We start from the raw sequence: 144,179 nt of genomic DNA, 5'->3' as shown, positions 1-144,179 counted from the left end.
TCCCAACGCAATGCTTTTTTTCCTGTCCTACCCCTTATGTGGGATCTTTCTTGTAGCCTTTGCTGTATAGGAATTCTTCCGCCTGTTTCCAGTTAGTTTTCCATGAGAATTGTTCCACATGTAGATGTATTTTTAAAATTTTTATTTATTTATTTGTGGCTGCATTGGGTCTTCGTTGCTGCACGTAGGCTTTCTCTAGTTGTGGTGAGCAGGGGCTACTCTGTTGCAGTGCATGTGCACGGGCTTCTTATTGTTGTGGCTTCTCTTGTTGGGAGCATGGGCTCTAGGTATGCGGGCTTCAGTAGTTGTGGCTTGTGGGCTCTAGAGCACAGGCTCTGTAGTTGTGGGGCACGGGCTTTGTTGCTCCATGGCACATAGGCTCTTCCTGAACCAGGGTTTGAATCTATGTCCCCTGCATTGCCAGGCAGATTCTTAACCACTGCGCCACCAGGAAAGTCCCTAGATGTATTTTTTGATGTGTTTGTTGAGGGGAGGTGAGCTCCACATCCTCTTACTCTGCAGTCTTGATCCCCCTTCCAAGGTATTTTAATTGGATTTTATAATGAAATAATATCTGCTTTAGGCTAGATTTTTCGCATGTGTTTTTATTTCTGATGGTATTTTCCTTTCAGAATATTTTATACCCTCCTAAATTAATAATTTTTCAAGACAGCAGGCTGAGCGATGTTGTGTGAAGACAGAAGGAAAGAAGATGTGAGAAGTATCTGCAAATGCTGTGGCCCTTATTAGATGTGGCCTAATAGTGCATAAACTCTGTTCCTTAGCCTGTGACAAAGGATGATTTATTTTTTCCAGTCAAGATTGTCTTTAATTTCAAAATCCACTGATGCTCTAATTAATCAAAGTATTACTGTTTTGAATAATTTATGTAATAACACAATGGCATAGGGAGAGTAAAATTTAAGTCCTATATGTGCCTCACAGACTGAAGGAGTCGAGAAGCCAAGATTTTATGAGGCAACTCATGTTCAGATTATTTAACAGTTAGTTATACTGGAACTAAGTAGGATACACTCCAACCGGTAAAGCCTGATGGCTTCTCGGAGGTAGTCCTCTACCATTTTCCTCACTGTTTGATTAAAGAGGTCTGGATTGTACTGAGGAAGTGGCAGAGCTGCAAGATGGCAGGGACCACTAGAGGTTTGGAGCAGTTTATTTACTAACAAATATTAAACTGTTTCAGATTTTAAACATTTGGTCCAGCTCTCATGGTGTATATTGCCTGAATGTCAGTCTTCCTTTTAGATTAAAAACAAAGCAGGGGGCTTCCCTGGTGGCGCAGTGGTTGAGAGTCCGCCTGCCGATGCAGGTGACACGGGTTCATGTCCCGGTCTGGGAAGATCCCACATGCCGCGGAGCGGCTGGGCCCGTGAGCCATGGCCGCTGAGCCTGTGCTCCGCAATGGGAGAGGCCACAACAGTGAGAGGCCCACATACCGCAAAACAAACAAACAAAAAAAAACAAAGCAGTATGCTTGGTAGTGGAAATATACTTCCATCTAAGTTTGGGAGCATTGCCAAAGAAAGAGTTATCTTTTCAATATGTTTAATTGTTGGCTGGACTTTTGTTTTTAAAATGTCATTGCACATTCTGCTTTAAGGGACAGGGCTATTTCTTGTAGAGCAGGAAATGTGAAGTATAAAGGTAGCCAAATGACCGAAGAACACATTTGAAATAAAGAGAGATCAGTGAGGAGGGACGAAGTAATTAGAGGATGAAAGGGAAATAGACAAAGAAAGGTCAGTGAATCTTGATATCCCTTGTTGAAACCTTTGCATCTTCTATTGCTATCAATTAAAAATAAACAGCAGCTCTTTAAAGGAAACAGAAAGCATAGTGATTACCTCAGCAAAACAAGGCTGCTAACGTGTTCTTCTCTGATTGGAAAGAAGAATGTCCAGATCTGCACCTGCTGTAATGCCTGCAAGCAGCTTACTTTCATTACAGTCTTCCTGTGTGTACTGATTCAATTCTACTTTCTTCCACTGTTATTTGGAAGGTAAACCCTGTGAATATATAACTGGACACACACATACACACACACACACACAGATGCACACTGTCATTTTAGTGTTATTTTAAGAATTAACTATTAAATTTAAGTATATATTTTTGGTTTTCAGGTGGGGTCTGAAATACTGAAAACCAAACAAACAAAACCCCCCATCATACCAGCAACAAAACACAAATTTAAAAAAATTTCTCACCCAAGAATTTCAAATTGAGAAGTGTTTAGTAAATCAAACAAATTGTATGGGATTTCTAATGTGTATATTAGAATGTATACATACATTTTATCTAATATATATTAATGAATACACACACTCACACACACTGAAATCAGTGGAGATAAAGGAAATAAGAATGATTATGATTTTACTAAAGGTAAAGATACCTACAGAGAAAGAGACTAGGAGGAGGAGAGAGAGAGCAAGACAGAGATTGGGTCCATGGAGAACTTGCTCGAAGGGAGCAGGCTTGGTAAGGATTCATGTGCTGAGGGAGGGGCCTCTACTGAGTTCATTAGATCCTTCTCTGCCACACACCAGGCTGTGGCTCTGTCTCCATCCTCCTGTGTGCTCACTATCTGCACTTTCCCTTTCAAAATTAATTGTTTAGAGCCATTTAATGTGCCAGGTTGTTCAGATAAGAAGAAAGTAATTTATAAAAGTTAATTTCAGAGGTTAAGTTATAAAGTGATGGAGACAGACCAGTATGAAGTTGAGCTTCCGATACAAAACTATTATATATCTCCCCTTTCAAAGGTCTTCTAAGGTCAACTCCATGGAATGAAAACACAGCACAAGTGGTCTCTGTCTGAGAGATGGAAAGAGAGAGTAGGTGGTGAGCAAAAATAAGTTGATAAGATGTATGAGAGGAGGTTCATGGGAACCATTTCTGCCTGAACTTGGATAGATTAAGAAATAAGACAAATGGCAAATATCCTGGGGGAAGAACTCAGTGATGGAATATACACCTTTATTAGTTTAAAACTACTGTCTCCTGTATCCATGTCAGAAGTATGGATAAAACTTCAGATGCTCTTTTAAAACAGTGTTCTAGGCCACCATTCACCATCAGCTGGAATTAGTCAGGAGTTGAACCCCTTTGCCCACTCTGGTCTGGATAAAGACATATAGGTTAAGAACAGCACATAGAAACAAAGGTCTTGGTCTGTACTTTATAGTACTGTGGATTTTGTTTTAAATACTTGTCATTTAAATTATTTATGTATTATATTAATGCAATTATTTCAATGAAGAATGACCTAGGCCAAAGGAAATTGATGTTACGTTGACTCTATACATATAAAGCTATTTGACATACATGCAAAGTGATACTAGTCACATTGTGGAGAGAGATTCAGAAAGGTTAAATGGATAATCATATATTTTATATCTGAATTTATTCTTATAACAAAATATCGTATTTATACTAGTGTGTATAGCTGTATGGACTATTGTTTGGTAAACAAAATCTGTAGCATATTTTCCAAAACAATTAATAATAAATATATTTTAATAATAAACCCTATTCAATTCTCTAAATAGACTTTCTTAAAGGCTACTTAAGAAGATATTGTGGGGGCTTCCCTGGTGGCACAGTAGTTGAGAGTCTGCCTGCCGATGCAGGGGACACGGGTTCGTTCCCCGGTCTGGGAAGATCCCACATGTCGTGGAGCAGCTGGGCCCATGAACCATGGCCGCTGAGCCTGCGCGTCTAGAGCCTGTGCTCCGCAATGGGAGAGGCCATAACAGTAAGAGGCCCGTGTACTGCAAAAAAAAAAAAAAGAAAAAAAAAAAGATATTGTGTTTTAGGAAATTCCCAATTAGATAAAAGGATGCTGAAATGAACAATTACAGTTTTCATATCATGCCTATTATATATTAGCAATTCAAAACTGTTGAGAGTAACACAAAGCAACAATAATACCAATTCCAAAGTTAATAATATCACTGGCCATTTACTGCATACTTTTAGTTTCAAAGAGCTTTACATTACTCTATCAATTATTGTCATAATCTGGAGTGTGTCTTTGATGAACATGGAAAAATAACATTGTTTTTCTTCAGGAAAGTATTTTAAAAGTGTAAGTGATTATACATTTTATTTTATTACAGGGGTGGGATAATATTGAAAAAAATTAAAATTTAAGGCCTTCTAGGAAGGAGGAGTCTGGTAAATATTCCCAGCTTTTAGTTGTTTCTTAAAAGGATAACATCCAAAGAGCATGAAACAGTGCTCACAGTGACTGAATCCTCTAGACTAGCTATCTGCCAGAAGCCAAAATAATCCTCATTAGGGGAAGATAATAGCATTAAGAACTTCAGCATATCTCTATAAATGTTATCATATGTTGTCCTGCACAAGTATAAAAAGACATACAGGAAGATAAGAAATGACATAAAACAAAGGAATACCAGAAAATATAAAAAAGGCACACAGGAAATGAAGATGACTAAGTTATCAGACCCTGTTTTTGAAATAGTCAGAAACAATAAGTTCAAGGACTTGAAAGACAAGGTAGAGAAATTTGTCAGAGAAATAGAAACTATATAAAGATAATTTTAGAAGGGATAAAATGCAATACTGAAATTAAGAAATTAAAGCAGAAATGTAATGGTGGAAGAGACACAGTTCAAGTGATTATTAGTGAACTAAAAGATAGACCCAAGTAAAATATATAGATAGTCTTGGCATGAAGACAAAAAGAGACAATTGTGAAAAAGATTATTATAAGGGACATATGGGATATGGTGGAGAAGTCTAAGACAATTGTACTTCGAGACTCAGAAAGAAAAGAGGCAGGCAAAATATTTGAAGAAGATTTCCTAAAATGGAGGAGAAATAGCAAACCTCAAATTCAAGAACTGCATACCTCAAAAAACAGTAAATCCAAAGAAAAGTCACCTAAGCATACCATAAAAAATTACTAAAGACCAAAATTAAGGAGAAAATATTAAAAAGTGCTAGAAAAAAATCATACCTTCAAATGAGCAAAATTAAGTTTATCCACTAACTTCTCAATCAAAAAAAACATGGCAGCCAGACATGATTTCTTTAAATTGCTAAAATAACTATCAACCAACAATTTTATACCCATATATCCCTGAAGAATAAAGGGAAAAAAACATCATTTTAGACAAAAAGGAGCTGAGAGTATCTGTCACCAACAGAAACGTACAGATGTTATGCCAGAATTTTCTAGTCCACCAGGGGTGCATTATAAATACATTCAGATGCCATTTCTCCATCGAGCTTGGCGAATAAAGTGTTCTGAATAACTTGATTATCTGGGTAACTGAGAGTTAACTAGGTTTCAGTATTGCTAGTTACTAGTTATTATTTTGTGATTTACCTATTCAGTTCTGTTTTTAGCTGTTTAGTAAGCCTTGGGGAAAAGGCAAAACTTCAAGTTCTTTTGTTCTTTTGTTTTTGAAATATTTTTATTGAAAATGGTGTGGCTATTAATAACTTTGGGAAATGTGTTCAGTTAGGACATTTAGCCAATTAAAACTATTCCTAGATGAATCGTATTCTTTCATTTATTCTTTGTTATTGACTACCAACTATGAGATGAACTGTTTTAGGTAATATGTATAAATTAATTAATAGCAAGTAATCTTGTCTTCATGGAGCTTATAGTGTTTTGGGGGAGACATACAAGCAAAGAGAAATACTGTAAGTTAGTGTGATAAGTGCTGTGAACATGTGAAGCAGGAAAGGGGATTGGGGACGTGGGCATGGGTGTAGAGTTGTGATTTAATTAGGATATTCAGAAAATACCTCACCAAGAATGTGACATTTGCCAAAGAATTAAAGGAAAATAGAATGGATCTTGAAAATGGAAGGGGGCAGAGTGCAGGAGAAATGGTTCCAGGCAGAGGGAAAACAAGAACAAAGGCCTTGAGTCAACAATGTGCTTAACATACCTGTCTGGCTGAGGCCAGGGAGAGATGGGATAGAAGCCGAGTTCCAAGGTAGTTGGAAGGGAGGATGTGGTTGGACATACAAACAGGGTCTCAGCAGCCATTGTAAAGATTTAGTTTTTACCTTGAGGAAAGTTGGAAAGTACTGCAAGGTTTTGAACAAAAGAGGAACAATCTGACTTGCATTTTAAAATGATCACTCTGCTGTGTTGAAAATAGACTGAAGTGGTGAGGACTAAGGGAAGAAACGATGACAGCCATTAGAAAACTATGGCCATGTTCTGTGCATGAGACGATGGTGTCTTCAACAGGTAGGCGACTCTAGAATTAGATATAAGTGCTAGGATTTGCTGCTGTGTTGGAATCAAGGCTGTCTTCCAGGGGTTTTGGCCTGAGTAAATCTGGAAGAATGAAGATGCTACCCACCAACTGAAGATGATGTTAGGAAAAGTGGTGTAGGATGCATTTTTAATATGTTTTCACTGTTACTGATACATGAAATGGTATCTTCTAAGAACTTGCGTTGCAAAATTTTGAGGACATTTTGGCAGTGACCACTTGGATTACTTAGAAGAAGTGACTTATGATTCTTACTCTTGCAAATTATTTTAAACAAAATATAACAGACAAGTAACCTCTTGGGCTTCACTTTTCTAATCTGTAGTAAATAGATGCTTCTGTGAGAATGAAATGAAAACACGTATATACAGCATTTGGCACACAGTAGGGCTTCTCAGATCTCCTTCCATTGTAGATCTATAGCATTTAATGTCATTCATTTCTATGGCTTATATTGTTCAGTGCATCATGAAAAATATCCTGGAGAAAGACAGTAAAAACTTTGAAGACAATGTTTTCTATTTACAAAAGGGCTAAACAAAAAAAAATTAAAAAGAAAAGAAGAACTGGTGTACAGATACTGTCAGAATTCTTCATGATATTCCAAACTCAGGTGTAATTACTATGAATGACAGGGAGATACACTTCCATAAACTGGTAAAAATTATGAAAGCGTAGCTCCTTGTAATTCAGAAATGTTAAGCTCTCTTGAGCTTATGCAATTGACTTAAAATACACTGCATTAAAAACAGAGGCAAAAATCCTGCATAAAATTCAGAATACAAAATTTTAATGGTGATGCTGAATAGCACCAGTGCAGAAGATTAATTTTTATTCTTTAATCTTTCTGCAGTTCAAGTTGTTTTCCTCAATGAGCATTTTTTATTTTAATAACCAGAGAAAATAAAGAAGTAAATCCTGCTAACCAAATATTACGGTGAACTCTCTAGCCTTTTAATTTATTAACTGAAGTCTTTAAGAAATCATGGCACAATTATTTGGGCATGTTCCACAGAGAAGCACCAAGTTCTTTTGGAATTTTTCACCTGTTTCTCAGCTTTTCCAGTATCCTTTGATCAAGGTCGATTTGGGACTGGCCCTGAAGGAATCTCTTTGACTGCTGCTTCTTTTAAAGAATTTAGAAGCCCATTTTTCTCCTTCAGATGCTTTTCAGCTTCTCTGCTCAATCCCCTCAATTCTTTCAGAACGGTGATTCTCTTATATGACTTTCATGGCATATTGAACCTGGTCTTTTTTTTTTTTTTTGTGGCACGTGGGCCTCTCACTGTTGTGGCCTCTCCCGTTGCGGAGCACAGGCTCCGGACGCGCAGGCTCAGCAGCCATGGCTCACGGGCCCAGCCGCTCCGCGGCATGTGGGATCTTCCCGGACCGGGGCACGAACCCGTGTCCCCTGCATCGGCAGGCGGACTCTCAACCACTGCGCCACCAGCGAAGCCCTTGAACCTGGTCTTTATTCCATCTTCCTGCCTTTCTTTTATTTTAGCACCAGTAGGCCTCTCTGCCAGTGTTTTATGTCCTACCTTTCCATTTACGCACAATAACATTTTCCTAGGCTAAATGTTTCCCTGAATTTTAGAAACAGTCTGCACAGCCTGCTAAATAAAACAAACTTTAATAAAGCATTTTCTTGCTAGTTCTATACCCAGCCTTTAACGGGGTTAGCCTGACAAAATCTTGTGAGCAAAGTAAACCCTTCCTACAGAGTGACGGCTCAAGCTGGATGGTGTCAAACTGACATGCAAAAATGTTAGAGTCATATTATTTTTTTCAGTATTTCTCTGAGTACACATTTAGAAACATGGACACATTTCTTATCTATAAAATATGTAAATATATCACAGAATCTCAGTATTAGAAAAAGCCCTGAGGATCACCTTGTTGATGTCCAGTCACTCAACGGATGTTGGATCAGTTCTGTACTTTCCTCACCGAGCAAACATTATGCCAGAGCTTGGAAAACTCAAGGAAACAACAAGCAGGAGGTACTGCTGCATAGTCAATCTGTTAGGTAGCTATTTCCCTATGTTATGTTGAAACCTGTCTCCCTACAGATCTTAGCTGTTCATTCCCAGGTCTTCTTGAATTTGTACATAGCACGTTTCACTCCTCTTTTGCGCAAGAACCCTTTAAATAACAAGGACAACGTGAGCCTTCCCTCTTCCATATCTGCCCCTGTTGTACCTTTCCTTCATCTTTAAAATCAGTGAAAGAAAAGTCTTTATTTAAAACCCACAAATACCTCATACCTCGTTTTAACTTTGAGTCTACTGAAAGGGCCAATACAAATTCAAAATAAGAGGCTTGACTCTCTCTGTTGAAAATAAAGGAAGGCTTTCCCCCCTTCCTTTTCCTTAGAGCATTTACTTTAGAAAACCTGTGGGTACTTTCTTTGCCTCTTTGAAATGTATGTCAATCTTTTTAAAGACAAAATAAGCATCCCAGTATTGTTTCCTCAAGGGCCTGGGAGGCATCCCTTTGAAATGTAATCATCAAGAGGAGCCCCTACCTCCCAGTTACCTGATTGGAAAGTAGCCCAACTTCAGCTAGTGTATGGCTCCAAATTGCAACCCCCCCTCTGGTTATAAAGATACGAAACATTTATTTTTTCATTTAAAGACAATTAGCAAAGACTGGTGATTACCCCATTTCCAAAATGAATTTATCATGAACTGTGGGTGACAAGGGGTGCTGTCAAGTTCTCTTACTTGTAGACTAGTTATTGTTTATCCTGAGAACAGGTGTGTAATGGGATTTATCTGCTTGGTTATATAACAGGGTGAGATTTCTTTCCTCTGCAATCCCTTTAGTGGATTGTCTGTAATGTGCATCCCATCCTGGCTTAATGCTTATTCAATAACAAAAGGGATTTGTTTCTATTCTACTTTGGGGACGAGAATTTCTGAGGATAGCAGCAGGTTTTGCTTTCAGATATATTTGCCCATCACTGCCACATGGACTCTCATATATACACTTATTTAATTGAATGGATATAGGATATATTTACAAATGTGATCACATAATCAGAGCCTATTACTTGTGATGGGAGACATAGGGAAGGGAAGTTTTCAGATTGCTTTTATTTTTATTTTTATCGAAATATAGTTGATTTACAATGCTGTGTTAATTTCTGCTATACAGCAAAGTGATTGTTATACATATATGCACATTCTTTTTTATATTCTTTTCCATTACGATTTATCATAGGATCTTGAATATAGTTCTCTGTGCTATACAGTAGGACCTTGTTGTTTGTACATTCTATTTATAATAGCTTACATCAGATTACTTTCAAAGTTTGTTTTTAAAAATAACTTGATGGCATACATTGAAAGCATTTAAGAAATAGCTGATGTTATTACAGAGCCATTAGTGATTATTTCTGCCAATTCACTGAAGTTAAAAAAGTGGTCGGAAAGTTACAGATAAAACGTGTGTGTGTGTGTGTGTATAGTATATCTCAAAATAGCTTTCAAATGAGTTTGGAAATTATATGCTGATGACACTAATGTTAAAGTACATGAGATTCTAGAATGAAACAACAGGTAATCATTTCATTTGTCAAAAACTTGAAAAGAAAGTGTTGTGAAGGAAACTATATCAGACCAATAGCATATATAACAATAAAAATCCACAGGGAAAGGGAATAAGTGATCTGAAATGGAGTTACATATCTACCTTTATATTCTTTTCAACACAGTTGAGAACAGGTTAAGATTGATCGTTATTGCTAAGTGAACATCCATCCAACAAGCAGAATGTTTTGAGGTCACAAAATATCATTTAGTATTTCAGTCAATGACTTGCAAGTCTGAATGGGATGTATGCTCATTAACTTTGTACAGAAATAAAACATGAAATGATAGAAGTAGTTCACTCATTTATTTATCTGATAACTTTTTATGGGTCAAGTGCTCTATGCCAGGCACAGTAATAGATACCAGGAATTCATGAGAGAAGTCATTCCAGATATAAAAAATATGAAATTATCAGGGAAATAATAATAAAAAATTAATAACAATTGTAATCTGTGATAAAGAAGAAGAATGGGTGTTCTAGTAGGGGGGTGTAATGAGGAGGGTACCCTATGACGATGGAGGAGAGAATCCCTTAGGAAGTACCATGAGAGGTGACATTTGGAGGATAATAGAGGTGGGACAGGTGAGGAGGGCAGGTGTATCATGTAGAAACAACAGCAAATGTCAAGGGCCTGAAGCAGGAATGAGACGGGTGCATCTGAAGCCTTGAAACCTTAGTGTGACTGGAGGCTAATGAGTGAGGTGAGTCCCTTTGGCAAAAGGGGTGAGTAGATGGTCTTGTTTAGCCTTTAAATTTAAGGCTTGTTGCTTTATTTGAAACTTCTATTTAAAAAAATTTGTTTTTATACATCAGGTTCTCAATGGTTATCCATTTTATACATATTAGTGTATATATGTCAATCCTAATCTCCCAATTCATCCCACCCCCACCCCCACCATTTTCCCCCCTTGGTGTACATATGCTTGTTCTCTACATCTGTGTCTCAATTTCTACCCGCCAAAACGGTTCATCTGTACCATTTTTCTAGGTTCCACATATATGTGTTAATATACGATAGTTGTTTTTCTCTTTCTGACTTACTTCACTCTGTATGACAGTCTCTAGATCCATCCACGTCTCAACAAATAACCCAGTTTCATTCCTTTTTATGGCGAGTAATATTCCATTGTATATATGTAACACAGTTCTTTATCCATTTGTCTGTTGATGCGCATTTAGGTTGCTCCCATATCCTGGCTATTGTAAATAGTGCTGCAAAGAACATTGGGGTGCATGTGTCTTTTTTTTTTTTCAACAAATAGGACTGCTTTAATATAAGCATGTTATACAATGCTGAAACATCTTTTATATAAAAGGAATGCCAGTGGATATATATTCATATATATACATATATGAAGGCTCTGCTTTGGGGGGAAAATGAACTAAAAATAAAAAAGTTCCTTTAGTTACAGTAATCTATACTCCAGAGCTTCTGGACAAATAGGTAAGTCTGACATGGCAGATTCTAGTAGCAAATAGGGATTCTTATAAAGAGAATAAATGCTGAAATTTGGATAGGGCTAGAAATTTCATTTGTTTCTAAAATAATTTCACTTCTAAATATTCTTTATGTTGCTAACTGCAACCCATTATAATGGCACACAATGGGAAATAAAGCAGATGTCCCACAGGAGGAGATGGGTTAAGTAAACCACAGTGCACTCACTCAGTGGGCTGCTCTGCACGTATAAAAATTAGTTTGCAGGAAAAAAATGGCATAGTTGTCTATGGAAAAAAATTAAACAAATTGAAAAAAATGTTGTTTATGATCCAAGGAAGAAAATCTGGCTACAAATGGCACAGTTTAGACACATTTTCAAGTTGAATGTATGTTCAATAAGTCAGGGGGTGTTCATCTTCAGTTACTGTATCCCCAGCAGTGTTAAGTATGACATAAGGGTTTACATTAATAAATGAATATATATACAAAATGATTTCATTAGAAAAATATATGTTATGCATAGAAAAACTCTAAGAATATTCATTAAAATATGAACTATTTGAGTGGATTTTCATGTGTCTTTTTGAATTATGGTTTTCTCTGGGTATATGCCCAGTAGTGGGATTGCTGGGTCATATGGTAATTCTAGTTTTAGTTTTTTAAGGAACCTCCATACTGTTCTCCATAGTGGCTGTATCATTGACATTCCCACCAACAGTGCAAGAGGGTTCCCTTTTCTCCACACCCTCTGCAGCATTTGTTGTTTGTAGATTTTCTGATGATGCCCATTCTAACTGGTGTGAGGTGATACCTCACTGTAGTTTTGATTTGCATTTCTCTACTAATTAGTGATGTTGAGCAGCTTTTCATGTGCTTCTTGGCCATCTGTATGTCTTCTTTCGAGAAAGGTCTTCTGCCCATTTTTGGATTGGGTTGCTTGTTTTTTCAGTATTGAGCTGCATGAGCTGTTTATATATTTTGGAGATTAATCCTTTGTCCGTTGATTCATTTGCGAATATTTTCTCCCAATCTGAGGGTTGTCTTTTCGTCTTGTTTGTAGTTTCCTGTGTTGTGCAAAAGCTTTCAAGTTTCATTAGGTCCCATTTGTTTATTTTTGTTTTTATTTCCATTACTCTAGGAGGTGGATCAAAAAAGATCTTGCTGTGATTCATGTCAAAGAGTGTTCCTCCTGTGTTTTCCTCTAAGAGTTTTATAGTGTCCAGTATTACATTTAGGTCTCTAATCCATTTTGAGTTTATTTTTGTGTATGGTGTTAGACAGTGTTCTAATTTCATTCTTTTACATGTAGCTGTCCAGTTTTCCCAGCACCACTTATTGAAGAGACTGTCTTTTCTCCATTGTATATCCTTGCCTCCTTTGTCATAGATTAGCTGACCATAGGTGCGTGGGATTATCTCTGGGCTTTCTATCCTGTTCCATTGATCTATATATCCGTTTTTGTGCCAGTACCGTATTGTCCTGATTACTGTAGCTTTATAGTATAGTCTGAAGTCAGGGAGTCTGATTCCTCCAGCTCCATTTTTTTCCCTCAAGACTGCTTTGGCTATTCGGGGTCTTTTTTGTCTCCATACAAATTTTAAGTCTTTTTGTACTAGTTCTGTAAAAAATGCCATTGGTAATTTCATAGGGATTGCATTGAATCTATAGATTGCTTTGGGTAGTATAGTTATTTTCACAATATTGATTCTTCCAATCCAAGAACATGGTATATCTCTCCATCTGTTGGTATCATCTTTAATTTCTTTCATCAGTGTCTTATAGTTTTCTGCATACAAGTCTTTTGTCTCCCTAGGTAGGTTTCTCCCGCGGTATTTTATTCTTTTTGTTGCAGTGGTGAATGGGAGTGTTTCCTTTATTTGTCTTTCAGATTTTTCATCATTAGTGTATACGAATGCAAGATATTTCTGTGCATTAATTTTGTATCCTGCAACTTTACCAAATTCATTGATTAGCTCTAGTAGTTTCCTAGTGGCATCTTTAGGATTCTCTATGTATAGTATCATGTCATCTGCAAACAGTGACAGTTTTACTTCTTCTTTTCCAATTTGTATTCCTTTTATTTCTTTTTCTTTGATTGCTGTGGCTAGGACTTCCAAAACTGTGTTGAATAATAGTGACAAGAGAGGACATCCTTGTCTTGTTCCTGATCTTAAAGGAAATGCTTTCCGTTTTTCACCATTGAGAATGATATTTGCTGTGGGTTTGTCATATACGGCCTTTATTATGTTGAGGTAGGTTCCCTCTATGCCACTTTCTGGAGCGTTCTATCTAAATGTGTGTTGAATTTTGTCAAAAGCTTTTTCTGCATCCATTGAGATGATCTTATGGTTTTTCTGCTCAATTTGTTAATATGGTGTACTACATTGTTTCATTTGCGTATATTGAAGAATCCTTGCATCCCTGGGATAAATCCCACTTGATCATGGTGTATGATCCTTTTAATGTGTTGTTGGATTCTGTTTGCTAGTATTTTGTTGAGGATTTTTGCATCTATATTCATGAGTGATACTGGTCTGTAATTTTCTTTTTTTGTGGTATCTTTGTCTGGTTTTGGTATCAGGGTGATGGTGTCCTCATAGAATGAGTTTGGGAGTGTCCCTTCCTCTGCAGTTTTTTGGAAGAGTTTGAGAAGGATGGGTGTTAGCTCTTCTCTAAATGTTTGATAGAATTTACCTGTGAAGCTATCTGGTCCTGGACTGTTGTTTGTTGGAAGATTTTTAATCACAGTTTGAATTTCATTACTTGTGATTAGTTTGTTCATATTTTCTATTTCTTCCTGGTTCAGTCTTGGAAGGTTATACCTTTCTAAGGATTTGTCCATTTCTTCCACGTTGTCCATTTTATTGGCATAGAGTTGCTTGTAGTAGTCTCTTAGGATTCATTGTATTTCTCTGGTGTCTGTTATAACTTCTCCTTTTTCATTTCTAATTTTATTGATTAGAGTCCTCTTCCTCTTTTTCTTGATGAGTCTGGCTAATAGTTTATCAATTTTGTTTATCTTCTCAAAGAACCAGTTTTTAGTTTTATTAAAATTTGCTATTGTTTTCTTTGTTTCTATTTCATTTATTTCTGCTCTGATCTTTATGAGTTCTTCCCTTCTGATAACTTTGGGTTTTGTTTGTTCTTCTTTCTCTAGTTCCTTTAGGTGTAAGGTTAGATTGTTTATTTGAGATGTTTGTTCTTTGTTGAGGTAGGATTATATTGTTATAAACTTCCCTCTTAGAACTGCTTTTGCTGCATCCTATAGGTTTTGGATTGTCGTGTTTTCATTGTCATTTGTCTCTAGGTATTTTTTGATTTCCTCTTTGATATCTTCAGTGATCTCTTGGTTATTTAGTAACATATTGTTTAACCTCCATGTGTTTGTGTTTTTTACATTTTTTCCCTGTAATTGATTTCTAATCTCATAGTGTTGTGGTCAGAAAAGATGCTTGATATGATTTCACTTCTCTTAAATTTACTGAGGCTTGATTTATGAGCCAAGATGTGATCTATCCTGGAGAATGTTCCATGTGCAGTTGAGAAGAAAGTGTACTCTGCTGTTTTTGAATGGAATGTCCTATAAATATCAATTAAATCTATCTGGTCTATTGTGTCATTTAAAGATTGTGTTTCCTTAATAATTTTATGTTTGGATGATCTGTCCATTGGTGTTAGTGAGGTGTTAAAGTCCCCCACTATTATTGTGTTACTGTCGATTTCCTCTTTTAGAGCTGCTGGCAGTTGCCTTATGTATTGAGGTGCTCCTATGTTGGGTGCATATATATTTATAATTGTTATATCTTCTTCTTGGATTGATCCCTTGATCATTATGTAGTGTCCTTCCTTGTCTCTCTTGTAACATTGTTTATTTTAAAGTCTGTTTTATCTGATATGAGAATTGCTACTCCAGCTTTCTTTTGATTTCCATTTGCATGGAATATCTTTTTCCATCCCCTTGCTTTCAGTCTGTATGTGTCCCTAGGTCTGAAGTGGGTCTCTTGTAGACAGCATATAGATGGGTCTTGTTTTTGTATCCATTCAGCAAGCCTGTGTCTTTTGGTGGGAGCATTTAATCCATTCACGTTTAAGGTAATTATCGGTATGTATGTTCCCATGACCATTTTCTTAACTATTTTGGGTTTGTTTTTGTAGGTCCTTTTCTTCTCTTGTGTTTCCCACTTAGAGAAGTTCCTTTAGCATTTTTTGTAGAGCTGGTTTGGTGGTGCTGAATTCTCTTAGCTTTTGCTTGTCTGTGAAGCTTTTGATCTCTCCATCGAATCTGAATGAGATCCTTGCCATGTAGAGTAATCCTGGTTGTAGGTTCTTCCCTTTCATCACTTAAAAATATGTCATGCCACTCCCTTCTGGCTTGTAGAGTTACTGCTGAGAAATCAGCTGTTAACCTTATGGGAGTTCCCTTGTATATTATTTGTCATTTATCCTTTGATGCTTTCAATAATTTTTCTTTGTCTTTAATTTTCGCCAGTTTGATTGCTATGTGTCTCAGCGTGTTTCTCCTTGGGTTTATCCTGTATGGGACTCTCTGCGTTTCCTGGACTTGGGTGGCTATTTCCTTTCCCATGTTAGAGAAGTTTTTGACTATAATCTGTTCAAATATTTTCTCGGGTCCTTTCTCTCTCTCTTCTCCTTCTGGGACCCCTATAATGTGAATTTTGTTGCATTTAATGTTGTCCCAGAGGTCTCTTAGGCTGTCTTCATTTCTTTTCATTCTTTTTTCTTTATTCCGTTCTGCAACAGTGAATTCCACCATTCTGTCTTCCAGGTCACTTATCTGTTCTTCTGCCTCAGTTATTCTTCTATTGATTCCTTCTAGTGTAGTTTTCATTTCAGTTATTGTATTGTTCATCTCTGTTTGTTTGTTCTTTAATTCTTCTAGGTCTTTATTAAACATTTCTTGCATCTTCTCGATCTTTGCCTCCATTCTTTTTCCGAGGTCCTGGATCATCTTCACTATCATTATTCTGAATTCTTTTTCTGGAAGGTTGCCTATCTCCACTTCATTTAGTTGTTTTTCTGAGGTTTTATCTTGTTCCTTCATCTGGTACATAGCCCTCTCCCTTTTCGTCTCATCTCTCTTCCTGTGAATGTGGTTTTATTTCCACGGGTTGTAGGATTGTAGTTCTTCTTACTTCTGTCTGCCATCTGAAATTTCTATTTTTGATAGAGCCAATTTTTAAGCTCTATATAATTCCAGAATTTTATATGTTTATTATTTTCACATTATGTCATAATTGCTTATAGTATTTTTTATAACTAATGACTATTGAAAGTAAAGTTATATGGCTCTTGACAACGTTTAATGACATGAGGAGAAGCTATTGTTTGGGACATTTTAATTTGTAGTATCTGTGTGTCATCTAATTGTAGGTATTCTGTAAAGAGTTGGATACATGGGCTTGAATCCAGAGGAGGGATCTAGGTGGAGAAACATTTGAGAGACATTAATCTATAATTGTATTTTAAATCATTTAAACACATAGGTTGTTTCAAGGAAACAAAAGAGAGATTAGAAAACCAGAAGGTTTTGAACCAGGAGAGGGCCAAGAATGAAGTGAGTAAAACCAGATTATAATGCTTAGGGAGAGAGTATGATCCTCCAAAGGAGATAGTGACTAGTAAAAAAAGTGGGAGAAAAATATAGTACTTTATCTAGAGGTGAGCATGTTTCAAGAAATAGGGGATATTCAACATGGTTAAAACACATAAGAGCTCCAGCAAAAGGAGGACTGACAGGCTCCCTTGGCCTTCATGCCTTGGAGTTCAGGGTTGAGGCAAAATTTGGACCAGGTTATACTGAGGAGTGAGTGGGATGGATGGGAGAATATATAGAGTATATACGTGCAAATGCATTTCTTTTTCCTTCAGAATTTCTCTGTAAAAAGAAAGAAAGATTTGAGGGTGATGGAATGGTGGTGATGTAAGGAGACTGGATCAGTGGAGGACAGTTTGAAGAAAAATAAGAAAGGTCTGCTTTTGATGGTGAAGGGACATTTCTTCCCCTGCAATAGGAAAGAGGAAGGGTATGGTGAGTGCAAGCAGGTGTGTCATGGGTCACCGAGGGACGTCTGCTGATGGGTTTGATTTGCTCTGGGTTTCAAACACTAGCTGGAATAAAGGACCACGCCATTTCAGAAGCTTCAGGAACTACAAATTCTTGTTGGATTTGCAGTTTATAGAGCATCTATGCTTTTCTCATTTGCGCAAGGCAGTGTCATTTTATAGTTCCTTAACTAGGCCAAAGCTAAATAGTTCGATTCTCAGCCACTCTAGTTTTCTTGTTGAGCGGACAGAGCTGTCTGTGGTCTTAGTAATTTCCCTGTTTTGTGTGCTCTTCCTTTTCTCATTTCCCACTTACTGAACAAGGCTCTCATCTAGTAATTGAAATATATGAATGTCCACATAGAGTAAGTCCATCTGAGGAAAGCACTGAATAACACCTAGTGTTATCTGGTCTAAACTTTGTCCGATGGAGACTCCTAGGATTTCATGTAGCTTAGTCTAGATCTCCCTCGACTTATGATGGGGTTACATCCATAAAAATATTGTAAGTTAAAAATACAGGGCTTCCCTGGTGGCGCAGTGGTTGAGAGTCCGCCTGCCGATGCAGGGGACACGGGTTCGTGCCCCGGTCTGGGAAGATCCCACATGCTGCGGAGCGGCTGGGCCCGTGAGCCATGGCCGCTGAGCCTGCGCATCCGGAGCCTGTGCTCCGCAATGGGAGAGGCCACAACAGTGAGAGGCCCGCGTATGGCAAAAAAAAAAAAAAAAATACATTTAATACACCTAACCTACTGCACATCACAGCTTAGCCCAGCCTACCTTAAAAATGCTCAGAACACTTACACAAGTCCATAGTTGGGTAAAATCATCTGACACAAAGCCTATTTTATTATAAAGTGTTCAAAGTCTCATCCAATATATTGAATGCTCTACTAAAGTAAAGTGAGAAATCGCATTGTTGTCTGGGTACAGAATGGTCATAAGTGCATCCGTCATTTACCCTCGTGATCTTGAGGCTGCCTGGGAGCTTCGGCAGTGCCGCTCCCCAACATCATGAGAGAGTATATGTTGTACTGCCTGTCGCTAGCCCTGGAAAAGATCAAAATTTGCAATATGGTTTCTGTTGAATGCATGTTGCTTCTGCAACACTATGAAGTCAAAAAGTCTTAAGTCCAACTGTCCGTACGGTTCCACTTCCGAGGGGAATCTGGAGAGTGCCAGTAATCTGAAGATGACTATGAGATATTTTCCACACCATTAGGAGCTTTGCTTGGTAATACTGTGACTCAGAATTTCTTAAACTAGGGTCCCTATGACATGTGGATGGGCTTTAGGGGTTCAGGGAACCCTGAAATTTCATGAAAATTGCATGTACATTGACTTTTAGAAATGGTATTTTAGGAAAATTGATATTTTACGAAATGGTCCAGAGGCTGTTATATTATCAAAGGTGATGACCCCCAAATCACAAAAGACTACATACTCTATTTTTCTGAGTATTTTTTAAAGGAACCTAAAAGTGACAAGTATCATAAAATTATCCTTGGAATTTACATTCTTCTCAGGGATAAATTGCTTATGGAAAATTAATTATCTAGAATCTGCATGGATCTATTTCAGATTTTCAGCAAAAGTTCTTTTCTTTTTGATTGTATGATGTGTTCATACTACTAGTATAGTTTTTATTACATTAAAGTCAACACCCATTCAACAAATATTTACATAACATCTCCTCTGCTAGGACTTAGGTATTGGGGATATAACAATGAATAAGGCAATCTGAAAATCATTTTTAATCTTCCCAGAATATTAAAAAAGACTCTGTTGAAACAATATCATTTATTTATCCAGACCTCTGCAGGTGTCTGAGAGATCTGTAATTATTGTATTGAATTAAATTATTGAAACCAGAGCCAGAATTTTTCCTCTAAATGGAAAAACATGTGCAATATAAGCTAGTGTAAATATAACAGCTTAATATGTCACATCCCAAATAGTATTTTAATGCTCAAAATAGTTCAAAAGATTTGCTTTAAAATCTTGAGTGCATTTTAAACCAGGTTAAGGAACACAAGATTTCTGACCAATATGAACATTTAAAAATAAACATTTATGTTTAAATAAAAAGAAAGTGTTTACTATTGTCCTATTTATCAAATTGTTTCAGCAGGATCATTATAAATGCTCAAGTTAATGTTGGATTTTAACAATATTGAAAAGGTTTTCCCTGAATCATTTCTCGTATTGAATGCTATAGCAATAGTATGTAAACTATGGAGAATAGAGCAATGTAACTGAAAGTTATAATTGAGCTCTATCTCATTCATATAATCTCAAGTCCCTATGCCTTACTTGGCAAGAAGGATAGAGGTCTTAGACTACTACATAGGGAATAAGAATTCTAATAGGAAAAAGAAAAAAGGAAATGTTTTTCTAGAACTTGATAGCACCAACTGCATTTGTATATTTCTTCCTTGTTTCTTTCTCAAATGTTGAATGCAGTAGTGATGGTGAGACTGTCTTAGTTTGAGATTTATTTCTTGAGACTGTCTTAATTTCTCCTTACCTGGGAGAAACCAGAAGGCCAAAGGAGTAACTAGGAAAATAAAGCAATGGAAAGTGCCTTAGGTCAATGTGGTCAGTAAGACTATTCTCCAGAAAGACCATACCCACTCATTGTTGCCATGGAAACATATACTTCCTTGCTCCGTTCCCGTTGGATGTGGATACATTGATTGCTTTGGCCAATGGAATATTAGCAGACATGACTCAGCAAAGCCTTGAAATCTGTTTACACTTTGGGGATTGTTTTCTGGCATCTCTGCTATTGCTAAGAGAGTAATTTTCTTTGAGCTAACACACTTTTGTCAGAAAGAGGAGACAAACCTAGCTGAGCCAGACCACCCAGCCAAATCCAGCCTAAACCAGCCAAGCCTCAGTTGACTTCATTTCCTTGGCTTAAATAAATGTCTGTTATTATGCCTTGCTAAGGTTTTTGTGGCTGTTTGTTATGCATCATTATTATGGCATACAAAATCAGTAAAAACAATAATACAGTTTACTTATATAGTAAACACCAAAGAATGGAGCTCAGGGAATACAAAAAAGGCCAATTGTTTAGTGTTTTTGTTTTTCTAAATAAGCAAGAAAATTCCGTGGGACCCAATAGCGGGACCCAGTTGCCTAGTTGAAAAGGTAGGAGGTAAGAAAACAAATTTCCAAATCTTAAAGGGAATAATAATAACCTGGGGGATTGGAATAACATGCACAATCCCAGGCCTCTCGTTTCAAGACTCTTGATTTAGTGTGTCTGAGGTGGAGCACAGATAATCTGATTTTAACCATAATCCCAAGTCAAAATGAGGCAGGTAGCCCAGAGATCACCAAGAAACACGAATTTCAAGATTTAAGTTCCAAGTTCCTTTAATCAGGGTGTGATTTTCCCTGCAATATTCCCTCGGGAACTTGGTACAAACAAGATGCTCTGGATTTCAGGGATCCATGATCCTGGTTCCAGTTACATTTCTTATGATGGACAAGCAACTACTCTGTGAAGCTCTGAAATATCATGCCATATCATAAAAGGGAACTATAAGAAATCATTTATGTCCCCAAGAAAGTGAATATTCAGTGAGTAGGATAAGAGGGTGGTGAAAAACCTAACTTTTGGAAGGAAAGGGCAATAATGTAGTCATTCAGACAGAGGAAAAATCAATGTGCACTATGTTATTGGGTAATAGTTATTCTCTTAGCACAATTTTTCCAATATCTTAATAACATTAGTAACAATGATAGCTGATGCATATAGCACAGTTAGTTTATATGTATGATGTCTTTTCATCCTCTCAGCCCTGCCCCCCTGCCACACAAAAGAAACAGCAACAACAAAATCCTTTGGGGTAGATCTTACTTTTACTTGGATTTTCTACATGAGAAAACTGAGAATAGTTGTGTAACTCACCCATGTTCACATAGCTAAAGTGAAGTAAAGCTGGTAGCTAAAGTGAAGTAAAGCTGGTATTTGAACATTGGGTCCACCTCTACCAATGTTGGTCCTATCCACAACACGATAGCATCCCTTATCTATAAGGAAGAACTCTCAGGTCAAAGCCAGCTGGCTTTCTACCTTAACTGGGAGCATGATGCCTTGAGGGAATAGAAATGGTCCCTACGTGAAGATTGAAGGAATGCATACAACTCCACACGGATACAAAGATTACAATTTGTAAGAGTCGTGTCTGTCTCAGAGATGCTACTATAAATTTAGTTGTCAAGCTACATGTAAGCATTTTGACATATAGTTTAAATATAGCAGGTAATTGCTTATTTGCAAGGCTAAGCACCTCAAAACATTCAAGTATGGATTTTTTTTTTTTCTGAAGTGGTTTATAAAACAGCCATGATTCATATTTTAAATCTCTGCACTAAAACTGATGGATGATTTGCTCTTTTATGCCCCTTGTGGTGGAAGTGTGATCTGCCAGGCTGAGCATAGCTGGTTGAGGCATCACAGCAGATCCATCTGGCCAAATCCTAGTGGACAGATCAAAAATGATTCTGTCAGAGACTATTTTATGTGGTGAAAATCTCATAAATTTCGTAGAACAAAGACAATTTACAACTGAACGAGAGAGACACCAGATATATGTGCTGAAAGAGAAATCTGAAAAGGAAAGTTGTAGCAAGAGCAATCAGGTGACAAGTGATGGATATATATATATATATATATTTAGTTGATTGATTAATTTATTGGCTGTCCTGGGTCTTCGTTGCTGTGGCACATGGGCTCAGTAGTTGTGGCTCACGGGCTCTAGAGCACAGGCTCAGTAGTTGCGGCACACAGGCTTTGTTGCTCTGCGGCATGTGGGATCTTCCTGGACCAGGGCTCGAACCCGTGTCTCCTGCACTGGCAGATGTATTCTTAACCACTGCGCCACCAGGGAAAATCAACAAATGAGGGATATTTTTAAAAGAACTGCTGTATATTCTCTCTTTCAGTGTCTGCAGACTTGGTTGCTACAAGTCCTGTTGATAAGCAGTTTTGCCCCATCATCTTTAAAAGATCATCACAGATATCCAGGTAAATAAGAACATTTCTGTAGTATTTGATAATTGCATGCTGCTTTGTAAAATATTTTGAAGACAAAATGTGTTGCAAATTCTGAAGTTTGGTTGGCTAATTTCTCATGTAACTAAATATTTAGATTTTGCATAAGTTTTACTTTTCATTAGGAGGCGTATTCAGAAGTGTGTGATATATGGCAGCAAATAACATCTCTCAAAAACATGATATATCGTTACTGCATTCTTAGAATATAAACTCGTTTTAAGACATAAACTGTCTAAAAATGCATTTATTTTGAGCTATGTTTTAATCCAAGACTCCTTCTGTGCTAAATCTATTTTCTCAGTCTTTTTAATATTTAAAATTAAGAACCTAAGCTCAGTAGTGTGCTGGTGAATGTTTAAAAACTGGCTCTGTGCGGGTGCTGATTTGTCACACTTACCAGTTTCTGTGGTGTAAATGCTCCCACCATAGTTGATTTCAAGCTACCAAAGTGCCGCAACTGGCTTGCAAAATTCCTGGATATGTAACAATCGGCCCTCTACACAGCAGATTCCAATTGGTTCCAGCATCCCACTGGGAAACTCCAGAAATGTCATCAATTTTTAGCAGGTTTTTCTTGGATTTACATATAAAGAATTTTTACATTTACATATAAAGAATAATGGTAATATGGCAATAACAACATTTTGTTTCCAAATGCTTGTGTTCTCTTTGACCATTTGTACAATCAATGGAGAAACTGATTTTATATTAAGAAAGTCTGGTACTGGAATGGATATTTTGATGCAGAGGATCCATGGGAAGATTTTTCTTTTAATAAAAGTCATTATAAACCTGACACTAAGAGGACAACAGATCAAAGATAATCCATGTGTGAGAAGTTATTCAGTTATTGGGTAGAAATGTCTAATTAATATTTAATGAATGTGCATTGTTTATTTAGGTTGTTACCATTTGTACTAGTAAAAGTAATGAGTCAGTAAATATCCTGGAAAAAACTTACTGTTAAGCTACCTGATGACATAAGATTATTTCCATATAATAGCGGCATATCTCGGAGATATTGTAGGTTCTGTTCCAGACCACCACAGTAAAGCGAGTCACATGAATTTATTGATTTCCCAGTGCATATAAAACTTAGGTTTGCACTATACTGTAGTCTGTTCAGGGTGCAACAGCAGTATGTCTAAAAAACCAATATCTAACTAAAAAAATACTTTACTGCTGAAAAATGCTATCATCTGAGCCACTAATGAGTCATAATCGTGTTGCTGGTGGAGGGTCTTGCTACAGTGTTGATGGCTGCTGATTGATCAGGTAGGTACTAAAGTTTGGGGTGTCTGTGGCCATTTCTTAAACTAAAACAACAATGAAGTGTCCCACATTGATTGACTGGTCCTTTCACTCGAACACTTAGAGACCATTGTAGTATTATTAATTGGCTTGAGTTCAGTATTGTGTGTCTCAGGGAATGGGGGGCCCAAGGAAAGGGAGAGAGATGGGGGAACGGCTGGTAGGTGGAGCAGTCAGAACACACAAAACTTTTCTCGATTAAGTTCACCATCTTATATGGGCACAGTTTATGGTACCCCAAAATAATTATAATAGTAACATCAAAGGTCACTGATCAGAGATCACCATAACAAAAATAATAATAAAGAAGTTTGAAATTTTGTGAGAATTACCAAAATGATATAGAGATGTGAAGGGAGAAAAGGCTGTTGGAAAAATGGCGCCGATAGACTTGCTAGCCACAGGGTTGCCACAAAACTTCAGTTTGTAAAAAAAAATGCATTATCTGTGAATAGTGATGAAATGAAGTGCAATAAAACAAGGTATGACTGGAGATTCCTTAACTGGGATTACTGTGCCAGGATAAATTGTAGTTCTGCTCTCAAAAATATATCCAGATTCTGATCACCTCTCCTCATCCCCAATTCTGCTGGAACAAAGCACTATCAGTTTTCCCCAGGATTTTTGCAATAGTTTCTAAAATATGCTCTCTATTTGTACTTTTGTTTTTGAACTCTATAGTCAACTCGTTCATTTAGAGTGATATTTTAATACAAAAAGTCTGATCATAATTTATGATTTTAAGACTTTTGGCTCTCCAATGGACTCTCATTTCACCCATATTAAAACCAAGTTGCATGCAATGTTTTAATGGTTTACATGTTGCCATAGGATCTAACCCCTTTCCATATAACTTTGTGTCTTAAAACTAAGCCCCCCCACCAACCCCATTTTACTCAGCACCTCTAGGCACTCAGCTCCTTGGTGCTACTCCACTCTCTCCAGGAAAGTTCCTGCCTCAAGCTCTCTGCATTTGTGATTTCCCTGAAATGCCCTTTCCTCAGATTTATATGTGACTCAGACTGTCACCTGTCTTATTTAGATTTTTGTTGAAAATCACCTTCTTAGTGATTTAAAGTTGCATTTCTCTTATCCTTACACTTTCTATCTTCCTTCATTGGTTTATTTTTCATCTCCACTTAAAATAATTTGATATACTCTATATTTTACTTTTATATTTGATTATGATTTGTCTTCTACTACTAGAGTATAAATAAAATGAAGGAAATATTTGTTTTCTATTACTGTACCCTAGAAGTTGCCTGGTACATAACAGGTATTGGATAAATATTTGAGGAATAAATGCATAAATTAATCGTTCACAAAAAATTCCCAAGAAAACTTTTTCATTATGTTATTTATCAAATCTTTTATCTTTGATACAAAACTATGTTATATTGCTCTCTCTCTGTTTCTACTTCTCTGAATAATTAAACTAAGAAGCCTAAAAGAAGAGTTGGTTACAAAGATAGCAAGGAAAAAAATAAATACAATTTTTAAGTTTTCTCATAACCAAGCCTACCACCACCACCAATATTCTATCCCAAACTGTCGTATGGGGAGTGGCATCATGGAAATTGTAGAAGAGAAAGAATAGAACCTCCACTGAAGCAACTGTTAAATTGACAAAACAAAAAACCCAAAGCAAGCAAGCAAACAAAAAACCTGAAGGAATAAACATTATCAGAACTCTAAAATCTAATCAAGAACTTAAAGCATCAGGGGAGTGCTTAATTAAGAAAGTGACTGCTAAATTGTGCTCTTTGTAAACATCCCTGTCAAGTCACGGAGTAACTGCTAAGATAAGGCAACAGAGACTTCAGTGATCACACAGGAAAAGGAATACAGTCTCTGTGAAAATAGTGTGGAAAAGTCACTTTAGAAAATAAAAAGATGACTCCAAACCTCAGCAATCAACAACAAAAATCACTGGAGAGTGGGGAGAATCCTCATTTCCAGAGTCACTGTATTAAAATATTCAAAATGTCTAGTTTTCAGCAAAAAACAAGGCAAGACAAAACAAAACAAGGCATAAAAAGAAACAGGAAAGAACCTCCCATTCACTGGTAAAAAATTAATTGACAGAAAGCCTCTCTGAGGAAGCCCAGGCATTGGATATACTAGATAAAATCTTTAAATCAACTGTTTTGTATATACTCAAAGAGCAAAAGGAAACTTTAAGCAAATAACTAAAGGAGGCCAGAACTATCTATGAACCAACATAGAGTATCAATAAAGAGATTAAAAAATGAACCTAATATTAATTCTGGAACTTAAAAGTGCAATAATAGAAATGCCACATTCACTATAAGTGTTCAACAGCATATTTAAGCAGGTATAAGAAAGTATCAGTGAACTGAGTGATTAGACAATTAAAATTTTTCAATGTGAGGACAGAAAAAATAATGAAGAAAATTGAACAGAGTCAATGAGACCTATAGAGAAGAATCTAATATACCAACACATGCATTATCTGAGTTCCCAAAGAGAAGAGAAAAAGAGGCATAAAGAATATTTAAATAAATAATTGGCTGAAAAGCTCCCAAATTTGACCCAGCCATTTTTCTTCTGGGTATATATCCCAAACAAATGAAAACAGGTACTCAAACAAATATTTGTACAAAAATGGTCATTGCAGCATTATTGAAAATAGCCAAAATGTGGAAATCACCCAAATGTTCATCAGTGTATGAATGGATAAACAAATATGGCATATATGTATAATGGAATACAATTCAGCAATAAAAATAAATAAAGTACTGTGGTACATGTTACAACATGGATGGACCTCAAAAACATAATGCTAAATGAACTCAGCCACACACAAAACATCACATATTGTATGAATCCATTTACATGAAATGTCCAGAATAAGTAAATCCATAGACATAAAAAACAGATTGGCTGTTGCCTGAGGCTGGGAGGAGGGGATGAATGAGAAGTTAATGCTTAATGGGTATGGGAATTTTGTGGGGGATGAATAAAAGTTTTTGGAACTAGATAGAGGTGGTTGAACGACACTGTGAATATACTAAGTGCCACTCAATGGATACTGTAAAATAGTTAATTTTATGTTACATGAATTTGACCTCGATTAAACAAAAAAAACTATTGTTAAGCAGTTATTTCTTGCAGAAGCTAATGAGCAGCCTTCTTAAGTAGACCACAGGGGGTTCAAATGATCTTTAATAGGTAACTACAAATTTACATATGTCTACCATGTATGCTTTAAGGAAAGACACATATCACATAAAGTTGTTGTGATAATTGAAACATAATAACAAAGCATTTTCTTTCAATTCATAAATTTTCAGAACTCTGATATTTAAAAGTGAGCTACTTCAAACCAATGTTTTATTGTGCTTTTCTCTATAGAGGCAAAAAAGGATAGTTGGAGAATTTTTTAAAAAGTAATCTTTTTAAATGTGGTTTAACTCATGTAGAGAAAGTCATTTGGGAGGAGAAAATGTTATTATTAATTTAAAAGTTACCTACCATCGTCTAAAACAAAAACAAGAACAAAACAGAAATTTATGCAGAATTGTCAAAATTGAATACTCTGACTTTTGTCCCCCCCTCCAATCTTCTTCATCAAAAGTAACCATTTTTAATAGTGCTTAGCATTGGGTTCTTCTAGTGGCTATCTTTATAAATTTAAATAATTTATCTGTCAATTTCTTAATTTATCAACTTCTGTTGAATTTGGTTGACTCCTCATTTTAAAGAATAGGAATAAATACAATTTTATCTTCAACTCAATCCTCTTCATTTTTTTCATTTAAATCATTTTATTCCATTGTTATACTTCATGAGTTTTTAATGTGTTTTATGAGTCATCAACTTCAGATATTGTGTTTTTAACTCCCAAGTCAAAAAGATGAGGAAATTATTCTCTATTTCTAACATCTTCTTTTCTAAATGTTGGCAATTTTAAGGTCTTTAAAATGTCAAGGTTTGGAGCATTTACATTTTATTTTGTAACCATAATTGGATCTTTTCTTTGTCTTTATGAGTCTAAAAATGTAAGGCCAGTCAATACGGTATTATAGTTACATGAATATTATTCATGGGAAACTAATCATTTGACTAAATGCATAACTTAGACATCTCTGTTACTAAAAAGATTGGCAAAAATGTTCTCTCATCCACCACTGTATTTAAAATATTTAAATTATGTCAAGTTAAAAAAATTTTATTTTCAATCTTAGAGTTCCTTTCATTCTGGGGGTTGCTTTGATAAATAATACACATTGGAAATATAGGTCTATTTAAAACTAAAGGTGCTGTGAATCCTCTCTCAATCAATGTTTAATACTGATCAACTGAATTAAAATTTTCAGTATACTTGTTGTCTTTGTTTAACATCAATTTTTTTTCTCAAAAGAAGTCTTTATAAATATCTTATTTTAAAAGTTTAAAATGTTTAAAAGTGTTCATATGTGGAAAGTACTTTAAAATGAATACTTGAGGATAATATATGCTGTGTTAATAGTTAATTCCTATATATATTATTGCCTACATGTACATAAAACTAGAATTACAACTACAAGGTATCACAGAATTCCCAATGCAAACATGGCAAGTATATTATAATATGGTAAATGGTATATAATTATGCATATTTATATTTAGTTGATAGCATTTTATTCATGCATATATTAGACAGTTGTTGATATCCACACTTTTGAGGGAAAACATTAGAAAAGATCATGGTCCCAAATCCCCCAATTAATAACAGAATTGCAGGAAATATTGGGAGTCATCTATATATGATAAATGTATTTAGTTACTAAGAATTATGCTTATTATGCCATGGCATAATAAGCTGCATACTTAATAAGCTGCAATAGCAATTGAACCACTGAATTGGTTTTACATGAATCTTTCATCTTCTCTACCAGAAAGCATTTAGGTGCAGTGGAGGATGAAGGTAGAGATCACTGCACTGAAATCAAGGTATCTGGGTTTTCACTGTAGTCCAGTCACTTACGGGGTATATCCATTACTCTCTGTAAATCCTCAGGTTCCTCATCTTTATGAAGGTAGTCATAATAATAAATAATATTACTGAGTTGCTGCAAAGATGAAAGGATTATGCGTGATAATATCTAACTTAGTCAATGGTAATTACTATTAATGTTACTCATTGCATTTTCTTATAAAGAAGAGGCCTATTGTAGACAACCAGAGGGAAATGGGGCAAGATGTTTTTTGATATATTGATACTTTCATGCTAGAGCGTCCCTTGTTCAGCTTTCTCTTCTGTAATATAGGATTATAATAATACCTATCCCCCAGAGTGGTCATGAGCATGATATTAAGAGGAACATAAATTATGTGAAACAGCATGTAAACTATAAAAGCTCTACCAATATCAGATTTTGAAAGGGGTTATTAGGATAAGACAAAACATATCAAAAAAATCAAAACAGGCATTTGCAAACATTGTGGCTGGTAAACCCTAAAGTAGAATGCGCCATTTAAAAAAATACACATTGAGGCTTAGAGTATGTTTCTTCTAGGCATGTTAATTTATATTAGTATTTGAAACAAAACCCTATGATATAACTACTAATTACAGATCATGATTATGAGCCACTGTGGATTAAGTCAGTAGCAAGTGATCATACAACTAAAAAGAACTGGGCTAGGATTCAACACACGGCAGCCTAACTCCAGAATAAACTTTTTTTAAAGGTGCATTAAGAAACCTGTTTATATTTATTAACAAAAAATTTATTTAAAGGCATATCTTCATAGGTCTTCCAGAGAGAGCTGTGTTTTTGTTGTCCATTATGAAATTCAAAAGACAAATTTCATTTTTCAGATCTTTTATTAACCTATTAACTTGTCTGTTATATACTTCAGAATATATAAATGTGAAGGTGAAAAACAGGATCAGGGGAAATTCTTTCTTTAAAGAACAACCATTCCCCTTCAACTATAATTTAAAAACAAGAAAGTTGTAATTTTGAGCACATTAAAATGGAAATGGTGTTTTATCTGGAGCTGGAACTGAAGGAGTTAATTCAGGCAGCCAACAGTAGAATCTAAGTCCAGGACAGATAACATTGCCAGGCACTTGGAATAATAGCAACTACAGACCCGTCATGGCTGTGTCTTGAGTAATGGATTCATTCATTTTAGCATTTTTAATGCAATTGTAAACTGCCATTTTCCTCACAGTTTAAAGCAGGTTTTTTGATGATATAGCTATAAGTGTGAAACCCTAATTAAGTTATCACATGTGACTGGCTAAAGTATTTCCCAATCCCATTTTTAGGGTATTGAGAAAACCTCAATAACCAAGGTTTAAATCAGGAGGAAGAATGACATTTGCTGGATCACAGAAATGTGTCAAAGATATGAAGAAAGTTGGTTAATATATGGTTGTTTATGAAGTACAGAATCTTATATTAAAAATAAGGACAATCCTGGGATTAATGTCAGTAAGTCAATATCCACTGTCAGAAACAGCATTATAATGCAATATCGACTGGCACTTTTATTTTATTCTTTTTTAAAATAAATTTATTTATCTTATTTATTTATTTTTAGCTGTGTTGGGTCTTCGTTGTTGCTCACAGGCTTTCTCTAGTTGCGGCGAGCGGGGGCTACTCTTCGTTGTGGTGCGCGGGCTTCTCATTGATGTAGCTTCTCTTGTTGCGGAGCACAGGCTCTAGGCATGGGGGCTTCAGTAGCTGTGATGCGCGGGCTCAGTAGTTGTAGCTCACAGGCTCTAGAGAGCAGGCTCAGTAGTTGTGGCACACGGGCTTAGTTGCTCCGCGGCATGTGGGATCTTCCTGGGCCAGGGCTCGGCTTGAACCCGTGTCCCCTGCATTGATAGGCAGTTTCTTCACTGCTGCACCACCAGGGAAGCCCCTGTATTTTATTCTTTTATTAAATTAACCCTAATGTTTCCTTAGAGAATTCTCTATTTTTGAATAACTTAAATTTACTCCTCCTGCCTTAACCCAGCTGTTTGTGAACGTAAGGAGTTTTTTCTAGGTAGTGGTAAACCGATTCCACTACAAGTCTACAAAGAATAGCACCTAGACGATGAAAAAAGACATCATCTTGGAGAGAAGAAGGAAGCTTCCTTATGGAGGTGTGCTTCTTCAAATGAACCTATGGAGGGCTGGACTAAAGGCCACTCCCACCAGCATTATGAGTGGTTAACTTACAGAACCTTTCCTGGGAAATTTTTATGAAAGAAACATCTCCAGTATTCCATTACGTAAAAATACTTCCAGCCTACAGAAGCACCTAAATGTATGCTGCCTTAATCTGCCCCACTTTATGCTTATGGAATAAATACCAACAGGATACATGGTAGAAAAGCAGGAGCTGGTGCCTCTTTAGCAAGTGCCACCGGGACCCTAGTTTCATCAAATTCTGATACATCGAAAAGAAAAACCCAAATTAAAACAAAGCAACCTTTTTATTAACAGTAGAGAACTCTGTGCTTTCTGCTCAATTTTGCCATGAGCCTAGAGCCGCTCTAAGAAATAAAGCTTATCAATTAAAAGAATGCGGTAAATAATTTTAGTAGCTAAATAAATGCCAATACCATCATTTAAAGGGAGCTCTTTAAATGGCTAAAAAGAGGTATGGTAGATATCAGAGGTTGAGAAAATACTACATGATGCGGAGTTACAGATACGTTGTAATTATCGTTAGTAATATTAGCCAACATGTATATAGTGCTTTACATTTTACAGGGAAGGCAATTCTTGATTTAAAATGAAAAAGACTTCCTATACATTGAATTAATTCTTTTCTCTGGGTTCACAGAACAAATTAAATTTTAATAGCCCTTTTGACTCCTGTAGACACCCTGACCCAAAATTCTTACTCATTTCTGGAAAATTCACTATTAAAAAAGAACTCCTTGCTCAGGAGTGCTCTCTAAATTTGTAACTATCTGGAAGGTTTTGGGACGTTAACTAATAATGGACTATTGGACTGTCTGCTTAGAGCAAATAGGTTTATTTAAAAGAAGTAGGGATGCTGAGTACAACACAGAGCACTTGGAATTTCCTCATTACCTCTTCCTAGTAGATCGTAAAAGGGCTAATGTGAAGGTTGAAGAAACATGCTGGTTCTCCTTTAGGGTTTTGCCAGAGATTGGCTTTTCATGTGTATGTGAAGAAAGTGATCCTGCCAAGTACAGTTAAATAAGATTCTTAGTAAGTATGGGAGCATAATACTTCTTACAAGTCGTATTGGGGATTGGGGGGAGGGGCTTGGTAGGGTCAAAATCTCAATAGTTGATTTCTAACTTAAATGACGTGAGGTCAAAGGAATGGTCATTGTGCCAAAATGTTTTTGATTTTCCCATCTATGTATTTTAAATTTTATCAATGAACTTTTCCATTCCACCTCTTTAGTTGAATGCTTTGTTCTGTGTGAAAATTCAATTTCTTCTTCAGAAGTTATAGATAAAGTTTTATCAGTTTTTGCAGCCTTGTGTTGCAAGGGCATCTAAAAGCATGTTCTGAGAGTCTGTATAGTGAAGAATAATTGACTGTATGTGAGTGAAAGAAGAGAGCAATGCCAAAGGGGCAAAGAGCCGGAGAGGAACGATAAGAAAGCCCAAGACAATGTACCCTTCCATTAAAATTTTGCTCAAGACTTTATTTGAGTGAGTTACCTCCTTTATATGAAGTATGATACCTTTATCCATGAGCATGGTGTACTGTGCATCACCTTGGCTATTCCATCCTGTGCAGTTCCATAACTACAAATCATGGAACTCATGTGAGGGATCATCTGATCAGGTCCTAGTGCACATGTGAGCATAACATTCCTACAACTGTGTTAGTGGATGGAAAGACAGATTCCAAATAATCTGAATGAAAGAAAACACACTGTACACATACAACATTCTGTATCCTCTTTCCTATCGAACAAAACAAAACAAAGAAAAAAATATGTATTGATTCCATGATAGGAAGTGCTGAGTATCTACCATGTGCCAGGCACAGCTCTAGACACGTGGCATGTATCAGTGAATAAAAGAGATAAAGACCCTTACGCTAGTGAAGCATAATTTCTAGCAGAGAGAAGACAATGTAAAATTAGCCTAATCAAAAAACATTACCTAGGATGTTACAATGCTATGGGAAAAAGAAAAAGTAGGGCGGGATAGAAGGACTGGGAGCACAGGTCAAAGGGGAAATACACAGATTCCACAGAAAGGGTGATCAGTAATTAATTTGTGAACACATATTCCTATGAATTGAAACACTCAAATTTAGTCAGAAATGCAGTATTTCCAGGAAATTGTAGGACGTAAGCTAAGTAAGGAATTAAGCTCTGACCATCTAGTTTAAGTAACAGTGATCAATACTTATTAGCCAATTTTTCAGCCAGGAGCCCAGATCTGTAATATATGACTGAAGGCAACGTATACAGTACGGGGTTTTTGCAAAATGGCATTCCGAGGCAGAGCTGAAAGTAGCCCTTGAAATATGAAGAGGAAGATAGTGGGATGAAAAGGATGAGTTTGAAGGGTCCTGGACTGCTTACGGAGAGCCAATCATAGGGCCTCGAGAAGAGTAAGTCGGTACTGAGTTCAGAATGAGAGGTCATTTGAAGTAGTCTGAAGTAGTCTGAAATGCAAGCAGCAGAATACAATAGAGAACTCCTTAAAATCCTCTCAGGGTGGAGAGCGACAAAGGACACTGTCTTGACTTACAATGGTTTGCACTTGAAATGATAGACAGGCACTAAAGCTGATATTTTGATCTGAACAGAAGAGGTGTTTTAGTCCAAGGGTGACCGGCAGGATTTAGGGGGCTGATTAAATTGTAACCAAAGCAAAATCTATGTTGCAAAATATTATTTGTCCTTTAAAAGAGACAGGCTGAGGGATTTTAATGTGGTAAAAGGATGAGGACAGCTGTAATTTACTCAGCACTGAAATGATAAAGAATAAAAAGACCATATTTAGACACCAAATTGGATTTTCACTGCAGAAAATGAATACCAAGAATGTAAATGTTCTTAATATGTTTCCTAATATCAGAAGGACTGCAAGAGGCATCTGGTGAAAATGAATTATAGACCATGCAGAAGTCTGTGTATAGAAAATAATAAAGTATCAATAAGTGATTCGTGAAAGAAAATTGAATCGATGCAAACATTTTCACTTGAATCTCAAATATAACTTTGTTTGATCTTAACAGATTTTTTGTAAATGGTAGAAAATAAGAAAGAAGTTTCTCAAATTTGAGGATCAAACAAGGGAGTAGAAAGAGAATTAAAAATGTATTGATCTACAGTTTGATACCAGATGACCTGCCAAAGAATTCCTAAAGAAATTCATTGTGATTGAAGGGTTAAATTATATTAGGACGTGACACCAGGGTTTAAAATAATGGCAGATCTAAGATCTGTACCCAGGTATGACTGACTTTAAGAACTTTGTTCTCTTCATATCATACTGTCCTCATTGAAGGGAAAAGGAGGTCAATCAGGGTGCAAAAGATTTTAAATGTCAATTATAATTTGATTTTATTGCACTAAAATATTTTCATAGAATAAAATGCATTGAAACCATGAAGTAGAAATCACAAGGAAGAAAAAACATTCACAATTTCATCATTTTATAAAATGCATCTTTGGTTCTCTCTCCTCTCTCTCCACATTTGTATTCTTGTACATGTACATATATACATGTACATTACCTTTTAAGTACAATCATGTAGTAGTCAGAATGCTTATTATCTTAAGGTAAAACCATAAGCATTTCCAATTTGTTGACTAACCTTCCAAACATCATTACTAATGCTGTAAAATATTCTATGGAATTTATGAACCATTATTTATATAATATACATATAATAATAGTGAATTCATGTGTTTAAACATTTTGATAATTTTTAATACATTGTAGTTCTCATTTCGAATGATGCTCAAACTGATCCAGCATTGAGTATTAGGAGCTTCAAGTTGGTCCCAGAGTTCTTTTGATGTTATCGCTGTCATCTTTTTTTCTTTTTTGAATTTTATTTTATTTTATATTTTTATACAGCAGGTTCTTATTAATTATCTATTTTAAACATATTAGTGTATATATGTCATCCCAATCTCCCATTTCATTCCACCACCACCCGCATCACCCCCTGCTTTCCTGTCTTGGTGTCCATAGGTTTGTTCTTTACATCTGTGTCTCGATTTCTGCCTTGCAAACTGGTTCATCTGTACCATTTTTCTAGATTGCACATATATGCGTTAATATACGATATTTGTTTTTCTCTTTCTGACTCACTTCACTATGTATGACAGTCTCTAGGTCTATCCACATATCTACAAAGGACCCAATTTCATTCCTTTTTATGGCTGAGTGATATTCCATTGTATATAAGTACCACCTCTTCTTAATTCATTCGTTTCTCAATGGAATGCTTCCATGACCTGGCTGTTGTAAATAGTGCTCCAATGAACATTGGGGTGCATCTGTCTTTTTTGAATTATGCTTTTCTCTGGGTATGTGCCCAGTAGTGGGATAGCTGGGTCATATGGTAATTCTATTTTTAGTTTTTTAGGGAACCTCCACACTGTTCTCTATAGTGGTTGTATCATTTTACATTCCCATCAACAGTGCAAGAGGATTCCCTTTTCTCCACATCCTCTCCAGCATTTGTCGTTTGTAGATTTTCTGATGATGCCCATTCTAACTGGTGTGAGGTGATACCTCATTGTAGTTTTGATTTGCATTTCTCTCATGATTAGTGATGCTGAGCAGCTTTTCATATGCTTCTTGGCCATCTCTATGTCTTCTTTGGAGAAATGTCTATTTACATCTTCTGCCCATTTGTGGATTGGGTTGTTTGGTTTTTTAATATTGAGCTGCATGAGCTGTTTATATATTTTGGAGATTAATCCTTTCTCTGTTGATTCATTTGCAAATATTTTCTCCCATTCTGAGGGCTGTCTTTTTGTCTTGTTTATGGTACCCTTTGCTGTGCAAAAGCTTTTAAGTTTCATTAGGTCTCATTTGTTTATTTTTGTTTTTATTTCCATTACTCCAGGAGGTGGGTCAGAAAATATCTTGCTCTGATTTATGTCAAAGAGTGTTCTTCCTATGTTTTCCTCTAAGAGTTTTATAGTGCCCGGTCTTACATTTAAATTTTTAATCCATTTTGAATTTATTTTTGTGTATGGTGTTAGACAGTGTTCTAATTTCATTCTTTTACATGTAGCTGTCCAGTTTTCCCTGCACCACTTATTGAAGAGGCTGTCTTTTCTCCATTGGATATCCTTGCCTCCTTTGTCAGAGATTAGTTGACCATAGGTGCATGGGTTTATCTCTGGACTTTTTATCCTGTTCCATTGGATTATATTTCTGTCTTTTTGCCAGTACCATATTGTCTTGATTACTGTAGATTTGTAGTATAGTCTGAAATCAGGGAGTCTGATTCCTCCAGCTCCGTTTTTTTCCCTCAAGACTGCTTTGGCTACTTGGGGTCTTTTTGTCTCCATACAAATTTTAATATTTTTTGTTCTAGTTCTGTAAAAAATGCCATTGGTAATTTCATAGGGATTGCATTGAATCTGTAGATTGCTTTGGATAATATAGTCATTTTCACAATACTGATTCTTCCAATCCAAGAACATGGTATATCTCTCCATCTGTTGGTATCATCTTTAATTTCTTTCATCAGTGTCTTATAGTTTGCTGCATACAGGTGTTTTGTCTCCTTTGGTAGGATTATTCCAAGGTGTCTTATACTTTTGTTGCAGTGGTAAATGGGAGTGTTTCCTTAATTTCTCTTTTAGATTTTTCATCATTAGTGTATAGGAATTCAAGAGATTTCTGTGCATTAATTTTGTATCCTGCAACATTACCAAATTCACTAATTAGCTCTAGTAGTTTCTGGTGGCATCTTTAGGATTTTCTATGTATAGTATCATGTCCTCTGCAAAGAGTGACAGTTTTACTCCTTCTTTTCCAATCTGTATTCCTTTTATTTCTTTTTCTCCTCTGATTGCTGTGGCTAGGACTTCCAAAACTCTTGAATAATAGTGGCAAGGGAGGACATCCTTGTCTTGTTCTGGATCTTAGAGGAAATGCTTTCAGTTTTTCACTATTGAGAATGATGTTTCCTGTGGGTTTGTCATATATCGCCTTTATTATATTGAGGTAGGTTCCCTCTATGCTCACTTTCTTCAGAGTTTTTATCATTAAATGGGTGTTGAATTTTGTCAAAAGCTTTTTCTGCATCTATTGAGATGATCTAACGGTTTTTATTCTTAAATTTTTTAATACGGTGTAGCGCATTGATTGATTTGCATATATTGAAGAATCCTTGCATACCTGGGATAAATCCCACTTGATCATTGTGTATGATCCTTTTAATGTGTTGTTGGATTCTGTTTGCTAGTATTTTGTTGAGGATTTTTGCATCTATATTCATCAGTGATATTGGTCTGTAATTTTCTTTTTTTGTAATATCTTTGTCTGGTTTTGGTATCAGGGTGATGTTGGCCTCATAGAATGAGTTTGGGAGTGTACCTTCCTCCGCAGGTTTTTGGAAGAGTTTGAGAAGGGCTGGTGTTAGCTCTTCTCTAAATGTTGCATATAATTCAACTTTGAAGCCATCTGGTCTTGGACTTTTGTTCATTGGAAGATTTTTAATCACACTTTGGATTTCATTACTTGTGATTGGTGTGTTCTTATTTTCTATTTCTTCCTGGTTCAGTCTTGGAATGTTATACCTTTCTAAGAATTTGTCCATTTCTTCCAGGTTGTCCATTTTATTGGCATAGAGTTGCTTGTAGTAGTCTCTTAGGATGCTTTGTATTTCTGCAGTGTCTAGTGTAACTTCTACTTTTCCTTTCTAATTTTATTGATTTGAGTCCTCTCCCTCTTTTTCCTGATGAGTCTGGCTAATGGTTTATCAATTTTTTTTTATCTTCTCAAAGAACCAGCTTTTTTTTTTTTTTTTTTTGTGCGGTACGCGGGCCTCTCACCGCTGTGGCCTCTCCCGTTGCGGAGCACAGGCTCCGGACGCGCAGGCTCAGCAGCCATGGCTCACGGGCCCAGCCGCTCCGCGGCATATGGGATCCTCCCGGACCGGGGCACGAACCCGCATCCCCTACATCGGCAGGCGGACTCTCAACCACTGCACCACCAGGGAGGCCCAGAACCAGCTTTTAGTTTTATTGATCTTTGCTATTGTTTTCTTTGTTTCTATTTCATTTATTTCTGCTCTGATCTTTTTGATTTCTTTCCTTCTGCTAACTTTGGTTTTGCTTGTTCTTCTTTCTCTAGTTCCTTTAGGTGTAAGGTTAGATCATTTATTTGAGATTTTTCTTGTTTCTTGAGGTAGGCTTGGATAGCTATAAACTTCCCTCAGAACTGCTTTTGCTACATCCCATAGGTTTTGGATCATCATGTGTTCATTGTCATTTGTCTCTAGGTATTTTTTTAATTTCCTCTTTGATTTCTTCAGTGATCTCTTGGTTATTTAGTAATGTATTGTTTAGCCTCCATGTGTTTGTGTATTTTATGTTTTTTCCCTGTAATTGCTTTCTAATCTCATAGCGTTGTGGTCAGAAAAGATGCTTGATATGATTTCAATTTTCTTAAATTTACCGAGGCTTGATTTGTCACCCAATCTATCCTGGAGAACAGCCCTTGTGCACTTGAGAAGAAAATGTAATCTGCTGTGTTTGGATGGAATGTCCTATAAATATCAATTAAATCTAACTGGTCTATTCTTTTACTTAAAGCTTGTGTTTCCTTATTAATTTTCTCTTTGGATCATCTGTCCATTGGTGTAAGTGAGGTGTTAAATCCCCCACTATTATTGTGTTTCTGTCGATTTCCTCTTTTAGAGCTGTTAGCAGTTGCCTTATGTATTCAGGTGCTCCTATGTTGGGTGCATATATATATATATAATTGTTATATCTTCTTCTTGGATTGATCCCTTGATCATTACATAGTGTCCTTCCTTGTCTCTTGTAATATTCTTTATTTTAAAATCTATTTTATCTGAGTATTGCTATTCCTGCTTTCTTTTGATTTCCATTTGCATGGAATATCTTTTTCCATCCCCTCACTTTCAGTCTGTATGTGTCCGTAGTTCTGAAGTGGGTCTCTTGTAGACAGCATGTAGATGGGTCTTGTTTTTGTATCCATTCAGCAAGCCTGTATCTTGTGGGTGGAGCACTTAATCCATTCATGTTTAAAGTAATTATCAATATGTATGTTCCTCTGACCATTTTCTTAATTGTTTTGGGTTTGTTTTTGTAGGTCTTTTTCTTCTCTTGTTTTTCCCACTTAGAGAAGTTCCTTTAGCATTTGTTGTAGAGGTGGTTTGATGGTGCTGAATTCTCTTAGGTTTTGCTTGTCTGTAAAGCTTTTGATTTCTCCATCGAATCTGAATGAGATCCTTGCTGGGTAGAGTAATTTTGGTTGTTGGTTCTTCCCTTTCATCACTTTAAGTATATCATGCCACTCCCTTCTGTCTTGTAGAGTTTCTGCTGAGAAATCAGCTGTTAACCTTATGGGAGTTCCCTCATATGTTATTTGTCATTTTCCCCTTGTATATTATTTGGCGTTTTTCCCTTGCTGTTTTCAATAATTTTTCTTGTCTTTAATTTTTGCTAGTTTGATTACTATGTCTCTCTGTGTGTTTCTCCTTGGGTTTCTCCTATATGGGACTCTCTGCGTTTCCTGGATTTGGGTGGCTATTTCCTTTTCGTGTTAGGGAATTTTTTTACTATAATCTCTTAAAATATTTTCTCGGGTCCTTTCTCTCTCTCTTCTCCTTCTGGGACCCCTATAATGTGAATGTTGTTGCGTGTAATGTTGTCTCAGAGGTCTCTTAGACTGTCTTCATTTCTTTTCATTCTTTTTTCTTTATTGTTCCACAGCAATGAATTCCACCATTCTGTCTTCCAGGTCACTTATCCATTCTTCTTCCTCAGTTATTCTGCTATTGATTCCTTCTAGTGTAGTTTTCATTTCAATTATTGTATTGTTCATCTCTGTTTGTTTGTTCTTTAATTCTTCTAGGTCTTTGTTAAACATTCCTCGCATCTTCTCGATCTTTGCTTCCATTCTTTTTCCGAGGTCCTGGATCATCTTCACTATCATTATTCTGAATTCTTTTTCTGGAAGGTTGCCTATGTCCACTTCATTTAGTTGTTTTTCTGGGGTTTTATCTTGTTCCTTCATCTGGTACATAGCCCTCTGCCTTTTCATCTTGTCTATCTTTCTGTGAATGTAGTTTTTGTTCCACAGGCTACAGGATTGTAGTTCTTCTTGTTTCTGCTGTCTGCCCTCTTGTGGATGCGGCTATCTAAGAGGCTTGTGCAAGTTTCCTGATGGGAGGGACTGGTGGTGGGTAGAGCTGACTGTTGCTCTGGTGGGCAGAGTTCAGTAAAGCTTTAATCTCCTTGATTGCTGATGGGTGGGGCTGGGTCCCCTCCCTGTTGGTTATATGGCCTGAGGTGACCCAACACTGGAGCCTACCAGTGCTCTTTGGTGTGGCTCATGGCAGACTCTGGGAGGCCTAAGCTAAGGAGTACTTCCCAGAACTTCTGCTGCCAGTGTTCTTGTCCCTTGGTGAGCCATAGCTGCCCCCCGCCTCTGCAGGAGACCCTCCAACAGTAGCAGGTAGGTCTGGTTCAGTCTCCTATGGCATTACTGCTCCTTTCTCTGGGTCCCAATGCACACACTACTTTGTGTGTGCCCTCCAAGAGTGGAGTCTTTGTTTCCCCCAGTCCTGCCGACATCTTGCAGTCAAATCCTGCTTGTCTTCAAAGTCTGATTCTCTAGGAATTCCTCCTCCCATTGCCAGACCCCCAGGTTGGGAAGCCTGACGTGTGGCTCAGAACCTTCACTCCAGTGGGTGGACTTCTGTGGTATAAGTGTTCTCCAGTCTGTGAGTCACCCACCCAGCAGTTATAGGATTTGATTTTACTGTGATTGCACCCCTCCTGCTGTCTCATTGTGGTTTCTCCTTTGTCTTTGGATGTGGGGTATCTTTTTTGATGAGTTCCAGTGTCTTCCTGTTGATGATTGTTCAGCAGTTAGTTGTGATTCCAGTGTTCTCGAAGGAGGGATTGAAAGCATGTCCTTCTACTCCACCATCTTCTGAAGTGGGTCTCTTGTAGACATCATATATACGGGTCTTTTTTTGGTATCCATTTAGCCAGTCTGTGTCTTTTGGTTGGAGCCTTTAATCCATTCACATTTAAGGTAATTATCTATATGTATGTTCCTATTACCATTTTCTTAATTGTTTTGGGTTTGTTTTTGTAGGTCCTTTTCTTCTCTTGTGTTTCCCACTTTGAGAAGTTCCTTTAGCATTTGTTATAGAGCTGGTTTGGTGTTGCTGAATTCTCTTAACTTTTGCTTGTCTGTAAAGCTTTTGATTTCTCCATCAAATGTGAATGAGATCCTTGCCAGGTAGAGTAATCTTGGTTGTAGGGGTGAACCTACAACCAAGATTACTAAAACCTACAACCCATATACCACTATATATTTAAAGTGATGACTGTTACTCATCACTTTAAATATATCATGCCACTCCCTTCTGGTTTGTAGAGTTTCTGCTGAGAAATTAGTTGTTCACCTTATGGGTGTTCCCTTGTATGTTATTTGTCATTTATCCCTTGTTGCTTTTAATAATTTTTGTTTGTCTTTAATTTTTGTCAATTTGATTATTATGGTGTCTCAGCTTGTTTCTCCTTGGGTGTATCCCACTTGGGTGGCTATTTCCTTTCCCATGTTAGGGAAGTTTTTGACTCTAATCTCTTCAAATATTTTCTCACGTCCTTTCCCTCTCTCTCTTCTACTTCTGGGACCCCCATAATGGTAATGTTGGTGCGTTTTTGTCATCCCAGATATTTCTTAGGCTGTCTTCATTTCTTTTCATTCTTTTTTCTTTATTCTGTTCCACAGCAGTGAATTCCACCATTCTGTCTTCCAGGTCACTTATCCGTTCTTCTGCCTCAGTTATTCTGCTATTGATTCCTTTTAGTTTATTTTTCATTTCAGTTATTGTATTGTTCATCTCTGTTTGTTTGTTCTTTAATTCCTCTAGGTGTTTGTTCTTTAATTCTTCTAGTTCTTTGTCAAACGTTTCTTTCATCTTCTCAATCTTTGCCTCCATTCTTTTTCTGAGGTCCTGTATCATCTGCACTATCGTTATTCTGAATTCTTTTTCTGGAAGGTTACATGTCTCCACTTTATTTAATTGTTTTTCTGGGGTATTATCTTGTTCCATCATCTGGTTCATAGTCCTCTCCCTTTTTATTTTGTCTGTCTTTCTGTGAATGTGATTTTCATTCCACAGGCTGCAGGATTGTAGTTCTTCTTGCTTCTGCTGTCTGCCCTCTGGTGGATGGGGCTATCTAAGAGGCTTGTGCATGTTTCCTGATGGGATGGACTGGTGGTGGGTACAGCTGGGTGTTGCTCTGCTTGACAGAGGTCAGTAAAACTTTACTCTGCTTGTCTGCTGATGGGTGGGGCTGAGTTCCCTCCCTGTTGGTTGTTTGGCCTGAGGTGACCCAGCACTGGAGGCTACAGGCTCTTTGGTGGGGCTAATGGTGGACTCCAGGAGGGCTCATGTCAAGGAGTACTTCCCAGAACTTCTGCTGCCAGTGTCCTTGTTCCCATGGTGAGCCACAGCCACACCCTGCCTCTGCAGGAGACCCTCCAACACTAGCAGGTAGATCTGGTTCAGTCTCCTATGGGCTCACTGCTCCTTCCCCTGGGTCCTGACGTGCACACTACTTTGTGTGTGCCTTGCAAGAGTGGAATCTCTGTTTCCCCCAGTCCTGTTGAATTCCTGTACTCAAATCCTGCTAGCCTTCAAAGTCTGTTTCTCTGGGAATTCCTTCTTCTACTGCTGGACCCTCAGGTTGGGAAGCCTGACATGGGGCTCAGAACCTTCACTCCAGTGGGTGGACTTCTGTGGTATAAGTGTTCTCCAGTTTGTGAGTCAATGACCCAGCAGTTATGGGATTTGATTTTATTGTGATTGTGACCCTGGTACCGTTTCATTACAGCCTGTCCTTTGTCTTTGGATGTGGGGTATCTTTTTTAGTGAGTTCCGGTGTCTTCCTGTTGGTGATTGTTCAGCAGTTAGTTGTGATTCCGGTGCTCTCGCAAGAGGGAGTGAGCGCATGTCCTTCTACTCTGCCACCTTGAACCAATCTCTCATATCTGATGGTGATGCCTTTCTGATTTTCAGAGGAAGTCCTGCCATTTCAGCTGTTGTGAACACTGTGGTCCTCTAGCCAAGTAACCACCATGGGTTTTTCCATCTTTCCTGTTTTTAACCTTTTTTTTTTTTTTTTGCCATGGGCTTGTGGGATCTTAGTTTCCCAACCAGGGATTGAACCTGGGCCATGGCAGTGAAAGCGTGGAATCCTAACCCCTGGGCCACCAGGGAACTCCTTCCCTGTCATCTGTAATATTTGTTTGCTTTCTGAAATGACAGAATAATCTGAACTCATCCAACACATTTCCTTCCCTGTATCTAGAATGAGACATACTCTCTGAGGAGTTCTTGTTTATTTACTATAAAATTATATTCAGAGTCAGCAGTATGGCTGTTGGGGAGCTCAATGTGTTGTCATTGTTTTTTAATGTGTTTAGTGGAGAGGGCTAGGAAGTATGTGGTTTTTCCTTTTTAAAAAAATATAATATAAGTTCATGATGATGCTTCTGATGTAAAATCAGGAGGACAATTTTTAAAATAAAAAAATGTAACCTAATTTCAACAATCTTACCTTTGTACCATCTTTCTTCCATTGCCCTAATCCCTAGTGTCAGTGAAATAAACATAATACTCATTAACTTTCTTTTATAATACACACAAAAGAAGTCTTGAATTAAAACTATCAATAGTACCATCAATCATATATTATCAGAAATAGTTAACAGTATAATGGTGTTTGCAGTACTTTTTGTTTATTCTAAGACATATCCTGTGAAGAGATGTACAGTAAACTTACTTTTGTGTAAAATCACTTGGCATACATTCTCTTTGGGTATGTATGCTACCAACTAAATAAACGTGGTTTTTAATGTCTTTTATTATTAGGGGTTGATTTTTTTTTTTTTTTTTTTTTTTTTTTTTTTTTTTTTTTGCGGTAGGCGGGCCTCTCACTGCTGTGGCCTCTCCCCATGCAGAGCACAGGCTCCGGACGCGCAGGCCCAGCAGCCACGGCTCACGGGCCCAGCCGCTCCGCGGCACGTGGGATCTTCCCAGACCGGGGCACGAACCCGCGTCCCCTGCATCGGCAGGCGGACTCTCAACCACTGCGCCACCAGGGAAGCCCAGGGGTTGATTTTTTAACTTAATTTTTTTGTCATTTCTTTTACATATATCCAAAGTCAAATCTAAAAACATGGTATATTCAGTAATTTCTAGTTTCTATTCCTGTTCCTTTCACTCTATTCTTTCCTTCTTCCAATAGAAAACTTTTATTGTTGTTTATGTATACACCTTAAGTCTCATTTTATTTCAGAATGTATTTCTTGAATTTCTGTGTTATTGTTTGTTTTATTCTATTGTTTTAGTTTTATTCTTTCTCTTCGTTTTTTCTCTTATTTCTCTGTATTTCCTTTAATCCTTCTTGTGTATTTCTTCATTTGTTAGTGTTGAGCATTTTCTTTTTTTTTTTTTGTATTTTTGTGGCATTATTTTGTTTATCATGTTTTATCCACTCTTGTGCTGCTTCTAGTTTATTCTTTGTTACATAGTTTTTATTTATTTAATACATTTTAATTTCTTATTCTTTCCCTGTGTTCTCTTAACTCTGTTTTCAATTTTTCTTCCTGTCTAATTGTTGCATTTCTTAACTTTTCTAAATAGTATTTTGCAGTGGTTTCATTATCATCTATCGTTTTACTTAATTATTTTAGCTCATTAAAAAAATGTTAGATCATAGTTTTCATTTGTTATGGGATATGCTTTCTGGCATTCCTTCATTGTCTGTATACAAATTTTCCTAGCCTATTTTAATATGGTGTTTGAATGCAACCCTTTTCTTTTTTTAAAAGTTTATTTGAGTATATTTGATTTACAATGTTGTGTTAATTTCTGCTGTACAGCAAAGTGATTCAGTTATACATATATATTCTTTTTCATATTATTTTTCATTATGGTTTATCACAGGATATTGAATATATTTCCCTGTGCTATATAATAGGACTTGTTGTTTATCCATCTATATATAATAGTTTGCACCTGCGAATCCCAAACTCCCAGTTCTTCCCTCCTCTGCACCCCCTTGGCCACCACAAGTCTGTTCTCTATGTCTGTGAGTCTGTTTTTGTTTCATAGATATGTTCATTTGTGGTATATTTTAGATTCCACATATAAGTGATATCATATGATATTTGTCTTTCTCTCTGACTTACTTCACTTAGTATGATAATCTCTAGGTCCATCCATGTTGCTGCAAATGGCATTATGTCATTCTTTTTATGGCTGAGTAATATTCCATTGTATATAAGTACCACGTCTTCTTTACCCATTCATCTGTTGTTGGACATTTAGGTTGTTTCCATATCTTGGCTGTTGTGAATAGTGCTGCTATGAACATCAGGGTGAATGCAACCCTTTTCTATTGCATATTTAAAATAAGTGATTTTCTTTTCCCTAAGCTCTTGCAATGGGAGTAAAACACAAAACAATTGTGCTCCCCTAGATTCCTTGAGAGTCCCATTTTTACCATCCCTGGTACCTCCTGGCACTAGTGTGATTTAATTCCCTACAGCCTGCACCTGCTTTCCTCTCTCAAGAGCTGTTTCTTAACTCATTCCATGTGCTCTTGTGGATTTAGGAAGGGATGTAGCATGACCCTATTCTAGATTATTCTTATATTCTATCAACCTAGGTGAGGAGAGGTATAGGGGTTTGAGAAGAAGATTTTAATAGAAGTAGATGAAAGAGTGGTAATAATATGCAAAACACCCCAGTATATAATTTTTAAGAGAGCAAGGCGTTTCAACTATTCTCCTGACTCATATCTTTGACCTATCCTTAATCAGCTGTGTAGAAACACTCAGTAACCTCCCTGGGTGCTTGATTAGAAAAACACACACATCCTTACCGAAAAAAATTGGGACAGTTAGAGATAATTGACCTTTTTATATACATTTCAGAAGATAAGTGAACACACTGAAGATTTATTTACCAACACTATATGGCACTTCCTCACAGTGATACTCAAATTATGTAGAACAAGACTAATCAGAACTAAATAGTTCATCAAAAGGTCTTCAATTCTAAGATGCTGTTTTAATTCTGGAAGCTTTTAGATATCTCCTTGGACCCAAAAGTACTTTATACGTTCTTTTATTCAAAGCATTCCAAGTTTCTAGTAAAGAAGCCTGCAAGTGTTATCCATAATTTTCAAATTATAAATGTCATTTAAATGCTTACCATTCTTCATTCATTTATTAAACAGATGTTTTCAATAACAGTTACACAACTACTGTCAGATTTTGTGCTAAAGGTTGCAAAGGTAGTGACAACACTCCTACTCTCAAAGAGTTGACATGCCTTGCATTTGAGATCTGATTTGCAAGCAACAAAATGTGGCTGTGCGGGGCATATGCAGGAAATAAATGTTTGCAAAAAATTTGGGTGACTCAAAGCATTTCTGAAAGCCTATTCACTTGGGAGAACCAGGCTCAGAGAACAGAAAAAAGGGAGGCTGTCAGGTCAGATCCACAGTCAAAACATCACAGTTCAGGAAGCAGTCCAGTGATACCACCACTGCTGGTACGCTTTTGCAGCTGTTCCTCTAGAAACTACTACACCTCTTCAAACATAACAAACAAATAACAGCTACAGTGAATCTTCTTTGTCCCTGCTTTTTTGTGTTTTATGGTTACTGACTCCAGAAGCAATATTCTAGGCAGGTGCCTAGGTCACCTGTAAATCTGAGCTGTCCAGAGACATAGCTTTGCTAGTGGGAGACAGGCTCAAGATTTATAAGATGGGTAATTCCCCAAACATCAGTAAATGGTTCATATAATATAGAGAAATAAAAACAGTAACCACTCTGTACCTTCAAGATACTGAAACAAAAATCTAGGCAATACAGAAGAATGTATTGTATTGAAAGGCCTTTTTTTTTTTTTTTTTTTTTTGCGGTACGCGGGCGTCTCACTGTTGTGGCCTCTCCCACTGCGGAGCACAGGATCCGGACACGCAGGCCCATCAGCCATGGCTCACAGGCCTAGCCGCTCCGCAGCACGTGGGATCTTCCCGGACTGGGGCACGAACCCGTGTCCCCTGCATTGGCAGGCGGACTCTCAACCACTGCGCCACCAGGGAAGCCCTGAAAGGCTTTTTGATCTATAAAAATTAAAGTCATAAAGATACCTCAGTCCAGATTTAAGACATATAGTGCATGTATAATTTTAATGGTACAAAGTCGTGGTTTTATGGTTTTCTCCATACAATAAATAAATGCATGTTGCTCAAATTCTAGTAACTTAAAATTTTTAATATCAAAAATTATCTATAGAATATTTTATAATAAAATATTGATAGTACATACAGTATATATTGTTATATATTTTATGTTATATTACATATTATCTATAGAATATTTCATATCTCATATTAAAAAAATCTGAAGCAGATTTAGAACGGATGACATTAGAACCTTTCATAATCTGTTCCCAACCTGTCTTTCTGGTATCACATTCTGTCATTCTCTTCCATAAAATTTATGCTCTTAACCTATTTTCTTAATGTGACATACATTTAAAAAATTCTGTGCCTTTCCTTGTGTTTTTTTCTTGACCTAGAAGATTCTTCCCCCTACTTGACCTCCTAAGAGAATATACCGGATATGTTAAGACACAGCAAGAATGCCACTTTCCCTATGAGCCCATTGCTAACGTTTCCAGAAAAGAAAATAAGTACTGTTGGGTTTCAAAAAATTCTTTACACTAGCAATACATTTTACAGTGGTTTCACAGGTAAGTTTCCTTGCAAGAGTGTGAGATCTTCGGGAACCTGGCATAGTATATTACACTTCTTTGTTTGTGTGTGTGTTTGAGTGCCTAGAAAAATGTAAATACTTACTAAATATTTTGTTAAATTAAACATTATTATTAAGAAATGTCAAGTGATTTAAAAACATTCCCTCATCTACTCAGTCTTTAAACCTTACTAAGATTCTAAGGCGGTATATTTTTCCTATTATTGTGTAAAAGTTTTCCAACAACATAGAGGGGATAGAGAATTTTTACAACCACAGAACAACATTGTGATTTTTAAGATGCACTGTATTCAATGATTAAATTATACCAGTTTGAAGTGGAAAAGTTGATAAATATTAAATTGACAAGAATGCAAAACTACTAATGTATTGATTCTATGCATATTCATACAGATATTCCACACATTCAATATGTTAAATGTCTCTTCCTATTTTCATTCAATAGCTACAGATATAAATTAGAGTCATACAGGAAGTGAAGGGAATTTGTGTTATGCTAGAAAAGTAAATTTCATATAGATCATTTTCTCAAACTATACCAGTGTTTGTTTGGGACCAAAGGTGAATTTTGGTTTTTTTTTCCCCTGACACCTACCTCCAAGTAATTCTTTTGTTTCTTTGTTACCTTTTAATGTGCTGGCACATGTCATTAAATGATCAGGCCATTTTGAATACTTGCCAGGAGGCGATGGCATTTGTTGACTTCTAGCATTCAGACAAAGATAGTTGCATTCACCTTCAGTTAAAATAATAACTACCATTTATTAAGGAGATGGTCAGAGCCAGATGCTTTGATAAACCCGTTATATGGATTAACTGTTTTAATCCTGGAAAAAACATTAAAAAACATAACTAGGGGGGCTCCCCTGGTGGTGCAGTGGTTGAGAGTCCGCCTGCCAATGCAGGGGACATGGGTTCGTGCCCCGGTCCGGGAAGATCCCACATGCCGCGGAACGGCTAGGCCTGTGAGCCATGGCTGCTGAGCCTGCGCGTCCAAAGCCTGTGCTCTGCAATGGGGGAGGCCACAACAGTGAGACGCCCGCGTACCGCAAAAAAACAAAAACAAAAACAAAAACATCACTATGATATCATTTCAACCCATGAGGAGATTGATAGTTTGAGTGGTTATAATGTAGATGTAATAAAGGCTCAAACTTGGTTTCTACAGGGTTTGCATGTCTCCAAAGAGTTGCTCTTTTCATTGCATTATCACTCATGGAAAAAAACAAAAAAGTTATTCAAAAAACAGCCCTTGCAAGCTATCTATGTATAAGGCCTCTCTATTCGTTGAAATCTAGAGTGTGGTCATGATAGGTGTGCTTCTGCTCAAATAAATTACTGAATACCTAACACATCCACCTAGCCTGAGTCTCTCTATTGAGAGCTTGTATTGCTACACCCATCTGGTTAATAATCACACCCATTTTTTAGTACTATAGAAGGTCCAAGCATAAGAGGTATCTCTAAGATTGTCACTCCAAGTAGGAAATAAGAATGCAGAGTTAGCAAACAAAACCTATTATTTGTTAACAAACAAAACCTATTTCCTGAAGTTGTTGGAAGAGAATAATTGATGGATCAAAGCAACTGAAGGCTGACTAGAAACTGAGTAGCCAGTTTCAGATTACCTGCAAAGGTAAACAATTATACAACTGGAAAAATTTATGAATACACAGTTACTATACAGCAGATCCTGCAGGACTGCAAGTCTTAAGAGAAATGGAATAAGCTCCACATTTACTGCAGCTTTTTCCCTGGGAGGATTTTCTAAATTATGATGCAGAGAAATAAAATACAAAAACAAAAAGCAATCTCAGTAGATGGAGAAAACAGAGAATGGAGTGTGGAATTGCTAAAGCAGCTAGAATTTGCAAGACATGGGAATGAAGAGGATTTCAAGATTTACTATAAAGCTACTGTGCTATAGTATAAAACAACAATTAGGAGAGTGTGGTTATTGGCATAAAGATAGAAAAATAGCTCAAAGGAATAGACCAGAGAATCCAGAGAGGGACTCACAAACATATGGCCAATTTTAATTTTAGACAATATCATAAACATGGCTAATTAATTTTAATTTTAGACAATAGCACCAAAAGAAATCAATGAGGAAAGAAAATTATTTTCAACAAATGGTGTTGTAACACTAGATATTTTATGGAAAAAAATGAAGCTTAATTTCTAACTGGAACCAACAAAAACTTGTTAGAGATAAATCTTGACCTATACACAAGAGCTACAATTTTGAAGCTTTTATTAGAAAACATGGGAGAATATATTTTTTAAAACCGTGGTAAGCGAAGATTTGTTATGACACAGAAGACATTGTTATGAATTAAACTGTGTCCCTCTTCCTAAGATTCATATGTTGAAGTCCTAATCCCCAATACCTCAGATTTTGACTTTATTTGAAAATAAAGTTTTTGCACATGTAATTAGTTAAATTAAGGTGAGGTCATTAGAGTGGGCACTAGTCCAAAATTATTAATGTCCTTATATGAGGAGGAAATTTGGAAACTGACATGTTCAGAAGGACCATGTGAGGACACAGTAAAAAGAGAGCCATTTATAAGGCAAGGAGAAAGGCCTCAGAAGAAATGAACCCTTTTGGTACCTTTATCTCAAATTTCTAGCCTCCAGAACTGTGAGAAAATAAATTTCTCTTACTTGTATCACCCAACTTGTGACACTTTGTTATGGCAGCCCGAACAAACTAATACAGATACTAACCATAACAGGAAAAAATACCCTAAAATTATAAATTGGACTTCACATCAAAATTGAAAAAAATTTCTCAGCAAATGTCACCATGGAGAAAGTGAAAATGAAAGCAATGGAGTATAAGACAATATCTGTGACATACATATCATACATTTATCTCACAAAGAACTCATGTGCAAAATATATATAGAACTCTTACAAATCATAAAAATCAAATAAACCAATTTAAAAATGCACAAAAACCTTTAACATCTACTTTATGTAAAAAAAGAAAAAGGTTATCGGAATTCCAAATATGTAACTAAATACGTGCTCAACATCATTAATCATCATGGAATTGAAAGTTGAACCACAATGTGATACCATCCCACATTCACTAGAATTGCTAAAATTAAAAATACACACTCACACTGACTATATCCATTGCTGGGAAGGATATGGTAGAGTCATGGATCTCAAAAATTGCTAGTACATATTCAAAATAATGGAACTTCTTTTGAATAGTATTTTTCAGTTGCTAATAAAATTAATCATATGCTAAGCCTGTGACCCAACACTTTCAATCCTAGATTCACCAAGCCTATATCCTCAAAAAGAATCATATAAAATTAAATCAGCTTTATTCATAAGAACTTAACCTAGGAATTACCCATACGTCCATCCATGGGAGAATGGCTGGACAAGTTGTGGTGTCTCATACAATGGAATACTATTTAACAATAAAAAAACCGAATTACTCATTTATGCAAAAACATGGATGAATCTCAAAAGCACTATAAATTATGAAAGAAGCCAGACACAAAGGAGTATGTATTATGTGTCTCCACATATGTAAAGTTCAAGAATAGGCAAATATTTTGTAATGGGAACAGAAATTTGAATAGTCGTCAATGCAGTGGTGGAGCTTTTGACTAGAAGGGGCACTGAGGGGTATGGAAATATGTCAGCCCTAACATGTAAACATCTAGTATTAAAATTTAAAACATAAAATTAAATCATTTTAGTTAATACATTAAAAATTAAATAAAATTAGCAATGAACTGGGGTTGAGTATGTGAAGTTTAAAATTACAAATGTGACAACTTGTCTATTTACTCCTGGGGGCATTTTATGGCAGAATGATTTTGGTTTATCATATAGCTAAAAAATGACCTTTAAATCCTCTTACTGAGCTGAAAACCCTTGTAACCTAGGCTGACCCAAAATATTATAATATTTGTAGAGCATGGTAAAACAGACTGTAGAAAAGTGATATATTTAGATAGTCTCTTTCTGTATACATTAGTTTATATATTTATATCTATGTCTGTATCCATATCTTTATCTATATATAACTTTCCATGATTTAGATAATCATGAGAATAAAATTGCAGAGCAAAGAAAAAAGTTCCTTATACATTTCTTTGGCATTGTTCAAATTAATACGTTTTCTATTCTTAACACATTTTGGCTTTTAGTACAGCAATCTACCTATAGTAGTTCAGTGACTATTTCTTGATTACTTGGTTTTCCAGTATTGATTTTATGTGGACAGACTTAAATATGTGGCCTATTCATCACTTTAATAGGTTTTACCATCAAGTATGCATTTAAAAAATGATTTATCCATATATGTACAGAATTCCTGTTTGTGGGCTTCTGGCGACAGCAGGATGATTTTTTCAGATATGCTCAATGACTCCAGAGTCTACTGGATGCGTTCATGGATGTTTAGCCATTTTTCTCACATACACTTGATGAAAATCTATAGAGCGTTAGATGAACTGGAAAATACTAAATAGAAACTAACTTTTTGGATAAGTTTTGGTAGCAAAGCAAAGCTCAGGGATCACTCAGGGTTTCAGTTGGCAGGTGTTTGCTAAGGGTCATTTACATCTGATAAGATACAAACACCTGTTTCCACTTAAATCACTTAAGAGAAGGGTGTAAGAAGGTGAATCCTGCCATCTTCCTTAAACTTCTTAATGACTTCCAGGTGGTAAAAAAGAAACAGCCTAGAGTTTTATCAAAAATTGTCTGTGCTCTACTGAATTTTTCCACTTTTAGAAGTCCCGGTTCTCAAAAATTGGAATTAACTTTTCCAACATCTCTGTGGGGAAGGAAACTTTAAACTTTTGATGATTTCAAGGTCACCTCAGCGTTACTTTAAATGCTTATGCATTTTATGAGTAAAATACAACTATGGCTTTATTTTCAATGAAGCTACTTTTATGTGGCCTTCAGACTTTATTCTGATCAATAGAAAAGCTATTGGGCTTTATGCAGTAAACAAGAAATCCCATATGAAGCTATTCACTACTTCTATCCTTTCTTCTGTCTGCTTTACTATGTAATAATTATAAAAACTAACTAGAAAAAGAACCCAAGGTCACAAAGTCCAAATTATTCATCTTATTGCTGTATGAGAAAAATATTTAGTAGAAGAAAAATTTATACTTTAGGTATCTTGTCTCAGTCCCATCCTTATTATAGATCAGTGCTTCTGATATGCTATTCTGTGTTTCATTTCAAATATAAACACCCATTTCTGCACAAAATATTAAGAGTTCACTTAAACATATACACTTATATGTAATTTATATGTTCAGCTTATATATATACGTGCATTTCATTAAGGAGCTGATGTTGATTTTTGTAAGAAAGACATCTTGTCTTGCCTAATTTTCACAAAATGAGAGTGGGGGAAATGAATGAACGAGGTTCCTCAAAAAGTTTAAAGTAATTTTTTCATAACTACTTAGTTCTTTAGTTTAAGCTTGTAGTATCTGTTCTAGAAGGAATCCTGGGTTTGGCAGCTAAGTATGTGTGTTTGCGAGGGGTGCTATGAATTGGAGGGGGTATGTCAAGGGTAGGAACCATATTGGCCACTTTGAAGAAGCTGAGTTCGTGTGTAGGAGAGATTCAGAAAGAGCCCCTGTCTGATTTCCAAACATTATTGTTAGTAATGGTGCCTCTGAGGAGCCTGGGCATTTCTTATAGCCACTAACTCTCAAGTGAGCTTTCTCACTGTGGCTTTCCTGAACTTCTGACAATAGATTCAAAGACAGATCCTTCCAGAGAGGAAAATGGAGGCATACTTGTCTTTCCAGTGGTGCAGCTTCACTTCCTCCCCCAAGCTATCACATGGGTTGTTCTAGGATATGCTTTGATATCCATACTCTTAAAACAAGACCTTATTATTTCTGATAAAGGTTACAAATGGAATAACATGGGACAAGCTATTATTCCTTTCTCTGCCTGTTGTAGGATACATATTTGGCACACTATGCCATAGCTTCACTTATCCTCTGATGTAGCAAGTACTTTAATGGCATGCACATTTCTACAGACAGATCATGTGAGATTGATCAGCAATGGGTCCCCAAACACTATCTTAGAAGGCATAAAAGAGCCAGTCAGAGCAGACTCAGAGTAGATCAGATGGCTTAGAGATGGAACTTACCCAATTTAGGAAATGGGTTTTGTCTTTGATACTCTACTTTATGAAACCAGAATTATGAGACGTTAAAATATTGGCTAGAACTCAGACAACAGTTTGGAGATGATCTTTGACCAAGTACCTTGTCATTCTTTATGAGAAGACTCCATGGCCACCTTTGAAAATCTTACTTATTCAGAGGCTAAAATTTTGAGTTTTGAGCTCAGACATGGATTTAAGTCCGCTTTTGCCTTTTTTCTCTTTTGTGAGTTCATTGAACTCCCTGTCCATTTCCACATTGGTAAAGAGGAATAAAGAAAAGGAATCTACATATTTGAATGGATGTATAGGTTAAATGAGATAAGGTTAAGTTTTAATTGTCATCTGCATTATTAAGATTTGAATGATTTGATACAGAACTTCTAACTCACAGTTTGGTCATGCTGAGATGCTGATTTTTTGAAATGCCTCAAGATACCCAAATCCATATTCATACCCATACACATATACACGGACATTCACCAGGCACATGTTATCCTAAACATGAGCATTCAAGGGTTAGCTTTTGTTCTTCTTTTATCACTCCAAATACAGATACATCTAAGATACTATAAGATTAAATGAATAAAAATGCAGCATTTATTCATTCAACAAATATCTGAGTGCCTACTGAACTTTAGGATACTACTGCTGATAGAGTGCCTATTTTAATGAGTAAAGTTATACAATAAATACACAAATAAAAATAATGTCATGTATTGTGAATGTTTAAGGGTAAAACAGAGTAATGTGATAGATACTGTTTGAGAAAGTACTAATAATCGTTGCACCACAGCACTGAACATATAAAACCCACTTGCCAAGTCAGGTATAGGGACACTGACATTTAAATTGATTCATGAAATATGAGAAAGAGCCAGCTGTCTGAAAGAGGATTCTAGCCCAAAGAAATAACAATTAGAAGTCACAGGCCCACATGAAAGAAGCCAGAATGGCAATAGAGACCAGGTAGGGTCACATGGGCTTCGGTAAAGCAATAAGTGTTACTATAGTAACAATGGGAAGTACTAGCAATGTATGTCTTAACATTATTTTACCTCTTGGACATTTTTGAAAGCATCAGCTTTTCCTTTCCTTTTCACAACACTTTGGGGAAAATTCTTCTTCACTACAGTATAATCCATAAGGAGATCTCTTGGGATCTACTCTTATAATATTCTGAAAAGATAACCAAACCTCTACTTTTACCAGCTTGGTCCAAACCATCATCATCTCATGCTTAAATCATACCCTGTCTTAGGTTACATCCCCAGTACACTGACTCTGAGATAGAGCTTCCCATGCAGGAAGTTAATTAAAGACAGTCCTTGGAGTCAAGACCTGTGAAGGAGTAAAAAAGTGAGATCAGGTGGAATTGAACTGCTATTCAATCACAGAAACGATTTCAGCTGATGCTCCAGGGATCCCTGGAGCTGTGATATTTTCATAGTTGTCCCAACTTCAGGCAAGAGTCCCAGGCTTTTACACTTTCCATAGTTAGCAGTGACTGTTATTAGAGCAGCCTCAGAGGGGGCTGCGTGACCTTAGGCAAGGTGATACTGAGGCTGATAGTAATCCCTGGAGAGAGATTCAGCTAGGAGCTCTTGGTCACAAACACTCCACACTTGGAGGGATGAGTGCCTTGTTCCGAAACCAGGATCCTGGTGGTATACCACGACGTTCTCATGATCCACTCGCTTCAAACAATACATTCTGGGAAAAGTTCTTTCAGGATTCAGTTGGTCTCTTTTTCTGGGAAAATTAACAGGAGGAATGTTCGTGGGTGAATTTATGGTCACGTGAAGTCCCAGGATCAGGTGCTCTCCTTCTTCCAGGACCTAGGGGTAAGTGAGGAACTATTTCTCAGTTGATGTCTAAACCCAGACTGAGAATAATGTGTCGTAGCTTAAAATGCTGTGAGTTTACATTGTGATTCTACATTTGGGCTTCCGTAAACTCTACACTGGATCTTTTCCCACCACTACTATGGCAACTTGAACCACGGCCTGAATACCTTCAGAGCCCTGTCTTGCTCAGTACCGGACTCAAAGCTGACAGCTTTTTGTGTTACTCACTAAATTTGTTAAAGTGATTGTCTCAAATGTGCAATATGCTTCTTCCAAGACCTGCAGAAACTGCAAAAAAATTGAGTAATCTGAAGAGTTGTTGTAACTGTGAATTAGACCAACTATGTAAAAATTTAGAATTGAAATTGATTAAAATAGTAAGGACTGTGATTTTGATAGGATGTAGAGTAATGTGGAACTAAGGAATGTGATATTGATGGGACATCAATTTATGAGAATGAATCTTAGGTTATTCTCTGAAATCTAGGATAATTTGTGTTGACTATGAATATATTCAAGATGATATATTTTAATCATATTTTAAATAATTTACAATACAGTCTGCTATTCATATCAGTGGATGCAGAAATATGTGGACACGAGGGCTGACTGTGTTCATTGTATTAGCCATTTTATTATATAAGGGACTAGAGCATCTGAGGATTTTGGTATCTGTGGGGACCAATACCCTGTGTGGATACTGAGGGATGACTGTATGTATTTTCAAGTACTATTGCAGGTTCCTCAAAAAAAAGGGTAGTTATATAACCATGGTGGGGCAAGGCCAGCCTAATCACATGGGAGCCTCTAATAGCAATGACGATGAAATGAAATATAAAATGTGTGATTATGTAACTATAGTCTTGTAAGTATTTCCTTAATGAGAATAACATAGTGCTGACATACCCCTCCAGCCCTCTAGACAACTGCTACTATATCTTCCCCCTTGCTATCCAAGTCCATACTCTAGAAATGTGGATTTCCTGCTTTCTTTTGCATTATGTTTCCAAACTATTCCTTTACATAGTCCGATCTTCTTTCCATCTGAAACATTTCATTAAAATATTTCTTTCTAAAAATACCGAAGTGTATTTTCAGTCCTCATCTTACCTGGCCACTCAGGGGCATTCAACATTAGTCACCACTTCCTATTTCTTCAAGCAATGCTCCCTTATTTTTTTGTGATATCAGACACTCATTTTACTTCTTTCCTTACTTCATCACTTATTATACTCTTTTTTTCTTCTCTCTTTTTTAAAAAAAATTTTATTTGTATTGGGTTATAGTTGATTTACAATGCTGTGTTAATTTCAAGTGTCCAGCAAAGTGATTCAGTTATACATATACATATATCTATTTTTCAAATTCTTTTCCCATTTAGGTTATTACAGAATATTGAGCAGAGTTCCCTGTGCTATACAGTAGGTCCTTGTTGGTAGTCTGTTTTAAATATAGTAGTGTCTATACTCTCTTGATACCTCTTCTTTCTTTCTTTAGAATTTAAGTACAGTTCTTTAGGCCCTCTTCATTTTATTCTGTAATTGTTTCCTACAAAATCTTATCTAAGCCTTAGCTTCACATATTCTTTCTCTGTTAATAATTCTATTTACTAGTCTCATTGGATATCTCACAATAATCTCAAACTCAACATGTCCAACAAAAGTTGTTGATCACCGATTTTTTTATACTTAAAAAAAAAAGGTCCTTTTCAAATGTTTCTTGGCTCAGTAACTAGGACCACAATCAATTTAGCATGTCAAACAAATATGTAAAAGTCATTGTCTTAGTCACTTCTCTACCATAGACTGGGTGGTTTAAACAATGAACATTTATTTCTCAGAGTTCTGGAAACTGGGAAGTGTGCAATCAAGGTGCTGGCAGATTAACTGTCTGGTGAGAGCCCACTTGCTGGTTCTTCCTGGTTTGCAGATGGCCATTTTGTTGCATCCTCCCATGGCAGAAAGAGAGATCATCTTTCTCCTGTCTCTTTTATAAGGGCACTAATCCCATTCCTGAAGGCTCCACCCTTATGACCTAATTACCTCTGAAAGTCTGATTAACCAAATACATTGGAGATTAGGGCTTCACAAATGAATTTGGGTGGCAGTGGGGAGACACACATTCAGTCCATAGCAGTCATCTTCAGTGCTTTACTCTCTCTGAAACAAACAGCCAAGCAAATAATAAAACAGTAAACTGCCTAGGTTCCCTTTATTCTGTCTATCAGATCCACCTCCTTGTATTCTTTTCCATATTCTTCATCATGGTTTCTAGACTATCATCATCTTATCGAACACCATAATGATCTCACTACTGAGCTCTTATGTTAACAGGACCACACTTTAAAGCCATTCTTTACAAGCTGGAAGAGTAATCTTTAAAATGCAAATGTGATCCTGTTGCTAGTACTAAAGAAAAAAACATGTATTAGAAACAATGCAAAAAGAACACTGTATAAATCTATTAAGGAGGGATTAATTAGGTCCTCATAAACCTCCTGGATGGATTGTATTTTCTAGTCGCATTGCATGACTAATGTGCCATGTGAACACAGTCATTCCTTCACTTGAGCACTGACCAGTGAGAGAGAAGATTTTTAGATGTTGGGAAGAACATTGGTTTGGAGGTGGAAAGGGCCAGGGAAAATGGATTGGAAATAGGATGAATGGGCTATTCAAATTGTTAGTTTTCATCTATCATACATAGTCCTGGTCAGATCATTACCCCCACTGGTTAATAAAAAGGAACAAAACAACAGACCCAGTTAAGGATAGCTGTATAGTGGATGGTATGTGGAGGGTAGTATAGAGATCCAATTGCAAAGAACCCAAGTTGGGAGATTATGAGTATCCAACAATGACTTACGACTAAAGAAACAAAAACAGAAAAATCAGAATAGAAGGAACATTTTTAGTTTGATAAAGTTGGAATATAAAAAAACTACTGCAAGGATCATTTTAAATGTAGAGATGTTGATGAATTCCTGTTAAGTACTAAAAGAAGACAAGTTTGTCTGCATTAGTGCATTTATTAAGCATTAGTGCTTAATAAAGTACGAGAGATCCTTGGTTAAATAATGGAAAGTGGAGTCAAATAAATGAAAAAAAAACAGGTTTAGAAGGCAAGAGACATTATTTTTTTAATCACATAGATTCAGTACATAAAAATCAATAGCATTCCTTTCTGCCAGTAGTAATTAACAAGAAAATAAAGAGAAAATAGGAAACCATTTCAAATAACTATAAAATCTATAGAGTATCTTGGAAATTACCTAAAATAAACACATACAGTTTTATGGAGAAAACAGTTAATGTTTATATATTTGTAAAGCAACATGTATAGATCTAAAAATGCAAAAAATTTAACAAAAAGTGAGAAACTTGATGGTCTTTGTAATACAATAGCACTTATGTAAATTAAAGCATATATGCAAAAGGAGAGAATACTATTCAAGGATTCATATCTAAATAAATATAATGAAGGTGGATTTTAAAAGACTTGCTTTACACTTTTGAGAGTAGTTGCATATAGGAGTAAGGGGATGGGATTGGAGATAAGGACTGAAAGAAAAATATACACTTAAAACATTTTTTAAAGTCATTCTCTGTTCTCAAAATGTTAGTTTTATTCTTTCTTAAGAATAAATAGGCCAGTGACACTTAAGCACGGGTCAGACAAACCTCTCTGTCTCTGTGTCTCTTTAGGATTCCACATTGTTTTTTCAATGTTAGACTATCAGCTGGGTTTTTAAAAACCATCTCCATTATATAATAGGTCAATTTCAGATTCCTATTTATCAACTGCTTCAACATTTTGTCCAGATTTCCTTTTAGTTTGCTATCATGATGTTCCACATGTCCAAAAACAATATGAATAAAAGTTATTGCACATTTATAAAGTTATCTTTCTCACATACTAATTGATTCATGTGCTTGCTTAACACTTTAATACTAAATGTTATATAAATGGAACCCTGGTGTGGTATTCAAAATGCTTTTGACCATACCTCTATGACAAAAAGGTATGTTATAAATTAATTATTAAATATGACAATAAAATAATAAAGTAGAAGAAATAGATAGAAAATCAGGCATGTCAGAAAGATGATGACTGATTCAGATTCAATAAGTATGTATTTATTGGTATATGTATATAAAATATTTTGTCTCACCTTATTTGTCTCTTAAAATTCTCTATAATATAAGCTTTATTAATTTTATTCCTTATATAAGAGGCTCAGAGAAGCTGAGTTTACTGTCTATATATGGATTTTTTAACTTGGAGTCAGAATTTAAACTCAAGAACTCTAAATTTCAAGTTCATAGGTTTTGAACAGGTTACCTCTTAAAATAATGAAGAATACTGAAAAATGTCATCTTAACTTAAGCATAATTTGAATAATAGGAGGTCACCTATGTATTTATTATTGAAAGCCACTAATTCAGATTATATGGAGAAACAAACTGAAAAGTTCAAAGAAGAGTTTTTATATGACTTCCTATAGAATAAGAAACTGGACAATGATTTCTTTCCATATAAAAATTTAAATATTAAGTGAAATGAAATTAAATAGAATAACCTTTACTGTTTAAAAGAATCTCTTTGAAATATTTATTCTTTGTCTCTAGACTGAACAGCCTTAAGTAGAAACAAAAATGAAGGCAGATAAGTCTGGTGGACTGTAGGCAGGCTAACCACAGTGGCACCTTTAATTGATACAATGACTCAATAAAATATAAAATGTGTGATTATACGATTGGGCCCCTGTAAATATTTGCATACATGAGAAATAGTGTAGACCCTTGAGTATTGACATATCCCTGCAACCATCTAGCCAAGTGTGGTCTAAAAAGCGAAAGGTAAGGGTCTGTACTTCTGAGCTCCCTCATCTGTGAATAAGAGTTCCATGGGGCTGCTTAGACCAGAGAAGACTGAATATGCTTTTATGAAGAATGAAGGAAAACAGCAGTGAGCCACATCCACTTCTGTTAAACGTAATATTATGCGAACCTTTTGCACTTCTTGTCTGCTATGCTGACAATAAACCGAAATGAAGACAGTTTGTTTTCCTTTCTGGTCCTTAAACCTGGAAGAGCCTGAGACTGAACTGGCATACCTATATCATATTTGGTTTCAGGACCTGTCAATCCCTGCCTTAGTGACTTCCTGTGTTTGATAATTAAAAGTCTCATGCTGCCTCTTAGATTATCCAAAACATCTATTTTGGTTTTCTGCTGAGATCTGCCCTAACTGAATAGCCTCCCGTATCTGCACACTTTTGTTCCTTTTCATTTGCATTGAAATGGGCCTGCGTCATGTCCCAAATAACTTATGGTCCCTCTGTGTGCAGTCAATTACACTGAAGAAGCTAATTTGTGCTAAGTTTTTAATGATCCATTTTACTGCCCTTCTGAGAAATCATATTTATCTATAGTACCAATCCCAGCAATATGGTCAACCTGAAAGAATTACAGTATCATTGGAGGCTAAGACCAACAAAAGCATTTCACAGAATGAACCACACTTACTTACCCTTCTAAATATCTGAAAATGGTGGAGAGGAGAGGCATTTATAGGGAGAGTTTCAAAAGAAAGTTGTTGATATAATTGTTGCTACTAGATCACTAAAGATAATGATTGCTCAGAGAATTCACAATCCAATCAAGTTCTCGTCTATTCCAGCATCTTACTATTAGTCTCAAAGCATTGATTCCTCTCATTTCAACACACATAACATGACCCTTCAGGCCTCTGTGCCTCATCATAGACTACTCCCTCTGCTTGCCATGTCCTTTCTATTTCTTGTGAAATTGTGTTCATTCTTTGAGACCCAGTAAAAATATAACACCTCCTCTTTAAAACACCCTCTCTTGTTCTCAGGAAAACTTAATTTCTGTCTGCTTGTTTTTCTTATAATCTGGTCCACAAGGTAAATACAGGAGTTATCACATTATATAATAGTTATCTGATGATTTTTTTTGCCCCTAGACGAAAACTATTCAGATTAGTTGCAAGCATTCCATGTGCAACTTAGTATTTTTTTTTCAGGGTTTAGCATGGTGCCTGAACCGTAATATAGGGAAGCGAATGAATGAATGAATGAACATAAGACCTTACAAAAATATAAAATTATGAGGAAAAATAGGGGAAGGAACTTCTAGCAGTTACAATAACAGATTACTGTGATGGATAATTTTACGTGTACTACTTGACAAGGCCATAAGGTGCCCAGATATTTAATTAAACATTTCTAGGTATGTCTGTGAAGATGTTTCCAGATGAGGTTAGCATTTGAATTGGTAAACTGAGTAAAGTAGATTTGCCTTCCCATTATGGGTGAGTATCATCCAATCTGTTGAGGGCTTGAATAAAACAAAAACACTGAGGAAGGGAGAATTTGCTTTCTCTGTCTGGCTGCTGAGCTGGCCACTGGCCTCCTGCCCTTAGATTGCGACTTCAGACTTGGACTAGAACTTACATCATGATTCTCCCAGTCCTCAGGTCTTTGGATTTAGATTTGTATTTTGTCTCAAGCCAATGATGTTAGTCTTTTTCAGATTTTTTGCTTTTTTAAATTCACTTTTGATCAGATAATGTATTGCACTTTTTCCATTTTGTGAACATCTGCTGCTTAATTATTCCCATTTTTATTATTACTTCAGTTACTTCAAGAGAAGACAAGCTATTTTAATTGTAACTAGGGAGCTATCATTATCCACATGTAGGTATAAAATAAGATTGTATTAAAATCTGGGAGCAATTTTAAAGGGGAGACATTATCTGCTATAAAATTTAGAATTTTTTGTATCATATAACATATTAAGCTTAAGTTAGTATCATTGAGAAGGATGTGTATGGCTTAGTGGGTGTAGCTCAAATTAAATAACAAGATAAACCCAAAATATAATGGTTGTACTACCTATTTACAATATATTACAAAATCTATAAAGTTACCCATATTCTTAGAGGTGAAAGTCTTTTCATTCCAAGATGTGTTATAGTCCATAAGAATAAAATCATGCTGAAGATACATAGCACTTTAGAATACTGTTTCAATATAAGATATTTGAACAGAATCACTATGACAAAATATTTGAAATTTGTTTTCCAGTTTTTTTTTTTTTATAAATTTATTTATTTTTGGCTGTGTTGGGTCTTCGCTTCTGTGCGAAGGCTTTCTCCAATTGTGGCGAGTGGGGGCCACTCTTCATCGCGGTGTGCAGGCCTCTCACCGTCGTGGCCTCTCTTGTTGCGGAGCACAGGCTCCAGATGCACAGGCTCAGCAGCTGTGGCTCATGGGCCCAGTTGCTCCGCGGCATGTAGGATCCTCCCAGACCAGGGCCCGAACCCGTGTACCCTGCATCGGCAGGCAGATTCTCAACCACTGCGCCACCAGGGAAGCCCTGTTTTCCAGTTTTAAATTTACATTTTAAATGATTATTCTCTATTAGTCTAATTAAGCATGGCACATTAAGGACCTAAATTCATAACAATTATGAATTTGGCTTTTAAAAAGTACATGAAATTCTTTGTTATATCTCTAATTGCATACTGCAGGCTTCTGTTATACTTTTAAAAATTCAAACAAATGTATACTAAGAATATGTGCAGTATCCAAATCAGTCAGCTATTTAATTTTCTCTGAATAGAATTTCTCAACCATGGGAGCTAGACATCTTGCTAATGATGCAGTTTATCTGCAGAATACAAATGAATGGCTTTTAGGATTGTGGTGACCCCCAGGAATGATATTTTTGATGATCACATACATGCTAGGAATTTCTCTTCTTCTCTCCTTTCTCTGCCCATGAGTAAGCACAGCTGTGGTTATTAAAATATTGGGGAAAAATAATGCCCTAATACTAGCCCTGTTAATCCCAAGAATTAAGTAAGGCTTACTTTGCAATAAACCCAGCTGTTAGGGAGTCACAAAGCACAATTCTCTTTCCAGATTTCCTGTCAGTGACAAAGAGACTGAAATAAATGAATAGTATATTTGCCATTCCAGTTTTCCAAATACAAGAGATATTTTCAAAATTTTCTCTATTCTTTGGAAACAGTATATTGTTCCAAATTGACTTATATTCTATGCATCTATGTTCCTGACATACACGTGTAAGTTTTCATTATTTTGTAAAGAGATGATAATGTAGATATAAAATGCTTAAGCAGCTACAACCCCTTGAATATCTGCAGCTAGAGATTGGATTGTTTGCTTAATGGCAGGAAGTATCATTGTGTCTGTTTGTCCAGGGGTAGGGGATAGGAATTTAAAAACTCCTTTTGAGGCAGGAAATAGATAGGCTCCAGGCTAGACATTTACAACTGGCTTCTGTTTCACACTTCCTGGGGTGAGAAGAAGATGGGCTTCAGGCCGGTTATTCATTACCAGCCTCCTGTTTACATCTCGTGAAGCAAGAGACAAATGGGCTCCAGGACTACATAGTTATGACCGGACTCCTGTCTATATTTTGAGGTCTGCACCTCGATATAAAAACCAGCAACAGAAATAGGGTAAATAACAGGACATTGGACATTTTTACGGCAAGGACAGAGTGGGACTAAACCCTGTTAGAAGATCAAGAGGTCATACATTTCCCATCCTTGGGGCAAGGGAGACATTGCACATGCGGAGAAAGGCTCCTTGGGGGTCAAAAAGGAGGGGGCACCACCCCATAGTATGTGATGCTAAGGCTGTCCCATAGGCCTCTGGGCTGTAATCCTTCTTGGAAAAAAGTTGCACACGCATGTTGGGGAGGGTCCTAGGGCAGGTCAGATGTGGAAAAAGAAACCAGATAATTGGCCAAAGGTAAACAAAGACCTGGAAGAGCTGCCCTGTATATAAATGATTTAAGCGCCTCTTTACTGCACTCCTTCTCATTAGGGAGGACACCCACACCCTTGCTCTCTGGGTGGGCATCTCTGCCTTGCCTCTGTCTTGACTAAATAAACTGTTTCTCTGTGTGCTCTCCCACTCGTTGTTGCGCTATGTCTCTAATAATAAACTTTGTACCTGTCTTTACAGTTTTGCCTCTGTGAGACACGCATTTTTCACTGGGCACAAGAGCCAGGGTGTGTGGTGACTAGGATTCCTGGTTTTCATCCAGGCTCCCCAGCTTCAATTCCTGGGCAGGGAACTAAGATCTTGCTTCACGCCACCACTCCCTGCTGCCTCTCTGAGATCACTTTCACCATGAAGCTAACTGGAAATAGCTCTTATTGTCAATACAAAATAGTAGAATGTTCTACTTGTAAAAAGTTGACAATCACCTCTCAAGTTGGGCAAGACAGGCAAAATCATAGCATGGTGAAGTTTAAGGAAGTATCATGAGTTAAAATAGAAAAATCAGAGAAGTTGGGATGACATATTTTCCCCTAATCTTCCAGCTAAGTACAGCTAAATATCCCTGGACATTTCATATAAAACAAATATTAGGATGCTCTGAAAATGGGAACAAGAAGGCAGCCAGGTTAGGGATCTCCTTTGCCATAGGAATGACATAGTTATCAGTTCCCTGGGCTTTCATTAGGTTTTGTATGTTCCATACTTGAAGCTGAAGAAGGTAGCAATTCAGAAACACCAAGAGGGGCATGCAAAACAAACAGACAGAAGAAAAACAGCTCCAACAAAAAGCTATTTCTTCCAGCCTTAGGACTGGGAATAAAGCAGAGATATCTGTTCTCACCACTCTTATTCATTATAGTGTTGGAAGTTTTGCTGAGTGCAGTAAAGCAAGAATAGGACAGGATTAGTAAATAAAAGGCATACAGTTAGGAAAAAAAGAAATAAAACTCCTTGTTTGTGAATAACATGATTATCTATGTAGAAAATCCCAATGAAGCTACCGAAAAAAAAAAAGAATCCTAGAACGAATAAGTGAATTCATTAGTGTTACAAGATGCAAGACAAGTCTTGAAAATCCATTGTACTTTTATATATTACTATTAAACACATGGACACAGAAATAATTAAACATACAATATCATTTACAGCTGCTTAAAAAGAATAAATTACTTAGGTATAAATAAAATACTTAGGTAGCAGTCTAACAAAACATTTACAAGGTCTCATATGTAAAAAACTGCAAAATGCTGACCTAAATAGATGGAGAGACAGATTGTGTTCATGGACTGGAAGACTCAACATAGTAAAGATGTCAATTCTCCCCAAATTTATATGCAGGTTTGACAAATTCCTGTCAAAATTCCAGCAGGATTTTTGTAGATATTGATTAAAATATTCTGAAATTTATTTGAAAATGCAAAATAACTGTAATAGTTAAAATAACTTTGAAAAACAAGAATAAATTTGGAGAAATGAGTCTACCTAATTTCAAGACTTTTTTATAACTACAATATTCAAGACTATGTAATATTGTAGGAATGATAGACCTATAGATAATGAAACAGAATAGGGAAACCAAAGATAGATGCATATGAATATAATAGATTTTTGACAAAGGTGAAAAAATAATTAAATGGAGGAAAAATAGTGTTTTTTAAAAATGGGGCTAGAGTAATTGGTTATTCATAGGCAAAACAAAAAAACAAACAACCCCCCCCAAAACCTCAACATAAGTCTCACACCTAATGCAAAAGTTAACTCAAAGTGGATCATAATTTAAACATAAAATGTAAAATTATAAAACTTTGAGAAAAAAATAATCTCAGGAGAAACTTATCAGGATCTAGGGTAAAGCAAAGCCCTGACACCAAAAGCAGGATCCATAAGTTGAAAGGTTGATAAATCAGATTTCATCAATTTAAAAACTTTTAATCTGTGAAATGCTCTGCTGTTAAGAAAATTAAGAAAATAAAAACAAAAACAAAACAGTTGTAAACAGTTAAACAGAGGGGAAATGTTATAATTTTGGATACTACTAAGTTTGCATATTAAATTTTGAAGGCTAAACACAAAAAGAATAGACGTAACTTCCAAAATAGAAGAGAAAAATTTGAAAACAGAGAAAAATAAAAACTGATGACATATTTAAAGATCATGTAAAAATCAAAATGGAGTAACTCTGGTTCAGGCAACCAAAATGGAGCCAGGTGGCCATGGAGGATGTGCTTTCAGACAGGTTCCTGAATCACTGAGGAACTTGAATTTTCTCTGAACTCTATCAAACTCTAGGACACCACCAGGGGTTTTCAAAACTGCATCTGTTGGCAGCTGTTAGCTGCAACCTTGTAGTTTCAAAGCCCCTCCCCCCTACTTTTGCAACTATGTAATCATTTCAGACCCTAACCAATCCTTGCTTAACAAGCACCCTTTCTTCTTGCCAACTCCAATCCTAATCCTTGACAGTTTATGGTGCAATCTTGTGGCTTTTTCCTTCATAAGCCTCCTCCAGTTTGCAGTCCAACAGAACACAATTCAAATGCTTCTTGAATCTGTGTCTCCCGGGCTGCAGTCCTAACAAACCTCAAATAAATGCCTCTTTATTTCCATCAGGTCTCCATTTCTGAAATTTTGGATAACAAAACACTCAAGCCAAAGAAAGCAGATGGTAGAAATAACCCCAAATACATGATTAGTCATAATAAGTGCAAATGTACTCAACTCTCCAGTTAAAAGGTTGAAATGGACAGATTTAGAAACAAGCCAACAAAACAGCCAGCTCTCAGCTTTTAACAAGAAAGATAATTGAAGTAGTAAGGACACAGAAATTTTGAAATACAAAGATGGAAAAATGATATATTTGGCAACTATTAACTGGAAGAAAGCTGGTATAGATTACAAGCAAAACACCAAAAAAGAAAAAAATTTGGAGGCAAAATGCATTTCCAGACACTAAGAGGGTCATTACATAATGGAAAAAGTTCAATTTAATAGAAGCTGCAACAATTTAAATAGCATATACATAATCACATAACCTCAAAGTATTATGAAAAAAAATTGACAGACTTATAAAAACAGTTTAAAAAATACTCCAACATAGTAACAGTTCAATACCAGCTTCGGTAGTAAAACAAAGGAAAAGGAATAGTAAGAACATAAAATATTAGAACAAAATAATTAATAACCTTGGTCTAGTGGATACAAATTTTATAGTACTTTGTGTCACAAATGGAGAAAAAAAAGTTCCAAGAACTACTAAAATAATAAATAAATAAACAAACAAGTGGACTATACACTTGACCAGAAAACAAGAGTCAAAGAAAAAATCTAAAGCTTCCTATTATTGATTGCTATCATTAAAAATCACATTGTCTGACCAAAATACAAATAAATTAGAAATAAGTAATAATAGTAACAATAATAATAACCGCCTTAAAAGCATTATACATATGGACACTATAAATCATAATAGTAATTGTATGAAAAGCAAAAAGAAATTCTATGAAATTAGAACCACTAAGAAATGGGAGATAAAAATATTAAATATCAAAGCTTGTGAAATAAATCTATGGCAGGAAAATGATAACATCCAATTCTTAGAGTAAAAAAGAAAGGCTAAAAACATCTGTTTTTAGATAGAAATAAAGCAATAGAAAAAGTCAAAAATAGGAGGAAATAATACAGATAAAATCAGAAATACATTTAATAATATAAGTAAACAAAGAGGCAACAGGGAGGACGAACCCACCCAAAATGGGTTATTTGAAAAAACTAATGAAATTGTAAAACCTATGGTGTCATTGCTTAAAAAAAGAAACAGAGAGTTATAGAGGACAAATAAATAACATTAGAAGTAAAATGGTACGTAATTGTAGCAAAATTGTAGCAAATTCTGCCTGAGCAGAATAGGATTCTGATGTGTAATGATTACAGATGAGGCTATTAGCACAAGTTTGGATATTCAGAGATAATAAAGAGGTCAGAAGGGTGAAGGGATAATTACAGGAATAAAATCCTTAAGTAGTCTGTCTTCTTTTTTATAATGAGATACTTTACAAACAAAAGAATTCTAAAATGTGTACCTTTCCACCAAGCACAGAAAGCATTATTTAACTCAGATAACAGCAGGTTATTTTGAACCTCAGTACAAATGATTGGGACAAATTTAATCTTCCTCAATGGGAGCAAGTAACTGGGTCTCAGATTATTAGTTAATTTTATTTTATTGTTGTTATATTTTCACCTGCGTGTTAACTTTATGTGAACAATTTATTTGTATTTATCTATCAGTAATGTATCAGTTAGTTAATGTAAATTGATCTAGACTATATGCCTTTATTAACATAGTAAAACCGCTTATATCTTGAGTACATTGCGTTGGAAGATAATTTAGGAAAAGCAGAATTAACATGTCAATATTATTAGGCAGTATGGAAATGGGATCAAGTACTGCTTGAAGAAAGTTTTAAAGAAAACTTATGTGGTGCTTCAGAATGTTTCAATGGCTAATATTCCCTTTTCAGAGTCGATAGCTGCAGTTTGTAAATAGGCCTCAGATAATTACTGTTTTGTTTTTAACTCTCCAGTTTATCATGTTTATTATGGGCCCTTGTCAATGTGGATATGGAAAACAAGAGAGATTTATTAATAAGAACAGTTGCTTGAGGGTATGAGGATTTATAGAAGAGGAATTTACATGATATATTGAAAAAACCTTTGGGAGGAAATTGTATACTTATACTAAAGTTATCTTTTTCTTCTTTCTTTCTATTTATCTTCAAAGTAGGTTTCCACAATATTTGTCTTGCAAATAGATTCTACCAAATTAATCTATGACATTGATCCCATGGAGGAAGAATAACATTTGAAGCCTTAAGGATTCTGAGATCACTTCACCTACCTGGAAATCATATCTAGAAACCACAACAAAGGAAAACAGAGAAGTTTAATAAATACATGTCATAGTGTTTCATTATCTCAACCATAAGACTAAGAATCAGTAGATCCTCATTCCAAAACTATTTGTATACAATTCTCATAAGCTTGAACATAAAAATGTACATAGCTATAACAAGTTATAATGGATTTGAGAGACAGTTAAGAGATAAAAGAGGGCTTCCCTGGTGGCGCAGTGGTTGAGAGTCCGCCTGCTGATGCAGGGGACGCAGGTTCGTGCCCTGGTCTGGGAGGATCCCACGTGCCGCGGAGCGGCTGGGCCCGTGAGCCATGGCCGCTGAGCCTGCGCGTCCGGAGCCTGTGCTCCACAACGGGAGAGGCCACAACAGTGAGAGGCCCGCGTACTGCAAAAAAAAAAGATAAAAGAACAATAAGTGACAGCAAAGATGCTGAAGGTAAGGAATTATAAAACATAAGAGTATTCAATTAACTCCAAAGTGTAGCTTTTCCAGAATCAGTGGCAAGGATTGTATTCAGAGTCTCAAACGTGTCATTAAATTATCTCAACCATTACCATGACTGAAATGTATAAAGAAACTGAATCATCATATATTAAATTATGTATACTAAATATGTTGAATTTATTTAGAAAACCAAATGCTATCAGTGTCAAAATAGAACATTTTTTCTCCATATTTTAAGACAATATCTATGTATCCATGTCTTTCTTTTTCTCTCCTTCCTTCCTCCCTCCCTCCCTCCCTCCCTCTCTTCCTTACTGTCTGCCTTCCTTCCTTCCTCCCTCCCTCCCTCCCTCTTTCTTTCTTTCATCCTAGTTTCTATAAAACATTGGCATATTGACAGCTAGATGCCTGTTTTACTTCTCAAATTAACACCACCTGTAAGAGCCATTAATCTAATCATTACTTCCTGTCCCAGCCAATTATAAATGCTGTTGAACAAGACTTGACCTAGCATTGATCCTTACGAGTCTTATTAGAGATTTCCTTAAAATGCAGTGTGTTGCCATTCATCATTAAATTTGCATAAGAATCATCCTTTGCATTTCATTTCATGCTACAGTGCTCAGTTCCAAGCTGATCCTTGGACTAGACTTTCCTCTCGACTCAGTCAACTTTTCAGGGAGCAAATCTGCTTCATAGTCACAGGTTGTACCTTTCTCTCCAGTTGTAAATATGTTCCTATGTGGACACATAAACCTCTGGGGACATTTTTTTAAAAAGTTAGTTCCAAGTGATCATAACCCCCTAAAATGAAAAATTAATATTTAATATATTTGTACCATAGGGTTCATTCATTTCTTAAAACATTAAAATCCTGAATGTAATAATACATGAATCCTCAGCAGTAAAGTGTATCTGTTAAGACCACTCACTTTTCAGCTAGACTGCCTTTGTTTGAATCCTGAAATATATGCCATTTATTAATATGTGAAGTTTATTTAACCTTATCTTTACAAACGAATTTTCTTAGAGAGATAATGTAGCACCTACCGCATAGAATTGTTGCAAGGATCAAATGAGTTAGTGTATATAACACCCTTACAAAAGTGACTAGCTCATAGCATTATAGAAATGTTTGCCATTATTATTATTATTGTTATTAATACACCAAGGAACAAAATGGTACCTTAATCATGTTTTTCAAATATCAAAATTATATCATTTGAAGATTGATACAGCTCTCTGTTCCAATTGTCTGGATTTATAATCTCAACGTTTCCAAAAATGTCTTATTCTAAAATGAATAATAAAATTATAACATAGGCAATCTTAAAAACTATCTTTAAAACTATCTTTAAATATAATGTTTTAAGGCAAACATAATTAAGTCACAATTTCCATTTTTACTCTATTATTTAGCTTTTTATTCTCGTTATGAAGTCTTTTATCCTTGATTACAAAAGGATAAAATCCTTTCTGATTTACTGGGAGTCAAAAAACTTGGTCATTTATTTTCTACTCAAGTGTCAGCTTTGTTGATTGAAATCCTTTCTGCTTATGTGTAAATCGCTAGATATATTTTGTTTTTTTTCAGTCCTTCTGGTAGTCTGTGAAAAAAATAAAATGCCTGTGTGGGGATAATGAGAAGGGAGAAATGGTGAATACAGCATGCTCATCAAGGAATAAGTGTAGGAAATATAAGAAAAAGGAGACACAGGTGGTGCAGGAGAAGGAACACTGAGAATGGCATATTGCTTAAATGTGCCAGTCGCTATGTCATGTGCTACAAATATCTCTGCACATTTATTCCCTAGAACAAGTATAAAAGTTAGCAACTATGGAGTTAAAAACTCCATTTTATACCAGAGGAAACTGAGGCATAGAGAATTCAAAGGCATTGCCCAAGACTACACAGCTATTAAGTGGTGGGGGCCAGAGTTCAAACTCAGTTTAAGAATTTATGCACTTGGGCTTCCCTGGTGGCGCAGTGGTTGAGAGTCCGCCTGCCGATGCAGGGGACACGGGTTCGTGCCCCGGTCCGGGAAGATCCCACATGCTGCGGAGCGGCTGGGCCTGTGAGCCATGGCCGCTGAACCTGCACGTCCGGAGCCTGTGCTCCACAACGGGAGAGGCCACAACAGTGAGAGGCCCGCGTACCGCAAAAAAAAAAAAAAAAGAATTTGTGCTCTTAACCACTAAGTGCTCTTTCTCTACGTGCAGAATCTTCTCAATATCCTTGCTCTGATATTTGTTTTTCCCCTGAAAAAGTACACAAGAACCTTTTATCTGCGAAGCATAATGATCAGAACAAATAAATGCTGATTGCTGTAACAGGCAAATCTAAACATACACAACACACACACACACACACAGAGTGATATAACTAAATAATTGTTTTATTGCTCAAGTCCCACTCCGATGTGATGTTGCTGGCTGGATGGTGCTCATCTAAGTAGTAAATCAGATGACAAGGCTTCTTCTATATTGTGATCAGGCCGTTTTCAATTTATAACTGTCACAATCGCTCTAGGATTTGTGTATATGCCAAGTACTAAGAAACAGAAAAGAATATGTAGTATAACATATTTTTATCAGTATGGCCTAAAAGTAACACGGCTCTTTGGCTGAAGCTCAGCACATGAGTGCTCCTAATTTCAAAGGAAGCAAGAGAAATAAGGTAACAGAATACTCATAAGGAAGAAGAGGCTGTTCTGTTGACTCCTTAGCTTTCTCTACACCTAGGAATATTAATATTCTATGACTTTTCTTCAATTAGAGAATGATTTTTGAGGTTTATCTTCATTGTTCTATTATCTATAGATCTATCTACCTAACTCTCTCTAATTCCATTTATTTATAATGTGCTTATTGGTTCATTTCATATGGCTGTCATTAGGCCATTCTCTTAATTCATAAACTGACAGATTGGTCCAGGCTTGTTAATTGCAGGGAATTTGTTATGACAAGGTAAGAGCAAGCCGTGGGAAGTACTGTTTACAAATTCGTAGAAGAGTACTCTCCATTTAGATACCTCTCTTTGTACACCTCTCTAAAGATATAACTCGCTTCTTCAACTTTCTGACAATTAAAAAAGCCTGAAGTGATGAGATGCTCATTATTTCATTGTGCTATGACTGGTGCATTTCCACTCATACACTCCAACCTCTCTCTGATGTTTGTTCCTAATTCTGTGCTTATTCTTGTTCCTCACCATTACTTATGGGGATAATACCTACTCACAAAGGACTTCAGCCCACACCCCAGGGGAGAAGTTTGTAGAAGGACATGAAATTAGGGGGCAGAGATCACTGGGCACTATTATAGAGGACTGCCCCACTTTTAAAACATTCATTAAACATTTAAATACCATAAACCATGCTTGCTGGAAGAAAATTCAGGAAAAAATATGCTATGTTTTGGTGATGAATCATATAGTTTGATACGCTTCAATCTGAATTCTCCAAGTTAATCATACACTCTTCACAACCCTAAATCTTAATATGTCCTCCCAGCACATACAGAGGAATATTTTCTTTGAAAGAAGTTGCAGAAATTTTGTGATTTCCCATGACATCGATTTACTACTTTTTATTTCCATTGACATCTTTAAAAAAAAGTTTTATACAGCACGTTCTTATTAGTTATCTATTTTATACGTATTAGTGTATATATGTCAATCCCAATCTCCCAATTCATCCCACCACCACCACCCCACCCCCACTTTTCCCCTTTGGTGTCCACACATTTGTTCTCTACATCTGTGTCTCTTTCTGCCTTGCAAACAGGTTCATCTGTACCATTTTCCATTGACATCTTGTAGCTTACTTTTTTTCTCACTTTTGTCCCCAGTGTTTCTCTTTATTATTTGAAAATTCCAAAGTGACCTTGCTTTGATCTTTCTTTCTGGACTGAAAGTATTCTCTTGTCTCAGGATGTTCATGTTAATGCATATTTTCATGTACAAAAGATTACACTTTCAGGGACTTCATGGAGTATATGAACTTGATGACTGCCATTGGCATTTAGGGACATTTGTTTAGGGAGAGAAAGATAAACTATTTTTAAGTTCTCTGTCCTCTGTCTTTATATATCCTGTGATGCAGTTCACCAAAAAAAAAAAAAAAAAAAAAAAAAGAGGAGATTTGCTTTTATATCCCTGAAAGAATAATTAATTCTTAGTGTCAGAGTGGATTTTAAACATCATGTAATCTAACCAGCTGGGGACCAACCACATGACAGAAACCACAGAATAATTGTAACAGGCCAAGTTTAAAACAAAGAATTAAATAATTCAAATAATGTGGGATTGATCTTAGTTATTGCTGCCCCCCAAAAGAAATGATAATTATGTTAAGTGATAGAGGTCACTATCTATCTATCGCTGTAATTTCAATCATATTACATACAATATATAAATATATTAATTCAACATGCTGTACACCTTAAATGTACACATTACATGTCAAATATATTTCAATAAAACTTTTAATTAAAAAAATGGAGGGGGTTGAGTTAAAGCAACAAGACAATAAAATAGACTGTATAAAATATGGGGAAAAGAGATAGATAATATAATTGTTCTTTGCAAAAAAAATTAAAGACAACGTAGAACTAATAGTATTAATATGAAATTTCGGGAAGCTAGCTTGATACAAAATAAATAGGCAAGAATCCATTGTTTCTCACTAAACAAGTAATATCAAAGTAGAAATAGAAAATAAAATGGTCAATTCCCTATTAGACCATCTATTAAAATTAAACTGGTATGACTAATAACTTTTCCAATAATGTTACTATACAATAAAGTAACTATAAGATATATATCTGTATTATTTGAAACATTTATAATAATGCTGTTCAGAAATATTTTTTAAAGTATGAGCACAACTGAGAGTTTTATTAAAATAAGAACTAATGAATAAATTGTGCCATATTTTTACTATGTAAATTCAGTAAACATGAAAAATGAGGTAAGATAGATAATGAAATTTTCTAGAGAGTATGGTATTCTAATCAGGATGAATTAATGAATGAACAAATAGATCAAATCAACAAAACACAGAAATATTCCCACACATACATAGTCAATTGATTTTTGAAACAGGTGCCAAGGCAATTCAGTGGGTAAGGAAAGTCATTTCAACAAATGATAATGGAACAACATCCATTAGAAAAACAAACAACAAACACCCTCATTCCCTACCACATATCATACATAAAGTTAATGTGGACAATTCATAATTTAAAATGTATGCTTAACCAAAATGCCACTACAAAAATGAAAAGATGACACAATGCGAAAATACTCATCCAGGTATCTGAGAAAGGATTTGTATCTAACACATATAAAGAGCTCCTAGACTATATAATTAGAAGACAGTGTAATCAAATAAAGTAAGAGCAAAATACTCGATCACACAGTTCATGAAATGAGATAGATGTATAACAAATAAGCACAGGAAAAATTGCTCCACAACCTTAGTGAGAAATCATTTCACATAAACTCGAATTGTTTCATGAGGCAATTTCTTAGTAAGTTAACACATATACCTTCCCAAAGAGCTGGCAATTCAACTCTTAAGTACTTGCCAAATGAAAATAGAAATGTGTGTCTACAAAAAACAATGTCAAACAACGGTCACAGTAGCCTTACTTGTATCCCAAACTGGAAACAATACAAGTGCCATCGAGAGGAAAATGGTTAAGCAACTTTTGGTATACTTACACTACAGAATAAGACTTAGTGACAATAAAGAAATGAGTGATTCTTACATCACATGAATTTTAACATGAAAGGTGAATAAAATATGCATTAATCAATCTCTGTTTGGAATGTGGAACACTTGTGCTTTGTTGGAGCTTGCTTGTGGCCGAGACTCTCAGCTCTTCATTCTCCCCTTCTTCCTTTAGAAATAGCATATCTGAATATTACTTGGGCCCAGGGACTGCTTGCATAATTACTACGCTTCTATGTTTTCTTTAAAGAAAGGTATGGTCACTTACCTGCAAATTCTGGCTAATAGGATATGGGCAGAAGTGATGTATGCTACCATTAGGTTGCATCCTTAAAGTTAAGAGTTATTTTCCATACTTCGTTTTTTCTCTTTTTCCATTGGTTTCAGTACAGACTGTAGCTAAAGCCAGATCATACGTCTTAGACTATTAATTTGAAGCTCAAGATGAGTTTGACAGAACAATTAGATAGAAGGATCTGGATCTCTAATGACTTTAGTAACACCAACGGGCTTGGATTGACTACCCAGACTTTTTTAGGTGAAGGAGACATACATTTCTACTTCTTTAAATTCACTGGTTATTTCGAGCCTCTTGGTTATGCAGTTGAACTGATAATCTAAATAATATACTCTTTCAGCCTCTACTTTCTAATAATACTCAAAGATTGCAAGAAATATTGAAACTAAATAGAACAGGAAATTTTTCTAAGTCAGAAATCAAATATTTCTGAGTAAGCTATGATACTTTCCTAACCAGAAATTTTATAACACTTTCTATTTATCAGCAGAGTTTGCACGTTTTATAAATAATCATTTGGATCTAACAGTGAATTGGAATAATGTTGGGTATTCACAGACTGTTGATTTATTGTACTGTGAATTAGGTGATTGGAGTCTGCATATGGTTAAATATGTAATAATTCCTTGGCTGTTTCCGATGATTAATACCAGAACTGGCTCAACATTTCACTCATTCCCTGTGTATACTTGTCTACCAGAATGATAAAGCACTAATAGATTCTTATTACTATCCAGGGGCAAAATGTGTTTCTTTTCAGCATTTTTGTGACTATCCTAGCATTTTACAATGAATGCCCAGAGCAAAATGAAAGAGTTGAAATATAATAGAGATGAAGCAAAAAGTAAATGACGAGGCAGGGTGCAGAGAGATACTTTAAAGATATTCAATGTAACTCTTGTCCTCTGATAATGACCTATTAGAGAGAGTATTTCAAATTACTATTTCATAGAATCATAAGTCCTAAAGCTAAAAGGCATGTTGAACAGTAATCGTTTGCAAACCTCAGCTCCCATGCAGGTGAGGCATTAATATCCCTGGTTCATACTTTGATTAATAGCATTTCTCAAGATTACAAAATAGAAAAAAGGATTAGATCCAGGTTTCTAGACTCCTGATATATGAATGCTGTAATTTTTTGATAAAATTTCTTGATAATGCTGTGTAATGTTAGATTTGGTGATTCATTTATTTTTATTCATTTATCTACTCAATTCACTTTTAAGGATCTAAGATTGTAGGTGGGGCAACGTAAAAGTAAGTCAGAGGCTTGATGATTCCATGTGGCCAGCGAAGTACATCAAAGTGCTGAGAAAACTGGGAAGGAGCTGGTTCAATTCTAGAAGAGAATCAGTTAAGTTTTTACATGAAGGGATTTCTCTGACCTTATTATTAAGAATAGTTAGATTTTTTTTTAATGGGAGGAATAGGGTAGAGAAGGCCAGTGAGCCATGAAAGACCGTGATGTGATTGAAAATATGAAAAGCCTCAAAGTCGCTCAGACCTTGAATGGATTGGTGGAAGTGTTCAACAGTTGTCAACAGGGATAATAAGTGGTCTTATTGTGAGCTGTTTTGTAAATCAGCTAAGAAATTTGGATTTTTATTTTGTAGGAAATAAAAAAAAAAGATTTTAAGTAAGATAAAACATAATCTTTTTTTTTTTTGTCCAAGCCACGCAGCATACGGGATCTTAGTTCCCTGACCAGGGGTTGAACCCGTGTCCCCTGCAGTGGAAGCACAGAGTCCTTACCACTGGACCACCAGGGATTGCCCCATAGCCTTATTTTTTTTTTAAGGTTACCTCCCACTATCGTTAGAGTTGAAGGTTAACTGAGGTGAAGAAATACTTGGGTCGTGAATAACATACCAAGTTTAGATATAATAACAGATTTCCTGAAATGGGACAGTGCTGATGAAAGGAAAAGGGCAGACTTGATAGGAATTTCTAAATTAGAATATACAAATAAACATGGGGGCTCTAAAATTCATTGAAAGGTGGTGAGTACATATTTCTCCATGCTAAATATAGATTTCTGAAATTAATCTTTCTGAGCCTCAGTTTGTTTTTGAAAGTAAAATAACAATGAATATCCATCTCAAAGGGTTATTAAACTCATAGGAAAAGTAAATCAGATAGTGGACATAAAGTAACTATGAGTGCCAGTTAAGTGGTAGGTATTGAATAAACGGTAGTTGTTATTGTTTATTATTTTTTATCATTGTTATTATTGCAGTGAACTTAGAAATAAGTATCCTATAGGAAAATGAAAATAAAAATCTGAAACTTGGAAGAGAGCCAGGGATGTAAATGTCTATTTGACAGTCATTACTGTAAAGGTGTACAGTTAAAAACACAAAATTAGACATGTCTAATAGAATTTTGTTCATTTATTTTGTTAAAAAGGAAATTGAATTTCATGAAATTTGAACATCCTAAGTTAAGTGAATAAGCACAAGAGTCTGTTAACTATTAGCAATGAGTCTCCAGAAAGAGTGGAACTGCTGGATTTGTGCCTATGCCTGAATAAGTAAATTTCAGGCTTCAAAGCATTCTCTAAGCAGTAAAGTAGGCTGGCTTTAGGCCAAAATTCAAAATATGCAAAGTTTGTCTTCAGATGCTGCATGTTCAAATCCATTGCAGGGAGTGGGGGGGGGATGGTTAATAGACTAAGACCTGAAAAATCCCTAGGGGGTGATTTTTAAGCCTTAGGCATATCATAGCATATTCTATTCTCTCCATCATATATTTTCATAAAAGTGAAATCAAGTTAAATGAATATTTGAAATTGACTTGAAGGAAAAAGGAAATCACAAAAGGGAAACATAGTATTAGGGAAGCATAGAGAATTGTGTAGGAGACTTGACTTTTATAGGGATGGTTGGTACTGATTATGGGTAAATAAAACTCAAGTCATTTGTGGTGGCTGTGGACACAATCAAAATCATATCTTTTGCTGATAGCAGGATTTCTAAGTCACTGCTAAAACCTGATATGCTGTTGAACTTAAACATGCTCTCCAAAGACAATATTCCCAGAATATCTGGGGTACATATTTGCTTTCCATGATTGGGCACTACAGAAAAAATGACTCTCTCTTTCCATCCCTAAAAGGAAAAATCACCACTATCACCATCATAATTGTAGGTCACAGACACTTACAAGACACTTAGGTTGAACCAGATCCTCTTTGAGCTACTTGTCAATTATTAACTCATTTAATTCAATAGCAACCTTATGAGGTAGGCATTATTTTATTGTACCTATTTTACAGATGAGGAAGAGGTATAGAGGGTTTACAGAACATTCCCAAGGTCATGCAGGAAAATTCCGTCATTTAGCTGGCTATCGTTTCCATGGGCCAAAAGTGTCTTATGGATAATTTGACCATCCAGGGCAAGTAATCTTTTTATCTGTTGGAAAAGACAGAGCTGCAGACTTGTTAAAATTTTTTGCTGAAGTTCTTTCTGAATGACATTTAGGGGAAAATGGATCCTGCTCTGACCATCTCTCTGGCCTTGAGAAATATATTTAACCATTTTGAACTTGAATTTCTGTATCTGTAAAATGAAGGTAAGAGTGAAGGGAAAAATGGAAGTGTGATAGATCATTGTGAATGACACTAATTGGACCCCAGTGCAAATCCCCAAGTCCTGAAGTGCAAGTGTAGATAAGAGGAGATGGCCCCAGGGTTCTCATAGCAAGAATTCCCAGACCCGGAAGCGACATGTGTGGTCATCGTGTAGAAATAATTCACTGAGTAGCAGAACTATTTTCGTGGGTGGCTTTGTGAGTGCTAATATGACTGCAGTGTAAGGGCAATGAGCCCACGGTTCTGATTCCCTAAACTTATTGATGTTTTACTCTGAATAACCTGCCAAGACCATCAGACTCCAGGTGTACTTCTTTGTGACATGAGACAGGCAATGGGGAGACGTTCCCATTCACTAGCATTGTTATCTGGTTTGCATATTTTACCTTGTTTATTTGATGACTTCCAAGAATCCAAAGTTAAAATAACTCTGGACAAAGTCTAAGTCATCATTTTCACCCACACTTGGATTTCAAATAGCCTATGTGTTCTAACCTAGCTTGGGATGTAAAAAAAATTAGCCAGGACTCTACTTAGTAGAATATTAGCTAAGAAATGGCTGTATTATTTTGGGACAGGAGAGACATTACAAGACTTTTGAGATTATCTCCCTGTAACTGCTGAGTTATCATACAATTAGATGTCCCTGCTTAGTAGGTGGGCTTCTGTAAATAGCAAGCAATACTATATTTGTTTTTAAAAATTAAGTTTCAACTTTTCTTCATTTGAAAATTCATTCTAAAATTAAGGACCCTTAACTCTTTCAACACTCCCCAGTACCCTGACTATTATAAATCACTGCTATACTGCTTTAATCCAGTTGAATTTAGTTGAGTATAGCTTTTTTCCTCCTGCAAAAATCTTTTTATTTATTTGCTTCTTTTTCTTCTATTTGCTTGCTGGACTTGTGCTAATTGAGACAGATAGTATTATGATTTTTTTTTTTACATTTCATCCATAAAGTGAGACTTTCAATTGATGTAGATTTGAAAACTTATATTTACCTCATAGTTTTGCAATTTTTTCCCCATAGGCTCCTTGAAATTGTAACCATTTTAAATTGGAAGAATTGAGAAACAGAGTTAACTTATTTGCAAAGACTACAGAGTAAATTAGAGAAACAATTCACAATCAAGGTGAGGTAAAACAAATCAATCCTAAATGCATTTAGGTTCATTTTTACAAATATTATTAGACTGTTATTCTAAAAATATTCCCATTGGTAGAATTACTGCATTTGGCAGTATTTTCACTAAATATTTTGGCAGATTAAAATCTACTTGGTGGACTGCACTCATTTTATTTGCAAACCTGTGTGGGTTGTATGTGCTGACAAGGTTGTGGAGTAATTGAAACTTTTATACATTTCTAATAGGAATTCAAAATGGTACAAGTTTGGAAACAAACTTGGCAGTTTGTTGTATATTAAGATATATTGAATCATATGCTACCACAGCTAATTTATTCCTAGAAATTTATCCAAATAGGTGAAAGCATACATCCACACAAAGACCTGGGTGTAAATGTTTATAGCTATTTTATTCATCATCAGAAAAAGTAAAAACAACCCAAATATTCTTCAGTTAGTGAATTTAAAAATTGTGTAATAGTCATACAATGGAATAATATTTAGAAATAAAAAAGAACAGATACATGCAACCATATGAGTGCATCTCAAAAGCATTACATTAAGTCAAACTATGATCACAAAACAGTCTGGCATTAATATCCTTGAAGACAATGTTTAGTAGAGTATCTGAGACAAAATATGCTTCAATAAAAGATTAATGAAAGAACAAGTTAACTTATAGCTCTAGATGTCACACAGTTTTTAAGTGACTGTAAAAAGTTACCAAGTAAGTTGTTATGGAATTCTTCCCCCCCTCCCTAGAGTGATTCATTCCACAAGGGAAAAATCATAGACTTTGTTACCATATTTCTGTTAAGATACAGAATATATATGCAGACATTAGAGAAGATAGAAAAAATAAACACATTCCATATCAGATTGATGATAGTTTAGAATATTTCAGAAATTGAGCATTAGTTTTTATTAAAACAAAGAAACCAAAAGCACGAAGCTTTAACCTAGCTTACAGTTTTGATTAGACTGAGGCCCAGAAACTGAATTTATATATAATTGACAGTCCTAATTTTAGCTTATCTAGTTTGTGTAAAGTAGAATCTTATTGTCACAGCAATTTGTATTACTGTTGCAGTTAATGATGTTAGGCAACTTTTCGTGTACTTACTTGCTCTCTGTGTACCTTATTTTGGTGAAATGTCTGTTGATTTTTTTTTCTTTTGCTCATTATTTAAATTGAGCTGCTTGTCTTTATTTTATTAAATTTTAAGCTTCTCTGTTATATCCTGGATACAGGTTCTTTGCAAGAAACGTGATTTGCAAATATTTTCTCCCAGTCTGAGTCTTATCTTCTTATTAACTTAAATGTTTTCTCAAGCAACAGAACTTTAAAATTACAATATAGCGCCTCATTGTTGTCTTTTATGTTTCATGTATTACTTTGTATCACGTATTAAAAAATCTTCCCTTAGTTTATAAAGATTTTTCCTATACTTTCTCCTAGAAACATTATAGTTTGAGTGCCTACATGTAACTCTATGATCAATTTCTAATTAATTTTTATATATGGTGCAAGGTAGGGTTTTTCTTACATATGTGCCTAGCTCTGTTTTCTTTGTACTTTTCCTGCAGGGGATTTCCAAGATTTTTGCATTTATGGCTTCTTGTCATTCACTAATTTTGGAAAATTCTTGTCGGCAAGGTCTTCAAATGCTTCTTATATTTTCTCTCTCTTTTACCTCTGGAACTCCTAATGCATCTATATTAGATACTTTAAAATTGTGCCATAGCTCGGGGGTGCTCTATTGCTTTCAGTTTGCTTGTTTTCCTCTACTCTTTTTTTTCTTTTTTGTGTTTCAGTTTGGATAATATCTAATTATCATTGTTCAAGTTCACTATTTCTTCATCTAGTGGTGTTCAGTCTGTTGAAAAACCCATCAAAGGAATTCTTTATGTCTCTCTGATATTGTGTCTTTTTTTGTTTTGTTTTTTATTGTCAGCATATATAGCTGACTTTTTAAAAATAGTTTCAATCACTCCTCTACAACACCCCATCTGTCCTTGGACAGTGTCCATCTTTTATACTATATCATTTAAATAATAGTTATTTACAATCCCAGTTTAACTGTTCCATCATTAGGGCCATTTCTGGCTCTAGTTCTATGAATTAGTTTATCTCTTATCAGTAGTCAGCAGAACCACACTTAAAGATCTGTTGCTTTTTTTCCTCACTTTCTTGTGTCTTATCATTTTCATCTCTATGCTGAACATTGTGTGCAGAAGAACAATTGAACCTAAGGTATAGTATGTTTGCTTGGCAATGGACACACTTCTTTCTTCCTCAAGCTGCCAATACAATGAGGTGAGTCAGTGTAGACGCTGGTTTGGCTGGTTTGGGGTTTTGTTGTTGCTGTAGTTATCCTCAGTGCTCCTTAGTTTTCAAATTCTTTCAGCATTGGTCAACAACTTTCACGTGCTTAGTGTGAAGCCTGGGAAACCAGAGGCTTTTTTTTTTTTTTTTTTTTTTTTTTTTTTTTATCAGTGTCTGTGCTCCATTCTGAGTGCTTGGGAGGCACAGGCTTCTGCTTTTCTCTCTTCTAATCAATAAGCTCTGCCGTGTATTGCTGGTAGTCTTGTTTTTGTTTCAAAATATATATTCTGTTTTACATTGCAGTCTTTCTATTAATTTTTCAGCAGGACATTTAAAATATTTCCTAGCATTCTCTCCTGTTCTCTGTTTTTCTGTTTAAAATGAGATGATCCTTTAATAATCTTACCACCTACATATTTGAAAAATGACAATACACAAACATAAAAGCAATACACTGTGGTCACTAAAAGCCATAAGGCAGCTGCATATATATTGGTTGCTGTGAAGTGAAAATAACAAGTTGCAGAGTAGTGTATATTTATCACTCTGTGTGAACAAAAGTGATATATGTGTTTATATATGCATAGACTATCTCTGGAAGAGTGCAGAGAATCATTGACCTTTGGAAAGGGAATCTGATAGGCTTAGGAGTTAGAAGACTTACTTTTCACATCATACATTTTTATTTAAATATTTATTAAAAGTTTCAATATTTTACAATGTGGAGATAGTACCTAGTCAAAATTAGCTAAAGGTAATAGTGTAAGCAGTATAATTAATTTTTGAATATTTTAATGTATTTGTGTGTCATTTACATAAATATATACTTCAACTCAGTCTATAGAAAGTGTGTCTTAACTCATGGTGTTTCTGAAATATCTCTGACGCCACAGAGTTCTTATGTTATAGCCAGAAACTGCTCACCCAGATATGTGATTCTTCACTCTGGATCCACACTAGCATAACCTGGACATCTTTTTAAAAATACCCAGGCTCTGCATCAGAATCTTGATTAAATTAGTGTTGTACAAGCACCATATATTAATATCCTCTTTTATTCAACATTCCTTTTACTTTCTCTTTGGGGTCATTAGTAAAGAAAAATGCAAGACAGAAGAAATAGTTTAATAAATCATTATAAGGAAGCATATATGTACGCATGGCCCAGGTCAAGTTATAGAATATTGCTGTTTCGCTCAATCACAGTTTCTCTCTTTTACCCATTCCTCTCCAGCTACCACCTCCAGGTAATTACTATCCAGATTTTTAAATTAGTTATGGCCTTGTTTTTCTTTATAGTTTTGTCATCTAAAAATATAATTCTGCATCCTTAAAATATAATTAGGTTTTATCTGGTATAGAACTTCAAAAATGAAAATTAAATCATATTCTTTATGTCTTAACACTTTCAAACTCTTTTATATTTGGTTGATTTCTTTTTAAAAGTACCTGTATCTACATTCAATTTTCACTGCTCTATTATATTCCATTGTATGAGCATAACATGATAGGGGTATCTTTTCTATTATTGATAGACATATGGATTGCTTCTTGTTTGGAACTATTGTAGACAAAGCTCTCATAAACTCGTATATATTTATCCCAGTGTTCATATGTATAATTTTCTTTAGGGTTTATATCTAGGGGTGGTGGATTTGTTAAGTCAAAAGTATGTATATCTGGAATTTTACTATATTAAGCCCAACTGTTTTTTCCAAGTGGCTGTTTCAATATATACTCCCACCAGAAGTACATAAGAATAAGCATTGATTCATATCTTTGCCAGCTCTTGACATTGTTAGGTAATTTTTTTTTAAAAATTGGCTAAGCTGGTGGATGTATAATAAAATAAAGTCCAGAGATGTGCAAAGTTGGATATAACACAATAGCTGATTTCCCCTTGATCCCTGAACTACTAATTTAAAGACACTCCAATAAATCCATCAATCTCCCAATAAAATCATGCAATATATTATGTGATTAATTTTTTGATTCCTGCTCACAAAATTCTGGGAAAATGTTATTTAAATGTGGATTCCACTGCTGACTACTAATAGATATCTTTATTATCTATCTATCATCTATCTAGCTATTATCTATCTATCTATCTATCTATCTATCTATCTATCTTCATTGTTAAAGAAGAGCTTCTTTTTTTTTTTTTTTTTTTTTTTTGCGGTATGCGGGCCTCTCACTGTTGTGGCCTCTCCCGTTGCGGAGCACAGGCTCCGGACGCACAGGCTCAGCGGCCATGGCTCACGGGCCCAGCCGCTCCGCGGCATGTGGGATCTTTCCGGACCGGGGCACGAACCCGTGTCCCCTGCCTCGGCAGGCGGACTCTCAACCACTGCGCCACCAGGGAAGCCCAAGAAGAGCTTCTTAATGTATTTTTTAGATGGATGACAGTGGTATCAAATCATTATAGAATTTAAATGACATTTTATCCATTTGAAAGAGTGATGTCATAGTTCTCTTTAAAAATGTCAATACTTACAACATGCCAAACATACGTCATTTGTAGCTAGACTTATGATGAACACTTTTATCTGCCAGTACAAAATGTGTGAAGGAATACATCCTTTTCGATTTGGATTTTTTCTTTGTGTGTGAAAAGTGTAATCATGTTTTTTGGGGGTTCATGTTTCTATTAGGGCATCTGTGTTTTACCTTTTGATTTAAAGGAGTTCTTTATATATCTCCATATACATCCTTTTTTGTTATATTATTATGTATATTTTCTCCAAATTTGGTACATATCTTTCACTCACTTCACGCTGTCCTCTGATGCATAGATATTCTTAATTTTAAGTAGATGAACATATTGATATTTTTCTTTCTTATTAGTGTTATTTTGTGTCTTGATTAAGAAATCCTTCCCCCCCTCAAGATCATAAACTTATTCTCCTATGTTATCTTCCAGAAATTTTATAGATTGCTTTAACTTTGTATGTGCAATTATGATCAAATTCTGATAAATCCTTTTTGATTCTCAGAAGGTTTACATGTGATCCCAGCTTGCACATCTATATGATGACTCTTTTATAAGCATAATTTTTCCAGGATGAATTTTTCCTTTCCTATTTTTCTACTCTGCTCCACCTAGCATCAAGGAGTCCTTATCACTTTCTATGAAGTTGGAGCAATTTCACTTCTGTTTCATCTTAACCCTGAGAGTAGATTGTGTTCGAGACCCAGCTTAAAATGGAAAAGTTCTCCTAAGAGTTGCCCACATAAGGAAGGGATTTGTTTGCTCCTGTTATTCCCATATATAAGATCCCCCAAAGGAAAGCCCAAGTTTGCCAGGATGGGCAGCTGGTCCTCAGAGCAAAATTGTTTTTGTTGCTCTGGTGTTTTTCATACATATTTTATGACCCATTTTCTCTTAGAATTTTGTCTGGTAATTTCTTATTATCCTGTCATCATTTTGATGTGTTTAAGAAAAGAGGATCCCTATTTTAACCAGCACATTCTATTGTATTCAGCAGAGTATTTGGTCTAAGTATCTTAGGTATCAACTTGGCTAGGCTACAATACTCAGCTAATTTATAAAACAATAATCTAGGTATTGCTGTGAAGGCATTTTATAGATGTGGTTAATATCTATCATCAGGGACTTTAAATAAAGGAGATTGCCTCCAATAATAAGGTGGACGTCATGTAATTCCTTGAAGGCCTTAAGAGCAAAAACTGAGGTTTCCCTAGAGAATAAGAAATTCTGCCTACAGTATAAAACATCACCTCCCACGTGAGTTTCCAGTCGGCCAGCCTACCTTACATAGTTCAGACTCACCAGCCCTTACAATTGCTTGAGCCAATTCCTCAAAATGAAATAAAATTATACATATATAAATTATATTTTTATTTTCATGGAGAAGCTTGAGGCACTGCCCTATCTTAGCATTAATGAAACTGATGTCCTTTCTATTCTTTCTGTTTCTGTCTCTCTTCTTGGTATAGGTTTCTGTCTCTTTTTCTATAGAACACCCTAATTTTATTTCATAGAAATGTCATGGCTTCAAATATGTCTCATGAAAATTATTAAAGGCCTTTTCTTTGCCTGATTTATCTCTCTTCTTTCTGCTAAGCATTTCTGTTTAATCTTATCCTTACTTTTTCATATTTCAGGCTTTCCTAACATGCTTGGTGATCCTTGGAAGGCCCATGGAGAACTCGGTGTGCTTTAGTTTAGATGGATGTCTGGGAATTGAGGCATTTTTAGGGGGACCCTCAAAACTTGAGTTAAGAGGACATAACTCTGGGGTTCTACCATCTTTTTTCTTTTTATCTCATTAGATCATTTATGAACTCTTTCTAGAAGAACTTTTCACTGATGTTATAATTCCCACTGTATTCTGAATCCCACTGATTCCTATTTTTCTTTCACCTTCTGTCTTTGTGTTCAGAGCCTCCCCAAGTTTATGTAAAATAGGCTGAGTTCATCTTCTACTTTCTCTTTAAGCAGGAACTTCTGCTTTATTTATTTACTTTATATTTCATAAATTTGTTGAAATTTCTTGTTTTATTCATTTTCTGATACTACATATACCTTAACTTTTTTTTTTCTTATATCGAAATGAGGTCTCAAGACAGGGGAGAGTTATTACATATTTTTTCATAATCCAATATCTTAATCTGAAAGCCAATTTTAGGTATTTAAAATGGTAGTAAATAAAAACAGTTAGTTATATCTATAAATTCTCCTATATTAATGAATACTTTATTGGAAAATTGCCTTTTGCTTATTCTTTCAATTTTCCTGTATTTCCCATTACTTACCCATTGTTAAAAGTCATGAGCTGCTAGAACAGACTGGATAAATTGCTGTTTTCCTGCCTTTCTAGTTTCTGCCTCTTCATTTACATGACACAATTTAATTATCTCTGGTGAAGCTAATGTAGGCAGAGAAGAGGAAAAAACTTTGTAAAGCTCCTACTGTACACTTGATTAGACATAAACCCAAAGTTCTGATTATTAATATTGATTGGACTGCTGAAACAAGATATGTTGGAAAGCATAGATTCAGTTGCATTGTGTGTACTCATAAGGAAAAGACAAGCCTAAATTATTCTGCAAGGAATAACAGCTTCAATAAATGCAATAGTGGTTTTATATACAATTTTAAGTCACATATAGACTTCTGAGCTGAGTTATAAAATCAGGGCCTTTTAATTCAGTACTCCATAATTTCAGAGTTTGTGCCATTAAACTCCAAGTTATATAAACAACCAGACTCAGTTACCCGTCTCTTAAATTATTCCTTATGTTACTATGTGTTGCTTAGAAGACATGGAAAAATTCTTTTTAAATCTAAATGATCAATGAATGTAGAATGGCTCTCACTTCATCTCTAGCAACATTAATATAAAATAATTAAAAACCAATATGTGGAAGATTCTGGGAAGAAGGCAGCAATGGTATTGTTTTGAATTGTTCCAGAGTCCTCTTATTAAGCACACATAGAAACTAATTAGCAAAAGCAACAACTCAAAGGCATTGTAGATATTTACAATAAAGCTAATTGACAAGGTATCCCAGTGAACCCCAAAATACAGACATATAGTGAAAAGCCTTCAACATTTGTAAGACCTGCATGGAATCAATTTTGTGCAGAGGAAAGAAATAAGGAGTATGACAGATCTGGAATCAGGAAACATTCAAAATATCCAATAGTTATTTACTGAAGAGCAGCTACAACTGAAAGGGATTTTGTATAATCCAAAAGTTGGTGAGTGTGAAGGATCTGAACAGGCTGGTGCAATGGAGTGCCTATGATCCTACAAAGCTAATCAGCCAGGGCTAACTTCTTGGACAAGTCTATAGGTTGAGGAGAAACTCTTAGGCATGGCCAAAAATGAAAAAGCAGAAGGATGATAGAAAGGACGAGAACATTGTGATAACAGTGAGGCCAGACTCACCTGGAACAGACTCAATAAATCTCAGAAAATAAGCTATGACTACATCTATATCTATATCTATATCTATCTATCTATGTCTTCTTACACAAAAATAGTGAAGGGGGCTATTTCAAATTAGAAAAGCTACCTGAGCCACACGTCCTTCTAAAAGTTCAGGAAAATAAATTTCCCACTCACACACAGACACAAAGCCATGCAAATTGTAGTTAAACTCTTGATAACGTGATTATGAACTAAATGAGAATGAAAACCAAATAATATCCTTAGAAAATGGGTACTGAAAGCAGAAGACATCCATACAAAACAGAACAAAACTATAACCTATTATTTCAGAGTGACTTAAATGGATCAAAGATTCTCTGAGGACTTTCACAAACTAAGACTGATTTATATTATCCTTCATTTATAGCCTCCTCTTCTTTTGTTCCTATCTCAGGTGAGGATTGGTGGCATCTGTTAGCCTGAACTGGATACTATAAAGCTTCATTTTCTCTTCATTCAACCTCATGTCTCTAGTCAGTTACTAAGTTCTGGAAATGCTTCATCCTAAAGATCCATTCAATCATTTTCCTCTTCTCCACCCTCCCTGTAATTTACCATCTATCATGTGTATTATTGAGTTATGCTCCTCATTTGTGTTCCTATTGTCAATTATAGTCATCTCCAGCTCATGTTGCAAATTGATTCTATGGAGAAATGATATAAAACACAACATAAAACTACTATTTAACAAATCATGACGTCAATGACCTTTCATTTTCTTCCTGAGTCTGTCTCTCCATCTCATCTTCTCCCACTCCTTCTTATGTATTTTATGGAATACTTATATTTATTTGCATAAATCATTATCTTCAACATTGCTATATCTTTTGTTTTAACTTTGGTAGAATTCTTTTTTTCCTGGTTTCATTGAGATATAATTGACATTCAGCACTGTTTAAGGTGGACAGCATAATGATTTGATTTCCTTATATTTTGATATGATTACCACAATAGGTTTAGTTAACATCCATCATCTTACATTGATACAAAAAAAGGAAAAATTGTTTTTCCTTGTGGTGAAGACTCTTAGGATCTACTCTCAACAACTTTCAAATATACTATGCAGCAGTGTTAACTATCTTTTCCTATCTATTCCTAACTATCTTTTCCTAACTATTCCCAGTACTTATTTATCTTATAACTGGAAATTTGTAACTTTGACCACTTTCATTCCACATATATGTGTAGTATTTGTCTTTGTCTGATTTATTTCACTTGGCATAATGTCCTCAAGGTCCATCCATGTTGTTGCAAATGGCAGGGTTTCCTTCTTTTTTATGCTGTATAATATTTTATTGTGTATATATAACCCAATTTCTTTATCCATTCATCCATCGATGGATGTGTAGGTTGTTTGCATGTCCTTGCTATTGTAAATAATGCTGTTATGAACATGAGGGTTCTGTGTCTTTTTAAAAATGTTATTATTGAGAAAAACAAATACTTTATATTAATGCACATATGTAGAATCTAGAAATATGGTCTGAATGATCCTATTTGCAAAGCAGAAATAGAGACACAGATGTAGAGAACAAACATATAGACACCAAGAGGGGAAAGGGGAGGTGGGATGAATTGGGATATTGGGAATGATGTATATACACTATTGATACTATGTGTGAAATAGATGACTAATGAGAACCTACTGTATAGCTCAGGGAACTCTACTCAATGCTCTGTGGTGACCTAAATGGGAAGGAAATTCAAAAAAAGGGGATATATGTATACGTATAGCTGATTCACTTTGCTGTACAGTAGAAACTAACACAACATTGTAAAGCAACTATACTCTAATAAAAAATAATTAAAATATAAATTAAAATGTTATTATTTTTAAGTAAAAATTATTTATATTACAGTATACACCATGATGATTGGATATACATATACATAAAGAAATGATTACTACAGTCAAGCTAATTAACATATCATTTCCTCACATAATTACAATTTTTTTGTGTGTGTGGTGAGAACATCTGAAATCTACCCTTTTAACAAATTTCCACTATACAATATAATATGATTAACCGTAGTCACCATGCTGTGCATTAGATCTCTAGACTTACTCATCCTATATAACTGCCACTTTGTTACCTTTGACAAACATATCCCCATTTCCCTCACCTCCCCACCCCTGGTAACCACTATTCTCCTTTCTGCTTCTATATATTCGATGTTACTTAGATTTCACATATAAGTTGTTCATGCAGTTTTTTTTTCTTTCTGTGTCTGACTCATTTCACTGAGCATAATGTCCTCCGGGTTCATCAATGTTGTTGCAAATGGCAGGATCTGTAACATTTTTTTAAGGCTGAATATGTATGTGTGTGTGTGTTTATGTGTGTGTGTGTGTTTGTATGTGTGTGTGTATAAATATGTCTTTCATGTGTGGTGAACTCTGCTGCTTGGATTGCCTTATCCCCCCTTATCCAGCTGGTAGACTTCAGTCTATGCTTTAAGACTTAATTGAAACATTATCTCCTCTAGGAAAATGTCCCTGCTCTTAGGTAAACCTTAACATCTCTTTTCTATCATATTTTATATGATAGAAATATTATATGCTATTAATATTTTATTGATATTATTTGTTTATATGCAAATGTTACCTTCAGTTACATCAGTAGTCAACTTTTTCTTTTCTATAAAGGGCCAATATTTTAGACTTTGTGGGCCATAGTCTCTATTACAACTACTCAACCCTGTCACTGTAGTGTGAAAAAATATGCCATAAACAATAAACATAAACAATATGTAAATAAAAATTTAAAAAAAGAAAAAAGAAAACAAGACCCAATTAAAAAATATGCAATGGACATAGAAGATAGTTGACAAGATAATGAAAACAAAAAAATAAACAAAACAACAAAAATAATACATGACTGTTTTCAAGAAAAATTTTATTTACAAAAACAGGCAGTCAGCTGGATTTGGCCTATGGCCCACAGTTTGCCAACTTTTGAATTTGTTGACTAAGACTTACCGTTGATGCTTGCTATAAAATGTATATGATGAAGGTTTAGAATTTATTATACCATAGTAAGGATAAAAATCCAGACTGCTAAATAGACCTTGAATTCCCAGTGGAAAAAGCTTTTAAGTCTTAATTGGCTGTTTCTCATCACCAATGACAGATTCTTATACATAATAAAACAAAAACTTGATAAATTCTATGAATAAGTATGTAGACTGTCACAAAAACTAGACAGCACATTCTGTTATAGTATTATTTAGAAAATGGCTGTGAAAGGAATCGGTCAAGAAATGTACATCTCCTTTATATATGGTCCTTCTTGTATGAATATCATAAGGTACCATTTTGGTGCTGTATAGTGCTTTATTCAGGATACTCCTTTATCTAATCCACCTCACAGACCCTTTCAGAGGTTCTTCACTCTTAAAAGTGTTATAATTTGTTAGAGAGCAATGTAAGGACCAAAATTCACACCCAAAATGATGGCATTAACTTTATTTTGATGTAAATTATTTTAGTTTATAATGGAATAATTTTACCATAGACATAGTTTCTTTTTTCCTAATGATAGCTGCACAGGGTGATTTTTATGATGACACTAAGTTATTCTTTGGTCTTGTGTCAACAATAATCTTTCTAGCCCTCAGGTGGTTATAATTTGCTGGCTTTGTCCTAAAAACTAGGGCAGGAGAGATACAGAGAACATTAAACCTGCTACATAAAACCTACTATAACCTACCATAACAGTTTGCTTTATTTTAGAGGATAAAAACCTTAAAACCTAGTGTTGGTTTTATATAAGTACAACAGAGCAGATACCTAGAGTTTGAAATCCACATACACATACATTTCCCAAGCTCTTTGAAAATGATCTAATAATAGTTAAACTAATAAAGCATACACTTGAAGATTGCTATTAAATTGAAATGAGGGAATAGTGGTGTTTACTATATTTCCGTAAATGTAAAGCCCCAGTGGTATTTTCTATTCTAAATTTCAATTACTTTTACTCCTAAGATTTTCATGAGGGACCTTAAATTTAAGATGAAGTGGACTTAGTAATCATAAGTGTTTCAAGTGTGTGTGTGTGTGTGTTTGCACATGTGTGTTTTTAGCACATTTGTAATAACTTATTTGAAATAGATATGTTTTACTGTTTCCTGAGATGGGGTCCATAAGCTTTGGTGTTGGTTTTCATTGCTACTGTAACAAATTACAACAGAATGAGGATTTTACACAACACAAATTTTTTATCTTCATTTCTGCTGGTCTGAAATTTGGTATGGGTCCCACAGGGCTAAAAGGAAGCGTCAGTAGTATTCCTTTCTGGAGATTCTAAGGATGAATTAGTTTCTTTGCTCGTTTGTGTTGTTAGTAGAATTTAGATCCTTGTGACTATAGAACAAAGCTCCCTGCTTTCTTGCTATCAGCTGAAGACTGATAGCAAGCTATCAGTCTGGCTATCAGCTGAAGACTATTCTCAGCTTCTAGGAGCCACCACATTCCTTGGCTTAAGACCCCCCCCACCCAACTTCATCTTCCAAGCCGGAAAAGGTGGAAATGTTAGCGACCTGGGTTCTTAGCCTTCCTTAATCAATAGAAATTGATAAGAGGCCAGACAAGAAAAGTCAGGCAAGGCTTTATTGGGGCCCCTGCTATAGCAGGAGTGAGTGAAAACAAGTAACAGGTTCCCTTGCTCGCTCCCCAAGGTGGGGCGAGCTGGTTCCTTATATGGGGTGAGGGGAGGGATGTGTCCAGGGGTTGGGCCAGAGGCGTGGCTTAGGTGGTCTGCCCACCCCTTTGGTGGTGTTGAGTGCAGGGGGCGTGCTCAGTACCCTGCTTTTGCTCCTGGCTCTTCAGAAGTGGTAGTTGGGCTTTTGGTCTTTTTGTATCTTGTTGTCCATAAATTGCCCCAACTATGCAGGTACGCAGCTATTTTTAGTCCCATATATTTTCTTTGTATTTTGTTGCTGAGGAGACGTTTGTCCAGGTGCAAGCACTGCAGCAAAGGGTCCCAAGTGCCAGCTTGTTCACTGTACTTCTTCCTGAATGTTTGAAGATACAGATTTGGCTTCAGTTTTATTTTGGATACCTCAGTTTTTCATCCCTATACATTTAATTTATAAACTTTTTTTTGTCATGTCCCTCTACCATCAATCTCAGGGATAGTTAATTATTCACAGTTTTGTTCACTTTGCTTCATATCCTTGGAAGAAATTTCTGCTCCCTCAGTGGTTTAAATTTTCTACAGCAACATGAATCAAGAATATGGTAAATAAATGAGCCAATGGGACTTTTTTTTCCTTCATTAAACTTAAACACTGATCAGATATTTTTTTTTCGGTGTAACTTTTATTTTGGAGTATTACATTTAAGAAGACTAACACTCTTGAGTATGTCCAAAGGGTAATTAAAAATATAATTAGTAGTTCTGACAACTGTATTTTAAAAAATGTTTGATTAAGTTAAATTGTTTTGTCAAAAAGAAAATATTAAGTGACACATATTTTCCTATATTCCACTGGCTTTGTTAGAGAATGTTGATGCTTCTCGTATTAAAGTATTTTATTATATCTTAAATTTATGTTAATATTATAACATTATTAAAATTGTGGAAGCTCATTCTCCAAAAAAAACAGAAGAATTTCCATTTTGGCATTTAGCAATATGCTTGGAAAGTTCTTCCACACATCACAAATATTTATTGAGCACCTATCGTGTACCAGTATATTCTGGTTACATAGGATACAATGTACTACAACCACAACACAAATGAAAACAAAATACATAAAAGAAAAAATACTACCTCCCCAATATTACATTCTAACAAAAGAAAATGGACAATATGAGTAAGAAAATTGTATAATACATGTACCAGAGCCTTCTAATTGTCTCTCAATATTTACTCCATCCTTCTTTTACGATGTAATAGACTTCTCCTTTCAGATTTTGGCTGGGAATATATCTGTCAGTTCGAGTCATTATTTTCCAGCATTAATGGCAGCAATATGAGGCCATGTGCCCAAATTCTTGCCAATGAATTATAGGTGAAATATTGGTATAAATCTGCATCCAATCCCTAAAGGAAATCTCTTGAAGGGTTTTGCTTGTAGCAATGTCAGACTAGTCAATTTAGGATAAAGCTGTTCATTGTGAATAATTAGAATAGCTGGATAAAATATGAAATAAAGAGTATCTATTTGGAGGCACTGGAGGAGTATCAAGGCCAAGAGTATGGGTAAAAGAGAATTCCAGAGAGGTGAACCTTACATTTGATGTCAGTTTTCACCTCTAGGCATTTTACTATTTAAAAACATCAGCTAAATGGCTAGCTGAAAGCAGTGGGGAGAATATGAGGTCCTAAACAGAGCTCTTGGAAATTTTACTGGGAAAAGGTAACCACAATAGGAGTTTGTAGCCTGATAAGAAATCGAATAAGAAAAAACTTGTAGTCTGATAAGAAAAAAAAATCCACACTTGGGATTGGAACCCAATGAGCTACCTCATAGGCAGTACTTGAAACAAACCCATACCCTAAAAATTTAAGCCCTGTTTCTTAACAGCTCATTTTCTGAATTAACTAAATTTATCTGTTCGTAGCAAGATCATCTATAAGAATTAAAGTATATCCCCTGTGGAAGACAATAACATCATCCTGAGCCCCAAAAGAGCTCTATTTTTTTTCCATAAATAACGGTAACTCTCAATTAAACATAATCAGGCATTAAAATATGTTGGAAATCCATCAGGAAAAAAATAGCTAATAAAAATAGAAATGCAGATGACCCATATATTGGATTTATCAGTAGTAGTTTAAAAATCACTGTAATAGATCTAAAGGATTAAATAGTACTATGCAGTCTTTCACCAGGGAAATGAAAAATACAAAATATCAGATATTATTTCTATAATGAAAAGTGAAGTTAATAGTTCAATGATGGTTTTAATGGTAAATTAGGCACAGCTGAAGAAAGAACGAGTAAACTAGAAAAAAGATTAGAACAAAATACCCAGATTAGAGCATGGAAAGAAAAATAGATATTTTACAAAGAATAAGAGCTGTATGTATGGGATATGGTTTAAAATCTAAATTGCACTGCTCGCTTCGGCAGCACATATACTAAAATCTAAATTGCATGTTACTAAAGGAGTAGAGAGAGGTTGTGAAAGATGCAATATTTGAAGACATAAGGACCAACAATTTCCAAAATTAACAAAAAACAGTTTGCTCATTCAGGAAGCTTTACAAATCTTAGGTCAGAAAAACTACAAGAGAATCTATACCTAGACAGACGCATCGTAGAAAAACTACTGAAAATTTTTTAAAAGAGAAAAAAAAAATCTTTCAGATGTAAAGAATGACTTCCTATGTGTTCTATTTGGTGCTTTTTTTCCAACCATTAAGTCACTTTTTCTATTTTTACGTTCCCTGAAGACATTTTCAAACTTGACTTTGATTTTTTTTTAAGGTAAGCATTATTGACTTACAATTTTGATCAGAAATCTTTGTGGACTCTCTCTGCGGTGTGTTGTTTCAGCTGCTACCTATTCAGTGACCCTTCTGTGCTTGTAATTACATTGCTTTGTGTTGCTCATTGTCTTTGTTTCATATCTAGTAAGCCTCTTTGAAAATAGATGAAGAAGCCATCCTCCTGAGAAGAAATTTAATTAGTTAAGCTTGTTTTCCAAACCATCTAAATCTTTTTCTGACTTTTGTCTGTTTTTTCTAATTTTTGTATGTTTATCTTAGAGAGATATATTAACCTATTTAACCATGATTGTGGCTCTTAGCATTTTGGTATGTATGGTGAGGTTCTTTCGACCATCCAGGTGTTGGGGATTTAGGCTTCAAATCAAGAAGCCAATTTGCAAAAGCCGACTTATGAGTACAAGTCTCAGGGAAACTGGTTTTCTGGCTCAGGAACAGCTCAGCTTCCTTTGTATTTGCCTGAGGAACATTTACTTCTGATTCAGCCAAACAGTGAAGGACTCCTCTTATAAGCCTCTATCTTCAGGAAAAGGTACTTTTAAAAATTTTCTGTCCTGTTTACCTCACAAATCCATTAAAACTGAAGTTCAGCTGTGCCTGGTTCAAGGTAAAAGTGATTTCAATGTTCCTCTTATTTCTCTGGGTTTTGGCTTTCTCCCCATTTCTTCCAAAATGGCTGTACCCTTTGACATTCCAAACGGCAAAGTATGAAAGTTGCTCTGCGTCTTCAGCAGTATGTGGTATTGTCAGTGTTCTGGATTTGGGCCATTCAAATGGGTGTTTAATGGTATCTCATTGTTTTAATTTGAATTTCCCTGATGACATGATTTGGAGTATATTTTCATATGCTTATTTGTCATGTGTATATTTTCTTTTTTGAGGTGTCTGTTAAGTGTTTGGCCCATTTTTAAATTGGGTTGTTTTCATATTGTTGAGTTTTAAGAGTTCTTGGAATATTTTGAATAACAGTCCTTTCTCAGATGTGTCTTTTGCAAATATTTTATCCCTGCCTCTGGCTTCTCTGCTTATTCTGTTGATACTGTATTTCACAGAGTAACAGTTTTCAATTTTAATGAAGTCCCACTTAACAATTATTTATTTCAAGTACCATACCTTTGGTGTTGTAACTAAATAGGTAGTGATATACCGACGGTCATCTAGGTTTTCTCCTGTGTTATCTTCCAAAAATTTTATAGTTTTGTGTTTTCCATGTAGATCTGTGGTCTGTTTTGAATTAATTTTTGTGAGGGGTATAAAATCTGTGTCCAGATTTTCTTTCTTTTTTTTTGCATCCAGATGTCCAGTTGTTCAAGTCATTTTGTTGAAAACATTACCTTTCCCATTTTATTGCCTTTACTCCTTTGAAAAAGATCATTTGGCTATATTCATGTGGGGCCACTATGAATTTTTAGTACATTTTTCTTCATGTTTTTGTCAATTTCTCCTTAATGTTATAAGACTACATTTTTGGGCACATAAGCATTCATGATGGTGGTACTTCTAGTGGATTATATATATTTTTTAACATCTTTATTGAAGTGTAATTGCTTTAAAATGGTGTGTTAGTCTCTGCTGTATAACAAAGTGAATACGTTTACATATATCCCTATATCTCTATATATCCCTATATCTGCTCCCTCTTGCATTTTCCTTCCACCCTCCTTATCCACCCCTCTAGGTGGTCACAAAGCACCTAGCTGATCTCCCTGTGCTATGCGGCTGCTTCCCACTAGCTATCTATTTTACATTTGGTAGTGCATATATATCAATGTCACTCTCTCACTTCGTCTCAGCTTACCCTTATGCCTCCTAGTGTCCTGAAGTCCATTCTCTATGTCTGCATCTTTATTTCTATCCTGCCCCTAGGTTCTTCAGAACCTTTTAAAAAATTTTTTAGATTCCATATATATGTGTTAGCATATGGTAGTTGTTTTTCTCTTTCTGACTTACTTAACTCTGTATGACAGACTCTAGGTCCATCCACTTCACTACAAATAATTCAACTTCATTCCTTTTATGGCTCAGTAATATTCCATTGTATATATGTGCCACATCTTCTTTATCTATTCATCTGTCAGTGGACACTTAGGTTGCTTCCATGTCCTGGCTATTGTAAATAGTGCTGCAATGAACATTGTGGTACATGTCTCTTTTTGAATTATGGTTTTCTCAGGGTATATGTCCAGTAGTGGAATTGCTGGATCATATGGTAGTTCTATTTTTAATTTTTTAAGGAACCTCCCTACTGTTCTCCATAGTGGTTGTATCAATTTACATTCCAACCAACAGTGCAAGAGGGTTCCCTTCTCTCCACATCCTCTCTGGCATTTATTGTTTGTAGATTTTGTGATGATGGCCATTCTGACTGGTGTGTGGTGATGCGTCATTATAATTTTGATTTGCATTTCTCTAATGATTTGTGCTGTTGAGCATCCTTTCATGTGTTTGTTGTCAATCTGTATATCTTCTTTGGAGAAATGTCTATTTAGGTCTTCTGCCCATTTTTGGATCGGGTGTTTGATTTTTTGATATTGAGCTGCATGAACTGTTTTTATATTTTGGAGATTAATCCTTTGTCAGTTGCTTCATTTGCAAGTATTTTCTCCCTTTCTGAGGGTTGTCTTTTCGTCTTGTTTATGGTTTCCTTTGCTGGGAAAATGCTTTAAGTTTCATTAGTTCCCATGTGTTTATTTTTGTTTTTATTTCCATTTCTCTAGGAGGTGGGTCAAAAAGGATCTTGCTGTGGTTTATGTCATAGAGTGTTCTGCCTATGTTTTCCTCTAAGAGTTTTATAGTGTCAGCCTAACATTTAGGTCTTTAATCAATTTTGAGTTTATTTTGTTTATGGTGTTAGGCAGTGTTCCAATTTCATTCTTCTATGTGTAGCTGTCCAGTTTTCCCAGCACCACTTATTGAAGAGGCAGAATTTTCTCCATTGTATATTCTTGCCTCCTTTATCAAAGATAAGGTGACCGTAGGTGCGTGGGTTTATCTCTGGGCTTTCTATCTGATTCCATTGATCTATATTTCTGTTTTTGTCTTGATTATTGTAGCTTTGTAGTATAGTCTGAAGTCAGGGAGCCTGATTCCTCCAGCTCCATTTTTCTTTCTCAAGATTGCTTTGGCTATTCGGGGTCTTTTGTGTTTCCATACAAATTGTGAAATTTTTTATTTTAGTTCTGTGAAAAATGCCAGTGGTAGCTTGATAGGGATTGCATTGAATCTGTAGATTGCTTTGGGTAGTAGAGTCATTTTCACAATATTGATTCTTCCAATCCAAGAACATGGTATATCTCTCCATCTATTTGTATCATCTTTAATTTCTTTCATCAGTGTCTTGTAATTTGCTGCATACAGGTCTTTTGTCTCCTTAGGTAGGTTTATTCCTAGATATTTTATTCTTTTTGTTGCAGTGGTAAATAAGAGTGTTTTCTTAATTTCACTTTCCGATTTTTCATCATTAGTGTATAGGAATGCAAGAGATTTCTGTGCATTAGTTTTGTATCCTGTTACTTTACCAAATTCATTGATTAGCTCTAGTAGTTTTCTGGTAGCATCCTTAGGATTCTCTGTGTATAGTATCATGTCATCTGTGAACAGTGACAGCTTTAGTTCTTCTTTTCAATTTGGATTCCTTTTATTTCTTATTCTTCTCTGATTGCTGTGGCTAAAACTTCCATAACTATGTTGAATAATAATGGTGAGAGTAGGTAACCTTGTCTTCTTCCTGATCTTAGTGGAAATGGTTTCAGTTTTACACCATTGAGTATGATGTTGGCTGTGGGTTTGTCATATATGGTCTTTATTATGTTGAGGAAAGTTCCCTCTATGCCTACTTTCTGCAGGATTTTTATCATAAATGGGTGTTGAATTTTGTTAAAAGCTTTTTCTGCATCTAGTGAGATGATCATATGGATTTTCTCCTTCAATTTTTTAATATGGTGTATCACATTGATTAATTTGCATATATTGAATCCTTGCATCCCTGGGATAAATCCCCCTTGATCATGGTGTATGATCCTTTTAATATGCTGCTGGATTCTCTTTGCTAGTATTTTTTTGAGGCTTTTTGCATCTATTTTCATCAGTGATATTGGTCTGTAGTTTTTTTGTGACATCTTTGTCTCATTTTGGTATGGTGATGGTAGCCTTGTAGAATGAGTTTGGGTGTGTTCTTCCCTCTGCTATATTTTGGAATAGTTTGAGAAGGATAGGTGTTAGGTTGTTAGGTCTTCTCTGAATGTTTGATAGAATTCACCTGTGAAGCCATCTGGTCCTGGGCTTTTGTTTGTTGGAAGATTTTAATCACAGTGTCAGTTTCAGTGCTTGTGATTGGCCTGTTTCTTTTTTCTAATTCTTCCTGGTTCAGTCTCAGAAGGTTGTGTTTTTCTAAGAATTTCTTCCAGGTAGTCCATTTTATTGGCATATATTTCCTTGTCGTAATCTCTCATGATACTTTTTATTTCTGCTGTGTCAGTTGTTACTTCTCCTTTTTCATTTTTAATTCTATTGATTTCAGTATTTTCCCTTTTTTTCTTGATGAGTCTGGCTAATGGTTTATCAATTGTGTTTATCTTCTCAAAGAACCAGCTTTTAGTTTTATTGATCTTTGCTATTGTTTCCTTTATTTCTTTTTCATTTATTTCTGATTTGATTTTTATGATTTCTTTCCTTCTGCTAACTTTGGTTTTGTTGTTGGTGTTGTTGTTCTTCTTTCTCTAATTGCTTTAGGTGTATGGTTAGGTTATTTATTTTAGATGTTTCTTGTTTCTTGAGGTAGGGTTTTATTGCTTTAAAATTCCCTCTTAGAACTGCTTTTGCTACATGTCATAGGTTTGGATCATTGTGTTTTCATTGTCATTAATTTCTAGGTATTTTTTGATTTCCTCTTTGTTTTCTTCAGTGATCTCTTGGTTATTTAGTAGCATATTGCTTAATCTCCATGTGTTTGTATTTTTTACAGTTTCTTTTTTCATATTTGATATCTAGTCTCAGAGCGTTGTGGTAGGAGCAGATACTTGATATGATTTCAATTTTCTTAAATTTACCAAGGCTTCATTTGTGACCGAAGATATGATCTGTCTTGGAGAATGTTCCATGAGCACTTGAGAAGAAAGTGTATTCTGTTGTTTTTGGATGGAATATCCTGTAAATATCAATTAAGTCCATGTTGTTTAATGTGTCATTTAAAGCTGTGTTTCCTTGTTTATTTCCATTTTGGATGAGCTGTCCATTGGTTCAAGTGGGGTGTTAAAGTTCCCTACTCTGATTGTGTTACTGTCAGTTTCCCCTTTTATGGCTGTTAGCATTTGCCTTATGTATTGAGGTGCTCCTATGTTGGGTGCATAAATATTTACAATTGCTATATCTTCTTCTTGGATTGATCCCTTGATCATTTTATAGTGTCTTTCTTTGTCTTTTGTAATAGTCTTTATTTTAAAGTGTATTTTGTCTGATAAGAGAATTGCTACTCCAGATTTCTTTTGATTTCCATTTGCATGGAATATCTTTTTCCATCTCTTCACTTTCAGTCTGTATGTGTCTCTAGGTCTGAAGTGGTTCTCTTGTAGACAGCATATATACAGGTCTTATTTTTGTATCCATTCAGCTAGTCTGTGTCTTTTGGTTGGATCATTTAATCCATTTACATTTAAGGTAATTATTGATATGTATGTATGTTCCTATTACCTATTTTCTTAATTGTTTTGGGTTTGGTTTTGTATGTCTTTTCCTTCTCTTGTGTTTCTTGCCTAGAGAAGTGCCTTTAGCATTTGTGGTAAAGTTGGTTTGGTGGTGCTGATTTCTCTTAGCTTTTGCTTTTCTGTAAAGGTTTTAATTTCTCCTTCGAATCTGAATGAAATCCTTGATGCTAGAGTAATCTTGGTTGTAGGTTTTTCCCTTTCATCACTTTAAATATGTCCTGCCACTCCCTTGTGGTTTGCGGTTTCTCCTGAAAGATCAGCTCTTAACCTTATGGGGATTCCCTTGTATGTTATTTGTTTCTTTTACTTGCTGCTTTTAATATGTTTTCTTTGTATTTAATTTTTGGTAATTTGATTAGTATATGTCTTGGTGCGTTTCTCCTTCGATTTATCCTGTATGGGACTCTCTGTGCTTCCTGGACTTGATTGACTATTTCCTTTCCCATATTTGGGACATTTTCAACTATAATCGCTTCAAATATTTTCTCAGTTCCTTTCTTTTTCTCTTCTTCTTCTGGGACCCCTATAATTTGAATGTTGTTGGGTTTAATGTTGTCCCAGAGGTCTCTGAGACTGTCCTCAATTCTTTTCATTCTTTTTTCTTTATTCTGCTCTGTGGTAGTTGTTTCCACTATTTTATCTTCCAGGTCACTTATCCTTTCTTCTGCCTCAGTTATTCTGCTATTGATTCCTTCTAGAGAATTTTTAATTTCTTTTATTGTGTTGTTCATCATTTTTTGTTTGCTATTTAGTTCTTCTAGGTCCTTGTTAAACGTTTCTTGTATTTTCTCCACTTTTTTTCCCAGATTTTGGATCATCTTTTATATCATTACTCTGAATTCTTTTTCAGGTAGACTACCAATTTCCTCTTCATTAGTTTGGCCTGGTGTGTTTTTACTTTGCTCCTTCATCTGCTGCGTATTTTTCTGTCTTCTTATTTTGCTTAACTTACTGTGTTTGGAGTCTCCTTTTCATAAGCTTCAGGTTCATAGTTCCCGTTGTTTTTGATGTCTGCCCCCAGTGGGTAATGTTGTTGGTTCAGTGAGTTGTGTAGGCTTCCTGGTGGAGGGGACTCATGCCTGTGTTCTGGTGCATGAGTGTGGATCTTGTCTTTCTGGTGGGCAAGACCACATCTGGTGGTGTGTTTTGGGATTTCTGTGAATTTATTATGAATTTAGGCAGCCTCTCTGCTAATGTGTAGGGTTGTGTTCCTGTCTTGCTAGTTGTTTGTCATGGGGTGTCCAGCACTGGAGCTTGCTGGTCATTGATTGGAGCTGGGTCTTAACATTGAGACGGAGATCTCTGGGAGAGCTCTTATCGATTGATATTACATGGCAAGGCAGGTCTCTGCTGGTCCATTGTCTTGAACTCGGCTCTCCCACCTCAGAGGCTCAGGCCTGACACCTGGCTGGAGCACCAGTACCCTCTCAGCCACACAGCTGGAGGATGGCCATGTCAGAAAGGAATCAGGTTTCTGGACCTTGGATGGTGGCCGACTTGGGATTCGGGCTCCATAGCTCCACCTCAGCAGTTCATGTAGCCACCCCGGAAGCTTCAGGGTGTTGGTTTTGTAGGGGGCCGTGTGCAGAGGCCTTGCACCTGACACATCAGATTGGCTTTCCCAGCTCAGAACTGCATTGGGGACACACCTTGGCACCTGTGTGGAGAAGCACTGAGCACACCACCACAGCCCAAGATGGCGGTCACTGGCTGTGTTCTGGATTAGTTCTTTATTCCTCATGTATGCAGTGACATGCTTAATACTTATTTATGCTTTACACCTGGTAACGTTTTTGTTCCTTACTCATTGGTACGCCAGCTTCCAACTCTTGAGATGTCTGTCATTTCCTTATATCTCCAGATATATTTAAACTTGCTATGTCCTTTTGTTTGAAATATATGTCTTCCTTTTAAATCATGTATAGCTAAAATTTTGAAAAAAATGCAATTTAAAATTTAGTGTTTTAATGTATTATTAGTATCTTGTTTTGTGTTCCAATTAATTGTCTTTCTTTCTTGGCTTTTTTCCTCCTTCCAAGGTTACTTTTATTTAATAGTTCCTCTTTGGTGGTGTTGTTCTTGTTTTTTCTCAACCCTCCTTTCTTAACTTGGATGTATAATTTGCATTTTCAGTTCTCGTTAAATTCACCCACAAATATAACTTTTAAAAATTCTAACAAAATTTGATGTTATTAAGTTTCTTTCACTTCTGAAAGGATAAGACCTTACCATTAAGGTGTTCATTATTTACTGTGGTCCCTCACATCACCTGTATTATTTTTGTTGAAGTTGAGTTCATAATTTTTCATCATGAAAATATGAGTATTACTTTTAACACTGTAGTTAATTAGATCCAAGAATATATTTTTCCAGCCCCTTTGGGTTTTATCTTCTGCTTGCTGATGTATATCCATTACTCATATTTCTTTCCCAGAAGGTCTTTGAGTGGTACACTGTTTTAGCACTTTATAATAAAAATAAAAATAGTATTTTATTCTCACTGTTGAAAAATATATTTGGCTATATTACGTCAGTTTGACAGTTGTTTACTTGTAGCACTTTAAAGATACCAGTTTGTCATCTTCTTCCAACTATTATGGCTGCTGAGAAGTCAGCTGCCCGTCTTATTCTTCCCTTGTAAGGTATGTGTACTTTCCTGTACCTAAGATTCTTGATATTCTGTCATTTCATTATGATCTGTCTTGTTGTGGAGCTAATCATGTTTTACTTATCCTTTTCAGCAATTTTTGTGTAGACATTCTGAGATCTTATTACTTTCCTCAATTAGGAAAGTTTTTGCTTTGTCTCTTCAGATTGTATTCTTCTCTTGCCTTTTAGTGTGGCTTGCAATTGTTGTCAAAAGCTGGACATTATGTATCAGGTAATAAAAAGTGAGGTAAATCTGTGTTCAGTGTGAGATTTTATGTGAATCTGCTAGGAGTTAGGCCATGTTTAATGTTTGCTGAAGCTGTAGATGCTGGAGACTTCAAATTCCTCTAGTGCCCTTTCTTTCTCTACTATTGCCATTGGGTCTTCATAAGTACTCTGCAGACAGTCTGCATCTTCAACTCTTTAATCTGTAATCCACTATTGATATAATGGTGTGGTAGTAAGGTCTGGGAAAGCAGGTGCATTCTATTGAATATAATTTAATTTTACAGTGAAATCTTAGCCTTTTCTTGGGTCTGTGTTTCTGGCATGTACTCTTCACAACTGTTATTTTATTTCATTTTTGGCCCCCCATCCCCTTAGGTAAAAACAAGGAGGCTAGAGGAGGATGGAGTGGGAGAAATGTGCTTCCCTCTGTTGGGATAATGTTTTGGTACATTATTTTCTCCTGAGTGTAAACCTTTGTTATGCATAATGTTCTGAGAATATTTCAGAATGACTGCTTTTTCCTCCCTCTGTCCAAGCTACAAAGAGTCTCTCTTGGTTTTTCACCATGAGAATCTGGTGGGGATTCTATAGATAAAACCCAAGAAGGTTTGGAGGTCCCTAGGACTGCAATCCCTAGGTGCTACTCACTATCATGCTGGTCCATGCTCAGACTTCAGCAATTCATCTAAACTACCATTTAAGTGTCCCCACCTGTTTATGGCTCCTGCAGCTTCTGCTCCAGCAAGTCAGATTTTGGTTGTAACTCTGGATTTTCCTGTTTTTTGAAATTTAGCGCCAGTTTGCTTTGTGACCGCTTTTCTGATGTGTCCTAGAAAAGTCACTGATTGTCCTTATGTTTAGCTTTTTCTTGTTGTAAGAATAGGAGTAATGACTTCTCTTTTGAACATTAAGAGTTGTTTTGATTAATCCATACTTTTACATGGTTCAAACATTAAAACCAGCATAAAGAGATCCAAAGTAAGATATCCCTCACTTCTTTATTACTCATGTCTAAGTTTGTATAATTTTAATAGGTAACTATTGTTGTTATTTTACTCTCCCAGATATTTTGTGCCACTACAGATGTATATTATTTTCCATTTTTTAAAACAGAAGTACTTGTAAAATATATTTTCTCTTTCTTGTTACATTTGTTACTAATTCCAAACCAATTTATTCACAGAATTGTCTTGATTTTCATTGGAGTAACATTCCATTATATAGGTATGTGTTTCTTTTATAAACAATTCATTACTGGTGTATATTTATGGTTGTTTTCAAACTTTTGCTGTTACAAAAGCTCTTGATTAATTAATTGTGTATATGGAACATTTTCCATATGCATGATGATATGTGTGAGACAAATTTTTAGAAGCAAAATACCTGGAACAAGATGCATATTCATTTGCAGTTTTGAAAAGTATTGATATAAGGGTTGAACAATTTACACCATCTTTGAAAATGACTAAGTTCCTTTTTAAACTATGTCACTAATGTAATGTGTGATAAAATTTCATGTATTTGCCAGTGTGGTAAGTGAAAGTTATATTTCGTTGCAGCTTAAATTTGCATTTATCTTATTTTAAGATAATTTAATATCGTTAAGAGCTATTTTTATATCACTTGCCCAGTTTTTAATTAGGCTGTTTCTGTCTTTCTCACTGATATTCATGAAAATTGGCGTTTTCACTATGTGTTATGAATTGCAAATATTATTACCCATTTTATAATTGGTCTTTCATCTTTTGAGTGTATGTGTTTTGCATGCAGAAATATTTTTAAGATATATTTAATTTTTTTAAATGTTTAGGGCTTCAGGAATTTTTGGCATGTTGAGATGTTTCTTCATAATTATGGAGTGATATAATTTCTCATCTTTCATTATTTACACTTAAATCATTAATATATTTGGAATTTATCCTAGTGTAAAGTATATATAGTTATGGTGATATAGATTAATTTTTTTCTAGTTTTACTTTTTCTCTTCCAAATTTTTAGAAATTTTTAAAATTAATATCACTATATTTTCTCTTCTTAATAATGTTGCATTGTATTTATACTAAAAATTTATGTGGTGGGAACATACTTTATTGTTGTTTGTTTTTTGTCTTTTTGGTTAAAATTACTATTTCTCATATATAATACTGGCTTCTGGAATGTAACATGTCAAGAAAGTTTTGATTCTGTAGCACTGGTTTATCTTGAGTTGTTGAATTTTGCTAAATGCCTTTCAGCATACATGTATATAGTAGTATGACCTTTTCTTTAATTTTTAACAAACAATTTTCTAAAAATTAAGCTATGTTCTCATTTCTGGAATAAACCCTATTTGGTAGTGAACTGTTACTTTAAAAATTTTCTGGATTGCAATTGCTAATACTTGATTTAGTTAGGTTGCTTTCATATTCAGAGGAGATATTTGCCTGGTTTTATTTGTGAGGAATATTTTCCTATTTTTTGGTATCATCGTTATGTTCACTTAAAAGTATCAGAAAACAATCTTTCCCTTTATATGTTTTTAAATGGTCAAACATAATTTCTCATCATATTATTATGAAAAATGTCAAATTTATGGAAAAGTTAAAAAATGTAAAGTGAATCAGTAAATATTACTACCACCGAAATTCTATAGTTAACATTGTGCTATATTTTCTTCAACACACACACACACACACAGACACACACACCTATTCCTGTATCTGCTATTTCTTGAATGCATTTCAAAGTAAGTCTTGGATTTTATTCAGTTAAGCTTTGCTCTTCTTAATCTTTAAGAATATCATCCAGGTATAGTTGACATGTAATAAACGGCATGTATTTAAGATGTAGAATTTAATAAGTTTTGGATAAAGTCACCACCATAATCTAGATAATGAACATAACAATACAAGAAAGGAATCCCTCTCTCTGCTCCCCACCCCTACCCTCCTTCCCCAGGCAAACACTGATCTCCTTTCTCTCACTGTACATTAATTTCCTAAAATTTTACATTATGATTCTTACAGCATATACTTTTTTTTTCTTTTTTTTTCATTCAGTGTGATTTTTGAGATTGTATTATAGGGCATATCAGTCATCTATTTCTTTTTATTGCTGTGTGTTATTCTGTTATATGGATATATTGTAGTTTATTTATCCATTTACTTGTTGATGGGGATTTAGGTTGTTTCCTGTTGGCTATTGCAAATAAAGATGTTATGAATGATTTTGTACAAATCTTTCTATGAGCATATGCCTTCTTTCTCTTGTATAAATACTTAGTAATGTAGTGCTTGGATCCTATGGTGGTATATATTTAAATTTTCAAGAAACTGCACACTATTTTCCAAAGTATTTGTACGACTACAGTGTAAGAGAGTTCCATGTATACACATTTGTACACATTCTTCCAGGCACTTGATGTGTTCAGTCTTTTTCATTTTAGTCATTCTAATTAGGTTTGTAGTGGCATTTCCTTTCATTTTAATTTGCATTACACTTATGACTAATGATGTTGAGCATCTTTTTAGGCTTTTTTTTTTGCCATTTATATATTTTTCATGGTGAAGTGTCTGTTCAAATTTTTGCCCATTTTTAAACTGAATCATTTTCTTTTGAGTTTTGAGAGCTTTTAAAATATATATTATAGATTCAAGTGCTTTATCAGATAAATAATTTGCAAATATTTTCTCCCAGTCTGTGACTAAGAGACATAGTCTGCGTCTACTGCATGGCCTATGGAGGTGTTGAAACAATCTCTTTTCCACTGGTAAAAAATAAAGCAGTGGCCTAAGATTGTTCAGTTTTTCTCTTGGGAGCCAGAGAACTGAGGTTTGTGAGCAAATGATTTATTAACATTCAATTTTAAAGCTTTATAATTCTATAGAATTCAATATTAATAACATAAAAGTCAGTATACCATATTTTTTAAAAGGTAATGTTACTCTTAAAAGTCAAATAAGAAAAGCAAAAGAGATTCTGATCTTTCCAGTGTCACACAAAGATGAAGCAGAATATACTTTCAGTATCGGCAGTTAACCAAATCAACATAAGTGGTATAATCTAGCAGAGGCCATTTTTTAGATACTTAATATTTGATTGAGATAATTTAGTTAGTTATTAAAATCAGTTTCACTTATTCATAATAGTAAAAAAAGGACATTATGGCTATTTTAAGTTTGCAGTATTAGGCACATAAGTGTAAGGAAATTGAAAGTTCAAGATCTCTCCAGCAATGTTATCTTGCCCATCTACATTTATTATGTTTAAATAATTTATAGGTAACTTCATATAATCAATCTCATTGAACATAAATTAGTCATTAATTAAAATAAGTAGCATATTCCCATATAGAACTTGATCAGGTTGGTTTAGGAATTCTCTGTTTAATTGAAATACTCTAACCTAATATTTAATTGAGGAAAAAACCTTGATGTTTTTCACTCTGCATCACACAAAGTATGCAAAATGATTAAAGACAAGTTGAATTGACGTCTGGAAACATTGTCTCTGACCTTGAGTTGTTCCTCTATTCTAAATGGTGGATTTGTTGCTATGGCTCATCACAGAATCCCATCTTACTCTTTCTCCACACTCTAGCACTTCTGCATTTGAGTTAGCAGTACTTTTCCAAGTCCTTCACTTATGCATGGACTTTCCGAATGACTTTCCGAATTCTATACTCTGTCTATAAATAAAGGAATTTTCTGTATTCTCCTATCTTCACTAATGTCTTTTTATCTTACATCCATTAAAGTTCCTTTTCATTCAATTGGCTTGAATTTTTTAGAGGGAACTCATTTCCTGCTTAAAAATATTTTTAAAAAAATGATGTGTTCATATGAGTATTTAATTTCATTTCCTTTGGTAGGAAGCATGCGATTAAGGGAATCAAAGATTTTCACTTCTCATACAATAATAGTTTACTCTAAAGAAGAAAGCATTTCATTCCTATAAGGTCTCATTTTAGTTCTCAAACTGCATCTCCAACTATTATTTTCATAATGATATTCATATCGATTTTTCTCACTGTTCCTTAAAATATTGTGCTTTCATGCTTTTCTACATCACTCCATTTACCTGGCATATTCAGTAGTTAAATCCAGTTCCACTAATCTTTCATCTCCATTATCTCTCCTCTTAAATTTGATGTTTATATTTATCTAAACATTTAGAGTACCTACTTAAAACTTTCAATAATATAATACAACTTTTATTTCTTGTTCTCTTCTCAATATATTGAGTCCCTATTATTGAAATAAAAACGCATAGCTTTCTCTTGACTCATTCTTTTTGACTTTATAATACTTCCAATGTGGGTCTAGTGTCACAATTCCTGTGCTACCCAGGAAAGAACAGTATTTTGTCAATATCAAATAGATTCTCTCTTCTTATACACCATCAGTAGCTTCATGGCACATTTCAATTTGCCTTAAATTTGTACATTACTTTCTGAAAAATATTTATCTTATGAGTTTTTTGTTCACACTTGTCCTGATTATTCCTAGGCCAGATAAAAAAGATTCATTTACTTTGGACTTCTTCTGTAAGTCCAGTATTTCTTTTATCCCACATTCATCTTCTGTGGTTGTAAACTTTGTTTTGTGTAAATATAACCCCACATAACCTTCTCCAAAATGGTATATGGGAGGTACATTTTCTGATTTCTTGAATTTCTCAAAAGGCTTTATTTTGCCATTTCCATCAATTTATAGTGTGGCTGGACATAAAATTTTAAGTCAAAATATTATTGTCTCAGAATTTTGAGATAATTTTTACCATTTTATTATCCAAAATTGCTAATTTAAAAGTATGAAATAATTATGACATAAATTGCTTCAGCGAATACTAAGAAAAAAAGTGTGCTGGATACTTTTGGGATGCTCTTTTAATACTTGGTCTTCTGAAACATCTCAGTGATGTGCCTTTGAATTAATATTTATTTATTGAGCTCAGAAGTTAGCAGGTTTTGTTAAATCTGGAGACAGTTCTCTTGTTCTGGGAGTTTTTCTTATTTAGTAGTTTTTCCCTATTTTTCCATTAATGTTCCTGTTTTGAAACTCCTGTTTATTAGATAACAAGCTATCTAGATTAATAGTGTTGACCAATTTATTTTCTGTTATAGACTTTCTCTTTTTATGTTTTCATATATATGTGCTGAAAGGATACCTCAAGTTTATCTTCTAATCCTCCTATTGATTTTTATTTTTACTTTGTCAATATATTCTTAATTTCCAAAGGTTCTTTTTTGAGAGTTATTTTTCATTCAGTCCTATTCATGACTCTTGTTTTGTAGAAGCATCATCTAGAACTCTTCTAAAAATATTATACTTTAAAACATTTTCTTCCACCTTGAATGATCTGTTTCCTCCTGGGGTCACCTTTTTTTTGTATTTGACTTTTTTTCTCATTTCATGCTGTTGATTTGCTTTGTAAATCTAGTAATCCTTAGTTTTTCATTCTAATCAAGGAGTAAATGATCAGATTAGTTAGTGCAGTTAGTAACTACATGTCTTTTCTCCTCAGCTGTTGAGTATGCAGGCTAGAATTTTTCACTCGCATCGTCTTTTGAATAAGATGTTTAATAAGGTGGTACAGGAGCAGAGCTTGTTGACTGGCAAACTTTCCTTCATACTGAAATGGTGGAAAGCTATATTTCAAATGGGAGGCCCAGAAATTCAGAATTAGAAGCACTTTATTATGAAATAATAACTTACATTCTAACAGGGTTATTTTTTTCTAAGGTGTTCATTTAACTGTTTTGGAAATATACCCACAATTCAATACATTTCTCTCTCATATGTGTGGGTCTGTGTAGGATGAACTTAAATGGCTTCACCTTGTATTTCACCACGTTTTTCACTCCTGTTATTATACCTGCTCAATCCAAGCAGAAAGACTTCCTGGGCTTCATCTGTGCAATTCAGACTCCCTTATTTTTTCATTTCCCATCTACCATAATCTGGAATTTGGGAGTTATGTGCTCCTTCAGAATGACCTGTATGATTCCATCTGCTTTTACTTTAACAAAAATTATAGAACCCCCAATATATTAACCCTCCACCATTTTGTTCTTTCTACATTTATGGGTTTATCCTCAACTGAATCATTTGCAAATCCATAGTGTCTTTAGAGGATGGAGACACTCTAAAGTGTCTACACTTTATACAGTACATTTGCTTAATCTACCATATTTCTCTTAAACTATAAAGTATATGTTATTCTCTGCTATAAATTGGTACAGCAGGGGAACTTGAAAGTTACTTATCAAGATAATTAAAGCTGCAAATGTCTCTTGAATTTTCAATTTTATTTTAGCAATTTACGTTAGAGATTAACTTTTTGTCTTGATATATAATTACCAAGATGATCAGTGGAGGGTTGTTATAAAAGTTAAAAGTAAGGAAAAACCCTACATATTTAACAGAGGGAGATTATCAATAAAATATGGCACATATAATTTTAAGCTGCTTTTTATAAGCATATTCAGTATTCTTGGAGTAAATTTTAATTGTTTTTACTTTGTTATAAAATTTTTTTACAAATTTATTTGATTATATTTACACTTATTCATTTAGTTTAAATTCATTAACATAAGAATTTGAGGGAGTCTAACAGAACAACTAAAATGAAACATGGCTAACTATAGTAAATTGAAAAACACAAAGCTCACCTTATAGAAGAAGAGAGGATAGATATTAGTAAGAATGTGAAATGCACTTATTTATAAAATTATGGTCAGAGTTTGGCCCAACAATAAATAGAACGTAAGACAAAAACAAAGCGGGATAAACTTTTGCTTGAAACTAAACTCAAGCAGGAATTTATCGTGTGATTGAAACTAAAAAATGTATTATTGTATGAGTGGTCTAACCTGACATGATGGTAGCAGTCTTAGAACAATGACTTTAAAAGCAGTACACTAAAAAATTGCTTTTCCCCTAAAGAGAGTGTCCCTTGTTTAAGGACAAAAATAACTCCAAGAAGTGATAACTCATTGAAGGAATGTCTTCAACACTACAACAATGCCATCTATATACTTTATTTTTTGAGAATCTTATAGCTCTTTGGGTTGAGTCCCACGTGTTCTGCTTTTTTTTTTTTTTTTTTTTTTTTTGTGGTATGCGGGCCTCTCACTGTCGTGGCCTCTCCCATTGCAGAGCACAGGTTCCGGACGCACAGGCTCAGCGGCCATGGCTCATGGGCCCAGCCGCTCTGCGGCATGTGGGATCTTCCCGGACTGGGACACGAACCCGTGTCCCTTGCATCAGCAGGCGGACTCTCAACCACTGCGCCTCCAGGGAAGCCCCTCACATGTTCTCCTATTCTTAAAGTACAAACACCATGTTAGGGTTGCCATTTCTGGAAAGGCTTTCAGAGTAGGAAAAACCCTGTGTCAGGTCTTCATCTCTCCCATCGATTTGTACACCCAGTTGCTGAATCCAAGTTCACAAGGCCAGATTTCTCCATTCTTTGTGAACTGAGTTTCCATTATGTTCATTTAGGGGTTTTTTTGTTTGCTTTTTTTTTTTGCCTTCCCTGACCAACCTTAATTAAAAGCACTCTGGTCTTCCCCAACATATTTCTTTATCAACCTTCAAATTCTAAGTTAAAGTCTAAATCCCTTGAATTCCTTAAGAGCTGAAGTTCCTTGTAAAAGTTGATTCAATACTCATTCAGATTTCTTTTACTGAAAAGTACCTTCAATAAGTTACTATTGGGTTGTCCATAAGTCCATTGGATTAATGAATACGTTGTTCAATAAAGTTCTTGGTGAAAATGAAAAATGTGTCTTTTATTTTTACTTAAAACTTCATGAACTTTTTGGCCAACCCAATATTTTAGAGTTTTGAGAATTCTATGTATACTTATATTCAGCCAAAAAATGGAGAAGGTGAAGGAAGAAAAATTACCTTTTAAGGTATTCAATGATGGTGGAAATGTTAATTATTATATGATATATATAATGTGACATTATCTACCATGCCCTTTTCCTTTATTGTAATGATTATATATATAAGCAAAAGGAAAATGTTAAGAAAGAGAGAGATGTGATCCAGATAAAGTAAATGCAACATGAATCTACTTAAAAAGCAAGTTATATGGCTGGATGAGAAAAAATATCTAAAAGGATATCTAATTAAATATAGTAATCATTTTTTCACAAAGTTGCTGAGTAAAAGGACAATATAAAAGCAATCATTTGAATTTCTATATAATACCTTCAAGTTAAGAAATTAAAGTTGTGAAACTTTATAATACCTACAGCATCATTGAATATGTATTAATATATTAAAATCAATACCACAAAATATACTGACTATATAGAAATGATCCTTAAATTATTCAATACCTCTTCACTGAAATTATAAAACAAATTCAAAGAAGAGTTAAGTAAATGGAAATATTATGTCTCAATTAGAGATTAGAAGACAATATTTTAAAGATGGCAATTCTCCCTAAACTGATCAGTAAATTCAATTCAACCCAGTAAAAACTCCCCCAATAATGTAAGCCTATGTATTTGAGTATTTGTAGAAATTGATAAGCCTATTCTAAATTTTAAGTGGAAATGTAAATGGACAACCATCTGTAAGGTGAGAGGCCTTGCTCTAATTATAATGAAGTTACAATAATCAAGACAATGTGAGAATAGTACAAACAAAAGGAACAGAATAGAGAGTCTACAGACAGAACCTAACACATATGGACACTTGATTTATAATAAACAGCACTGTATAGCTGTGGGCAAAGTTTTGGGGAAAAATGGAAATTGTATCATATGTCAAACTACTTTACATAATTGAAGGTCAATTGTACATCTAACCATGAGAGGCAAAAAAATAAATGATCTAGAAAATAACATGGGAACTTATTTTCATTATCTTGGGGTAGGCAAAATTTCTTGAACTTACTTTAACCTAATGTTTCCAAAACTGATTTAACCACAGACTCATGTGTGTGTGTGTGTGTGTGTGTGTGTGTGTGTGTGTTTAACCCACTGGGGAAATGATTTTTTTTCCTGAAACTCTTTGAGAAAGGCTATTTTGGGTTCTCCCCTTTCTTATCAAATTAACAAAGGCCAGGCACGAAACAGGATAATAATTATGAACTGAAATAAACTTACAGAACAATTCAAGAGACAGAGCTGGACCCTGGTCTGGAAAAAAAGAATCAAGGCAGGAATCTGCCCTTTTTCACGAGTTTATAAAGTTGGATTTATTTTTGGCTGTATGTCTAGACCCATTTCTAGTGTGACAGTAAAAGGATAACTAGACTCCAATAAGTATATATGTAGCAATTTTTCACTAAGAAGTATTAAGCAGAGAATTAAAAGAAGTTATTAAACTTTTCTTTAAATTTATTTAAAAAGTGATTTAAAAGATATATTTGTATCATTTATGCATGGATTCTTAAACATTTTCTACAATTAAAGTAGCTAGATTTCACCCTATTTAAAGTAGATCATATTAAAGGCATTTTTGGTGCCAGCCTTTGTTTATATCTACTACTTATTTTTTCTGAAAGGTACTTAATGTTTCTAAGACTCACATGTCTACTCTATAAACTGAGGATAATATTACCTGTCCTTAATTAAATCATAGAGCTATGTATCCCTATAGAAACTATGTCCTTTAATGTAGTAACAAGTGTACACAACAGGAAGAATAATTATCCAAATGTACAGGCACAATGGGAACTTCCTTTGTAGAGAGGTTTGCAGCATGGAACAATCTATCATAGATCCCAATCAAGGGTAAGTAGTCAAACTTATATGACACAAATTGGGTACTTAGTGCAGTTTCCAAATCTTTCAACTGACTAGAGAATTCTAAGAATCAGGTAGTTGGCCTGTAACACAGAGAGACTTCTTAAAAGGGAAGGAGTGGTTCACCCATCCTGGTGCTAATAACAGGACTAATCTGTATGGCTGTCCGTTATCACCAGCCATGGATTTGAAAGGGTGCCCATTTCTCTTCCATTCACACTCAATTCTCTGCAATGGACTCTACCCCCTTCTCTAGATTAAAAGTAACTTATTTTTCTCTTCCATTTCTCCTTATGTTCATTTGGCCACATTTAGTGTAATATGCACAGAAGATGCATGAAATATTATGGATTTTATGCCTCATTTTGATATTAATAATGATGAGAGGTTTTGAAAGTATGTGAATGTACCTAAAAGAGTGCCTAGTAAAGAGTATGATGAAAGCTAAATTTATTAAGCATTTATTATGTGCTGGATATTGTGCTAACTGCTTAACATATATAACTTCACTTGATCCAATTTTGTTCAGCATAATATTTATTTTAATTTTAACAATTAAAATACGAGATCCGTAGAAATTGAATATGTTGCCCAGAGTCATACAGCTTTTAAAGAAAGCCAGACTTTATACTCAATTTTGTCTCAATCCAAATCTCAAGTTCATTGTGCTTGACCATTAGATCACACAGTAACCTTTAGACCATACAGTGAATATGGGCTTTACAAGACTATGTGCATGAAAATTATAAAACAAATTGGGATAATCTCAAATTGTTCTTCATATGATGCTATTATTTTACTAGGTTGCTGGGAAGCATTTTTTTTAATTTCAAATTTGAATTCAAGTTTGACTTCAAAATGATTCTAGATTCCATCAGTAAGACAGTACAGCTGATAAATGAGGAGTGAAAAGATTGAGAGCATAATCTCAGACCACATAGTCTCATGTGAACTTGGACAGCTTGATAAATTAGTCTATTAGGTTTAAAACTTATTATGCTTGTAAAAAGTTATCTTTTGTGTAGTAGAGTGATTGAAAGATGATAGATAAATAGAACAGACAGATAGAATCTATTTTAAAACATGATATAATAACATACTTCTAGAATGTGGCATTATATTTATATATAATTCAAATAAATTAACACGAACATATGCTTACGTCAGTATTCTTAATAAGTTTCAATCTTCTTGATATTAAAAATAGATTTTGTGTTGATGCTTGAAAATTAGATTTCTATGAACTGTGGCCATATCCATCATTTTATAAGTAAAATTTTTGGAGGAGAAGCATAATCACTACCCTTGGTTGTGTATGTATGTGTGTGTGTGTATATATATATATATATATATATATATATATATATAATGACATTTATGTACAAACATTATAAAATTATGCATATTTTTGGTGACTACCATTGTTTGAATATTTTGAGATATAGTTTATTTTCTTATACTAGTGTTTTAAGGACTTGTATATATGGTTGAAGTCATTAGTGGGCCAGAGGCTACTAACTCAAAGTATTACCTAGATATAATTACCTAGATATAATTTAGATGCTATGAAAAGGGCTTTTAGTACCTGAACATATCTAAAATAGGTTTAAAATTACAGGAATAGTAATGTATCACTTGACTCCCAGACACTTAGAGGTTTCTAAAGACTTCTAAACATTTCTTCCCTCAGTTTTCAAATATGTTTAAAAATGCATTGTTTATGGAATTATTCCAATTATTTGGAAAACCTGAAAGCAAATATAATTCAGTCAGCATTTTGTCTCAATGTTATATATACTCATACTCTAAAGGTATAGACTTTTTAGAGGTCTTAATATAGTTAAAATTCTGACATATTGGAGATATTTTATAAAACATTTAATTTACTTACACATTTTACAGAAATTTTTTTCTTTATTTTACTTTTTAATTGAGGTATAGTTGGTTTACAGTATTATATTAGTTTCACGTGTACAACATAGTGACTCAAAATTTTTATAGATTATACTCCATTCATACTTGTCATAAAATATTGGCTATATTCCCTGAGCAATCTTAAAACAGACATTTTCACTAGTAAAACACACTTGACAAAATTTTAGTCAAATTAAAATCCACCAAGGATTTTAAATACTTACTATGTTTCAGGAACATAGAAAATACAGATAAGGCATATGTTCTTATGTCAAGGAGTTCATGGTCTGGTGAGATAACCTAATAAATGGAGTAAGTGACATGACAGGAATACAAAGCATGATGATATCACAGATTAAAAAGTAGCAACTAACCCAGACTAAGCATAAGGTATCTAGGATGGGTTTTGAAATAATGGTGTATTATCATAAACTCATCCAGCTGAAGACTCCAATCAGCTGCTATCTTAGATGCCATGACTTTTCTAGGGGATATAAAGACAGCCCCTGGTATCTGGTCATCAACTAATCATCTAGTGAATGCTTTTAATGCATTACCTGTAAATACAGACAAGAAGACCCATTTGAGTTCACTTAGAAAAGGAAAAATAAGAGTTGTGTTGCTTTCCTCAGGGATATATCAAGTCCCCTGCTCTCTTTCAAAAAGTAATAAGTAGGGATCTCTCTGATCTTATCATCTCACAAGACATCATCTTGGTCCACTCTATTAATGATACCATCCTGATATACTGAATGCCATAGAAATCTGAATGAGATACATACCTGCTTAAGTATGGAAAACAAAACTCCCTGAAAATTCAGGCTCTGACCCTCTGTTTCAAGGTTTTCTTTGCTTTGGGCCATGGAAAAATAACCACAATAAGGCAAATGGCAAGAGGCTATATCTGGAAACTCCTGCCACCAAGAAAACAGCACAATGTCTTTTTGATTTTAGAGGCAACACATAACAAATACATAACAGCATGTTGCTGCAATCCACTTACCAAGTAACCTCAAGCTTATTTTTTTGACTGGGATCAGAACAATAGAAAGCTCTAGAATTCTGAAGCAAGTTGCCCCACCAGTTGCATATGAAAGAGGAAATTTATTGGCACTTAAAGTGTTGGTGACAGTTGGTTTCAGCAGCATTCCATCATTAAGTGGAAGAGGTATATATGATACTGGGCTTGAACAGATTCTGAAGGCACAATTATTTACAGAAGCAGGGAGCTTAGACTCATGCATCTATTTCAATACTTTGAAGGACTGCCTACCCTCTATGAAGGCACACTGTGGCTTTATGAAGCATTTCCTATGGCAAGTTGTCTGAAGAAGAAGAAACCTACGTTTGGGTTGCAGATGGTCCCACATGATACATTAGGAACACCTAAAATGAGTGACTATAGCGTCATCCCCAGTCGGGCATGATACAGAAGAACAAAGATGAAGGGAAATCTTCCAAGGAGTAGAACTTGCAGGAAATATACCTGCTTATTTACTTTTCCTGGAAAAATGTCAGATTCACTCTGAGTTTTGAGCAGTGGCTAATGTTTTGGCTGAGTGGCCACAGACTCGGGAAGAAAAATATTGGAAAACTGGTGACAAAGATGTTTGGGGCAGACCTCTTGGAGTGGGCACAAAGTTTGAAAATGTTTTTGTCCTGTATGAATGTTCACCAAGGCAACCACAGCTGACTAGGCTCTCAAATTTCATGTGGACAAGGTGGTCCATTATGTGGATGCCAGTGAATTTCTGTGCTCAGACATTCCAGTCATTGCTGAAAAGGCCTGAGGGACCAAATGGCCATGGAAGCAGGCATGGCGATTATCTGTGGACACAACAACATGGACTTCTACTTACTATTATGTGATTGTAACTATTAACAATGTCAACAGTAACATGTCAACAACAGAGAGTGTCATTGAGCCACCAATATGGTGATGTCTCCCAAATGAACAAACCAGCCACCTGGTGACAATTTGATTGCATTCGATCACTTCCATCATCGAAAGGAAAACAATTTGTTCTTTTTGGAATAGACACTGATTCTGGAGATACATTTGCTTTCACTGCCATGTAATGACCCTGATAAAAACACCCTTCATGATTTTAAGGATTGCTTTACTCACTGTCAACAAATTCTCTGTAGTTATTTCTTCTGAACAAGGAAATGATAGTGGGGCAGATGAAGTATAACAGTTGGCCCATGGAATGAATTCATCGCTCCCTCCATAGATCCCATATCCTGTCTTGTAGAATGGTAGAATGGGCTTCTGATGCCTCAGTCTTTGCAAGTAGATCTCAGGTTATATCCCATAGGTAGAAGTTTATTTCTGAATCTTATATACCAATATGTGCTTCTATTTCTCCCATAGCTAGGAACTGAGTCCAGGATCTAAGGGATAGAAATGAGTCATTCCTCTTCATGTACAGAGAAACCTTTCTAGTAACAAATGATAGAAATGATTCCTGACAGTATAGTCTTCAAGAGTTATCATCTTATTTTTAAACCTAATGAAATACAACTTTGGTCTCTGATGGTCCAGAGGACTTAGTTCCTTAAGAAATGTTCTCCATAAGGACACACAGGGACAATGCTGAGGGGAAGCTGGAAACTCTTTTTCCCAGAATCCCTTTTCCCTAGTGTTAAAATTTGCCAAGGAGAGGAAATTGCCAGAGATTCTGAAGGCAGGAAAGGAACAGAATCTATTATTCTATGGAGGCATTTGTACCCAGATAAGAGTATTTATTTATTTTGTGTTCTTAAATTCCTCAGTTTACTAATGTTTGTTTAAATCCAGTATCCAATATACTGTGACATTTTATGTGACCACATTTTGGTATTTCACCTTTCTATGGTTTGTTGATTTGTTTCACTGAATGATTAGAATTCAAAATTCTGAGATCCACATACTAGCAGCCTAGTTCCTTATTTCCAATGACTTTGGCTATCTCTGCAAAAAGAAATATTACCCCTTACCTAAAATAATATGTCAAAATCTAAAATTATCATCTTCCATTGAGAACCACTCATTTTCTTTGCCTTCAGTAACACCTATAATCCAGTATAACTTAAAATATACATTGCTTAGTTCAAATCCCACCTCGTTCATGAAAACTTTCCCTACCATGAACTTTCTTTTGATCCCTTATACTTAGTCCACATCCTATATTACACAATACAGCGTCTACATTTTCCCAGAAAAATCTGGAGTGTAGATGACATGATTGGAAGGCTAGCTGTATCCAATGTTTCCTGTGAGACAGAAGCACTCTGGAGAAAGTTTGAGAACTTCTTAACGTTCATTTTATTCTCCATATTGATAAATTTCTGGGAAAAAAAAAGCAACAAAGATTGACTAGCAGAAAAGTGATTTCTAGTTCGACCCTCTATTTGGTTATCTTCTTTGGAGAGACTGAGCAAGAATTGAGTGCCTCGGGATCAGGGAAGTCCAGGGACAGCACACAAAGCTAGCTCACTAAATTTAGGATAGTGAGAGAGAGAGAGAGAGAGACAGAGAGAGAGAGAGAGAGAGTCATGGCATTACTTTGTTTGTCCCCTTTACATTCTACTGGACTCTGTGGCATCTGAGTGAATCAAGTGAGAGGTATTCTCTAAATGAGAATGAATATGTAGTGTCTTCACTGGAGACCAGAGGATGCTTCCCATGTATAGCAGTTGGAGCGCAGTCTCAGGCACAGGCAACGACCACAGAGACACTGAATCGGCCTGATAGAATAAAGTATGAGTCCCCTGACATCACCTATTTCTTGATTTTTCATCTCAGGCTTATCATCAACATTTATCTACAGATGACTCTTGAACAACACAGGGGTTGGGGTGCCAGCCCTCCTTAGAGTCAAAAATCTGAGTATGACTTTACAGTTGCCTTCAATATGGAGGTTCTGCACATATGGATCCAACCAACCGTGGATTCTGTAGTAAGTATTTAGTGCAAAAAAAAAACCCCCAAAACAAAAAACTGGGTGTAAGTGGACCAGCACAGTTCAAATCACTGTTGTTCAAGGATCAACTGTATTTGTAAGTAGTCACGATTGAAAGATTTATCTTAAGAATTTCAACATTGTTTGTAGTTCTTTGAGGAGGTTCAAATCTAAGAATTTTAGGGAAACCCATCCATCCTTGAGGAGAGGAATTTCATTTCCATTTATTCCTAATAGGTGGTTTTTAAAATTAAATAGAGTTCAGCCCAGAAGCAACCAGAGACCAATGAAAAGAAACAGCAGGCCGTGGTTAGCAGAGAACACTTGCAGAGAGTTTGGCCAATTTTTTTTTCTGGTTTTAGCAACACATCTTTGCTCCTTTCTTCAAATACCTTTCATGCCTAGCAGATAAGTATTGGCCTATAGACAGTATGGCAACAAAAATTACTGTCATGGTTACAAAACAGCACTAAGAATAAGGGATAGTTTGACTGTTAATAGAGCACAAAGTACCCCAAAAAACAGGTTTGTGTGGAGGGCTGATCTAAAAGGAGGGAGGTGTCCAGCCCCACTGCAGTTTATCTCTTTCATAAATTTTTCATTTCCTGGGGCATAACCTTTTTGTGTGTGTGTGATATGACAGATAAGTGGAGTCCTGTGAGGAAAGGCCCAGAACCAAGAGAATGCTTCTGGAAATAAGCTTTGGGTCAAGAAATTTAAAAAGGAAAAATAAATTACATAAACCAACAGCGAGTTGCAACAAAATCCAGTTTACCTTTTACAAGTTTCATATCCACCACAGAGAAGACCACACTGAGAGTCATTTCAAAAAATTTACCTTTTATAAAATGTGTCCAACTCAGACATAAATGCAAACCAGCACCAACTAGAATTATGCCAATGTTTATTCCAAAGAGGACTAGATGTGCACAGTTAATTAGTCTACAAACATTCATGTTTTAATAGTTGCAAACACTGTATTAGGTGAAAAGATAAAAACCTTGTGTTGGAGTATTATAGAATCTGATTAGGGTCTACAACTTTGAGATTTAAACCAAAGTCTTACAAATAGCTATTAGAAAATTTAACTTTTGTTTTTTTAAACGACATGTTAGTTTTTACTTGCTCTTGGTTTTCTCCCTCCTTTTCTTCCTTTCTTTCTTCTCTACTTCCTCCTTTGTGTCTCCCCTTCCTTTTTCCCTCTTTCTCTCCTCTTCTCAACTCTGGTAGCTAATAGGGTGTCTTGCACCTTCTCTCTCCTTTTTTTTGGGCTTTGCACTTGAGTAAACATGTTCAAATCAATTAATTTTCCAGGCTCAAAATAATTCATTGGGTTGAAACAAGATTACATGATAGATACAGAGATAGATAAATTGATGGATTGATAAAAACAAAGAAGTAAGAAAACAGAAGTGTGAAAGGCTGGGAGGCACTTTAAAATGTATCCATATCATTATATTACACAGTGCAGTAACCTTCTGGAGTCCCATGTGTTTAAATCAAATACATTGAAAATACCTGCTTTAATGTTGGCTCCCTGTGATTAACTGGGCTAACAGCAAAAGTGACTTTAAAGATAGCTCAAGTTAGAGATTACAGAATTAGAAACCAGTCTGTATGATTCACAGAGTTCTTTCTTATATCTATCATCTATTTGTCACTTCTTATCCTAAATTACAGGCATTCGTTAAATCCTTGAATCCATTCAATGTGTCCTCTTGCTTGAAATTTACTCTTACCTGCTTTCTCCAAATCCTCACATCCTACTGTTAATTTATCTTAAATATGTTTTTAGAGAACTCCTTACTCTCCCTTCTTATGCCTTTTCATCCTCTCAGTAAACTAGTCAATGTATTAACTGTCCAAGGTGGAAATTCCATATTTAATCCTTGGAAGGCACTTCTTAATCATGGCTTTGTTTAAAGCCACAGGTTCCCAGGCCTCTAAGAATTTTGCAACATAAAGTTGCTAACAATGTGCAATGACTGAGCCTCTTGGGGTTGGAAGAAGATAGAGGACTGATTTAATACAGTGGGATCCAGGATCCGACGCAAGAAGGAAGATCAGGGTATATTAAATAAAAGCATTGTAACCTCATTTTTAAAAAGAAACAATTTCCTTTTTAAGTCTGTATTCACTGTGTTGCTTGGTATTCACGTAATGAGAAAAACATGGGTGTATATGTATGTTTGTAATCATTTTATCTTCTTGGTGAATGACTCTTCTGCCATTTACAATAGCGCTAAAAATAACACACTTAGGAAAAAACTTTAATAAGCAGGCAAAAGACTTTTACACTGAGAAGTACAAAGCATTGATGAAAGAAAGAAGATACAACCAAATGGAAAGACATCCTGTGTTCATTGATTGGAAGACAGTATTTATATGCCCATACTACTGAAATCAATCTGCAAATTTAGTGTAAACTCTCAAAATTTTAATGGTATTTTTATAGGAATAGAAAAAATAACTCAACTTCATATGGGACCACAAAAGACCACAAATAGCCAAATAAATCTTGAGAAAGAACAAAGCTAGAGGCATCACACTTCCTGATTTAAAAATGTATCCCAAAACTACAGTAAGTAAAACACTACAGTACTGGCATAATGACAGGCATATAGATCAATGGAACAGAATGGTGAACCTAGAAATAAATCTACATATATATGGCCAATTACTCTTTGACAAGGGTGCCAACGATCCACAATAAGAAAAGGAAAGTCTTTTTAACAAATGGTGTTGGGAAAAGTGGATATCCGTGTGCAAACTAATGAAATTGGACTCTTATTTTACTTCACACACAAAAATCAAATCAAAATGGATAAAAAACTTCATTTTAAGACTGAAATTGTAAAACTCCTAGAAGAAAACATAGGTGAAAATCTTCATGTCATTGGTCTTGATAACGATTTCATGGATATGGCAACAAAAGCACAGGTAGCAAAAAGCAAAATTAGAAAAGAGAGACCACATCAAGCAAAAAAGTCTTGCACCGCAAGAGAAACAATTGGCAGAGTGAAATGTCAACCTTAAGGAGTGGCAGAAAATATCTGCAAACCATATATCTGGTAAGGCATCAATTTCCAAAATATTTAAGAAACTCCTACAACTCAGTAGCAATGAAAATCATGGTAACTGGGTTCAAAAATGGGCCAAAGACTTGAATAGACAATTCTCTGAAGAAGACATACCTATGGCCATCAGGTATGAGAAAAGATTCTCATTGTCACTAATCATCAGGGAAATGCAGATGAAAACCAGAATGAGATATCACCTCACATCTCTCAGTATGACTATTACCAAAAATATCAAAAGACGTGCTGGGGAGGATGTGGAGAAACTGGAACCTTTGTGCACAGCTGGTGGGAATGCAAACTGGGGTAATTGCTGTGGAAAACGGTGTGGGAGTTCCTAAAAATCTAAAAATAGGGTGACCATATGATCCAGCAATCCCACTTCTGGGGATGTGTCAGAAGAATTGAAAGCAGGATTTTGAAGAGATATTAATCCTCCTGTATTCATTGCAGCACTATCCCAGTAGCCAAGACATGAAAGCAACCTAAACTTCCACTGAGTGATGAATGGATAAAGAAAATGGTTTGCACATACAATGGAAAATGATTCAGCTTTTAAAAAGTTCCACATTGTGTAGCAACATGGATGAACCTGGAAGACATTACACTCAGTGAAATAATCCAGTCACACAAAAGGATAAATACTGCATGATTTCACTTATATGAAGTATGTAAAATAGTCAGATTTATAGAATCAAAGGGTGGAATGGTGGTTGCCAGGGGCTAGGGGGAGGAGGAGTGAAGACTTGCTAATCAACGTGCGTAAAGTTTCAGTTAAGCAAGATGAATACGTTCTAGAGATCTGCTGCATGGCATTGTGCTTACAGCTATGCTGTGGTGTACACGTACAAGATTAAGAGGAGATATTGCATGTTAAGTGTTCTTATCACAGTAAAATAAAGTTAAAAAACAACCCCCCCCAAAACACAAACAGAAAATGCACCTATAAAAATGTAATCCCCCATCTCACCAGACTGAGTCATTTTCCTTCTCTATTTTTTAAATTAAGTTTTATTGGAGTATAGTTGATTTACAATGTTGTGTTAGCTTCTGTTGTACAGCAAAGTGATTCAGTTATACATATACATATATCCACTCCTTTTTAGATTCTTTCCCCATACAGGTCATTACGGAGTATTGAGTAGAGTTCCCTGTGCTATACAGTAGGTCCTCATTAGTTATCTAACATTATCCTTTTCTAATGGGAAGCTGTTAAACCCTCATCATCAGTTTACCTCTGTAATGATCTTCAAATGAATTCATTTCACATTTTGTTCAGCTCTTCTATTTGCCCTCAAAGGGAGGAGGGCCAGTGGGTCTGCTGTATGGATAATCTTCCATCATCAAAATGGTTCATTTACTTTTAGTTTTTGCAAATTCTGGGGAGCTGTGGTGGTCTGTAAAACACTGTTCTCCCATAAATTTGTTTTCAGAATCACCCTTTGCCCTTAATGCCATATTAATCCCATCATAAAAATAAATAAGGTCTGTGGTAAACCGCAAGCCTCATAGTATAAACAGTCCTCTTTGTACAAAGATTATTTCCAAGCAGAAATAATCACTTAATCACAGTCACAGGAGGCAGCCACCAGCTTTTACATGATGATCCATTATTTCCTATCTTCACCTCTGCTGTGAGCTAGCATTTCAAAAACTTTCTATCCAGAAACATGTGGAATAAAATACCAAAGGTCCATAAGTTAACCAGTATAGTTCTTCATACATATTGACATTTTAAAATTCTATTTACCAATCATGGCACACTTCATAATCAAATACCGAGGGCAACTCCAAAAGCGGAAATCACCAGACTTCAAAAGGTCAGATTATGATGACTGTTTCTCATATGTAAGACATTTCTTCCATGCTACCTGGACAGTCCTCTATTTTTCATTTTCCCTAGAGAACATAGGGAACAATGTTAGTTGGAAAATAAAGTTCAATCTCTTTTAAAAACCCTTAAATGAATTACATTGCCTCTGATTATTAATGTAACAATTTTGTGATGTCTCTGAAAAATAGGCCAAAGTGAACAAACCAAACAGCTAAGCCAAGATTTTAATTTCCTTTCTGATTTTCAGCCTCTACCATAAGTTTGACTGCCACCTTCCTAGCCTCTGCTCCTTGGACCCAAAGCCAATGCCACATGTTTTTGGTTTTTATTTAAGTGTCACTCCACTTTTGGGGATGCTTAATCAGTTTTCTATTAGTGTGTAATAACTCCACCAAAATTTAGTGCCTTATTATAAAACTCTTTTATTTTTTGCATGTGATGGTCTGTCCTCCTGCTGGTCTTACCTTGTTTCACTCATGGAGTTGCAGGCCTGGGGCTTACCCACTGGGGCTGGGTAGTCTGTGATGGCCTCATTCACATGTGTAGCAGTGGGTGTTGGCTGTTGGCTGAACTATATTGTGGCAATATTCAGTCATGGTAATGGTGCAAGACACAAATGTCTTAAGGCCTAGGCTTGGAAGTTGTACAATTTTATCTCACTCAATTAGTCAAAATTAGTCACAAAGCCAGGTGAACATTCAAGTTATAGGGACCAACAACTCCTCTTAAAGAGATGAGCTATAAATGATTTGTGGCTATTTTTAATCTACCTATGTCCCATTTACATTGATTTTATTCTCAGATCTCAGTTTCCCAAGATTCATAGGGTTGTGAGTTCATAAGGAATATCCAAATTCTGGATAGAGTTGGTATTAAGTTCTCTCAGGTGCTCTCAATCTGTTTTGTACCAACTTATTGTTTCTTCTTACTCTTCCAAATTTCCTTTCATTTTAGTGATCCCTAAAATTAACAATTTTAATTTATTTCTCAGAGTAAACATTCTTGAAATCATATTTAATCCATCCTGTATTTTCTTTATCCTTCATTTTCTGTATCTTCATTTTCTATATCTAATATGGCAAAACCTATTTGAAATAACTGTTTTAATCCAGTTGCCTGACCATCCATCACAACTGTATGTCCATAACACAAGACCCTGACATCTGGCTTTCCTTTTACTAGTTTCTCTCCATTTTACCTATTTTATTTGATTATACATCCTAATTCATGGCTACTTTAATTATCCCCCTCTCTTGATCAGAATCCTTGTTCTCATTCATACAGCTAGATATTCTAAGAATTTCCAAACTTTTGAGTTTTTTTTTAATGATATGGTTCTACCTTATCCAATTTTACTATTACTCAATATGTATATATCTTTATTTCCAGGCTTTATTACCTCATATATTTTATATATGGCATATTCATTTCTGAATCTCTATATTTGCTATTCTATTCATTACAAACATGCAATCATTTTCTTTCATTTGTTTGCATATGTGAATATAGTATCAGTTTAATTAGGGTGTGCTCCTCTAAGCTTTCCCTGACTCCTCAAACTAAAACAGATATCTGACCTTCTTAAAATCCTAGTTTATTTATACATTACAAGCATATAGCTTAACATCTAAACTTTTATGGTTTCTTTGCACTTCATAAGTTCATGAGTGATTTTATTTAGTTGCCTAAGGAATGAAAGAAGGGAATGGGAACCAAGGTGAGGCTGGAATGCTAAGTGTTCGACAGCAAGAAGGACAGTGCCTGTATTTACTCAGGAGAAAATAAGGAAAGAGTGGATATAAAAAGAGGAAATCTTGTTGTAACTCTGTAGAGGGAGTTCTCATCTAACAATGCTTAACTAGTATTTATTAAGTATTATAGAATGTATATCATATGCCTCTGCTGCCCTCAGCTCTCACTGTGTAGTCATTAACTCCAATCTGGCCATAGATTTGGCAGAGTTATGTGCGGGCTTGGGTTCCATTCATACTGACAATGTCTCAGATGGTCACTCTTCACTTTCCACTTGGACTTTCTGACAGCTATGGGCACAGGCTGGAGCCTGCTGGACAGCACCTTCACATAGATCAGTCTTGAAATGTGGAGTCATTAAAAAGCCCAAGGGAAATCCTTAGCCACTGTGGGTTGGGAAACAAAGAATAAATATTACCTTATTCAATCATAGAGTGGACAATTTTGAGAAGGTTGTAGGCAGGATCAAGTCTCAGTTGCCCACGGCAGTGAACTCTATAATGTACTCCTATTTGGGTTTTTCTTCATTTCCTCAGTTTTTCTGTTCCCTCTCTGTTATCTCTAAATGGACTATGTGCACAAGTGCCTTGGTTTAGAAGTTTGCTTCAGGCTGAGGCAGTGAGCAAGTTCCTTTTTAAAAAAAATTTTATTAGAGTATAGTTCATTTATAATATTGTGTTCATTTCACCGGTGTACAGCAAAGTGATTCAGTTATACACATATTCATTCTTTTTCAGATTCTTTTCTCATATAGGTTATCACAGAATATTGAGTAGAGTTCCCTGTGCTATAACAGTAGGTCCTTGTTGGTTGTCTATCTTACGTAGAGTAGTGTGTGTATGTTAATCCCGAGCTCCTGATTTATCCTTCCCCTCCACATTTCCCCTTTGGTAAGAGAAGTTTATTTCTGATCTTTTTCTGTAAATGAGAATAGTGTGCTGTAGTCAGAGGCTTGAGATAGTTGGTCTGGAAAGGGAAAACTGAGTTGTACAGAAGAACATAACAGAAATGACTGGCAAGATTTTTTTTCCCTGAAATATACACATTTGTATTTTCTCTTCAGTTAGGTTATCTCCCTAATGGTAAACTTATACTTAATAAGTCTTGTGTTTCCTATAGCATGTTGCTGAGTACATGACAGATAATGATAGATACTTGTTGATTTTCTAATAAACTGATTCATTATGAATTGCTGTTTTTTGGTATGGACTTAAAATCCTATATATAGATACAGATTACATACATATTTTATATACATATGTATATCAGAATTATATATTCATTAAGGAAAGAACCTGTACCAGAAATATACTATTAATCCAAAAGAATTTTTTGAATATAAAATGATAGATTTGGAATTCTTACAATCTGTGGCTGTTATGATGACTACCATTTGAAACCTAGAAAAATGTAATTGTTAAAAATTCAGAAGATTGAACTGGTTTTACATTTTTTCTGTCATAAAGCAACTGATTTTGTTTAGTAATACTGTAAGTCAATGTGAGAGAAATGACAATAAGGCATTAATCAAATGAAGCCCTCATACAAAGGCGTTCAATGAAAAATTTCACTATGCCCAAAGAGTGATCACTTTTAGATTACATTAAAAAAAATTGTGAACCACATTTTTTCAGTGGTCAAAAATGTAGATATAGGGACAATTTCCAGAATGGTAGTCTGAGGAAGGAACTTCATGGACCTTATCCCCAGTAAGCAACCATAACTGGTGAAACTGATTTTAAAAAGTCAACTGTTTAATGTCTGTGGAATTTTCCCAAAGAACATATAGCGAACAACAAAACATTTATTCAAGAAAATCGGCTAAATCTCTGTGAGGACAGTGCGACTCTATGGCACCTGAACCACGACACTCCTTCCAAACCCACCCACCTCAGCGTGACAGAAGCTCTAGTCTGAGTGAGTGTGGTCAAGAAGATAGGGCTCCCTTCCCCCAAATCTCCCCCTCAAGTGCTATGGTTTCACCTTGGGAGGCACAGGTGGCCAACATTTTAAATTCTCTTCCCCTAGTTCCATGTTATAGAGGCTAATTATCAAGTGAGTGCAACTGAGAGGTCTGAGGATCATTTCCTCCACCCAACCCCAATTTTGGGGAGAGGGCAAGGCCAAGAATATTGGGCCCTATTTACCTTTGCCCTACTTCACTTATAGGGTGGATGTGCCAATCCAAGAGAGACAAACCGAGAGGACACAGGCTCTCACACTTCCCCATCCCTGCTCTGGAACAGTGGTGCAATATTGGTCCATGGTACAACAGGATGAATCTTGAAAACATTACACTAAAGAAAGAAGGCAATTACAGGATACAACATATTATATGATTCTGTTTATATGAAATGTACAGAATGGGCAAATCTATACAAAGAGTAGATCAATGGTTTCCTTCTAGAGTGATGGAATTGTTCTGAAATTGATTGTGGTGGTGGTCGACCAATTTGGCATTAAAACATACGAGTGAAGAGCCTTTAGTGTACTCATATGTGTCGTGAATCTCCAAGATGGAGCTATAATGACATTTTCCAAACACACAGCTTTTCATATTGCTCTTTTTATTTACATTTATATGTGTATATACTTTTAAATGACTAATGTTCAAAAAACTATATTTTGGAAAACTTAAGCTAAAAAGCTTTGAACAGTGATTTTGACTTTGATTTAGTGAACTCCATCCATGGATGGGCTTTCAGAGATCCATAATCCTCCATACTGTGGTATTACCATGCAATTTTTGTTCTTTTATTTTCTCTTGGATATTCGGTAACAAATTATGGCTATTGAACCATACATAGCAAGCAGGACATAAAATGTACACATTGCACGGAGGAAAGAGAAAAGATGAAGTGGACAAAATTTCTTTGAGAATTCCCTTTGTCAAAAAACAATTTTTTACTAGAGAAAACAAGAATCTCACTCATATTTCTTTAACTGAAATAAGGCACTTATAATCAGTTGTAATCAATGAATCACCCTCAAATAATATTAAGAAAATAATGACTGGCATATGACTGGAGGAGGTAATACATTTTTCCTCTTTGGTTCTGTCTGAGGTTCTTGTCTCAAAGTCTTGGTTGTGTCTGTTTTGAACACCATGGCAGCCTAGGACCATGGAATTTTGAGTCACAGAAGATTTACCTTTAATAAAGAACTGGAAGAATTCCAGGTCATCTGTGAATGTTGTTTAGCGAGGGACAATTAAATGTTTTGGATTAACTTCTTTCTACTGGTATCTTGAAATGTTTGCTTATTGCAATTAAAATAATATGCAATATAGAGGCAAATTGAATTTACAAATCCTAAAATCCCTAACACTGTATGCATAATTTTGCTCGGAGATGTGCTTTTTCTGTTAGGAGGGGAATGACACTCAACAGATAATCACTCAGAAAAGGCTCAGAAACAGTGGGTTAGAGGCTCAGTGAAGATGAAACCGTCTCAAGAATGAACATATTATGATGCTAAGAAATACAAGTGGTCAAGTCAGTTAGATGATGTCAATTCAGCTGAGCTGTGAGAGAGAGGGAGCCCAGCCATCAGGGGTCAGAGCTGTCAGTCAAAGCAACAGCCCAAAATTAGAGAGTCAAGCCTTTAATCACTTACTGCACTGGTATAAGCAAATGCCTAAAACCAGAGAAGGTTTAGAAGTGTCCTATTCTATTTCCCCATGGATCAGCAGCCAGTTAAGAGTCAAGTGGATCAACACAGACATGGGGGTCATCTCCCTATTGAGGGAGCCCAGAACAAAAGGCACCGGCTGTTTCATGGAATTGTGGGGATGACATGGGGCCGTGCTACTGGGAGAGAGGGACAGTCATCACTTGGTATCCAAGGGGGATTGGTTCCAGGACACCCACAGATACTACCAATGAGATTTTAGAAAGAACTGTTCAAAGGCTTGTTTTCCAGTACTATCTATGAATAGTGAATTATAATGAGACCCTTTCAGAACAATCTCAGATGAGTGTATTTAAGAATAAGGGCTTTATACCTATCCTAGGTTTCAGTTAAGCATGACTGTAATTTTTTGAGGGGGCGGGGGGAGGATGGAGATGCAACACAGAGGAATCAGAGCATAACAATTCCTCTGTTTTGTTAAAAATTCTTAGATGTTGATATGCATGAAGATACAAATTTTCAGTTTTATGGAAAGAGTCCAAACAGAATGGTTGAGAAGAAATTGGAATTGGATATTGTTGATCATGCAGTGTGAAAACATTTAAAAAATATATGATGCTGGCTAGAGAAGGAAAGTAAAGAGTAGACAATGGTGCTGATAATGTTCCATAATTGTAACACTAGACATAGTTTCATTAAATGACCAAATGAACCATTACTGACATAGTTTAAAGTTTTTTAAAAAAATAATAAACATGAAATATGGATGGAATAGTTTAAGTGTTGCAAAGAGCTAAAAAGAGTAACAGTCATGCCCTGTTAAAGCAAAGCCTTTATTTTGTTCAATGACAGAGTTTGTAATGATCAAAACACTAAAATGACGTAGCTGTAAAAGCAAAAACTTTGTTATATGCTTTAAAAATAGATTGAATCTTATCTTAGATTTTGATTTTACTATGTAGTTTAGTAAAAATAAATAATAATAAATATTATACATAAAGGTTTTCGTAGTTGCAGTCATGACCCTTAGGAAGGTGCTTAAAAATAAAATGAAAATCACATGACTTAAGTACAAAGTAGGAAATCTTGGTTTGGAAAACCTCCATCACCAAGATAAAAAGCACACTGAAACATTTGGTGGGGAAGAATCAGTTCACTTTCAATGAAGTATTTGCAATATTCATTCTTTTATATGGTAGTTAATTTCTTCCCAATGCTGTTGGTTTTATTTTGCTTTAGTAGTCCGGAGTGAAGAAAACAGGGATCTTCAGTTTTTAATACGGAAGTTAAAATGCTTTGGGGGAGTTCTTGGGCTCTTTTGAAGATTATCATGAAACTAGGAAGCATCCACTAAACCAGTGAAATGAAACTCCCTATTTTTCCTGTATATTTCCCACTACTCTTATACTTTTTAGACTCCTCAGAGTATCTTGTTGTATTTTCTGCCTATTGAATATCTGTAATGTTGGCTTTATTCCTTTACTGATAATTATTTAGGCATGTTAAAACTGATAGTGTCCAGTTAGGGAACGGTAGAAATATAGTATTTAATCAACAGAGTGGAAACAGAATTCTAGCCATAGGACTGTTGCTGTCTTCCTCTATGGTTTATGAGAGACTCCATATATCTCAAATTGACTATAAAATAGTGGTAATGGAATTCATACTGGTTGAAGTATTGATGCCTATTGAAATATTGATGTCTATATTGAAGGGTGTATAATAAGAAGAGTTTTATTTCTTTCATTTTAGTGGAACACTCTCTGAGTACTCTTGTACTCTCCCATATTATTGTCAAAATGAATTTTTGGTAAGTTTCACATTGTGTCAACTGCATGCCCCAGTGGATTTTATTCACTAAATGTGGGATATAAATTTATCACATATGAATACGAATCTGTTAAAGTAATTTGCTTTAAAATTCTACCTGTTCAATTTGAGAGGATTCAGTATTTGCAATTTAGAAAGAAATATTGTTCTTAGATAGTTTGCAGTTGAACTTCTTTCAGCTGTAATATCTTTAATAGTAGTTTAAGTGCATTGCAAAAAAAATGGTGTACTGAATATATTTTTTATTAAATTGTGTACAAAGTTCTTAGAAATGACATCCTACATTTGAAATATTTTGAAAATTAAAGTTGAAGAATATTCAATAGCATATTTATTTACTTGTTACTTATAAAATTATATCAGAGTAAAATCCCAGTTATATATCATCTGTGAAGGTATTGCCTCAGTGACTGATATGTAACCCTTCTTAAACTCTAAATAAATGATGTGCTGTGTACCACAAAGTATCAGGTGGTTGAACTGAACACACCTTTTTTTTTATTGTTTATAATTGGGGTAAATACAAATACTGGTGTATATATCTACCTACTAGAGATCTGACAGTACATTTATGTTGTATAGGATACAAATGTGATGATGACATAGTCCTTTAAAGAATTTATACTTTAATAATTTACTTTTCCTATAAATCGTAAGTTCAAATCAACCCAGGAAAATTTATTTGGTTTTCTTTAAATATTTTGCAATTGTCAAGGGAAAACAAAAAATAAAATGGTTAATTGAGTGATTTTAGTGTCATTGAATTTAAAGCGATGACAGAATATTCTAATAACTGCTGTTCAGCTTAGAGATTCTTTATAGTAACAAGTGAATAACTCTGTGAACATCAGCCAGTCACAAGTTACCATATGATTCAGCTTTAATGATTTTATATTTCTGATCTTTGAACAAATCTCTTCGACCCCCTCCTCCAGAATATTAGATTCTTTCTTGAGATCTACTCTGTGGTATTTTGAGATTCATCTCTGCTAAGCAGCGAGTATTTTCATGCTCAAAGTATTTTTTTTTTTTTTCTCTAACACCTACTTCTCTTTGCCTTCAAATTTCTGATGGTTCCTGAATTTTCTTTCTGGGTAAATCTCCTTTAGTGAGTCTCTGGATTAGAAAAGATCAAACAATGAATGAAAAAGAACTCAGATGTTAACAAAAACTTAAACAATAGAAGTATTAGAATATGAGGCATAAAACATGCCTATTAAAATCTTGCAGAAAAGCAAAACAAGTTGCAAATGAATAAATGATAATCAAAATATTTTGAGTGCTGGAGAGCAGTGGAAAAATGTCTTTGACATTTTTACTGAAAGTAATTTTACCTTAGATTTCTAGGTAGTCAAATCCTAATAAATTGTGATAGCCAAATAAAAAGACAGTTTTAGACATACAAAATCACAGAAAATTTATCTCCTATATGACTTAGTTTAGGATATGAATGGAGCTTATTCAGCACCCAAGTTAGGAAGAAATCTGAGGAGAGGAAAAGGAAGATATGAGTTCTGGAGAAAAGGGGATCTGGCTCAGAAAAACATTATCAATGATCAGCCTATTATAGTAAGAAAAAAGGCTCTACTAGAAAGGGCTGTGAGAAATAGAGCAATGATACCAAGACTTTGAACATTTGGAAAAAAATAAAGAATACTAAAAACACTGGTGACTGGTATATGGCTAGTTTGAACAATAAGTTTATAGAAATTTATTTATGGAGATATGATTAAATTATTAACTCCTGGGGGAACATTATACAAGAAAATAATTGTTAACATAATAAACTAGTATCACAAGAAACCATGTTTAGACAGAAAATAATGTAAATATTGATCAGTGTTTTATCTATAAGTTAGAATATACTTATATTAAGAGGATGTGGGGAAGGGATTTTAGCTTTAAAATATTTGATAATATTTGATTTTTTAAACAGATACACATTTAAAAAATAAAGTCCAAAAGGACTTTATATTTCAATAATTCACAAAATTATATTACCCAAACCCTTTCACCATTCACTCAGTAGAGTTTTCCAACTTTTTTTTAAGTTATCAGCCTTCTTCCCAGGAGAATCCATTTTATTTACAGATCTTATTATAATCTCAGCAACGATTAACGCAAGCCTTAAGATATTTGAAACCTGTTTTGCATTTTCATTAATCTTTAGTCAGGTGGAGGCTATACCCCACTCACTTAAAATTTTTTCTTAGAAGGTATTTTACTACAGTTCAAAGCTATAATAAAGTTTTTTGGAAAGGTTGCATTGAAATATAAAAAGCATTTTAGATATTTTACACTTAATTTTTCCAAATAGAACTTCTTTTCCAAAAGTAGCTTAAACTGGAAATATTTTTATATATGTAAAAGCAAACCAATAATGAATCAACAAATTAAAAGTAATTATTAATATATTTACAAAAGAATAACAGAAACAAATTATTTTCTATGCTTTATCAATAGATACTTATTACATAAATGAATGAGTTTTGGTAGAATTTTACTAAAACAATAAACGTATACAGTGTGTTTTAAAAATTGTGTAGAAAATTGAATTGATCAGGTACATATTAGAAAATCTCTGTTGTGATGTTATACTTTAGTTTACAACTATTAGTGATATTTCCTTCTCTGTTTTCTAAGTCATCGGTTCATTTCTGATGTAGTTAAAAAACAAATAAAAAGCAAGCAAGCGGACCAAATTTCCTTTTTAAGAGTTAAATGCAAAGTAAGTGTAGAAAGTATCTTCCTGATTGATGGCTTAAGCCTTCTTCCCTGTGAAATTGGCATGAGTTGTAGCTAAGTTCATTATTATTCATAAATGTCTCAAGGTCAATTTCACTTTCTTTCATTTTCTTTCATATCACTTGTGGTTAAACTTGTTGAAGAAATGACCTCTGAAGAACGTAAGAATTAGAATCAATATTCAGAGCCTGAAAATAAGGGCAGTAACATGCATTTTATTTTAATATTTAGGGAAAGATCTCTTATGAACAAAGTAATGACTTTCTCTTTAGTGGTTTTCAGGTGGGGTGTAATTGAAAGGATTTTTTGGTAAACTACCTACCCAGTACTCATCATGCTTTCCCTTTTGCTAATATAACTCTGGGGTTCTTTATATTGTACATATCCACTGGAACAGTCTTTCCCAACTCTGAGTGTATCTTGGATTCACCTAGGAAAGTTTCACACCATAGGAATGCCTTTGCCCTTCCACAGAAATTCTGATTTCATTAATCCTAATGAATTCTAGGCATTGGTATCTTTAGAAGTAATACTACTACTGATACTCCAGTTGATAATAGTATGTAGCCAGGATTGAAAAACAATACTAGAATTAGTCATGAGTTTAGATTTCAACAGAAACCCATTCTACATGATTTAAACGGGGAGAGAAAATATTAAAGGCTATTTAATATTAAAATATTAAAGGATATTTAGACAGGGAAAGAAAATATTAAAGGCTCTTCATCCAGAAGAGCCAAAGAATCAGGTTTGGGAGCAGAAGAGGCATAACACTGACCCTGTGTCACCACCTGACTACTCCAGGGCTAAGGTACCATGGTTACGATAGAGACTCCTGCCACTTCTGCCCCCAGTGTTATATTTTTATGCTGCCACCTTCTCAAGGCTTGATTTCACCATCTACCTTTGTGAATAGCTCATGACTGAACTGCATTTAAGTAATTCTCATTCTGCATTTTGTTGGCTGATTTGGATTACATGCTTGTTGCTTAGGTGCATGGGATGCTGGGAAAATGTATTCTCAGGTAGTGTTAAGGGAACACTAAGAAAATTTAGAAAGGCTACAGTGGCCTGCTGGTATTGAAAGAGAGTAATAAGAGAGAGAAAAATTGGATAAAAAAAGAACTACTTAAGTTTTGAGGTTTTGTGAGGGGTATGGGAAATTAGGGGTGGGGGAAATGGGTGAATATTCTTAGAAGGGTGGCTATGTCATGCATTGGATTTATTTTGATTGATATCTTTAGCAAGAAAAAAGTGAAAAAATTATATAATTAAGTCATTTGGGGACAGATATAATTATATTAATAACCTGAAAATTATCATTCTATAACACTTTTAGAAATCCTTAATCTATTACAACTAAATCTGTGGAAAAGTAGAAGAAATTATAATTTCAGAAAGAAAACTGGGTAGAACAGTTCTTGTAAAATCAACCAAAATTTTGAATTAAAATTCTTATTGAAGTATAGTTGATCTACAATGTCGTGTTAAAATTTTTTTCTTTTTAAACCCAATGGCAAGCAGGCATAAATGTAAGGAGAAGGGCCCAGAAATGGAACTAAATCAGGAACTTGAAATTAAGAGCATTCAAAGGCCTTCTCTCAATGGGCAGTTCTGTCAAAACTTGAAGCAATTCAATAATTACTCTGAAGACTTCGTGAATAAAGGGGGCAAAAAATAAACCCCAGAGCTCACAGAAAATAGGAAATCTGACAAAATGTCTCTCTACAAAGCTGCTACCCCAAAGGCTACACCTGCATTATAAGAGTGAAAACGAAATAATACTTTCACACAAAAAGGTAAAAGAAACAGCCGCGGGAGATCAGCTCTGTGCTTTGTGACCACCTAGAGGGGTGGGATAGGGAGGGTGGGAGGGAGGGAGACGCAAGAGGGAAGAGATATGGGGACATCTGTATATGTATAACTCACTTTATTATAAAGCAGAAACTAACACACCACTGTAAAGCAATTATACTCCAATAAAGATGTTAAAAAAACCCAGAAACTTCTTAACTCTTAAACTAGATGGAGAGAAGAAAAAACATTCCATCTGAGAATTTATAAGCACCAGTGACCCCTTGCATAGTTTTGTAGTACATATTTGTGCTACCTGTGTGGCCCACGAAGACCTCAAAGAGAAAAATTAATTCAAAGAAGGCTGGAATTGAAAGCACCCACAGGTGACAGGCAAACATAAATCCTTTCAACAGGAACTCAAAGTTAATCAGGGCCTTGGAAAATTTCCCACTGAAAGAAGGCATAAAATTCAGAAAGTAATAGAAAAGATATTGGTAAACATCTAGACCAATGTAAGCAAGGTTTGGCTGTATATTATAACCTACAAAATGCCATTTAAGGGGTATAATAAAAGCAAGCTAAAATAGGGGAGAAATATGATATACAATAGAAGGAATTAATGGAGCTAAGCCTTGTACTCTTTGGAGCCCAGAGGTGTATGCAGGGGTGTTATTGAAGTTGATTAACTTTAGATATGCTTAAGCCTAGTAACAATTATTTTAGGTATTGTTAAAAATGATATATCAATAACCATTTGCAGAATGGATATACAGAATAGCATTTAAAATAGTAAAAGGAGAAAGATGGAGTAAAGAAAACCTTATCAATCAAATTTAAGAAAAGTACAAGTAGGCAAAGCTGACACTGACTGTAATAACAACCCCCAAATTGGTCTCTTAGCACAATTAAGTTTTGTTTTTCTCTCAAGTCAGTCTAATGCATTTCCAGGATGGAGCTGGGCAGTGTGATCTTCCACAAACTCTTAGCCCAGCAGATGGTTCTGCTACTTTTAGGACCTCAGCATCCTCCCCTTGATCCTTTGCAGAGCCACTTTCCAAGGAATTGTTCACAGGAAAATGTCTCAAGAGCAGAATTCAGATATCACTTCTTCTCTGAAATTATTAACAATATCCCTAAATACTGATGGTCCCCTCACTGAAGAACCGTTTCACATTGCACATATGTCTTTAAGGGACCTGCATCCCACATTTTTACCAAAATATAACCACTTTTTCTAGCAAGTGTTTATATTAGGATGTTCCTGGATCTGAAGGATTTCTAAAAGGCTTCTGCTGAGCAACTGTTTAGTAAGCCGAGTGACATAAACTTGGGATCGGAATAACACAAGTCATTTTTGCCTGTTCACATCAGACTAGAGGAGCCCTTGAACCACACTCTTGTTCTTCATTTAGTGGTGGATTGAGACTGGACAAATGTTTTTGGCACAAGCCTCATCATAGAACCAGAGATGTTCTTCTGTTTTCTTGTCCTACCCTTGGCATTAAGCAGTCCATGAGTCTGGGCCTTGGGGAAGGATATTTCTCAGAAATCATAGAGCTCTTCCTCTGTAATAGCAAAACTGCAATCTTCTATTTCTTCAAACACTAAAAAGAAACTTAATCTTTGAATTTCTTTGTGATTTTAAAGTGTTTGTTGTTTCTGCTTGTTCTTAAAATATCTCGTTATGCTTGGGTTTGGTAATCTCATTGTGATCTCATCTATATTGAATTTTTTAAAGGTTTTATTTTTTTTCTTTCTAAAGGTTTGACATTTTTGTGTTTCAACTTTTGTCATATTTTGTCTTTTTTTTCATTTTCATCAAAGATTATGGTCTGAATAATTTAAATTTTTTACAATGAAAAATTTCCCGGACTAGTATCTGATTAAATTTTGCAAATTTCCCATGAGTAATTAAATATCGTATTAGCCTTTGACTCTTAAGGAGTCCTGGAGAGGTTGAACTGGCTAGGAAAAATTGCAAATTTGCATCTGATTCTTAGCTCAATCTGCTTGTCAGTGAGGTGTTGACTGCTCAAGCCAAGGTTGTCCATTTGAAATCCACTCCTTTACAGGACCATTGCAAGGCTCCAAATTCTGTGACACTGAAGGTTTAACCACACCTAGTAAATAAATGTATGGGGAATTCTGTCAGGTGCCAGGACACTGTGCAAGAACAAGGCATACATGACTCCTGAAGGAGAGCAGCTTTATTTGGTTTGATATAATAACAAATGGATTCAATTTTGACAGTGTGAGCTGATTTCTCAATCCATAGTCATCACCTTTTCCTGATTCTCTGGGCTCTACAATTTGGGTTGGAGGATGTGCCTGCTCATCTTGTGGGCTTCCTCTCCTAAGATGGGATCGAATGGCATCTGCTCGGCAGCCATGTCAGGTGGCACAGCAAGGGGTGCCATGAGGATTGCCAATCTCTATTCTTCTAGTTACACATTATTGGGTGATCTGACCTTAATCCCTTTCACCTCTAAGATCCAGTTCAGTGTACCCCCAAAAGAGGTTTTCAAAATTCCTCCTAAACCTAGTTTCTTGTGGAAACAGGATAGCCTTCATTCCCTTCCATTTTATCAAGAGCCTCCAAAACAGCCCTTCCTTTTGCCTGACAAGTAGTAGGTTCACTTGGCGGTTATTGGAAGCCATAAAATGTTCATCTTTCTCACAAGAAAAGAGGAAAAAGAAGCATTTGTACCTCCCTCAAGTGAGTGTGATTATTTCTGAAATGTTCCTTCTCAATCACTTGATAAGGGTATTCCAAATTTTGATAGAGATTCATGTCACAGTTTCTCTGCACATGTCTTGGCCATCACATCCTCAGCAGATTTGGAAGGATACCTGTTTTGCCCATGTTTGTACCTACTTCATAGGGTTGTTGCATGGATTAAATGAGGTGATGAATGTAAAAATGATTAGAAAGTGCCTGGCACAGTATAGGTTCCATATAGGCATTTCCTATTATTATCTGTAGTATTATTGCTATTAAGAGTATTCATTCACCACATGCCCTGAGCATAGATGCCTAAACTAATCCTGTTGAAATCCAACAAAGTAAAAATCAGGTTCTGGTCTACTAGATTAATTCCCAATTTGTTTTAGCTCCAGGCTGGAACTGTTCTTGTGGCTGGCTCCTTTGACTCACGGAGACTCTTTGTCATTTGTTCTTACTCCTCTGTCTTCATCATCTTCAGTAGTTGGAAAAAGTGAAAACAAAATCAAGTGTGGTTAGAATAAGCTTGAATTGGAGTACCATTCAGTGTGTACTTTCCACGTACCTACTGTACTAGTTCAGGTCCATGCTTCTTGGATTTCAATATCCCCTAGCCAGCACGTTCTGTACCAATTTTCCAGAATGGATAAAAATTCAATCCCCCTGGAAGAAATTCACAAGGCTAATCTATAAATCTTTCTCTTTGATTTTTTTATTCTTCCCAAAGTCTTTTCTTTGAGGTGTAATTCAGCTAGAATGAATGCAAGAACTCAAGGAGGACAATCAGCCATTTCTTCAAGTTTTAATCTTCTCAACATCAAAACAATACTATTACTGAGGCAGCTTGGTATAGTGTCTTAGCTGGTGCTCAAATGCCTATGACTTGAGTATCTAATTTTTGGAAAGAATCTTCCTTATATGTGAATTAATTGTTTCACTTTTTGGAAGGCACACAACCTTCCCCAGAGCCTGCCTCCATATTATAGACCATGTCTCATGTCACGTAATCAGACTGAGTCAGATAGGATTATATTAGCTGCACTGTATTCTTTTCTCTACAAGGAGAGATTTAGTTTATTTTAGAAAATCAGAGACTGAAATAGGAAATTTCCCCCTTCTCAAGTAATCTGGTTTGTCTGAAAAGTTAATGTTTTTTTGTTTTGTTTTGTTTTGTTTTGTTAATTTCTGTCAAGTTTCCCATAGGAAGAGGAAATATTACCTTTTGGGATAATAGACTTAAAACTGGGCAGAGGCAATTTTTTGCAGTACACAAAAACATTCCAAGGAGTACATAGTTGATCCAAGGATAACATGGGTGTTAGAGCCGCTGACCCTCCACACAGTCAAAAATCTGTGTATAGTTTTATAGTTAGCCTTTGTATTCCTGGTTTCTACATATCCAAGGTTCCACATTTGAGGATCAACTACAGAACATATAGCACTGTAGTACATATTTAGTGAAAGAAATCCACATATACATGGACCCAGGCAGTTCAAACCCATACTGCTCAAAGGGCAAAGAGTATTTTCAGTAAGTCATATCCTAGAAATTCAAATTCCATATCTGTTCTTTCCTAGGATTTATCAGCCTGAGATTGTGCCATCGAAAGAGGATTTGCTAGGATGTAAAACAAAGCAACGGTTTGAAATAAGAATTATTTTCCAGAAAGACACCTTTAATTAAGGCAGCCTTATTTGTCCCTGTCTCATGTACATTTCTGTTTCTAAAGTGGCCTTAGAAAGAAGACTTAAATAGGCATTTCTCCAAAGAAGATATACAGACTGCCAACAAACACATGAAAGAATGCTCAACATCATTAATCATTAGAGAAATGCAAATCAAAACTACAATGAGATATCATCTCACACCAGTCAGAATGGCCATCATCAAGAAATCTAGAAACAATAAATGCTGGAGAGGGTGTGGAGAAAAGGGAACACTTGCACTGCTGGTGGGAATGTGAATTGGTACAGCCACTATGGAGAACAGTATGGAGGTTCCTTAAAAACTAAAAATAGAACTACCATATGACCCAGCAGTCCCACTACTAGGCATATACCCTGAGAAAACCATAATTCAAAAAGAGACATGTACCAAAATGTTCATTGCAGCTCTATTCACAATAGCCCGGAGCTGGAAACAACCTAAGTGTCCATCATCGGATGAATGGATAAAGAAGATGTGGCACATATATACAATGGAATATTACTCAGCCATAAAAAGAAACGAAACTGAGCTATTTGTAATGAGGTGGATAGACCTAGAGTCTGTCATACAGAGTGAAGTAAGTCAGAAAGAGAAAGACAAATACCGTATGCTAACACATATATACGGAATTAAAAAAAAAATGTCATGAAGAACCTAGGGGTAAAACGGGAATAAAGACACAGACCTACTTGAGAATGGACTTGAGGATATGGGGAGGGGGAAGGGTAAGCTGTGACAAAGCGAAAGAGAGGCATGGACATATATACACTACCAAACGTAAGGTAGATAGATAGTGGGAAGCAGCCGCAGAGCACAGGGAGATCAGCTCAGTGCTTTGTGACCGCCTGGAGGGGTGGGATGGGGAGGGTGGGAGGGAGGGAGATGCATGAGGGAAGGGATGTGGGAACAGATGTATATGTATGACTGATTCACTTTGTTATAAAGCAGAAACTAATAAAAAAAATACAGCATAAAAGTTAAAAAAAAAAGAAAGAAACAGATAGTTTGTTGGCATTTATATATATATTTTAGAGCTGGACAGTAGAGAAACAATGACAGTTTTCATTTGGAGAACTTCCCCTTCTCATTCACCAACTATCATGAAAGAATTAATTACTCCTGAGAGAGTCCTGTGAAGGAAGAAGCAAGGGAGCTTCTGTAAGAAATATTGAAGGCGGCAGAAGCACACTATTTCACTCGTCCAAGATATTCATGGGAAGACTCTGTCTTATCTATCTTAGAACTAGAATTCAGAAACAAGCTGGTTGTCATAGGAATGCATATTAATATGTTTATTTGAATTGAAAAATGAAGTCAGACTTTCTCTGACAGAAAGAATTCTGATCTGGCTGATTAGTTGGAATATATTGACTGGTTTTTCCAATTAGCTTATATGGCTGACATTT

This window comes from Mesoplodon bidens (genome assembly GCF_964165515.1).
Source record: "Mesoplodon bidens genome assembly, chromosome: 9".
Lineage (NCBI taxonomy): Eukaryota > Metazoa > Chordata > Mammalia > Artiodactyla > Ziphiidae > Mesoplodon > Mesoplodon bidens.
This window is presented reverse-complemented; position numbering follows the sequence as displayed.